This window comes from Sorex araneus, chromosome 3 (assembly GCF_027595985.1).
Source record: "Sorex araneus isolate mSorAra2 chromosome 3, mSorAra2.pri, whole genome shotgun sequence".
NCBI lineage: Eukaryota > Metazoa > Chordata > Mammalia > Eulipotyphla > Soricidae > Sorex > Sorex araneus.
The window spans coordinates 157,138,953-157,241,093 of NC_073304.1; the positions used below are offsets into that span (position 1 = coordinate 157,138,953).

Below are 102,141 nucleotides of genomic sequence, written 5' to 3' on the forward strand. Positions count from 1 at the left end.
TCCCCTCCACCTGTGTGGCTAATGATCTTCATTTTACTCTCTCTAGACTTTGATTACATCCAATATATCAACAGAAAACTCACTATTGTTACTTGGAATTTCCCCCCTGAGCACGAACCTTGAGAAAAAAGAACAGTGAGGATTCTCACCAGCATCCTTCTCCTCCATCCCTTCCTTGTCCTCATTACCAGTCCCCTGCCAGAGCCCACTTTTGCATCCCTGCCGCCCCCCCCAACCCCATTCCCCATGGCCCATTGGAAACTGGCGGGTTTCACTGATTTTCCATTCAAGTGCATCTGAGAGTTTCCAGATGTTTCATCTCTCCCAGGCATGCCCCGTGGATGCCTGCATCCAGGGATCTGCTCAGGCCTTGGTGGTCCCTGTGAAGTAGTGCTCCTCTGGGCCTGTCCCAGTTTGACTTCCTCTTCAGAGCTCAGTTCAAGCACCTCATCCTTCATGGGCTCTTCCCTGAAATTGCCCCCAAGAAGCAATTTTCCTTTTCCCAAACTCTCACCCTCTCACTTTTCACTGTGTATTCAGCAGATGCTCTATAACAGTTTCCCGTGCACGTGTCTCTCTGATTTAAGTGAAAATTCCAAGGCAGAGAGATTGTACAATGGGAAAGCACTTGCCTTGCACAGGACCAAAGTCTTGATCCCTGGCACCACCTAAGGTCCTCTGAGCACGTCTAGGAGGGATTCCTGAGCACAAAGCCAAGAGTAAACCCTAAGCACAATTGAGTGTGGCCCCAAACCTATCCCCCGCAAAAAAAAAAAAAAAAGAAAGAAAAGAAAGGAAAGAAGAAGAATAAAATGAAAATACCGGGGGCTTGGAGGATGGTTCCAAGGTAAACCACCTGCCTTGTAGGCATGAGGTCACGAGTTTGAGACCAGGCATCAGCCACATGCAGAGTGTGACTCCAGAGACTGCCACTGAGAGTCCCAGAAACAGTGAGTGATTGACACCACCGAGGGTGCCTCCCCCAGTCAGCACCTCAACTGCAGTGTGCAGCGAGCAAAGGAAGGGAAGGAAGGATAAAATAAACAAAATGGGAAATGGAGATTTCTCTTTAGTCGCTGTGAGAGCACATGTTCTCATGGGGGCGGTGGGGGGGAGACTCTCCCCTTTGGGCGCTCACACACATGCTGGGTGTCGTGCTCAGCAGGGGACACCTTGGTGCTCACCAACTTTGAACTTCCTGATTTCAGTGTTCACACCTGGGTATTTGCCAGGTACGTCACCCGTTTTTCAGCTGAAGGGCATACACACACTTGGTCATGGTGTGATCGGAAATTGCTTTCAGTACCTGGAATCACAGACAGCAAATCTACCAGGATCATGCTTGGAACGTTGGAGGCCTCAGGGACCAAACTCGGGACCTTCAGCTTGCAAGGCAGGGTTCCAGGCACAGAGCGATTCCTCCGTCCTCTTCTTGTTAACCTCATCTTAGTCCCATGCTGTCTTGCAAAATAGGTCTGACCACTTTCTAGAATGTTCCGCTCGTTATGAGCAAGGCAAACACAGCCTAAACATGGCCTGAAAGCAAGTCTTTGGAGGCCAAAAGAAATTCCCAGTTTCAAGTCTATAGGCCTGGAGAGGAGGGAGCACCTGTGGAAAGGAACAGCCGAGATAATCTAGTCATCCAGAACTCATGGCTGCATCTCCCGAAAGGGAGCATACAATGAGGCCCCATAACCATGCCACCGGACTCCATGCCAGGTTGTTTCCACTCAGGGTGCCCCAGAGGGGGCGAGTGAGAGCCCTCCCCTGCCCCAAGGGACCCAGACCCGGCAGTCGACCTCCACTACCCAACCGCTCCAGGCCGCTTTCCACATGCTTGGGCCGACCTTCACATATGAGTGAACATATTCCTGGACACATCATCATAAGACACTCCCTACCTATTTTCCATAATTACCACACCATATTTGATGGAGTTCAGAGAGTAGGCAACAAATCATAGAGGGAAACACACACACACACACACACATATATATATATATATACACATATATATATGTACATTTTTTTCAAACATATATACCAAAGCTCACATCACCCAAACTTTATGGTTTTTTGTTTGTTTGTTTGTTTTGGTTTTTTTTCTTTTTGGGTCACACCTGGAGATGCACAAGGGTTACTCCTGGCTCATGCATTCAGGAATCACTCCTGGTGGTACTCAGGGGACCATATGGGATGCTGGGAATCGAACCTGGGTCGGCTGCGTGCAAGGCAAACACCCTACCTGCTGTGCTATCCTCCAGCCCCAAATCACCCAAACTTTAAAAACATGTTAGTGATATCCTATAGAATGTCTTAATGGCTTCTGCCAAGATAGAACAATCTTCACACTGTTTTCTATATGAACACTTTTTTGTAAGCATGTTCAGCAGTTCTTCATAACAGACAATACAAAATATATTCTTTCATTTGTGTTTTGGGACAGGGATTAGGGCTTGCGAATGGAAACATTCCGAATTTGGTGGTGGGATTGGTGTTTGAATATTAAATGTAATCAAACATTGTGAAGTAACATAAAATTTTAAAAAAATTTTAAAAAGAAAAGAAAGAAAGAAACAGACTAGTTAAAGGCCAAGGGAGAAATCAGTAACCACAGAGCCCCATCCGCAGGTGGGACAGAAAAATCGCTGTGTGGAGTGCCCCCGTCTCCCCTGGTCTTCGCCCCCAGATCCTCTGAGGGACACCCTGTGCGCGGTTCAGAGAGACAATAATTGTTCTCATGGCAAGCCTAGTCTTCCTGCAGCTGCAAAGTGGCCAAGAAGTAGTCCAACAAGTGAGCATGCCTGTGCAAGCACGCGTGTACCTCTGTGTAGGGGGGGAGAGGGAGAGAGGGAGAGAGAGGGAAAGAGAGAGACAGAGACAGAGACAGACAGAGACAGAGGAAGAGAGAAAGAGGGAGAGAGTAGGAAGGAGGGAGGGAGGGAGGAAGGGAGGGGGAGAGAGAGGGAGGGAGGGGGAGAAAGAGGGAGACAGATACAGAGGGAGAGAGACTTCTCAGATTCCTGGGACAGAGAAGGATCAAATCAAAATAGGGGAGCAACAGCTTCCGGGGACAGAATGTCTGAGTTGGGCTGGCCCCCACACCCCACAAGAGCTAAGACCCCTGGACAGATTCCTTGGACTGAGCCAGAGGAGCTAAGCTCAGGCTCAAAGCAGGGCCCAGGGAAACTTCTGGCCAATGTTTTTACACTTTGGTCTGTGAGTTCAGTAGTTCCTGATAAAACTCAGAGAGAAGGCTGTGCATCCGGGCTGGGGCTCCGCCCTTCCCACAGCCGGCCATCTCGGGAGATGGGGAAGGTTCCAGGCCCACGTCCCCAGCAGCCTCTGGTATCAGAATGGGCGGGCCCATTCCGAGTTCTCCACATCACACATGCACCACCCACTGCCCAGACTCCGAAGTGCATGAAGGTCTCCCAAAGGGTTGGAATAAGAACCCCTGGGAAATTAGTCTCCTACTATGATGGTTTTTTCTTTTTATATCCCATAAATGAGTGTGATCATTCCATGTCTGTCCCTCTCCTCCTGACTCATTTCACTCAGCATGATACTCTCCATGTCCACCCATTTATAAGTGAATTTCATAAAGACACAGTATGAGACTAATACCCAAGGACGAATAACCAAGTAGAAACAAGGGTCAAGAGAACTGGTTAATGGCTGGAAGGTTGCCACAAGGGGCGGGGGCAGTTAGGATAAAGAAGGGACCACTAGTACACAATAGGATGGTAGTTGGAAAGGATCACTCACTCTGGACAGGAGCTGAGTGCTGAAGGGCGTGCAGGGATATGGATATACATGATAACTCTCAGTACCTGCACTGGAGAGAGAGAGAGAGAGAGAGAGAGAGAGAGAGAGAGAGAGAGGTGCCTGACAGGGAGGCAGCCTGGGGCAGGGCGTGGGGGGAGGGGCAGGAGGGAAACTGGAGACATTGGTGGTGGGAAATGTAGACTGGTGAAGGGAACAACTTTGTAATTGTGTATCTCATAGTGATTCAATTTTTAAAAGTAATAAAAAAAATAGAAATAACAATATGGACAACAACAACAAAAGAACCTTTGGGGAAACCTTGTCTAGCCAGATGGGAAAGACACACCCTACATTAGTTCACTCATCAGTGTACTCCAGAAAGAACAAATGTGGATGAATAAATACAACAAACAAGCAAACCAGCACTTTAGGACTCTAAGACCATTTAGTGGTTATTAGAAGGAAAGAAGAAAATAGAGGAGGGGAGTGGTAAGTGGGGACAAGGAGAGCAGAAACTTGGTGAAGGAGAGACTTCTACCTTTGGGGGAAAGGGCTCACCCTGCAGTGCTCAGGGACTACTCAGTGCAGTGTTCAAGGACCACACAGTGCTGGGATAGAACGCAGGGCCTCACACATGCAATCACGTGTTCTCCCACTGAGCTGGTGCCCAAGCCCCAAAACAGAGCTTTCTGTGGTGAATTCAGAGTTGTAAACACCTGCCTATTGTTAGTGATGCCCATTTGAGACGTATACACCCTCTAGCAAAACGTCACTGGATTTCTATTTATTTTTTTTGCGGGGGGTAGAGGGGCATACCCAGCAAAGCTAAAGTATAACTTCTGGCTCTGTGCTCAATAATTACTCCGGCGGTGCCCGAGGGACCATATGGGATGCCAGGGATCAAACGCAGGTCAGCAGTGTGCAAGGCAAATGCCCTACACGCCGTACTGTTGCTCCAGACTCCTTACCTGGATTTCTAAAACCTCAAAAGACTGGAATGAGTTAGTTAAATAATAATAAAACATTTCCTGGTGTTCTCTATCCACCAATTCCCGTGCATAGTCCTCTGATGTTCTCAAAAAGATCTTTTATAGGTTTTGTTTTTATTTTTGTTTTGTTTTGTTTTGTCTCCCCTGCACGGCAGAGCCTGGCAAGCTACCCGTGGCATATTTGATATGCCAAAAAGAGTAACAACAAGTCTCACAATGGAGACGTTACTGATGCCTGCTTGAGCAAATCGATGAGCAAAGGGACGACGGTGCTACAGTACAGTGCTACAGAGCTGTTTTTTATTTGGGGGCCACTCCCATCAGTGCTCAGGGCTTACTCCTAACTCTGCACCCAGGGGTCACTCCTGGCAGGCTTAGGGAACCATATGGGATGCCTGGGATAGAACCCAGGTCGGCCGTGTGCAAGGCAAGTTCCCTACCCACTGTATTCCCTCTTTTGTGTTTTCTTTTTGCTATTTTGTTCAATTCGGGATCCAAGCAAAAATCTCGCAATGCAAACTGGTGGTCACCTCTTCCAGTCGGGGTCCTTTCATCAGCTGCCCTCTCTTCTGCCATTTTTATGTTGGCGTATAAAGCCTATTGTTGGAGAAACTGGGTCGTTTCCTGTAGAATGGCTTGACTGTTGGATTGAACTTATAACACCCTGTCTTTTTGTTCAGGGTTCGACTGCTGCTTGGTTTGGAAGCAAGTACTCCCAGGGGTCCTGAGGAGGATACTCCTGGATCAGTGCTCAGGGGCTCGTGCAGTGCTGGGGATCACTGGGCCACCTGCACTCAGCTCCTTTGAGCCACCGCCTCTGCCCCAGCCATCCCAACCAATCAACGGCTCTTTCATGCCTCTGATCATGTAGAAACAGGCAGCCATTCCGAAGACCCGCTGAAATGCCACTTCCCCTTTTCAAGTGAGAAACATCTTAAGGAATATTTCCCATCACGTCACCTGGTGAAACCTGTCGTGTAGGGCTGGCCCACTCTCAGGGTCTCTGGGCAGAGTTGGGGGGTGTCAGCCTGGTCCTTCCACGATCCCCGATCAAGCCCCCATCAACTTTCCAGCTCACTGGGGGCCGGAGTGATAGCACAGAGGGTAGGCTGTTTGCCTTGCATGCAGCCAACCTGGGTTTGATCCTTGGCATCCCATAAGGTTCCCCGAGCACCGCCAGGAGTAATTCCTGAGTGCAGAGCCAGGAGGAACCGCTGAGTATCGCCCGGTGTGGCCTAACAAAAAGCAAAAAATAAATAAATAAAACAGCAACAAAAAAGAAACATTTCAGCTCATCATTCTTGCTTTGGGAATGGAGATTGCCCAGCTTCTTTATTTTATCAGAGATGAAAATGGCACGCTTGAAATGATTCTCAGGGGGCCAGGGCAGTAGCACAGCGGGTAGGACACTTGCATTGCATATAGCTGACCAGGGTTTGATCTCCAGTACCCCATAAGGCCCCGCCAACCCTGCTGGCCCCGTCAGGAATGATCACTGAGTTCACAGCCAGAAGAAACCCCTGGACATTGCCAGGTGTGGCCACCCTTCCCAAAATAAAGTTTATATCATTTTTTTTTTTTTTTGCTTTTTGGGTCACACCTGGCGATGCACAGGGGTTACTCCTGGCTCTGCACTCAGGGATCACCCCTGGCAGTGCTCAGGGGACCATATGGGATGCTGGAAATTGAACCCGGGTCGGCCGCATGCAAGGCAAACGCCCTACCCACTGTGCTATCACTCCAGCCCCTTCATTTTATTTTTTTAAAAGAATGAGGAGAGCCGGAGCAATAGTACAGCGGGTAGGGCATTTACCTTGTACGTGGCCAACCCGGTTTCAATCCCCGGCATCCCGTATGGTCTCCCCAGCACCGCCAGGAGTAATTCCTGAGCACAGAGAGAGGAGTAACCCCTGAGCATCACTGGGTGTGACCCAAAAAGCAAAAACAGAAAAAAAAATGAGGAGTGGGGCCCAGAGTGATAGTACAGCAGGTAGGGGCTTTGCCTTGCACTTGGCCCACCCAAGTTCAATTCCCGGCATCGCACATGGTCCCCCAAGCATTGCCAGGAGGTAATTCCTGAGCACAGAGCTGGGAGTGACCCCTGAGCATCTCTGGGTGTGACCCAAAACCGGGGGGTGGGCGAGGGGGGAAGAAGGAGAAGTGATCCCTGAGCACGGAGTGATCCCTGAACACAAAACCAGGTGAGCGAAAAACAACAATATTTTTCTCTATCATTCCCTTTGCGTTTATTCATCAGAATTCTCCCTCCCAAGAGCTCCTACCATCAAGTGCGTGGTGGCTCAGAAATATAGTTGGCATGGGAAGGATGAGGTAATGCTTATAACCAGCATTCTCAGAAAAAACTGAAAATTTCCAATGTCAAACCTCTAGGTTGGATTTTTAATTCTTGATTTGATTTGATTTGGGAATTGGGGGCCACAGTTCAACAGTACAGGGGCTATCACCCCCACTTAATACTCTGGGGTCCATGCAGCGCCCAGAATCAAAACCCACGTGCAAGGCAAAGGCTCCGCCTCTGAGCCACATCCCCAGAGAGGTGGGGGCTTTGGGTGGGCATGTTCGTTTTTGTTTGGTTTGTTTGTTTTCAGCCCACAGCTGGCAGTGCTCAGGGCTTATTCCTCACTCTGCTCTCAGCAGTCGCTCCTGGTAGTGCTCAGAGGACCATATGGGGTGCTGGGGCTTGAACTTAAGTGGGCCGTGTGTGAAGTAAGCACCCTACCCACTGTGCTGTCTCTCCAGCACCTGGGGTGGGGCATTTGAAGGCATAGTTATGGCCAAAGAGATTTATGGACTTGACAGATTCCATTCAGTCCACTGTGTTCATCTTTGTGATACAAAAATGACTCCACTTTGTGAAAGGGGTCCCCTTTCCAGTCGTTCCTGCATTGTTTTGACATGACCCCCAGCAGTCCAAGGCCAGCAGACTAGGTCATTCCTGGCTCACCATGAGCATGTCTTACCCCAGACCTGAAATTAGTGGCTTAAATGAGAGAAATGTTATTCAAGATCCACTTTAGGATTTTATTTTTTAAGTGAAGCATTTGCAAACATAATTGAGACTTCATATTCTTTCTTTTTCAGTTAGAGGTAGACACTATCATGAATATATTTTTGGTTATTCTAGTCCAAGTTTTCGCTCTTTTTTTTTCATTTTGGGTCACATCCAGTGATGCTCAGGGGTTACTCCTGGCTCTGCACTCAGGAGTTACTCCTGGTGGTGCTCAGGGGACCATATGGGATGCTGAGAATCGAACCTGGGTTGGCCATGTGCAAGGCAAATGCCCTACATGCTGTACTATCGCTCCAGCCCCAAGTTTTCATTCTTTTTCTAGATATTTTGTCTCCCTACTTAGATGGTCACATCGGCTTTACCCCCAAACACTCTATGTTTTACCTTAACCTGTACTGACGGGTGCATGAGGGGTTCTCCTGAACTGTGGCCTGTGAGAGCATGTGTGGTAGGAATATACCTCCATTCCTTTCCCTGTTGACGAAGACTTAGGTTTTCATGCTGGACAAACAATACAGCAGCGAGTGTCCTAGATCTCACCTCCCTATAGCCAGTAGGGAGATGCCTCCCGGACACTTTGGAAGGGCTAGAGCAGGGGGGAAGGGCTTGAGCTTCAGCACAGGCCAAAGTGGCTGATCTTGTCAAATTGCCCTCAGAGTGGTCGTGCAAATTTGTGCTTAGACAAGCTGTGAACCAAAATGCCGATTTCCTTCCTGCACCTTCACTCGATCTTACTAATACCAAACTTAAAAATTTGTAATCTGACTCATGAGTGTAAGGGGATTTCTCCTTGATAATTTAGTTTGTGCTTCCAGGAGTCAGAGAGCCCGTTAGTCCAGGGGTTTAGATGTGTGCCTTACATGCAACACATCCCAGTTTACTCCCTGGTACCATCTGGTCCCTCAAACACCACCAGGAGTGACCTCTAAGTACAGAGTCACGAGCAGCCCCTCACCACCACAGGTATAACCCAAAGCCTCTCCCTCACCCAACCCCCCCAAAGACTATGTGGGGCCAAAGAGAGAGTCTAGGAGCTAAGGCACACATGTATGACTCCAATTTAATCTCTAGCACCATGTATGGTCCCCCTGAGCACTGCCAAGAGAGCCCCTGAGCACAGTCAGGGTTTTTGGGTTTTGGTGACCAAAATAACCTACCCTCCTAAAAACTATTTGCTAAAGAGGTTGCGTCTCTGTTTTTGCATGTGTGCTAACCATCTGGGTAGAGTTTCTAGAGAGGCAAACAGAGTGGTCGAGATTAAAAAAACAAACAAACAAAAGAAAAACCCAGATTCCTGGATGCAAACTCAGCTGGAAGTAAGTTTTCTAACTTGTGCCTGTTTCTCTGCCTGTAAGTGGGGGTGATAAACAGCTGTCTCCTAGGCACATGTAAAGCTGCAACGCGTCAGTAGACACCCGGGCTTAGAACAGTGCCGGCCTGTTATCATCATGGTTTGTCTGGAGTTCTCGCCTATCTGAGATCCAACTGCTGTGTCAGAATTTGCCCTTCAAGGCTCGCTCTTCAAGGCTCTGATCTCCCCGGACACATCTTGCTTGCTTGTCATTACTTTTTTCCACTCTGGAGTAGCCTGTATCCCCTCTTGAACATCTATTTCCTCTCTCTATCCTCACATCTTCCTTCCTTATTCCCTTATTTCCTTATTTCCTTCCTTTCTTCCTTCCCTCCCTCCCTTCCTCCCTCCCTCCCTCCCTCCTTCCCTCCTTCTTTTCTTTTTGGAGTTGGGGGGGGCGGGGGCCGCACACCTGGCAATGCTCAGGGATTACTCCTGGCTCTGCACTCAGGAATTACCCCCGGGGGACATCTGGGATGCCCAGGCTTGAACCTGGGACAGACTTGAACCCAGGACGGCTGCATGCAAGGCAAACATCCTCCTCACTGTACTACTCTGCGCCCCCCCCCTTGCATCTTTCTAAGTAAGTTCTGTTTAATAAAAAGTGTCTCACTTCACTTTTTAAAAAATTTGCATCTCAAATATCTTTTACCAAATTTGTCTCTTGTATATGGCATATTTTGTTATCACAGAAAATTTTATGTTAATGGAACATAATAAAAAGCCAATGCTTATTTCTTACTCTAGAGTTTGAGTTTTTGGGTGTGGGGGGGACTTTGATGCTCAGGATTGTAAAGACCTGTTGTTTCTTACAAAATTGAAAATTTTTGCTTTTCATTTGTAGGTTTAGAGCCCTGTGATGTAAGACAGGGATCTAATGTGTTTTCCTGCTCAAATAACCTATTTTCCAAGCCTCCTTTATTTTCCCACTGATTCATAATTCTACCTTCCTTCATTGGGAAGTGCCAACACCTGTATGAGTGAGTCTCTGTCCTTCCTGTCCTGTTCTACTGACTTATTGTCCTGTTCTTAGACCTTCCCACTATGTCCTCATGTCTCTTGCTCTCTCTCTCTTTCTCTCTCTCTCTCTCTCTCTCTCTCTCTCTCTCTCTCTCTCTCTCTCTCTCTCTCAAATTTTTGCTGTAGCTTAGGTAACATGGTTACCATAGTGTTAATGTTCCTGGTCTGATGGATGGTTATTGCACCTTCACCATCTCCAAAGTGCTCTAGTGCTCCAGGCCCTCCACCTCTGTCTTCATGTCACTCCTTACCCGCTTCTCCCCCTCTCCATCCCATCCCCTGGTAATCTCAGTTCTGTAATCCAAGACCTGGATGGAAAATTTCCATCTTTTCTTATGGAGACATAGGATCATGTTGTATCTATAAACCACCACTTCTTCGTCTAGACATCTGTCATTGACAAAGTGTACTTGTCTCGTCCAAAAACAATATCAGACGAGATCAAACAAGATCGGGCGTGTTCAGGGTGGTGTGGCTATAGCAATAGCACAGCAGGTAGGGCATTTGCGGTGCACTTGGCTGATCCAGGTTCAATTCCTCCGTCCCTCTCAGAGAGCCCCGCAAGCTACCGAGAGTATCCCACCTGCACGGCAGAGCCTGGCAAGCTACCCGTGGCGTATTCGAATGCCAAAAACAGTAACAAGTCTCACAATGGAGACATTACTGGTGCCCGCTTGAGCAAATTGATGAACAACAGGAGGACAGTGCCCACAGTGCTACTAATGTTGGGGTCACATGGGTGAAGCTCAGGAGCCATATGCAGTGCCGGGGTTGAAGGTGGGGCTCGCTTAGGCAATACATACATGTGCTCCAGATCCTTTAAGCCACCTCTCTGGCCTCACTGTGTCTGTCTTAATTTGCTCTTAAAATATCTCAGCACCTCATAAAACAAGTGCCCCCCTATATTTTCCTCTTTTTAAATGGAATCTGACTTCTTTGCCCATTGCTCAAGCAGAATCCCTGATGCTAAAAGGCAGTGCAGGCAGTCTAAGGTCTAAGAAACCTCGGCATGGAGAGAAGTGAGCAGAGTCAAGAAAGCGTGGGGGAGATTCACATTCTCAGCACTTAAATCTGAGCAAAAGCATGAGGGTATTTTCCATGATCCTCTTGCAGGTCTTAAGAGGGAGACTTTGCATTTGTGGAGTATAGAATAACATCACATGAGGCTGACACCCAAGGTCAGTAGATACAAGGGCCAGGAGGATTGCCCCATAGCTGGAAGCCTGCTTCATGAGCGGAGGGGAGAAGGCAGATGGAATAGAGAAGGGATCACTAAGATAATGATGGCTGGAGGAACCAGTTGGGATGGGAGATACATACCGAAAGTAGATATTGGACCAAACATGATGACCTCTCAGTGTCTGTGTTATAAGCCATAATGCCCAAAAGTAGAGAGAGAGTATGGGGAATATTGTCTGCCATAGAGGCAGGGGGAGGGCGGGGAAGGGGGGTATACCCGGGATATCAGTGGTGGGGAATGTGCACTGGTGGAGGGGTGGGTGTTTGATCATTGTGAGAATGTAACCCAAACATGAAAGCTTTAACTATCTCACGGTGATTCAATAAAATAATTTTTTTTTTTAAAAAAAGGAGAGGTTGCCTTTATGGGATCATCTTAGACCCATTTAGAAGGGCAACTCTGAGAAGGAACCAGAGTTCCTAAGGGAGAATCCAAACAAGCAGAGAGCAAAGACACATGTTCAGGAGAGCTAGAAGCCTGACATGCCGATGCAGGCTGCCATCCCACCAGAGGGGGGGTGAGGGGCAGCCAGCCTGAGCACACGTCAGCAGGGGGGAAGATATGATTCAACCCAGTGAGAGTTGTCAGCCCGAATCTAGACAGGCCCAAACTATTCCGTCCGGGGATCTTTCAGTTATGTGAACACCTCCAACCCCAATTTAAAAATATTTTTTGCTTTAGACCATCGGAGCTAGATACTATGCTTTTTGCATTCAAAAGGTGATTGTGACTGAGATAGTATAGCAGGGAGCCTCACATGTGGCCAACCTGGGTTCTATCATTGGCATTTCACATAGTCCCTTATGCACTGCCAGGAGTAATTTCAGAGTGCAGAGCCAGGAGTAACCCTAATCATGACTGGGGTGTGGGGTGTGTGTGTGCGTGTGCGTGCGTGTGTGTGTGTGTGTGTGTGTGTGTGTGTCTCAAAAATCAAAGAAAAAAGAAGTCCTTACTTTTTTGGAGGGATGAGCCACACCCCATGATGCTCAGGGGTAACTGGCTATACACTTAGGATTTACTTCTAGAGGTACATGTGCAGTGCAGTGCCAGGGATCAAACCTGGGTCAGACATATGCACTGCAAAGCCCCATCCACTGTTCTGTTTCTCCAGCCTCTGAGACTGTGACATTTTACGCCATTTCAGATGGCTGTGTCTCCAGCCCACGAGGTCACCATGCAAGCCCTTTTCTTGTCTAACATGTTTCCTAACTTTATTAGGAAGAAGCAAACCCATGGCCTAACATTCTGCCTAGATGGATAAAGGAAATGGTCTGGGCATGATCTGCCTCTGGGGGAATTAGAAATCTCCAGCTCTTGTCTCCTAAATGGATTCTTTGCTCTCAGGATGGGAAGGAGCTGATATTTGGGTAGATCTGTCTTTGTCATCCCAACTCGGAGTCAGCCTGCTCTTAAATGCAACAATTAAAAGCTGCTGGAAGTGAGGCTGACAGGCTTGGCTGGTATGCGGAGGATGATTCTCAATTAATGGGCAAACATTGCACAATTGTCTCTTTCACGTCCAGAGCACTAAAATATAATTGACAATCAAAGGGCATTGTACATAGCAATGGGACTCACCAGCCACGGCCAATTCCTTACCCCTCGAAATAAAATAGTCCGTTGTCTATGAAAAGTCATAAATGTGAGTCTTTAATTTGCGGCTATCATTCAGGTGAGAAGATTAAGATTTAGGGAGATTCTGCATGGCATTGGGAATAGAAACTCCTACTGGGATTCGTTATGAAGGCAGAACTGGATCGGGGTAGATGAGGTTTGGTGGGGAGGGAAAGAAGATCCATTTCCTCACCTCTCTTGTGTCCCTCGCCTCCAGGAATCCAATCAAGGGCCCTTGGTTAATCCCAGGGGTAACAATGGCCTTGGGGAAGGGCATCCAGAATGGACACTCCCTGCGTGAATGCCCAGGGCACATCAGATGGGTCGGGTCACTGCATTCAAGCCCAGAAGCTGGAGATCCCAGGAGCATGCTCTGTGGATGAGCTCACTTGCCCGACCCTGTGGTCACCCAGGTTTGAGTAATACACACAGCAAAAGACCCGAGATTGCCGGGCGGATGCTCCGGGAACTCCCAGCATGGGACCGGGCTATTGTCAGGTGGCAGGTGTGGGAGACTCCAGGACTGATTGCTGGGAGAGTCTCAAGGGCTGGCGGGGAACTAGGGTGGACCCAGGGGGCTGAGCTGTGCCAGCTGCTGCCCCGTGCAGCCCAGCATAGGCTAGAGCACGAGGGATCTCAAGGGCCACGAAAACTCCCAGCTGTGCACTCACCCATCCAACAGCAAAGCAAGCTTGGCTTGTAGGCTCTGAATCCCCCAAACCCAAGCATCTCTTCTCATGTTATCCAGTTTCTTTCAACTAACACTAAGAAAGGCTGTGAATGTCAGGGCTATGCTAGGTGCTGGGGATACGGAGAAAAGAGACATAGCTCGCTCGGCTAAAGAGAAACAAAGCTAGTAATGAATTACCTAAAAAGAAGGGGTGGGGATACAGGGGGAGCAGAGTGAAGCAGAAGCCAGGTACTTAGGAGGTCAACCACCAGATTCCAGCAGATCTGAGCTAAGTCAATGAGTGTGTCTTGAGGGGCCAGAGAGATAGTATAGTGGGTAGGGCATTAGTCTTGCATTCTGCTGACCCAGGTTTAATCCCTGGCATCCGACACGGTCCCCCAAGCAAGCCAAGAGTGATCCCTGAGTACAGAGGCAGGAGTAAGCCCTGAGCATCGCTGATGTGGGCCCAAATAAGCAACAAGAACAAAGATTGTGCCTTGGAACACGCACGCCACTTCAAATGCCATCTAATATGACATCAACATCCACCTGTTAAACCCAATGGATCCTTTGATCCAGTCTCTTACCGGATTTCATGCTGGTAAAAACATTGCTCACGGCCTTCAAGGTCTAGTCATCATTTATTGCCGTGGTCCACTTGGTGTATGTTCTCTATGTCTGTGGATGGGGAAACAGTTGTTACCCAGAATCTTACTGGCTTCATCTCTGATACTGACATAGCCCCCTCCCTCCCTTCCATTTTCCAGGTCTGACCTCAGGCCACTCACAAAATCCCTCCCCAATCACATCGAGAATGTAAACTCACTTGGACTTGTGTCCAGTGTCTGGCTTGTTTACTGGCTGTGGAACAGAACCTCAACACTCTTTAAAAAAAAAATTTTTTTTCCTTTTGGGTCACACCCGGTAATGCACAGGGGTTACTCCTGGCTTTGCACTCAGGAATTACTCCTGGCAGTGCTCAGGGGACCGTATGGGATGCTGGGAATTGAACCCAGGTCGGCCGCGTGCAAGGCAAATGCCCTACCCGCTCTGCTATCGCTCCAGCTCCTCCCAAATAATTTTTTAATGAAACACCGTGAAATACAATTACAGACTTACACACTTTCATGATTACATTTCAGTCATACAACGGTCAAGTACCCATCTCTCCACCAGTGCCCATTCTCCACCACCAATGTTCCCAAGTATCCGTCCCATCCCCCCCACCGCCCCCCCCCCATACCCCGCCTGTGGCAGTTAAATTCCCTTTTGCTCTCTCTCTCTCCTTTTGAGTGTGATGGTTTGCAATGCAGGTAATAAGTGGCCATCATGTTCAGTCTACTTTCAGCATGCATCTCCCATGCTGAGCAAGCCCTCCAAATACTTTTTGGCTTTTGGGTCACACCCGGTGATGCACAGGTGTTACTCCTGGCTCATGCTCTCAGGAAATACTCTTGGCGCTGCTCAGGGGATCATCTGGGATGCTGGGAATAGAACCCAGGTCGGCTGCATGCAAGGCAAATGCCCTACCCGCCGGACTATCGCCCCAGCCCCCGCCAAGTATTCTTTCTCAGCACTTTTCACCTTCTCTAACACGCAGCACAGTCAATCACACACTCCCAGTGACGCAGAGATGAAACATCATGAGACAGAGACATCAGTTTAAATACTGTGCCGTGGAGAAGAACCCAGACATTATTCCTGGCACTAGACCTGAAGGGCCAGGGGGCTAATTTTACAGCATTGAGGTCATGGAGAGGAGAGGAGATGAGGAAAGAGCAAGTTGGGGACTGGGCATGCCAGCAGTGGGGTGGCATTGGAAGGGGGGCTTATGTGAGTGAAGACAAAAGCTCTGTACCTGACGGGCTACACCCCAGAGCAATGTCTGCCCCAGGGTAGATGTCCAAATAGCCACTGGATGTGCAGGACTGATGTCTCCTTTCACTTCTCATGTATGTCAATATTGTACTGAGTACACATCATCAGTGTACTGAGCTGGGCGATAGCTCGGCTGCCTGGGCATATGCTTGACTGCAAGAACCCCAGATCCCCAGCACTGCCTGGCCCCTGAGCACTGCTGAGCATGAACCTCGAGCACAGAGAAAGGAAGAGGGCCTGGAGCATCACCAGAGTGGCCCGAAAAACAAACAAAAGCAATGCCAAGCCTTGTTCTCACTCCACTCCCTACTCACCCAGTTCTACAACAACCTCCCCCAGAATCCTTTTTTATTAGTTTCTTGTTTATACTCCCAGGCCTGCTCTATACCAAACCAAATACAACTGTATTTTTCTATTATGCAAAAGACAACATCCAACAGACACAGATATTACCCTCACTTTTCATTTACGTAGTACTATCTCTTGATGAATGGATAAAGAAAAGGTGGTATATTATATATTATTTATCCACATGGGAAGTAACTCCTACAGTTGCAATAACATGGGCTCTGAGAGCATTATAGTGAATGAGACAAGTCAGGCAGAAAAAAGACAAATACTGTATGATTTCACTTTTTTTTTTTCTTTTAAGTTTTGGGCCACAGCCAGCAGGGCTTTCTCTTGCTTCTGCACTCAGGGATCATTCCTGATGCACTTGAGGGACCCTATGGGGTGCTGAAGCCAGAACCCACGTTAACCGCATGCAAGGTACCTTACTCGCTATATTTTCTCTCTCGATCCTGATTTCTCCATTGAGAACTGAATGCAAAAACATGGATATAACGTGCATATTCTTCACTATTCAACTTGTAGGGTGTCTTCATTTTTCTTCATTTTCTTAATTTTTCTTTTATAGTTCCAGTCAATTCCACTGCACAACTATTCCACAATCCATAAAACAGCCCATAAAAATGAACACTTCTGGGGCTGGAGTGATAGCACAGCGGGTAGGGCATGTGCCTTGCACGTGGCCAACCCAGGTTCGATTCCCTCCATCCCATATGGTCCCCTGAGTACTGCCAGGAGGAATTCCTGAGTGCATGAACCAGGAGTAACCCCTGCACATCGCCGGGTGTGACCCATAAAGCAAAAACAAAAAACAAAAAACAAAACCAAAATGAACACTTCTGTAATTTTTTTTTTTTTGCTTTTTGGGTCACACCCAGCAATGCACAGGGGTCACTCCTGGCTTATGCACTCAGGAATCACCCCTGGCGGTGCTCAGGGGACCATATGGGATGCTGGGATTTGAACCCGGGTCGGCCGCGTACAAGGCAAACGCCCTACCCGCTGTGCTATCACTCCAGCCCCACTTCTGTAATTTTCAATACTCTAATATTCTGCTATTAAGAAAAACACTTTATGACATTAAATAGGATAAATTCCCAGAGATGGAAGAGGTCAAGCAATCTATGTACCGTGCACTCATAAATATGCACAGAAATATATGCTATAGATGTAATAGAAATTATTATGTATATATGTGTATATATACATATATACATATACACACACACACACACACACACACACATTGCGGTGCTATCGCTCCAGTCCCGATAGCACAGCAGGTAGAGTGTTTGCCTTGCACGCAGCCGACCCGGGTTCGATTCTTCCGTCCCTCTTAAAGAGCCCGGCAAGCTACCGAGAGTGTCCCGCCCGCACGGCAGAGCCTGGCAAGCTACCTGTGGCGTATTCGATATGCCAAAAACAGTAACAACAAGTCTCACAATGGAGACATTACTGGTGCCCACTTGAGCAAATCAATGAACAACCGGACGACATACAGCTGTGTGTGTGTGTGTATGTGTGTGTGTGTGTGTGTGTAGCCAAATTACTTTCCAACAAAGCTAAGCAAAACTTGTATTCTTGGTTGGAGTGATATTACAGTGGGTAGGGTGCTTGCCTTGCACATGCCCAACCCAGGTTTGATTCTCTACATCTCATACTGCCAGTAATGATTCCTTAGTGCAGAGCCAGGAGTAACTCCTGAGCATCACTGGGTGTGGCCCCCAAACAAAAAAAATGAAAAACAAACAAACAAAACTCCCCAATCTTTATATTATTTTCTAGGGGATAGGGTGGGGTTGGGCCATACCTGGTTGTATTCGGTGCTTACTCCTGGCTTTGCACTCAGGAATCACTCCTGGTGGTGCTCAAAGGATCATATGCTGTACCAGGGATCCAACCCAGGTCACCTGCATGCAAGGCAAGTACCTTCTCTCTCCAGATCCCACAACTTATATTCGTACCAGCTATGTAGAAAAATTCCCCATAATCTTGCCAACAGAGTTTTATCAGACTAGGACTTTTGCTAATTTAATACGTGAAATATAATCTCAGTATGGTTTTGTTTGTATTTCTCTTGTGGCACAGGACACCTCATCATTTCTATGACAGAAAGCTTTACACCTTTCTGATGTTCCTATTTGGTGAGGAGTCTTTTTATAGTTGGCTTATAGAAGCACGTTATATTTGGAGAAAACAGCTCTTTCTCTGTGACTTGGATTGCAATTTCCCCCCCACTTTTAAGCTGATTAATGTATAATAATGGTCTTTGGGGAAAATAAACCCTGATTTTTAGCACTTGCCAACATCTACAATGCAAAGATAACCACATAGAAATTTCAAGTTCTCAGCATGGCATTTCTCCATGGGAAGGTGGGCTGCACATGGGCCATTATATCACACATCTGTGATGCCTGTACAATAGATGGAAAGGAACTTGAGCAGGGATAGCCAAAACTGCACCTGAACAATTAGTTATGAGTTCTGAGCATTTACTACTTTTGTGGACAATCTTCTTAAGTTTCCATACCTCAGTTTAATTTATTTTTTGGTTTTGGGCCATACCAGGTGGTGCTCCAGATTCTGTGCTCTGGGATTACTCCTGGCAGTGCCTGGGGGACCATATATGGTGCCAGTGACCAAACCCAGGTGGGCTGTGTGCAAGACAAGCAGCTTATCTCTGCTCTACCTCTCTGGCCCCAAATAACTTAATTTTAGATAATGACTATGTTGGACAACCAGCTCGAAATTTTTCTGAAAATCTAATCATCAGTCTTTCAGAGCAGACACATACCATTTCTCTTTTGGGGACGAACAGGGAAGGGCATACCCTGCAGTGCTCAGGGTTGCTCCCGGTTCTGTGCTCAGAAATTGTTTAGTGGGCCAGAGCAACAGTACTACAGAGAAGGTGCTTGCTTTCTACATGGCTGACTCTAGTTCGATCTCCAGTGCTACATAGGATCCCCTGAACCCTTCCAGGAGTGACTCCCTCTGAGCACAGAGCCAGGAGCTATTCTTGAGCACTGATGGGTGTGGCCTGGAACTAAATAAATAAAATAAAAATAAAATAAATTGTTTAATAAGAAGGTAGAATTCTGGGGCTGGAGTGATAGCACAGTGGGTAGGGCGTTTGCCTTGCACTCGGCTGAACCGGGTTCGATTCCCGGCATCCCACATGGTCCCCTGAGTAATTCCTGAGTGCATGACCCCTGAGCATCTCTAGGTGTGACCCAAAAAGCAAAAAAAAAAAAGGTAGAATTCCCTCCCTCCCTCCTTTTCTTTCCTTCCTTCCTTCCTTCCTTCCTTCCTTCCTTCCTTCTCTCTTCCTTCTTTCTCTCCTCTTTCTTTCTTTCTTTCTTTCTTTCTTTCTTTCTTTCTTTCTTTCTTTCTTTCTTTCTTTCTTTCTTTCTTTCTTTCTTTCTTTCTTTCTTTCTTTCTTTCTTTCTTTCTTTCTTTCCACAACCTGATGGTTTTGTGGGCTTCTCCTGGCTGGGTACTGGGGGTGCCTGTCCCAATGGTGCCTGGAAACCACGCAGTGCCAGGGATAAAATCTGGGGCTTGTGCATGCAAAGCATGTGATCCACTCCTTGAAGTCACCTTCCCAGCTCAATGAAAGTTTTTGTTTGTTTATTTTTTGTTTTCTGGGGCCACACTAGGCTTACTCCTGGCTCTGTGCTCTGGGAGCACTCCTGGTGGACTCAAGGGACTCTATGGGGTGCTGAGAATCAGTCCCGGGTTGACCACATGCAAACCAAGCACCACCCTGCCCACTGTACTATTGTTGTGACCCTGCAATACAAGGTTCTTAAATTTTCATTTGGGGCATGGAGTTGGGATAACAAGCTCTTTCTGGTGGTGCTCAAGGCTTACTCCTGGCTCTGCACTCAGGGATCACTCCGGCAGGGGCTCAAGGACTATATGGGGTGCTGGGGATCAAACCCAGGCTTTGCGGTAAAAGGCAAATGTCCTACCCATTGTACTATCACTTCAAGACCCCCTTGAAACCTTTCTTAAGCCAAAATGGTGTAAAGGGAAGAAGCAATTACTGTTCATTTTTAGGGAAAGTGTTTTGAGCTTTTCAAGAACCCTTCAGATAGGACACTCACAGAGAAAGCAGGAAGAATACAATAAAATGCCCTGGGAGGAAGCAGTTCCTGGGAAGGTGCCTGGTGGGTCACCCCTGTGACTGGGCATAAACAGTCTCTGGAACACTGCAGAGCAATTGATTTTCTCAGGTAAATGAAAAATCTTTTTCCTATTTTTCTCACTGGGCAACATCAGGTATTGTTGCAGATTGTTCTAAAGTAATTACAGTAACATGAAATTTCAAAATGCTTGCACTTGCTTTGCCTCCCCATTTTATTGAAAGTCACTAACATACATCATTGTGTATGTTTATTGTGTATGTTTAAGGGGTATAGGATAATGGTTTGATTTACATATATTGTAAAATGATTGCTACCATAGGCTCAACTAATATCCATCCTTCAGGCTAGGTTAAGGATTTTCCACGAGAGTGGTTGTGGTTGAAAAGGACAAATAGGATTAAAAGAGATTTAGTATAAAGTAAATTTGTTATATGCTTAAGGGGGCAGGGTAGGATTGAGAGGGAAATTTGGGATGTTGGTGGAGGAAAGGTCACACTGGTGGTGTTGGAACACTAAATGTTTGAAATCATGGTGTTTTTAATAATAATTCATTTTAAAAAGATTTAGTTAAAAGGAAAGAATTAGGGGGCTGGCATGATAGCACAGAGGGTAGGGCGTTTGCCTTGCACTAGACCGACCTGGGTTCGATTCCCAGCATCCCATATGGTCCCCTGAGAACCACCAGGAGTAATTCCTGAGTGTAGAGCCAGGAGTAACCCCTGTGCATCGCCAGGTGTGACCCCCCCAAAAAAAGGGAAAGAATTATTTTACCTTTCTCTTTTCTTTCTTCTTCTTCTTCTTCTTCTTCTTCTTCTTCTTCTTCTTCTTCTTCTTCTTCTTCTTCTTCTTCTTCTTCTTCTTCTCCTTCTCCTTCTCCTTCTCCTTCTCCTTCTCCTTCTCCTTCTCCTTCTCCTTCTCCTTCTCCTTCTCCTTCTCCTTCTCCTTCTCCTCCTCCTCCTTCTTCTTCTTCTTCTTTTTTTTTTGGCTTTTTTTGAGTCATAGGTTACTCCTGACTGTGCACTCAGGAATTACTTCTGGCATTGCTCAGGGGACCACCGGAGATGCCTCGGATCCAACCTGAGTCAGTGGCATGCAGGCAAATACCCTACACACTGTACTATCACTCCAGCCCCCCAAATTTTATTTCTATCCTTCCTTTTTTTTAACTTTGGTTTTTGAGCCACACCCAGCAATAGAGTAGCGGGTAGGGCATTCACCTTGCATGCAGCCGACCTGGGTTCGATTCTTCCGCCCCTCCCGGAGAGCCCTGCAAGCTACTGAGAGTATCTCGCTTGCATGGCCTATTCGATATGCCAAAAACAGTAACAACAAGTCTCACAATGGAGATGTTACTGGTGCCCGCTCAAGCAAATCGATGAGCAATGGGGTGACAGTGCTACAGTGCTACCCAGCAATGTTTAGGCTTCACTCCTGGCTTTACCCTCAAAGTTCACTCCTGGTAATGCTCCAGGAATTATAGGGGATGCTGGGGATCCAACCTTGGTCCGCTTTGTGCAAGGTAAATACCTGACCTGCTATTACTGCCCCAGCCCCTCTATCCTACTTTCTTATATAAATAAGAATAACTATACATAAATAGATAATAAATAAAATGTCTGACTAAATAATCATAAGGAAGATTTTCCTATGTGCACACGTTCCCACCAATAAAAGATAAATGAAAGCACTATACCGCCATTCACAAAGTCTTTTTTTTTTTCAAATTTAAGTATTTTTATTCTTTTTTTTTTTAATTCTTTTTATTGAATCACCATGTGGAAAGTTACAAAGCTTTCAGGCTTAAGTCTCAGTTATACAATGCTCAAACACCCATCCCCTCACCAGTGCCCATACTCCGCCACCAGGAACCCCCCTATACCACCCTCCCACCCCCCTCCCACCGCCTGTGTAGCTGATAAATTTCACTTTACTTTTCTCTTTACTTTGGTTATATTCAATATTTTTTTTTTCTTTTTGGGTCACACCTGGAGATGCACAGGGGTTATTCCTGGCTCTACACTCAGGAATTACCCCCGGCCGTGCTCAGGGGACCATATGGGATGCTGGGATTAGAATCCGGGTCGGCCACGTGCAAGGCAAACGCCCTACCCTCTGTGCTATCCCTCCAGCCCCGATTATATTCAATATTCAATATTTCAACAAAAAACTACTATTATTGTTTGGAGCTCCCCTCCCCGCCAAGTCAGACCTGTTGAAAAGGAAGCATTTGATAATTTATTTTACATTGCTGACAATGAAGAGATATGAGGTTTTGGATTTCTGTATTTTAGCAACTAAGTCCAGGGAAATTTCTGCCAGAAATTGCATCACTGCAAGCTCGTACCTCCCTTTTGTGGTCGTCATAAGATGGCGGCCGGGGCTCAGTTTACAGTCTAGAGACATTTCTGCAAGAAGCTGCTGGTGCCCGAAGTAGTTTAGCTGACCTCCGGGGCCATGGTCCTGCAGGAGCGGAGAGGCCATACACTTGCAGCCGCCGGGCTAATATCTCGGCCGAGGGCTGCCACTCACAAACTCTTAAGTGAATGAATTGATTCATGTTTTCTTCTCTGTCTCTTTTTAATTTTTTTCGATTTTTGGGTCACACCAGCGATGGAAAGGGGTCACTCCTGGCTCTGCACTCAGGAATTATCCCTGGTCGTGCTCAGGGGACCATATGGGATGCTGGGAATTGAACCTGGGTCGGCTGTGTGCAAGTCAAACAAAGGCCCTATCCACTGTGCTATTGCTCCAGCCTCTCAGGCTTTCTTCTCAATAGTTAACATTACAAAAATGGAGACTAGAATGTATCATGTATCATCTCTTAATGGAAAAAGATAATAATACCTATCATGGTATTTTGCCATTAACTCAACTAGAATGTGATAAACCATCTAGACCTCATTATCCATTTATAAAAAATATCCAGGACAAGGCATTGTATTAAAATATACTGGGGTGGGGGAAGATTGGAGAGATAGTACAGTTGGTAGGGTGCTTGCCTTGCATGTGGTCAACCTGGGTTCAATCCCTGGCATCCCATAGGATCCTCCAAGCACTGACAGAAGTAATTCCTAAGCGCAGAGAAGAAGTTACTCCTGGACATCTCTAGCGTGGTCTCAAAACAAAATAAATAAATAAAGTAATGATTAGGTGCCAGGGATATAATTCTGGAGTAAAGCACATATGTTACATGTGTGATGCCTGGGGTTTGATCCCCAGAGCACACACACACTCCCCAGTCCCCAGATTATCTACATTAAATGGGAGACATATATGGTCTATAACATAGGCCTCAGTGAAGTTCATATGTAAAAGCAATCTGGAGGCAATGAAGTTAGCTAAAGAATCAAGTATTTCTTCATGGAGTGGATGATGTATTTGTTGGAAAAGGGTAGACGTGGGGGAAGTTTGGGCCACACCCCACAGTGCTCAGTGCTTATTCCTGGCCTTGAGCGCACGGATCACTCCTGGGGGTGCTCAGGAGACCAAATGTGGTGCTGGGGGTTAAACCAGGATCGACTCTGTACAAGGCCAGCACCTTAGCCCTGTACATGTCCCTGGTCTGAAAATGACATTCTAGAAGATGTAATTGACACTTTCCTTCATGGAGAGGTGAAAGAGAAGATTGTGATAGTGTCGGTGCCTCTGTGGTGCAGTATAAGCCACTCTCAGACCTGGAACTTTATCCCAGTTCCAGGAGAGCAGGGAGTAGCCGTGGTTGTGTGATCCAGGTACTATGCATTGCAACTCAGCCACTGGGTAGAAAATGCAGGAAAGGGAGCGGGTGTTTCAGAAGCCAAATTAAAGGTACTATGCTTCTCCAGGCACAAGCTCTTGCGTCGTCGATGACAATGGTGCCTGAAGTGATGGACGCATTCAACAGGACCTCTGGGAGGGTGGGAATCAAGATGTAATCAATAGTGAGATAGCTCCATAAGGTGAATGGTGAAACCAATAGAAGAAATGCAGGTTTCAGAGTGGGGAGCAAGACAGATTATTTTTTTCTTTTTGGGTCACACCCAGCGATGCTCAGGAGTTACTCCTGGCTCTGCACTCAGGAATTACTCCGGCAGTGCTTGGGGGACCATAAGGGATGCGGGGGATCAAACCAGGGTCGTCCGCTGCATGCAAGGCAAACGCCCTACCCACTATACTGTCGCTCTGGCCCAAGACAGATTTTATTTATTTATTTATCTATTTTTGCCTTTTTGGGTCACACCCGGCAATGCTCAGGGGCTACTCCTGGCTCATGCACTCAGGAATTACCCCTGGCAGTGCTCAAGGGACCATATGGGATGCTGGGAATCGAACCTGGGTCAGCCACGTGCAAGGCAAACGCCCTACCCGCAGTGCTATTGCTCCAGCCCCAAGACAGATTTTTTTTTAAATGTAACTGGAGGCCGGGGAGGTAGCTCAGTGGGCTAATTGTATGCTCTGTGGGTTCTATTCCTGGCACTGCATGATCCGATCCTCCAGCACTGCAGGGTGTGTCCCCACCAAGCCCTGAATTATATATGTGTGTGTGTGTGTGTGTGTGTGTGTGTGTGTGTGTGTGTGTATCACTGTCATCCCCTTAGTCATGGATTTGCTCAACCGGGCACCAGTAATGTCTCCATTCGTCCTAGCCCTGAGATTTTAGCAGCCTCTCTTTACTCGTCCTTCCCAACAGTGCCGCATTGGAGGCTCTTTCAGAGTCAGGGAAATGAGACAATTTCTCTGAAATTGTTACTGTTTTTGGCGTATGAAATATGCCACGGGGAGCTGGGGCTCCTCCAGCACCCTCAGGGCTTACTCCTGGCTCTGTGCTCAGGTATCACACCTGGTGGGACCATATCGGGTGCTGGGGATTGAACCCAGCTAAATGCAAGGCAAGGCAAATATACTATCTCTCTGGTTACACACACCCCCCCCCACACACACCACACACACGAGAATAAAGATGGCCCTTGTAGTAATGAGCTCTCTTTATAGTCAGGAGAGGCTAAAGATCTTTCTGTGCCGCATCAAACAATCCTGTTCAGAAATAACTTGTGCACTAAATAACTAAGAAAGCGTCCATTCTGCTCCAGTGCTCACCCAAAGTCCCACTCTTGCGGGAATCTGCTCCCAAGCGCACAGCCAAAGAAACCTTGTTTGCCCATAATTTGAATGCCGCAGAACCCTGGACACCAGGTTAATGATTAAAGGTTCCTGACTTGTTTGTTTCACCTGCGAGAAGGATCCGGGTTTCTCAGAGTGGCCCAGAGAAAGGTGCCTGTTCCACCACCCAAAGGCAAGTCTGCACCGGCCCAGGAAGGAGGTGGCGGGTGCAGCGGCCACAGCGGCTCACCTGGCCCAGAGCGCAAAACCGCCTCGAGCACCTCCCGCAGGGAACCTGTCTCCTCCGCGCTGCGCTCAGGACAGCCAGTGCTGTCCTTCTGGGGTCCGTGGCCTTGGGGGCGTGAACTGATCGCCCCTGCAGGGTTGGAGGTGGGGCTGGGGTGGGGTGAGGGGAAGAGACTGACTTTTGAAACCTAAAGTGAAAACTAGGAACACACAGGAGGAGGGAAAGGGAGAGGAGGTAGAGAAGGGCCTCAGGAGAGCAATCTTTGCCTAGGGACGCTGGTCCAGCGAGGGAAAACTTTGGACAAGTAAAGGCCAGCCTGGTGGTCCCTCATTGGCCTGCTCATTGGCCAAAGACCCGATCGTTGGGTTCTCTAGATTCCCACCCTAATTCTTCTCCGGGTTTTCCCTGGTGCTGACATTCAGACAGCCCCCGTCCCCACCCCTAACCCTTTAGGCTCTCCCGACCCCTTCCCAGCCGCTGCCTTTTGCATTCTAGGGTAAGCAATTTCCCCCATTTCCGTCCCTTTTCTTCCCATATTAGCATAGAACGGGGTGTGAGGGGGGAGGGGAGGGTTAATTTGCTGCTTGATTTCTTCTCTGAAATCGGAGTAATAAAAATGCGGCGGGGATCGTTAAGTGTAAACCCTAAGTGTGACAGTTCCTTTGCGGAATGAACAATGGCTCATCCTTGAGAACTTGCTGGGAACTGCTCGCGGCTATCCAACCAGTCGTCGCTTCGATGGCCTTCATTTCTGCTCTTTTTGGTTTTTAGTTTTTAGTTTAGGGGCCAACACCCTGGGGAGCTCAGGGCTTACTTATGGCTCTATGTTCAGGGATCAGATCCTGACAGGGCTCGGGAGACCAGATGCGGTACCCAGGATCGAACCCGGGCTGTCCCCGCGCCCTACCCCGATGTGCTGCCCTCATGTCTAACGCGGCTCTCAGTCGGGAGACGGATTTCGGCGCCCGGGTCCGCTCCTGCACCTTGTTCGAACGGGAAATCTCGTCTCCCGGCACAAAAGCCCTACATGGAGGTCGGTCGGTGGGTCTGAGAGCTGGAGGTGTGAGAAAACCTAGTGTTGCAAATACAGCGCGCCCCCGGCGCTCGGGGCCTGCAGGCGAATGCACGCTGCGGGCACCCGGCGAACCGGCTGCTCCAGGCGCGCTCTCCCGCTGCCACAGCAGTGGACACCCCCCTTCCCCCCACCCCCGGTAACCTGCCCGGGGCACGCCTGCCAGGCCCAAGACACTAAGAGTTTGTTCCAGCTGCAGCGCCTCTCCACCCAGGAGGTCCACCCACCTCTCCCCTCGGGGATCCTTCCGTGCTGCAGCCCGGAATTCTGCATTTCAATAGCTTTCCGGCTCCTAAAATGGGTCCTTTGTGCCGAAGGCCTCGGTGCCTTTGGGCTGGTGTAGGTTTTCAGAAACCATTTTCCCCTACATACATTTATCAGGCCCCCCACACCCTCGTCTTCCTGCCTGCAACTTTAGGGCCTGGGCAACCTGCCCTCACAACTGGACACGTTTCTACCTCTGTTAATCAAGAAATCTAAGCGCTCCGGTCCCCTCACTCTTGCATTGCAAAGGCCTTAGGCGGAATCGCAATTGTTTTTGGAGCAGCTGTCGGTGACCCTGTGTGGCAGGAACAAGTTAGACCTGGATGGTGATTTCTTCAGTCGCCTCAGAACCGCAGCCTTCCTGGGGGTTGCTCTGGGAATTGCTATACCAGTCTCCAGACTCTGCGGGAATGCCAGCGGGGACAAAGGTGGCACCGCACGGGATGAGGTTGAATACCCCGAGCGGCTTCTCCGCGTGTCTCCCCGGACCTGCGTGTCTCGTAGTCTCGGGCCTGCGGCTCCGAGTGTAAAACATGGGCCCACGGCCAGCTTAACCTTTTCTAGCTAGAGAAACGGGCCGAGACGTTCCGGTTTCCGCCTCCGCTACTGAAACCACTCGAGAAAACAGGTGGTTCTTTCGTTTTTAGTTCAGAGGGGGCGGCGGGGGTGGATGGGTGGGCGAGGCAAGAAGCGCGAAGCGGGCGTCAGAGCGGCCGTGTAAACGGGCTGAGAGTTCGGACAGACAGGGTGACCCGGTGCTTATATGGCCTAGGAATGTAAAGCTGCGCGTGAGCCGGGAAGCAAAGATGCACAGAGAGCGTCAAAACCCGCAGCTGTGCGCGGAACTCCGAGTTAAACACCGCCCCAGGGTGACGGACCCGGAGCGGTCTGTGGACTGCGCGTGCGCAACGACCACGTTTCCACCCCGCCCGCACTCCGTCTGACCACGCCCACCATAAGCCACGCCCCTCGGGCCACGCCCCTCCCAGCCCGGCCGCCGGCGCGGAGCATTGTGGGACACAAACAAAGTGGCCCCGAACAGGCTGGAGCAAGCGGAGCGGCAACGGCGGCGGCGCCGGCCCGCAGGCGCGCGGCGGCGGCTCCCGCCCAACCTCCCCTCCCCTCCCCTCAGTCCCCTTCCCCTTCCCCACCCCGCCCCGCCGGGACGACGCGAGCCGTCGCCGCGCTCCCCGCAGCGCCGCCCGCCCGCGCGCGGCCCAGCGCCCCCCTCGGCCGCCGGCGCGCGGCCCCGCGCTCCTCCCCTCGGGCGCCGCGCCGCTGCCCTCCCGCCGCCTCGCCCCTCTCCGGCCGGCGCGACCGCCGCGGGGCCCGCCATGGCCCAGCCCCAGGCCGTCTCCGGGCCTCGGCGCGGCGGCCCGAGATAGGGTCCCCGCCGCGTCCCGGGGGAGGAGAGAGGCCCGGGCCGCGCTCCGCCCCCTCCCCGCGGGCCGCCGCCGCCGCCGCCGCCGCCTCAGCCTGGCGGGGAGGAGGAGCCGCGCCGCAGCCGCCTCAGGTAATGGAGCGGGAGGTCGGGGGCGCCGCGCCGGCCCCCCGCGCCGTGCCCCGGGCCTGTGGGAGGAGCCCCGCGGGCGGCCCCGGCGCGCCGAGCCGCTGACCCCGCCGGCCCCGCGCGCCCCGCCGGGGTCACCGCGCACCTGGGGGCGCCCGCGCGCGCGCTCGGCCTTCGCCCTCCGCCCCCTGCTGCGAGGCACCGGGGGGCGCCTCAAAGCGGCCCGAGTGGCGGGGGGTGCCGCCCAGAGCCCGCGGCGTCGGTCGGGGGGGTTCTTCGCCGCCCCTACCTGAGGATCCCCCGGCCTCGCGCCGCTGCCGCCGGCCTAGCCGGAAAAGGGGCGCCCCGGCCGCGAGGACGCGCGCGCCGAGCCCGGCTCCGCGGGACCCGGGGGCACGAAGACCCCAGCCCCGGGAGCGGGCATTTGATTGGAACTTGCAGAAATGCGGGGAGAAACGTGCAAGTCCGATTTGTCGGTTGGGGTCAATGGCGGAGGGTGGGCGGCTGGGTGGGGGAATTCTCCTACCCGCGTTTATTTTCCTAGCCGTAAAAGGCCGGTAAACGGAAAACAAAGTTCCCGGTTGGCCGGTGCCCGTGTGCACAGGTAGAGAGGTGTGTGGGTTCCTTCTGCCCGGGTGTCCGTGGGAATAAGGGTTGTGTGTGTGTGTGTTTTAAGTACTGTGTGAGTCTCCGCGTTTCCCATTGCTTCGGGTTGGCTGGCAATGGATTCATACTATTTAATTTTGCCTTTTCGTGGGACATGAAAATAATGGCTGTTTTCCAGTAGGCTCCTATTTTAGAAAGATTACGTCTATTATGAAAACTAGATTTACTTATTTTGTGCAACCCTTGGCATTTTATTTAATAGGATTCTCCTAGCAGCCAAATGATTTAGTAATATTACTACTTGAATTTTATGGACGACACGGAGGCTTAGCCACATAAAGTAACTTGCTGTACATTTAATAATAGAGGCTAGTTATGTGTCTGAAGATACTCCAACAAAGGTGTGCTTATATACTATGTTTCTATGCATAGGTATATTGTTGGGGGGATGGATTTTTGGGCCACACCCGGTATACTCAGGGAGTACTCCCAGTACCCACAGCTTGGTGCTCATGAGTTGATCCCAGCGGTGGTGATGTTGGGGGACGGTGTGGTGCAGGGCTGCGACCTGGACTTGCACCATGCGCGCGATGTACACCCTATGAACCATCTCGCTATCCCCGGATACATTTTTTAAAAACTTAATCGCGGGAAATTTCTGTCTGAAGGTAGGGAAGAAGCCACTGTCCAGATGCTGTGGTTGCTATCAATCTTTTCTTGCTACATTGTTCCGCTCTTTGTGTCTCTTGTATCTATTTAAAAGAGAGTTGCAGGCATCTTGGCACTCAAGTGTTTCCTAAGAATAAGGACATTCTTCTAACCCCATATCATTATCAACGCCTTTCTAAATCTGTACGAATCTTTTAAGTGTTCCAGGGTCGGGGGAAACCACTCCCCACCCTTGAATCTTAGCACTATTCCCGCACTGCATTTGGTGATTTACCTCCCCCTCCCTTTTTTTGCAGCTGCTGGTGGTAGAACCCCAGGTCCACACGTGGGAGGCAGCTGTGTTCACTGCTGAGCTGCACCCCCTTTTTGTAAAATTGAGAGGTGTGACTCAGTGGTGAAGCCCACCCTCATATAGAAGCCTAAACAGAGTAGAACCCATTTCCTTGATGCTCACTCAGTAGGTGAACTGAACTAGGTTACCACACTTTTGTCTGTGTTCTCATGGAGTCACTTAGTTTATTCCTCTGTCCCACTGAATTTCATGTATGAGAAGTAACATTTAAGTAAAAGCTTAATTAGCTTAAAGTAAAAGTCAAGGAATTTTAATAGGCAGTGCATTGTTCTTACTATTGTATTATAAAGGAGGTACAATATAATGCAAATTGCCATACTATTAAAGATGTTAACATAATGAACTTGATTCAAGTGATGATTACCAGGCCTTTTACGAAGGTGTGGTTGGTTTGTTTGTAATGTGTATGTAATGGGGGGTAATACTTTGACACCAAGCAGGTATCTTGGTCCTGACTTCTTTTTAGATTAGTCATTTTAGCACCTATTAATGATAGTTATTTATGTCATTTATTGGAGTTTTTATATAAGGAAGGTTTCCTCATTGGGCCACACCAAGTGGTGCCTGGGGCTCCTGGGGTTGGCCACATGCAAGGCAAACTCTTTAACCCCTGTACTATTTCTCTAGCCCAGGAGTTCCTTCTTTACTGAGAGTAAACTAAAGTTACTCTTAACAATTCAGAGGAAATGTTTCATTTCTCCCCTCTTGTATCAGTATTCAGAGTAAACAGTTGGGGAGCTAGTTAGCCCCCATGATACATATTTTCTTTCTTCTCTTAAAAGAATTTTCTTATTTCTGGGATACCACTATGGACTCCTGGATTTTAATTTATTCTTTTTGTTTGTATGTCTTTGGGTTATACTCAGTGATGCTCAGGGATTAATCCCAGCTTCTCTGCTCAGGCTTCTTTTCTCCTGGTTGGCTGGGGGGGCCCTAAGGGGTGCTGGGGATTGGACTTGGGTCAGCTGTCTGCTGGGGAAGTGCCCTACCCACTGTAGTATTGCTCCAGGCCCATTTAAAAATAACTTACCATCATTTTCTAATGCTGTGCATTATTCCAAAGGGGGGCAGTAAGAATACTTGAAGGCTGGTTCCTCTGTCTTTTCCTTTTTGTTTTACTGTGCGGGGATCAAACCCAGGATATCACACATACAGAGCAGGTGCTCTACCACAGAACTACAACCCTGTCCCCCTGTGGTTTTATTTGTTTTGTTTTAAATACTCCTGTTTGCCATTAATTTTGGAAAACTTTTTGGCCTGTTCTGTTCATTTTTTTCCTCTCCAGGTTTCGAATAAACTGTTTATTTCATTATTCTTGGTTTCTTTCAGTGATGGGGGGAAGGTATTAGAAACCAAAGTTTGAATGTTTGACATATTCTTTGCTCCTGGAGTGTCATTGCTTTTAAGCCCTTTCAGAAGAGAGAAGTAAATTTTTTCCCCTTGTTCACAGACTTACATGCTATATTCAATTCAAATGTAACAGCAGACTTTTAACTTCTTTGGGCCAGGGGTGGGGGGGAGTGTGGGAGGGGGGAATAGAATCCAGGCTTCCTTGAATGCAAACCATGCACTCCAGCCCTTTGAACTATCTCTCTGGCCCTTTGTTATAGTCAGGGTCACAAATGATGGTACTGGGAGTGTTGAAGTGCTATGGATGAAACACAGGACCTTGCATGTGTAAGGCATGTGTTTCACTAATTGTCAGATCTCAGACTCAAAGTAAGTTATTTTGAGGGGAGCAATCACAGTCAGTGGTGCTCAGAAATCACTCCTGGCAGGCTCAGGGGATGCCAGAGATAGAAACTGGCATGGCTGCATGCAAGGCAAGTGCCCTATCCACTGTACTATTGCTCTAACCCTCAAATTAAAAAAATAAGTTTTTTTTTCTTTTTCTTTTTGGGTTACTCCTGGCTCTGCACTCAGGAATTACTCCTGGTGGTGCTCAGGGGACCATATAGGATGCTGGGAATCGAACCCAGGTCAGCCATGTGCAAGGCAAACGCCCTACCCGCTGTGCTATCACTCCAGCCCCAAGTTTTTTTTTTTTTTTTTTAAGTATACTTTAGGGACTAAAGAAGTAGTACAGGAGTTAAGGCACATGTTTTGTTTTGTTTTTTTCCTTTTTTGCTTTTTGGGTCTCACCCGGCGGTGCACAGGGGTTACTCCTGGCTTTGCACTCAGGAGTTATTCCTAGCGGTGTTCAGGGGACCATATGGGATGCTGGGGATCGAACCCGGGTTGGCTGCGTGCAAGGCGAACGCCCTACCCACTGTGCTATCGCTCCAGCCCAAGGGACATGTTTTGTGTGTGGCTTTATATACACATTGCCTCCTAAGCATTTCTGGTTGCAGCCCTGGACTTCCCTAAACTGCCAGTTGTGATCTTGGGCCCTGCACCCCCGAGCATCACTTTGGTGACCCAGCTAATCCCTCCCACTGCAGTGCTGAGTGACACAAGACTGAAGAATGAAACCATTTGACCCAGTTGGCCAACTACTGCCAGGATCATCCCGGGCTCCCTGAGCATTGCAATCCTTTCACTCCAAACAATATTAATTTAAAAACAAAACAAAAAAAAAACCCCTCATCACTGAAAAATGGTTACGCATCAAAGACTTTCAGGGGTAGGGCTGAAGCAGTAGTGCAGCAGGTAGGGTGCTTTCCTTGCACGAGGCCTACAGGGTTTGATCTGGCACCTATGTGGTCCCCTGAGCCTGCCAGGAATAAGCCCTGAGCACTGCCAGGTGTGGCCCAAAAAAAACAAAAAAAAATCTTACAGGGGTTTTCTTCATCACTTTGGAGGTTGCTAAATAGATGGATTGTTTCCAACAATTGCCTTTTTTTTTTTTTGGGGGGGCTATTTGGGTCACACCTGGCAATGCACAGGGATTACTCCTGGCTCTGCACTCAGGAATAACCCCTTGTGGTGCTCAGAGGACCATATGGGATGCTGGGAATCGAACCTGGGTCAGCTGCGTGCAAGGCAAATGCCCTACCCGCTGTACTATTGCTCCAGCCCCAACAATTGCTTTTATTCTCTTTTAAAATATTGTATATATTGAATCTGAATTTTTTCCCTTATGAATTACTGGTATTTGTAGACTGTTATGAGCATATTCTTATATAAACTTTATGAGGTGTTTTTACTTTAAATGACAGCACATTTCCAGTTGAAATAGTTCCCCATGTACCTCAGTGATTGCTTAAATTTATATTCTTATTAGTGAGCTTTTTAAAATTTTATCTATTTTGCTTGTGGGCCACAAATGAATAGTGTTCAGGGTTTACACTTGTCCTTGTGCTCAGAGACCACTCTTGGCAGTGCTTGGGGACCATATGACAGATGCTAGGGATCAAGTCAGGCTCAGCTGCTCACAGGACAAACACCCTGAATTATCTCTCCAGTCTCCTTGTTGTTTGTTAGAAATACTCCCTATTTTCAGCAGTGAACTGAAAATTTCTACTTAGAGAATCTAAGGTAGTAAGGGCTGGAGCCACAGCACAGCGGGTAGGGCGTTTGCCTTGCACGAAGCCACCCAGGTTCAATTCCCAGCATCCCATATGTCCCCTTAAGCAGCGCCAAGAGTGATTCCTGAGTGCAGAGCCAGGAGCAACCCCTGTGCATCCGAATCCCCGGGTGTGACCCAAAAAGAGAGAGAGAGAGAGAGAGAGAGAGAGAGAGAATCTAAGGTAGTAATTATATCGGCCTTTAAAAATATAAATGAATGAGGAAAAAGAAAAAAAATTAGTTGTAGAGATAGTATAGGGTTAGATATAGGGTTTTTGCCTTGCATCCCATGTGGACCCCCAAGGAACCACGAGAAGTAATTCTTAAGACCCAGGAGTAACCCCTAGGCATTACCAGGTGTGGCAAAAAATTAAAATTAAAAAATGGGTTAGAAAAATAATGGGCTGAGTGCATGCATTGCGTGCAGGAGGCCTGGGTTTGATACCTGGCATTACATGGTTCTTTAATGCTTGGAGCAATTCCTGAACACCACTGGACATGACTGAAAAAAAAGAAAGATTAAGAGGAAAAACGGGCTGGAGCGATAGCACAGCGGGTAGGGCGTTTGCCTTGCACACGACCGACCCGGGTTCAATTCCCAGCATCCCATATGGTCCCCTGAGCACCGCCAGGGATAATTCCTGAGTGCAGAGCCAGGAGTAACCCCTGTGCAGAGCCAGGTGTGACCTAAAAAGCAAAAAAAAAAAAAAAAAAAAAAAGAGGAAAAACATAAAGGTATAGTGTAATCCTCTTTGAAGATCACACTGCATGCAACATTAATTTCTTCACTGATATTATTAGTGCCAAGGGTGACCAGAAACTTCCTCTCTCTGCACATCTGATTCTGGAATAAATCTCGTAGCATCATGGTATTTCACATTGATAACTGTCCCTTTTTGGGATGGTTGGGCACACAGGGCAGTGCTCAGGGGTACCAAATGGGGTTCTGGGGAATCAAAACCTGGTCAGCTGCACACAGGGCAAGTGCCCTACCTGTTGTATACTATGGCACTGGGTCCCACTTTGGAAACTATCTTAGAAGGGTGAAGATTAGGGGCCTGGGATGTGACTCAGTGCTAGAGTGAGTATATTTTTTGTTTTGTTTTTATGTTGAGGCCACACCCAGTTTAGCGAAGGGGTTATTTCTGGCTCTGCAGAGGAGTTACTCCTAGCAGTGCCAGGGGACCATAGAGGTATTAGGGGTGGAACCCAGTTCTGCCACATACAAGACAGACACCATGCCCTACCCACTGTACTATTGCTCTGGCCCTGAGTGAATGTCTTACATGTGTGAAAGCCTGGCTTCAACCTTCAGTTCCAAAAAAGTGAAAATTGGCAGATGAAGTTTTATTAGTGTATCATTGTTGAAGAACTTTTAAAAAAATTGGGTGGGGGGGATTGGAGACCTCACTTGGCATCTCTCAGGGCCCGTTCCTGGCTATGCTCAGGAGTGACCCATTGTGGTGCTTGGGGGACCATATGTGGTACCTGAGATTGAAATAGGGTTAGCTTCATGCAAGGCAAGAACTTTACTATCTCTCGGCAGATCTTTCCGTGTCCACATTATTCTTTTGTTTGAGGAGCTACACCCACACTGCTCTAGCTACTCCCAGTTGCTACTGGCAGTGCTTAGGGACCATGCTGTGCTGGGTTTTTGCATGCAAGAATGTGCTCCAGTCCTTTGAGCTATTTTCCAGCCCTTATATTAAGTCTTCTTCCATTTATTTTACTTACGTTGTGTGCTAGGGATTGCCTTATCCATGCAATGCAAATGTGTTACCATTGAGCTTTATTCCCAGCCTAGTGTTCTTCCATTTAATAATTATGTACTAAATTAAGTGGGTTTTTTTTTAAGTTAGAAAGGTTTAATTCCTAATCACTTTGCAGCTTTTAGTACGCTGTCCTTCCACAGGTATTTATGTTAGTGTGATTTGCTACTCATTTTGCTTAAAATTGTTTTTTAATTTATCCCCTTCCCACATTGTTGTGATGACCAGGAATCACATACACCACACACTTGGTTGCAGTGCTTGTGGGAACTGAGCACTGGAGCTGCGCTTGCATACTCCTGGTTTATGGCACACTGGTGATTGCACCTTTGTGATATAGGGAATCCCAGACATCAGTGCCCTCACGGGAATCACACTTAGCATGTGGCTGGGGCTGGAGATCATACACACAGTCCCCCCTATACTTTTTAAACTGGTTCAGAGCTATTATCTTTAGGGTTTATTGAGCTGTAAATCAAAAGCCTGGGACTCAGGGCTGGAGAGAGAGTAGAGGGTAGGGTACTTGTCTTACATGCACCTAACAGTCCCAACACCCCATATGGTCCTTGAAGTCCTCCAGGGGTAAGCGCTGAGTACATAATCAGAAGTAAGCCCTGAGCATTGCTGGGTGTGGCCCCGAAACAAAGAAAAAAGCAGTGGGGCTGGAGAGGTAGTACTGTGGATAGGGCATTTGCCTTGCAGAAGTTGATCCTGATTATTTGATGCCTGGTGCCAAATAATGCTCCAGAAAGTACAGCCAGGAGTGATCCCTGAGCCCAGAACCAGGAGTAAGAGCTAAGCACTCATGGGTGTGGCCCCTAAACAGAAACAAATACAATAAAAGCAATGGATTTTTTTTTTCTTTTTGGGTCACACCCTGAGATGCATGGGGTGTGTGTGTGGGCGGGTACTCCTGGCTCATGCACTCAGGAATCACTCCTGACGGAGTAAGGGGATCACTCCTGATGGAGTAAGGGGAACCATATGGGATGCTGGGAATCTAAACTGGGTCGGCCGCGTGCAAGGCAAATGCCCTACCTGCTGTGCTATTGCTTCAGCCCCAAGAGCAATGGATTATTACTGGTACAAATTTGTGACTGTTTTCAGTGGGTCTTGGACTCCAAAGAGAAATTAAAGCCAGACACGAACTCTTACTACTTCCTGCATTCTTCCTTCCTTCTATCCGAGCACTAATCAGGGCTCATCCTGCATAGTTACCCAAATCAGGTGTGTTCAGGGTGGTATGGCCATATATGCTTCCTTGTCTGTCTCTGGGTTGTCTCCTCAGTTAAGACTTGTTCTTTAACTTACGCACTAAATCCAATTTCTAAATATCCAGGGACTTTTTTTTTCTATTTTTTGTAGCTAAAACTTTTTCTTCTCCAAGTCTTTTCAAATAATCAGAAAGTTCCCTGTTTGTGTTACCACATACAAAACAAATACTGGGGAGAAAACTCTTTCCCTAATTTTCTGCATTTTATAAAAATGCTCATGTATTCTCTTGAACCATCTGATCTCACCATTTAACCCCTGCACCCTGTCTTTTTTGTGTTTGTCACCACACCTGTCAGAATCGGCTACTTCTGGCTTTGTGCTTAACAGTTTTGCCTCATGGTGCTTAGAAAATCATGAGATCAGTTCTGGGACTTCTGCTTAAAAAGCATGGGCTCCCGCCCTCTGAGCTGTCTCCCTCATCCCCAGCTCTGTCTTTCGAACCAAAATTCATGAATTGTCTGAAACAGTTTTCAGTTTCTTATTTCTCAATATTCTGTATCTTTGTAAAAGTCTGCTTTCTAAATCTACCTTTCCCTTATATGCTATTATAAGGTCTTACTATGACTCACTGTTGCTAAATTGAATAGACTTTGATCTGTATCTTTTTTGACCTATAAGAAGCATTTGACATTTGGCCACTCCTTAAAATACTGTCTACCCCACGGGGCCAGAGAGATAGTAGAGCCTGGAAGGCAATTGCATGTGGGGTTCAATCCCAGGTCACCATTAGGAGTGATGCCTGAGCACAGAGCACTAAGCTCTGAATTGCTGGATGTGACCCCCACTCCTCCCCACACACTCTCTACCCTTGATCTCTGGAATAAACTATGGTCTAGTCATTGCTTACTCTTGTTTAAGTTTCCCTTCTGCTAATCCACTTCCTCTTTCCCAGTTTTCCTTGACCAATTTTGCTTATACTTTCAGAGAATCAAATTTAGACTTTAGGGGCTGGAGCAATAGCACAGCAGGTAGGGTGTTTGCCTTTCATGAGGCCCACCCGGGCTCGATTCCCAGCATCCCATATGGTCCCCTGAGCACTGCCAGGGGTAATTCCTGAGTACAGAGCAAGGAGTAACCTCTGTGTATCACCGAGTGTGACCCAAAAAGCAAAATAAGTAAATAAATTAAAAATTAGACTTTAATTTGTTCTCTGCATATTTTCATTTGTGTCTGAGCTTTTATTTCCTTCTATTGGGTTTGTCTTGCTTTTTCTTGCTTTTTAAGTTAGGAGCCTAGCTCCCCTCCACCCTTTTTTTACTTTAAAGAAATAGTGACTGGTTTATTTCATTTAGCATAGTGTTAGCGTTCATTAATACATTCTAAAATTTCCTTTCCTTTTAATGTTAAATACTAAACAGCATGTTACGTGCATATTTTGTTTATTCATTTTTCTGTTGACAGATCTTTATTTTGAATAACACGTCTATGATTATCTGTATGAATATGTATTCATGTTCCTGGTAAGAATTCTTTTGAAGATGGAGGCAGTTTGGACCGTATCCTGCAGCACATACCTGATTATTCTCAGGAGTGACCCCTGGTGGTGCTCATAGTACTGTAGGTGGTGCAGGGAATCAAACCAGGGTGGCCACATGCAAGGCAGGTGCCTTACCTCCTATTCTGTCTCCTCACCCCTTGGAAGTTTTTTGTGTTTGCTCTGGGATCACACCCAGCAGTGCTTAGGGCTTATGCCCAGGCTCTACATGTACTCAGGAATCACTCCTAGTGGGACTCAGGGACCCTGTGTAGTGTCAGGGATTGAACCTTGGTCAGCCACTTGAAAGGTGTGCGCCTTAGTCCCTGTGCTCTCTCTCTTTTGAATATATACCCAGAGGTAGAATTTCTGAATTATATAATGTGGTTTGTTTTTGGTTTTTGTAGGGACAGGTGCTTGGGACTTCCTGGTGCTCCTGGCTCTGCTCAGTAGTGAACTGGCAGTTCTCAAGGGACCCTATATGGTGCCAGGGATTCAAACTGGGGCCCACTATGAGTTCAAAGTGCACCACCTTGGGGCTAGAGTGATAGCACAGCAGGTAGGGTGTTTGCCTTGTATGTGGCCAACCCTGGTTTGATTCCCAGCATCCACTATGGTCCCCCGAGCACTGCCAGGAGTAATTCTTTTTTTTTTTTTTTTGAACAGAACGATCAACTTTATTGACTATTATTTTTTTTAATTTAATTTTATTGAATCACCATGTGGAAAATTACAATGCATTCAGGCTCAAGTCTTAGTCATACAATGCTGAAACAACCATCCCTTCACCAGTGCCCATATCCCACCACCGAAAAACAAAACAAAACAAAAAAAAACCACAGTACGCCTCCCATCCCGCCCAACCCCGCCCCCCACCCCCCTTGTAACTGATAAATTTCACTTTCCTTTCTATTTACTTTGGTTACATTCAATATTTCAACACAATCCTCACCATTATTGTTAGGAGCACCCCACTAGAGTCAGACCTGTTGTGAACGGAAATGAGGTCCTCGGCCGTGTGGTTTTGGATTTCTGTACTTTAACAACTAAGTCCAGGGAGATTTCTTCCGGATATTGGATCATTGCAAGCTTGTAAACCCCATCTGTGGTCGTCATAATATGGCGGTCCCCACGCCCTTCATCCCCGGAAAGGGACAGGCGAGAGAGAGAAATACCTTTCCCCTCCTGGGCGGGCATGGGGTCGTGGCTTGGTTCTCAGGCTGGAGACATTCTGCAAGTAGCTGCCCATGTTGAATTTGGTTCAGCTGGGTCTGGATTCACGCTCGTGCAGCTGCGGAGGAGCCGCATGTGCGTGCGGCCCTGCCAGGAGTAATTCTTGAGTGCATGAGCCAGGAGTAAACCCTGTGCATCGCAGGGTGTGACCCAAACCCCCCAAATAAAGAAAAAGAAAACACCAAAGTGCCTCACCTCCTGTACCTCTCTCTAACCGATTCATGGGGAGGGGCTTGTTTTGGGGCCAACCCACCTGTACTTGGGGCTTACTTCTCACTTTGTACTCAGGGATCACACCTGTTGGGGCTTGAGGACCATATGTGGTGCCAGGTGGGGATCAAATGTGGGTCAGCCACATGCAAGGCAAGTGCCCTACCCACTGTACTATCTCTCCAGCCCTGATACATACAGTTTCACCTTGCACCTCTGGTAACAATTTCTTTTCTTTGACGTCTTCTGATACTAAAAATGGTTAACCACAGAATTCTTCTACTTACTGTTTGTATGCCATATCTTCTTTTTTTTATTGAATCACCGTGAAAAAAGTTACAAAGCTTTCGGGTTCAAGTCTCAGTCACTCAATGATCAGATCCTCATCCCTTCACCAGTGCAATGTTCCACCACCAAGAACTCCAGTATATCCCCCTCCCACCCCCCCACCTGTATGGCTAATGATCTTCACTTTATTATCTCTATACTTTGAATACATTCAATATTTCAACAGAAAACTTATTATTTAGAATTTTCCCCCAACAATCAAACCTGCTAAAAAGGTATCATTTGATAATTTGTTTTCCATTGCTGAGAATGAAAAATATATGAGCTTGCGTGGCCGCCCGCGCTGTATGCCATATCTTCTAACATTGCTCTCTCTGGTTTGGACTCTCAAATCCAAAGTTTCTGCCTTCTGGTTGAAGTTTATCCCATTAAAAAAATATTTTTTTCCTTTGTAGGGAAAGGAGGGTTGTGTGTCACCACCCAGTGGTGTCCGGGCCTTACATGGCACTGCACTCAGGGATCACTCCTGGTGGAGCTCAGGACTGTATAAAGTACTGGAGATCTAATCTGGGCAGGCGGGTTACAAGCCAAACACTCTACCCACTGTACTCAACGTCACCCCTCTAAAATCATTTTACTTTGAAAGCAGACGTAGTAGTTTGGTAGGACTACTATAACAAAGTACTCTGAACTCTATGGTGATTTTTGAGAATGTTTCTGTCTCACTGTTTTGATGGTAGGTGTCCAAAATCAAGATAATGGAATGATTAGCTCCTTCTGAGAGAAGGCTGTTTTGGGCTTCACTCCAGTCTTCGTGTGTGTGTGTGTGTGTGTGTGTGTGTGTGTGTGTGTGTGTGTGTGTGTGTTCTGATTTCCGTTTTTGTGACTTAGAATGCCTGCCTCACGGTCATAAATCTGATACCCTGTGGCAGCTGCCATTCTGGCTGCCACAGTCAGTACCCACAGCCAGGTCAGCCCATCACAGCTGCCGCATCATCAACACACCAGAGAAGGAGCCAGTTTCCCTTCATATAAGAACATCCTAGTGATTTTGTTTTAATTCAGTTACCTTTATAAGGAGCCTGTCTCCAAATAGGTGAAATTTTCAGGTACTGATTGGGGTAGGACTTTAGTAATAACTTTTTTTTGGGGGGGGGGGGTGGTGTATGTGTCAGAATGGAAGAATGAGGACACTGTTCATCAATAACAAGACAGATACAAGGTTGGCAGTTGAATAAGGCTTCTGTACTTGCATGCCTATTTTAACACATATACAGTGGAACTCTGGGAACACTTTTAAAAGCAATTTACACAGAAAACTTTATATTTTGGGGAGGCCATACCTGGCGGTGCTCAGGGGTTACTCCTGGTTCTACACTCAGGAATTATTCCTAGTGTTGTTCAGTGTTTGGGGTTCCTTATGGGATGCCAAGGATTGGGCCAGGTCAGCTGCACACAGGCAAGTACCTTTTCTGCTGTATGTACCTTTCTCTGGCCCAGTTGGGAAACAAAAAGTTTTTTTTAATAAAAAAACAAAACAAAACACTTGAAAATTGCTTTCTGTGAACACTTTACAGATCTTTGGGGAGAGGGAGTTTTTAAGAACTAATTGTCTGAGACTTGAAGTAGTCTTCTGTGCTAGTGAATCCCAGAATCTTTAAGAGGGTCCAAGGAATTTGCTCAAAGGACCAGAACTCCTTTGCCCGAGGGACCCTAGGATTTAATCTGCAGTGTTCTGTGCCCCCCCAAATGTATAAGGTATGTCTTTTTTTTTCCTTCAGTTTATTTAAACACTGTGGTTTACCAAATTTTCAAATTACTTGTGTTCATAATGATTTGTTATAGGCATTTTAATAGTCTAACACCAATCCCACCACCGTCACCTTCCCTTCACCATTGTCTCCATTTTCCCAACTGTTTGTATGCCATATCTTCTTTTTTTTTTCAAGCCTGCTTCTGTAACAGGCCCATAATAATTTATTTTTTTATTATTTTTTAAAAAATTTATTTTATTGAATCACCATGTGGAAAGTTACAAAGCTTTCATGTTTAAGTCTCAGTAATACAATGCTTGAACACCCATCCCTTCACCAGTGCACGTATTCCACCACCAAGTAATTTATTTTATATTGCTTTTTACCAATAAATGGCTAATATAATGAAGGTGTGTCTTTTCTACATGACTTAATAACTGAAGTCACTTAGGTACTGTGGTTTGATTTTTTTTTTGGGGGGGGGTCACACCTGGCGATGCATAGGGGTTACTCCTGGCTCTGCACTCAGGAATTACTCCTGGCGGTGCTCAGGGGACCATATGGGATGCTGGGATTCGAACCCGGGTCGGCCAAGTGCAAGGCAAACGCCCTACCCACTGTGCTATCGCTCCAGCCCCTGAATTTTTTTTTAACCCTGTGATTTACAAAGTTGTTCATATTAACAGTTGTTTCAGGCATTAGTGTTCTAACACCAATTACACCAGTGTGATCTTCCCTCTACAGTGTCCCCAGTTTCCCGCCTGCCCCCTTAGCAGGCACAGATTTACTTCATATTGCTTGTTATAACAGAATGATGAATGGAATTATCAAACATTAGATTGATAAAAAGAATTTAGGATCATTTTTGTGTCTCTTAATGGTGCTACTAAAATCATTGCCTGAGGATATAGTGTGCAAGTCGAGACTTCTTTATTACTGTTTTCACTCATTGAACTCGTTTGCTTCTATGCAACTTTCCCATCAAATTTGGAGTGCTTCTACTATGCTGTCAGTACTATGAAATTTGAAGGTTTCACATTGCTGCCTTGGAGGCCATGCTCTCCAGAAGCCTTGCAGCTGGGTAAATGTGGTGGATTGATGGGACTCCATTGTGGGATGGGCTGTTTATCTGCTGAAGCATGGTCAGTGTGGGTGTGGTGTGCGGGGAGTGTATAAGGGAGTCTGTCCTTCCTCATTCCTAGAAAGGCCCCAGAGTTCTCAGCCTGGAGATCGTCTACCTGGGACATTTAAGCAGCTTGGTGTCTTTTTTGGTTGGATTTCCTTGGGTGGGTGGCGTGATTAGGCCACAACTGGTTGTGTTCAGGTGCTCTGGTCAGTTTTAGTTGTATTGGGGGAGAGAGAGATGAGAAACCATGAGTCCAGGGGTCTGCTGCATGCTAGACAAGTGACTTACTCTTGTACTATCTCTCCAGCTTACATGACTGAATCCTTCTAAATGGCAACAGGACAGAAAATTTGAAAATTTTTATTAAGTCCTCGGCTCAAATCCTAATAATAACATACAAAACATCAGCTCTACCCCATTGACTCAATGCTATCTCTGAAGTACTATGAGCATTTATTATTTTAAGCAAAACCAGCAAAAATTCTAATAGGTGTTTTTGGGGGCCCACATCTGGTGGGGTTACTCCTGACTATGCATTCAGGAATTACTCCTGGCAGTGCTCAGGGACCCTATTGCATGCTGGGAGTTCAATCTAGGCTGGCCACGTGTGAGGCAATGCCTTAGAATTTTGCAGTCTTCGCTTTTGTTTTTGTTTTTGTTTTTTCTGATTGGTGGAATATTGGCTGGAGAATTTCAGAGGGAAGAGTATGTTTATGAGAAATGATGGTCAATTCAGTTGGACCTGTTGAAGTCTTTATGTGACATGTATAGAAACTCAGTTTTGTGTATCAGTAAACCTTGAATCTGTCTGGGGGAGGGGTTGGTCTCAAGCAGCCTCAAGAGGCTCAGGGATACAGTTCCAGAGCTACTCTGCCAAACAGTGCTAGGACTCAAGGGTGTGGAGCTGTATTTAGGCCCTGTGGTGCTAGAGACCATGAGGGTATCATGTGATGGGGATTCAAACTCAGATCCTACCACAGTCAAAGCATCTCCTCGTGACTACTGAGTGGTTCTCCCGTAGCCTTTAAATCTTGTCTTAACCACAAGGACATTATTTTGTTTTCTTTGGGGGTCACACCCAGCAGTGCCCAAGTGCTACTTCCAGTTTTGTGCTTAGGAGTCACTCCTGGTGCTGCTGGGGGACGGTGCATTGCAGTGTGGGGAGGGAGGGTGTGCAGCAAGGCCTCCTACATGCAAAACATCAGCTCTACCCCATTGAGCTGTATCTCAAGTAATATAGGCTATTATTTCAAGCAAAACCAGCAAAAGTCCTTGTAAGTTAGCTTCAGAGTAGAAATTCAGCAATTTGGTGACATCATCCTTGGCTAACTATGTAGATGCAGTATCTGCCCCACCTCCCAATTCTAGCCCTTAATCATGTACATTGCAAATGTGTTGAGGTAGATGCCTTACACACCCCTTATATACACACACTTACAAGACATTCCTTGTGATCTTAAATGATAAGTGAATGTTGCTGTTCTTTGATGTAGTATTTTAATTAGAACCTTGAAGATATGGAATCATTGTTCTGGCTGGGTCAGAGGCTTATAAGCTGCCATTATTCACCTTTAGTTTTCTTTTTTTTTTTTTGTTTTTTGTTTTTGGGTCACACCCGGCGATGCACAGGGGTTATTCCTGGCTCTTCACTCAGGAATTACCCCTGGCGGTGCTCAGGGGACCATATGGGATGCTGGGATTAGAACCCGTTTGCTGCGTGCAAGGCAAACGCCCTACCCGCTGTGCTATCGCTCCAGCCCCACCTTTAGTTTTCTTTAGAATTTTGTTTACAATTTTCTAACTGTCTTTTCTGACATTAAGCATTAAGGTAGTGGTTGATGTAGTATAATCTTTTATTTTTTGAGTGTTGGGCTGCTTGGAACAGTGCTCAGGGATCACCCTTGGCGAGGCTTGGGGGACCATATAGGTGCCAGGGATTGAACTCTAGTTGGCTGCATGTATATATACACTTTACCTGCTGCTATACTCTTTGGCCTCTGGGAATATCTATCCCCTTTTAGGTCTACAAGGAATTTGAGGTGGGGAGGGATGAATGGGGGCCTGCTTTGCAGTTCTTACACCTGGGTCTGTGCTCAGAGATCATTCCTGGCATACTCAGGGGACCAAATGGGATCCCGGGGTTTGAATGTACGTCTATTGCATGCAAGACAAGTACCCTACTATCCAGCCCCAACAGTCAGTTTATTTTGCAAATAACACTAAGTCTCTGTTTTTAAAAATCTGACCCTGGGGCATAGCTCAAAGGGTCAAACACATATAGGACCTTAAGCATGTGTTAGGTCCTGAGTTAGACTCCTCGAACCGTTGTATGTGGTTCCAGAAACCATGAGCACTAAACCACCAGGCTAAGCATTATGCAGTGGTGTGGGGTTTGACTCTGGACCTCCCAAGCACTGCAGGGTGTAGCCCCTATAGGGTCAAAGATGTAGCTTACTGGAATGTTTCACTTGAGTGAAGCCCTAAGTTCAATCCTGTCTTTCAAATATTTGATTATATCCTTTGCCTTTTTGAGTTTGACTATACAGATACATTACAAGGGCCAGAGTGATAATACCAAGGAGAAGGCGCTTGCCTTGCATGCAGCCAGCTCGGGTTCAATTCCATATGGTCCCCTGAACATGTCAGGAGTGATTCCTGAGTGCAGAGCCAGGAGTGACCCCTGAACATAGCCGGTATGGCCCAAAATCCAAAACCAAAACAAAAATACATTATGGGTCCAGAAAGAGAGTTCAGTGTCTGGAATATAGGCTTTGCATGCTGGAGGCCCAGGCTTGATCCTAGCCACCATGGCCTCCATTCTATTTAGTTTATTAATTTGATTTGTTTCTTGATAAATCAGACAGTATTTGACTTTGTTTAGTATCTTAGTTTATTTAACATAATTTGTTCAAGATACAAGCATATTGTCAGAGATGGCAAGATTTTGGCCCTTGTGGGTGGGGGTGTGCAGTGTGCAGGGGCCATTCCTGGGTATGCCACAGGAGCCACACTTCATGGGTGCAGGGGTGACTGTATACCAATTCAAGCCAGGGTCCCAGCTCCAGTTAGGCAAGTATTTTGACCCTCTAGCCAAGATACCCCACCCCGTTTTTCAAAAGTGTAGTGTTCCATTGTGTATCTATTTTACATCTTTATTCATGCACATGCACACGTGTGTGTGTGTTGTGTGTCCATATCATGACTGTGTTGGAATAGTGCTGCAGTAAACATAGGGATACATAAATCTTTTCAAATTAGTGTTTTCTTGTTCTGGATAAATGCCTGGAAGTGAAATAGCCGGCTTGTTTTCTAGTCTTAATTTTTTTTTTTAAATCTTTATTTTTTTAAAATTTTATCACCACGTGGAAAGTTACAGCATTCTCAGGTTTATGTCTCAGTTATACCGTATTCAAACACCATCCCTTCACCAGTGCCCATATTCCACCACCAAAATCCCCGGTATAACCCCCGCCCCCCATCCCAACTGTATAACTGATGAACCTCACTTTATATTCTCTTCACCTTGATTACGTTCCATATTTCAACACAAAACTCACTATTGTTGTGGGAGTTATATCCCCAAACAAGATAACCCTAATAAGGAGGCATTTGATAATTAGTTTTCCATTCAAAGATTGTATGTTTTCAGGTTTTAGAAAAGGTCGCGCGGCCGCATAAGCGGCCGCGCTGCTTGGATCTGTCCCAGTCCCGAATCCTGGAGCCGTGTTAGTTGCTGCTCAGTGTCGCCGGGGTTCCATCTGGAGAAGGTGTGCTGGCGGCACCTCCTCCTTCCGGCTCCCCGGTGTTGCTGGCCCCGACTCGGGTCCGGAGCATTGTCCGGGCCGCGTTGCTCACCAGAATGCCTGCCGCTTCTCTGTGGATTGTGGCATCAAGATGGCGCCAAGGGTGGGTCGAGGGCGTGACTTCCGGTGGCCGGGACCACTCAGAGTTTGGGCTGGCGCCGCCCCACTCCGGTGGCCCCCGAGGCTCGGATCTGTCCCAGTCCCGAATCCTGGAGCCGTGTTAGTTGCTGCTCAGTGTCGCCGGGGTTCCATCTGGAGAAGGTGTCTAGTCTTAATTTTTACTGGTGGTACATGCTGCCTATGTGCTCTACCACTGGACCCTTTGTGATTTAGAATTCTCCATGCTATTCCCATAGTAGTCATACCAATTTATGTTCCCCCAACTGTTCATGAGGATTTCTCCATATTCACCAACTCTTTTTTTTTTTTTTTTAATTGAATCACCAAGTGGAGGGTTACAAAGTTCTCAGGGTTATGTCAGTTATACAATATTCAAACACCCCTCCCTTCACCAGTGCCCATCTTCCATCCCCAACCCCCCCAGTATATCTGCCGCCCCCTCCCACCTCCCTAGTCCCCACCCTTGTACGTGATAAGTTTCACTTCATTTGCGCTTATCTCGATTACATTCCATGTTTCAACACGCAACTCACTACTGTTGCTGGGGTTTCCCCCCGAAAAGAAAAAGACAGTCCTATTGCCAATGAGGCATTTGATAATTCTCCATTACTAAGTATATAGAGATATTAAGTCCTGCTGTTTGTTACATAACTTTTCTTTTTCTCCCTTGCCCCGCGCCACCGAGTTCACGCCTGTTAAGTAATCGCCACGCTGTCTGACAAAGGGAAAAAAACCGAAGAGGATGGTTATTTCCCGTCATCAGCCGGCGTGGGGCTCTAGCTTAGTTGATAGTCTAGTAGAGTGTCTGGAAGCAGTTTCTGGAACCAAAGCTCTTGCGCTGATATCGGCTCCGCTCGAGATACCACCAGCGTCCCGCTGGTCCATGTACCTAATTTTTCACCTTATTTCCCATTCCCACGCCACCAGGTCTGTTTGCTTAATGGACATCACACTATGTTTGACACCACGCCACGTTTCTTCCCGAGAAAGAAGGATATTTCTTCTCATCCGGCGTGGGGATATAGCTTAGTTCAGTCTAGAGAGATGGCTACCATTTTGATTGCCTTCAATATTACAACAAAATACTTACTATTCTTGTTAGGATCACCCACAAAAGTCCGACCCATTAAGAAGGAACCATTACATACTGCTGATACTAAGATGACATTAGGTCGCGCGGCCGCAGCAGCGGCCGCGCGGTTCTGGGTTTCTGTCTAAAGTCCAGGGAAAAAGTTGAAGGAGAGAGAGAGAGAGATTTCCGCACGGGGGACCTGGCGGAAACTCTCAAGTCACATACTGCAGGTTGCTGGTGGGCTGCCGGTGTCCCAAGCAGCTCCATCCTCTTCGTCAGTCATTCTGGGGGTGCGGGCGCGGAGAAATGGGAAAGCCCACGTGGCTGCACTCTCTTTAAGTGTCCGATGTGGGCGGAGACCGGTACTTCCCCGCCCTCGATCCCCGGCCAGCTGCGCCGCGCACTTGGGTGCGTCTCTCCATTTTGTGCTCAGAAGTGGGGTAGATGCTGTGCTGTGCCCAGAAGTTGAGGGGAAGATAGATTAAAGGAAAAAAAAGAGAAACGCCAGGCCCCCGCTCGGGGGACCTGGCGGAAATTCTCAAGTCACATACTGCAGGTTGCTGGTGGGCTGCCGGTGTCCCAAGCAGCTCCATCCTCTTCGTCAGTCATTCTGGGGGTGCGGGCGCGGAGAAATGGGGCTCACCAACTCTTGTTCTGTTTTTGCTAATAGCTTTTTGGGTGCCGGGGTAAATTCTCTACTGCTGAGAATTGACAGTATCCTTGGCCCCTGATAACAGCCTTTTTAATTTTGGTGAACTGTATCTTGTTGTGGTTTTGATGTGCATGTACTTCATGATATGTGATGATCGATGTATTTCTGTGTCTGTTGGCTGTTTATTATTTATCAAAATCTCTAACCCAGGTTGTTTGGGTTGTTTTATTTGGATATTTAATAAGAAATAAGCTTACTTTCTTAAACTATAAAATAATACTAAATGCAAACACAAAAGCACATTAAGTTTGTAACTCTACATCACAGTGATTCTCTAATAATTTTTTTTTTTTTTGCGTCACACCTGGCGATGCACAGGGGTTACTCCTGGTGGTACTCAGGGGACCATATGGGATGCTGGGAATCGAACCCGGGTCTGCCTCGTGCAAGGCAAACGCCCTACCTGCTGTGCTATTACTCCAGCCCCTCCAATAAAAGTTTTTTAAAAAAACTTTTAAAAATCATCTAATACTTTTTTTTTTTTTTTGGCTTTTTGGGTCACACCTGGCGCTGCACAGGGGTTACTCCTGGCTTGCACTCAGGAATTACCCCTGGCCGTGCTCAGGGGACCATATGAGATGCTGGGATTTGAACCCGGGTTGGCCGCGTGCAAGGCAAACGCCCTACCCGCAGTGCTATCTCTCCAGCCCCAAAAATCATCTAATACTTTTCAGCTTTATAATTCAGATTCCATGGAGCAAGGATGAGGGACCAAAGGGCTGGAGCATAAGCTTTGCCTGCTGGAGCTTCTTGTTCTCTCCACACCGATCTTTGATCCCCCTGATTACCTACAGATGTGCCCTCCAACCAAAAAAATTCATCTTTTGTCATTTTATTTCAGGGTTCCCCCCCACACACACACACCTGATGGTACTCAAGACTTACTCCTGGTTCTGCACTTAGGAATCACTCCTGGTGGACTCCAGGAACCATATGGGATGCCGGGGATAGAACCTGGATCAGCTGTGTGCAAGGCAAGCACTCTACCCATCGTATTATTGCTCCAATCCTCCATGAATAAACTTTAATAAGAACAATGAATAAACAAAGTATGATCTGTGCATCTATAGTACCTATGAAAAAGAGCAATACAATGGAAGTAATTAGTGAGTTCTCCTTTGATTTTTGTGTTTGGGGTGGCACACCCAGCAATGTTCAGGGGCTACTCCTGACTCTGTACTCAGGGATCACTCCTGGTGGGGCTTGGGAGTTGATATGGGCTAGGAGTCAAACCCAAGTTGGCTGCATGCAAGGCGATCACCCTGCCCACTGTACTATATCACTTTGGCCTCAGACTTACTGGAAAGAGCTCAGCTTGGTGGAACACAGGCTTTGCACACAGCAGGCCCAGATTGGATCCCTAGCACTGTATGGTCCCCTGAGCACATACCTTTTTCTGTTGCTGTTCTGCTGAAACCCAGTGATGCTCAGGGCTAATGTTCTCAGATACAAAGTACACCATTCTGTGGCTGTTGTTATATTCACCTATTTTATTTAGTTATTTATTTATTTATTGGTTTTTGGGTCACACCTGGCGATACACAGGGATTACTCCTGGCTCTGCACTCAAGAATTACTCCTGGCGGTGCTCAGGGGACCATATGGTATGCTGGGATTTGAACCCGGGTCGGCCGTGTGCAAGGCAAACACCCTACCCGCTATGCTATCACTCCAGCCCCTATTCACCTTTTTTTATATTGCCATGATCAGATTTGGAAAAGTGTCATTACAACTCAAAAAACCTGAATAGTCATCGCCAGATTTCCCTCATCCCCTCAACTCTGGGCAACTACTTCTTGATTCTGAGTTTCTCTGTTCTGGACATTCCACATAAATGGAATCATAAAATAAGTGGCACCTTATACTAGCTTTCCCCCTTGACTTAGTTTCAGATCGTATCCACCTTGCAGCATGTATCAGTGCTTGATTTTGTTTTTTATTCTGCTCATCTGTTGTGATATAAATGTTAGTTTTTTGAGTGTTTTAAATAATTCTGTGCTATACTGTTTCCTATGTGGACACATCTTCAGTTCTCTTGGGAATATACCTCGAGGTCAAGTTTCTGGATTATGTGGTATTTCTATGTATAACCTTTTGAGGAACTTCCAAGACCATATTTCCTTTCTTCCCTCCCTTCCTGTTGGTTCTTGGGTTATTCCTAGCTCTATGCTTAGAAGTGGCCTTTGATGGTGCTAGGGTACCATGTACAGTGCCTGGGTTGCAGCTGGAGTAGGCAGGGATACAAACCTGTTTTCAAATGTCTGTATTACTTTATATTTCTACCAGGTACATGACATTCTTTGTGCCTCTATATTGTAACTTTTTTTATCTATATATTTTTCGTTTTGTTCTGGGGATCCCTCCTGGCAGGACTTGGGGATCATACAGGCTGCTGGGGATTGAACCTGAGTTGGCTGCATACAAGGCATGCACCTTGTCTGTTGCACCATCTCTTTGATCCCTATGATATTCTAGCCATCCTGTTAATCTCTGGTTTATTTACTGAGATCTTATTTTCTCATTTATTTCAGTAATGCTCCTAACTGCTTCTTGAAGCATTCTGTGGCAGCTGTTTTAAAGTTCTTGTCTAGTAACTATAACCAGGGTACTTTCACTGGTGGTGCCTATTCAATCTTAGCTTTTATTTATTTATTTTTAATAGAGAGTGATTTTCTTTTGGATCCTGGACATTTGTGCATTTATATAAGGAGACCCCAGATCTAAATTTGTCTTCAGTTTTGCAGTCCGCTTCAGGCACAGCTCTGACCAGCAGAAGTGGAGATTAGGGGAGGCACCACCAGGTAAGGGTGAAAGTTTAGGTTCTCTCTGTTGACTCCTTGGCTGGGAAAGAAGTGCCTTGTTATTTATTGCAGGTCCAAGCTGAAAGTTCAAGCTTCTCACTTGAGCCTCTGTTGAATGACCCTGGAGGAAGAGCGCCTTGTCTCTGCTCCCCGAGTGGCCTCCCTGATTCCAAGTGGTATCTACCTTATCACCGTGCAGGGATGAAAGTCCCTGTTCTCCACTTGGCCTTCTTGACACATGTGCACAGGATACAGGGTGCTCTCGGTAGCTGAGTAAACGGGGGAGCTCAGCTCCTAGCTTGGCCTATACTGTTTCAGGGGTGGGAATGCAGAGCACTTCTGTGATGTTCAGTGGAGAAGAGCAATTACTGTCTTAAACATTCGTTTTCTTGCAGCTACCCCTTACCTGATCCTTGGGCTATAAAGAGCAGGCTTTCCTGTCTGGTTTGCTAGTGTCTGCAGGTGTCAAATGGTGAGAGTCTGATATATTAGGTATAAAACTCTGAGGACATGCCACTGTCTTTCTTTAGATCTCAAGATCTGTTTACTAGTTCTTGGTCTCAAGAACCTATTTCTCCCAGCTTTCCTGTTTATATGTGTATTGTACGCATTGCCTAACTATTAAAGAAGGAATAGGGAGAACTGTCTTCATCTTGGTCCAGAATTAAAAATCTCATTTTGCCCGTTTTTTTTCCCCCCCCCATTGGATTTATTTATTTATTTATTTTTGTTTTGGCCCACTGGTGCTCAAGGGAGTCTTTCCAGCTTTGGGGCATCACCAAGGCTTCCTGCATGGAGTCTACATTCAGCCTAGTGGGCACACTCTCCAGCCCAAGGTTATTTTTCTTAAAATTGAATTTTCAGAGTTTTGTACATATTCTGAATACAAGATTTGTTCTGTTTGCTTTTTAAAAAATGAGTTTTAATGTGTAATTTGCAACAAATTTCTCCTGGCCTATTGTATGTCCTTATTCTCTTTATATTGTGTTTTTCAGCAGCTAAAGTTTTTAATTTTGATGAAGTAGGGTTTTGCTTTGTTTTGTTTGGGGGCCATGCCCAGCAGTGCTCAACGCTTACTCCTGGCTCTTTGCTCAGGATCATTCTTGGTGGGTGTGGGGGATCGATCATATGGGGTGTTGGGGATTGAGCCCAAGTTGTCTGTGAAAGGCAAATGTCCTATCCATTACACTCTCTCTGACCCCTGATGTAGTAGTTTTCCCTCCCCTCCCCCTTCTCTTGATCTTCCTTTGGTTTAATATCTTTTTTTTTTTTTTTTTTTTTAATTTATTTATTTTTAATTAGAGAATCACCGTGAGGGTACAGTTACAGATTTATACACTTCTGTGCTCACACTTCCCTCATACAAAGTTTGGGAACCCATCCCTTCACCAGTGCCCATTCTCCACCACCCGTAAACCCAGCATCCCTCCCACCCTCCCCAATGGTTTAATATCTTTTAAGAATTTAGATATTCTTATACATGATGTGTAATTTCTCATCATGAAGGTTTCCTTATAAATGTTTTAGAGCTCACCCTTCATCAACATAGATCCACATACATAGTTTTTTCTTTGCATGGGTTCTGCATTCACTCATTGAACCAGTTGTCATCTTCAAATATCAGTTGGTTGAATCTGTGGATTTAGAAAGGCAACTCAAAGTTATACTTGGATTTCTTTTTTTTTTCTTTGGTCTGCACCCATAATTTTGGTATTGTTTCGGGTCAAGGCTGTAGTTCACTTTATATAAGTGTAAATCTGCTTAGATCTGGGACCCTTCTTTTTTTGCTTTTTGGGTCACACCTGGCGATACACAGGGGTTAATCCTGGCTTTGCACTTAGAAATTACTCCTGGCGTTGCTGGGGGGATCATATGGGATTCTGGGAGTCAAACCTGGGTTGGCCTCATGCAAGGCAAATGCCCAACCCACTGTACAATCGCTCAGCCCCTAGGACCCATTTTGAGCTAAATTGGGGTAAAATGTGAAGTCTCATTTTTATTTAGTCGATTTTATTTTTATTATAGATATTTGGTGTTGCAACATTTATTGAAATTACTATCTGTTGAATTACTTTTTATAACTTTGTCAAAAATAAGTCATAGGGCCTGAAAGACAGCTTAAAGGGCTGCAGAGCAATGCTTTGCTTGCTATAGCATAGATTTCAATCCCTTGGAACACGTGGTCTACCCCACAAGCAGTGCTGACAGTAGTTCCTGAGCACTGCCGGATGTGATCTGAACCTCTGCAGTATCCCTGCTGCCCAGCTCCTGCCCCCAGATAAGAAACCAGCCTTACTGTGGACTCTAGTCTCTTACATTGATCTCTGTGTCTGTCCTTTTTTGGGGGGCAGGGGGGTGTTCACACCCGGCCATGCACAGGAGTTACTCCTGGCTCATGCACTCAGGAATTTCTCCTGGCAGTGCTCGGGGGACATATGGGATGCTGGGAATCAAGCCTGGGTCGGCTGCATGCAAGGCAAACACCCTACCCTCTGTGCTATCACTCCAACCCCTGTGTCTGTCCTTTTGCCAGCACCACACAGTCTGGATTTCTGAGTATGTCTTTGATTGCTCTGGCTTTAGTTTTCTCTTTCAAAAATTGTTCATTCTGGCTCCTCTGCCTAAGTTTGAGGATCAACTTTTGTATACTTACTAAAGAAAATATGGTACACTGCAGTCCTGGATTGAGTCCCCAACACTTCTCGGTTCCCTGAACACTGCTGCAGAAAAAAATTATTCCTTGGGTGTAGTAACCAGATCAATAGCACAGCAGGTAGGAATTGAACCCGACCCGGGTTCAATTCCTCCATCCCTCTCAGACAGTATCTCGCCTGCACGGCAGAGCCTGGCAAGCTCCCTGTGGTGTATTTGACATGCCAATAACAGTAACAACAAGTCTTACGATGGAGACGTTACTGGTGCCCGCTCGAGCAAATCAATGAACAATGGGACGACAGTGCTACAGTAGGAACCAGGGTGACAACTCAGGGTCCAGAGGACCTGCCCACACACAAGGTCCCTAGTTTGATCCCTGGCATTGTATAGACTCCTGAACTCTTGGTGTGACCTTGAACACTGCTGGAACCAAGCAGCACTGCATTACTGGGCCCAAGCATTGAACTTTCCTGCCCAGTTGACCAGTTACCCTTTGAGCACTGCTTAAAGGCCCACTTAGGAAGGAAAAAAAAATGGAACTGCTCCCCCTTTTCCAGTATACATACATAAAGTGTCTTGTTCTTAGTCTCAGTGAAAGCATGCTTGTGTGCTTTTGCTTACAACCTTTTTGTAATTGCTCTTCATTGAGTTGAAGAAGTTCCTGTTATTTCTAGTTTGCAAAGAGTTTATCATGAGAGATTGGGTTCTGGTGATGGCTTGGTGGTCACGCTGACCCCCTGGCAAGCATGAGGATACAAGCTTGATCCCTGTATTACCCCTCATGCACTGAGTAATCCTAGTGGCACAGCAGTCTGGGATCCTAGATATTACAGCTCTGAGGGCAATGCCAAACATTGTTAGTTTTACTATTGTTGTTTTAGGTTTTGGTGCCACACTATGTTAGTGCGTAGAAGCTATTCCTGACTGCCCAGGAGTGAAACCTGGCAGTGCTCAGGGCACGGTTAGGTGGCTTGGGGGTCAGCCACATGTAAGGCAAGCATTGTACTCCAACTACTGTCACTAGTCCCACAAATGGTTTTTTTTTTTTTTTTTTGCTTTTTGGGCCACACCTGGCTCTGCACAGGGGTTACTCCTGGTTCTACACTCAGGAATTACTCCTGGCAGTGCTCAGGGGACCATATGGGATGCTGGGATTTGAACCCAGGTCGGCCGCGTGCAAGGCAAACGCCCTACCCGCTGTGCTATCGCTCCAGCCCCCCCACAATCAAATGTTTTAATACTGCAACCAAGTGGTGCAAATGGTATTCATAACAAAAAGAAATTGGAAGGAAAAATAATTTTTTTAAATGTCGTTGTGAAAGAAACGAGCTTTTGTATTGTTTTGGGGAAATGAAGAGTTGAGCCACACCTGACAGGACTTGGGGTTACTCCTGACTATGTACTGGGGGGCTTTCTTCTGGCAGGGCTTAGGAGACCAGGCCATTCCATGGATCAGGAATCTCCTGCATGTAAGGTATATAGCCTTTGAGCTATCTCTGATCCTAGGATACTGAGTTTTTCAGATTTTTTTTTCTATATTGAAATTATCATATGTAGCATTTTTTCTTTTTGGGGGGTTGGGGGCACACTGGTGGTGCTCAGTTCTATCCTCAAGGGGTCTCTTCTGACAGTATTTGGGGGACTATGCAGTGCTGGGAATCAGATCCAGGCCTCCTGCATACAAAGCTTGACTTAGTTCATTGAGTTGTCTTGTGGACCCTGAGGTGTTTATTCTTCAGACTGTGATCATGATGGATTGAATTGACTGGTTTTATAATGTAAAATCAGTCTTAAAATCCCAGGGCAAACTTTAGCTAGTTGTTTTTTAAAAATGATTGCTAGATTAAATTCACTAATATTTTGTTAAGTTTTTTTTCTGCCTGTGTTCACAAAGTGTTTTGTAATTGCTTGGCTTTGATATTGATGGAAAGTATCCTCTTTTATTTTCTGGATGAGATTATGATTGTTCCTTTAAATATTTGGTAGCTTTCTCTAGTAAAACCAACCATCTGTGTTTGAAGGTATTCTCTTTTCTTTCTCTCATTTTCTCTCTATCTCTCTTTCTCTCTCTCTCTCTCTCTCTGTCTCTCTCTCTCTCTCTCTCTCTCATTTCAGGGCCACTGTGGCTTTTTGCTAGGGACTTCCTTGGATGTATTCAGAGGACCATAGGTAGTACTGAGAGTTGAACCAGAAATTAATATTTCCAGCCCTGAAGATATATTCTTAGGTTTATTTATAAGTGCTATTATTTTTTCTTTTTGGGGTCACACTCGACGAATGCACAGGGGTTACTCCTGGCTCATGCACTCAGGAATTACTCCTGGCGGTTCTCGGGAGACCGTATCGGATGCTGGGAATCAAACCCGGGTTGGCCGAGTGCAAGGCAAACGCCCTACCCACTGTGCTATCACTCCAACCCCAAGTGCTATTTTTCATAACACTTGTAAGGTTATTTAAATTATGTATTTCATCTTTTTAAAAGCTTGTGTCTGCTTATTTCAGGAGTTCTGTATTAAAAGATCTAGTTGGCTTTATTCAGCCATTTCTGAATGAATAGCACCTGTTATAGAGAGTATGTGGAACATCAAAGAATTGTGTGGATTCAGAGGGTTTATTGACCAAAGTGAGTTTGGAACAAGGAAGTTAAGTGGATATTTGCACATTGGTTACAGCAGGGTTACTTATATGGAGCAAAGGGAAATCTTTGCAGACTGGGTTAAATGATTTGTGCTGAGTCGGCATGTGCTGGTTGGCAGCCTAGGCCTTCCTTTCAGGAGGAGCTGAGCTTAGCAGTTTAAGTTCAGTTTGCTGACACGAGGCTTAATAATACAAGCTACTTGTTATTGGGCCTACTCTGAACACTTTCTAACAATTACGTACTCTCCTTCCTGATTATCAGTTACTCATTTCTTTTCTTTTTCCAAGTCTTCTTGCTTGGAGCTTTATCAATTTTATTGATTTTCTTTTTTCCAAAAGAACATGTATCTAGTTTGTGTATAATTTTCAATTTTCTGGGTTTTATTTTGTTACTCCCTTTCTTCTACGTGCTTTGATTTTATTCTTTTCTAGCTTTTTTAATGCTCTAAATTACCAATTTGAGACCTGACTCATTTTTTGAAGAAAGCTTTTAATGATACACATTTCCATGTAAAAGAGATCTGCAGGGGCCAGAGTACAGTGGGTAGGGCATGTCCCTTGCATGAGGCTGACTGGTTTGCCTTATGGTCCCCTGATCATTGCCTGGTATGGCCAAAAAAATCTGCATACAATTGTCCACCAGTTGGGTGTCCTTCACTATCTCCAAGATACTGTCAGACCATACAGATGAAGGACTTTGTTTTATAATATTGCCTCCTACACTCTCTACCTCTTCATATAGCAGTTCAAAGCCCAGATGAACCACAGGTGCTTCTGACCAGCTGTTCCCAACAAGTTCCTTTTTTGTTATTGTTTTCATTTTTAGACCATAACTGATGATGGTCAAGGGCTGCTCCTGGCTCAGGGCTCCTGCATGCAGAGCATGTTCTGATCTCTTTTGCGAAGTTAAAAAATCAGTGCCTAGGAGTGGGGAAGAGTCAGACTGCAGACACTAAGGTCACATGTGTGACCTGATGACCCCGTGCCCACCCTCTTGCCCTCAGGACACAAGACGTGTTCTATTCTGCTCCAGAGTTCTCAGCGTCACATGTGCCCCCTTTCTCCTTTTAGGCTTCTCTACTGGCTGGCCCAGGGCACGTCCTCGAGGGGGCGACTTCTTTTTTTTTTTTTCCAGGGGTTTGTAGCAATACAAATTTGTTTCTTCATTTAATAAATATTTTTTACTTGCTTATAAGTGGATGGTCATGGAGAGTATCATGCATAGTGAAATGAGTCAGAAAGAGAGGGATAGATATAGAAGGACTGTACTCATTTGTGGAGTATAAAATATAACATGAGATCGATACCCAAGGACAGTAGATACAAGGGCCAGGAAGATTGCCCCATAGTTTGAAGCCTGTCTCACGAGCTGAGGGAGAAGGCAGTTGGAATAGAGAAGGGACCACTAAGAAAATGATAGTTAGAGGGATCATTCAGGATGGGAGATGTGTGCTAAAAGTACATAAAGGACCAAACATGACAGCCTCTCAGTAGCTGTATTGCAAACCTTAATGCCCAAAAGTAGAGAGAGAGTATGGGGGAAATTGTCTGCCATAGAGGCAGGGGGAGGGTGGGAAAGGGGGGTATATTGGGGAGATTGGTGGTGGGGAATATGCACTGGTGGAGGGATGGGTGTTTGATCATTGTATGACTGAAACTCAAACATGAAAAGTTTGTAACTGTATCTCACAGTGATTCAATTAAAAAAAAAATGTAAAAAAAAAATCAGTGCCTCACTTGGAGGGTGAGTTACAGAATGGTGATTTCCTAATTATAATCCCTTTTTCTTACATTAGCACAATAGTCTTATAAAGAGGCACATCCTTCATCTGATTACCCAAAAGATAACAGTTGTAATGGAGAGACAGGATAAATATTCCCTCTTTAAAAACCAGTTCTCAGAATAACTATTTGGGGGGCAAAGGGAGATAGCTCAAAGGGATGGAATGCATGCTTTCCATGCAGGAGGTGTGGACTTGATTCCCCAATTCATGCCTGCCCCCATCCCCCGCAGCAGTTTTAGCTCTGATGCACGAAGCCAGGAGTAGCCCTGGAATACCCCAAAGCATGCCCCCAAAACAAAACACACAAGAATCAAAGCAATTATTTGGTTTGGTAACATCATTATTATATATATATATTTTTTGTACTCCCCCTTCCCCCCCCCACACAGCTCCTCCTTCCCGCCTCCGCCCTATTATATTTTTTTTAATTGGTTTTGGGTCATAACAAAGGTGCATCCTTATTCCTGGCAGTTGCTCAGGGATCACTCTTAGCAGTACACCATATCTCAGTGCCAGGGATCAAACCAGGATCAGCCACATGCAAGGCAGATGCCTTAGTCTATCTGTGGGGTTTCTTTTTAGAGGGAAATAGGAGCAAAATGGCCATTGCTCAAGAATAACTAGATCTGGGGCAGAGTGGTAGTATAGCGGATATGGGACTTGCTTTTATACATGGATGACCTGGGTTCAGTCCTTGGCATCCTGTATGTTCCCCTGCCTACAGAGCCAGGAGTTACCCTTAAGCACCAATGGGTGTAGCCAAAAAGCAAAAAAATAAGAATAGCTACATTATAATTCATACTGATGGAAGAACTCAAATTCAAAACCTCAGATAAATATGACTAAGTCGCTTTAACAATTACCCTATGTCTTCTTTCAAGTGAGCTACAAAGCAAAATAGTATTTTTTTCCCCTTTAGAGTATACATTGTTTATTAGCTACCATTTTCATAAGCGTAAAATTATTTCATCTGTAATTTTTAATGAAAGGGGTGGAAACTGTTTCTGAATAACTTGTTAAAATTGCAAAATGTTATACAAATACATTTTTATTGCTTTTGAATGCTGCATAAACTTAATTAGTAATTAGAATTAAGTAGTATTTATCTTTATGCAAGAATTTTAAATGAGCTCCTAATGAAGCATACAACTAACACATAGATATTCATCTTCACATAGAGAACTGAGATTTTTTTCTATAACAAAATTACCTAATTTATAATTATTTTAGGTTATTACACTTTATGGCTTTTAAACAATCTGTGACTTTTTTAGATAATGTAATTTCATCCCAGATTTTGACATACTTGACATTGCAGTATTTCCAGAGTACTTGTCTGGGTAATTTATTATAGAATACACAGTGAGACTAGGTTCATACAAATGTGTGCTGGGAAGTGCTTAAACTACTCTGTGTTGACCAGAGACAGTACAGGAGGTAAGGCACTTGCCTTGCATGTGACCAACCCCCATTGAGTGCTCTAACACCCCAAGAGTTACCAGGGATTACTCCTAAGCACAGAGCCAGAATAGCCCTTAACCCTTGCTTGGTGTGACCCAAAAATGCAGTCAATGCTCTGAATTTGCAAATCTAGTTTTATCTTTCCTCTCATATCTCCAACTTGATCAGTGCATTGCAGCGTATCAGTGGCAGCTGTTTTTGTGCAGGGTTAGTGTTCGATCTGTGCCTTGGAAGGCAAGTCTTAGTAACTTTTCTGGCCACTCCAAGAAATGAAAACATTTTTGGGGCTGGATTGATAGCACAGGAGGTAGGGCGTTTGCCTTGGACGCAGCCGACCCGGGTTTGTTTCCCAACATCCCATATGTTCCCCTCACCACCGCCAGGAGTAATTCCTGAGTGCAGAGCCAGGAGTAACCCCTGTGCATCGCCAGGTGTGGCCCAAAAAGCAAAAAAAAAAGAAAGAAAAAAAAAGAAATAAAAACATTTTTAAGAACTAATAAACTTAATATAGGTTCAAAGGCTTCCTCCTTTTCCCTTTCAGTTCTGCTGAAAAAGTCTGCAGGGAGAAGAGAGATTTGTTTACATTCCATTTTCTTTGTTTCTTTTCCCACTTTCCCATTTTGCTTATGGTTTCCAGCCCTTCAGGATTGGGAGAGGGAAGGGTTGAATAACAAAAAAGATTCTAAGTCATTATAGTAGTAATAGCATCAGCAGATAAATTATATAGCATTTATTTTGTTTCTTGTCTTTTGTTTTTTTGAAGGGGCGGTGGATGCTGTACCTGACTGTGTTGGGGATGGAACTCAGGTTGTCCATGTATGAGACAGATGCCTTACACATTGTACTGTATGGCCTTTACTTGTCTATAAGTACCTTACCTGTATTGAGCCATTTAATCCTCAGTGTTCTCTGAGGTAGGTTAATCTAATATCCTTACTTTACTAATGAAGAAATCAAGATACAGTTAGTGGTTTGCCTAAGATCTATCACAGGGGTATAAATGGCATAACCAGAGTACTAGCCAGGCATTTTGAAGACTTCAGGGTCAGCTCTCAGCCATCCAACTACATCTCTTTTATAGCTCTGGGTGTTTGTAAGCATACTTCAATCTTGACCAGAGCTCCCTTCTGTGTTTTTCAGGTGTGACACCTATTTTCCATGAGCCTGAGACAAAGACAGTTTGCCTTAACCCCCTTCTTTGCTCAGGGGAGTCGGGTATGTTTTAGAACTCACTGCCCTCTTTAGTTGTTTTGGGGCCACATCTGGCAGTGCTTAGGGGTTACTCCTGACTCTGTTCTCAGGGATCACTCCTAGTGGGCTTCGGGAACCATATGGTGTACTGGGGATCAAACCCAGATACTTTCGTGCAAGGCAAGTGCTGTATGGCTCTGGCCCCTCAGTACCCTCTTTTAAAGAAGCTAGTTTATTGTTGGGTATAGCAGATGAATAAAAATCATGTGTACTACTCCTATTTTCTTTTTTTCACTGCTGTAAAAGGTCAGGGGCTAGAGAGGTAAAACAGTAGGGAGGGGCATTTGGCCTTGTATGTGGCCAATCTGGGTTCAATCCCTGTCATCCTAAGTGGTCTTCTGAACTCTGCCAGGAGTGATGCCTAAGTGCAGGACCAGGAGTAAGTTCTGAGTACAGCTGGATATGGTCCCCTTCCCCTCAGAAAAAAGCCAGCAGATTATATTAAGTGAGGTCTATGTAGACCAGTCCTAGCAGCCTCATATCTCATAATAACTTTTTTTTTTTCTTTTTGGGTCATACCTGGCGATGCACAGGGGTTACTCCGGGCTCATGCACTCAGAAATTACTCCTGGCAGTGCTCAGGGGCCATATGGGATTCTGGGAATCGAACCCAGGTCGGTCACATGTAAGGCGAACGCCCTACACGCTGTGCTATCACTCTAACCCATAATTATTTATCTTTTAGAAGAGTATCTAGAGCAAGTTTGTATTTGAACTGTCACTAATTGTTCAAGACTATTATTTTGGTGATCTTTCTTGGCTGTCTTTGCACAGGACTTTATGCCTTTCATTCTTTTTGTTTATCTGATGGACAAGAGTCCCATACTGATCTTTATTCCCATATTTGAATTTTCAAATTTTAATATTTATTCATCTTTTAATCTTTTCTTTTATGTAGAGTGTAATTTATGTTAATTTTAATTGTTGCAGTTTGTCCCATGCCTTTGGTAATGTACCATCTAGTGGTTTAGATATATGTAGATACTTCACCCTTACACCATAGGCCCTGACCCTTGCCCCTGCATTACTTCAACCTCCTTTTCTTGCTTCTTACCACACACTCACTTCAGAAATATTTTCTCTTAAAAAAAATCTTTTAGTAAATGTGATAAAGGCAAAGCATCTCTTTTTGGGGGAAAACACAGTTGGCTTGTTCATCTTTATTGTCTCTCTAGTACCACACTATCATTATTACTGTAGCTCTCTTTGTTTGCTTTGATTTGGTTTGGGATATTTTTTCGGGTTGGGAGGGGGCACTTGGGCAGTGTTCAGAGCTAACTCCTGGCTCTGCACTCATGGATCACTCCTGGAGGGTTTGGGGAACATGTGATGTTTGGGATCAAACCCAGGTCACTTACTTGCAAAGTTATAAGTGCCTTCCCTGCTGTACTATCTCTCCAGTCCTTGATTACTGTAGGGTGGTGTTTTTTTTAACCACCATGAGAACAGTTACAAAGCTTTCAGGTTTAAGTCTCAGTTATCACTGTATCATCACTGTCATCCCATTGCTCATCAATTTGTTTGAGCAGGCACCAGTAACGTCTCCATTGTGAGACTTGTTGTTACTGTTTTTGGCATATCCAATACACCACAGGGAGCTTGCCAGGCTCTGCCATGCGGGCGAGATACTCTTGGTAGCTTGCAGGGCTCTCCTAGAGGGACGGAGAAATCGAACTCAGGTCATCCGCGTGCAAGGCGAACGTGCTACCTGCTGCGCTATTGTTCCAGCCCACACCAATTTTTTTTTCTTTTTGGGTCACACCCAGCGATGCTCAGGGGTCACTCCTGGCTCTGTACTCAGGAATTACCCCTGGCCATGCTCAGGGGACCATAAGGGATGCTGGGGATCGAAACCGGGTCGGCCGTGTGCAAGGCAAATGCCCTACCCACTGTGCTATCACTCCAGCCCTGCCCACGCAAAATTTATAGACGCAAAAATCTATAATAAGCTTTGAAGACTACATCAGCACGTCTCTAAGGAGGAGAACCTGATCTGGGCTTGCTGAGGACCCTAACGAAAGACTCAGCAGCGCGAGAGGGCACAGGGGGCTGCCTCATGGGCAAGGAAGTGCAGTGAGGGGTAGGAAGGGGGCTGTCAGTGAAGCTCCCTCCTGTCCTGTGGGCACCCCCCGTCTGGGCACGGCTACCTTCACACTGCCAGGGGGCGCCAGCCATGCACGTGGCGACACCAGTTCAATGCCTGGCACCACGTGACACCTTGAATACCACCAAGGCAGACCCCAGGAGCATGGCCAGGTGGTGTCCAGCCTTTGCCCCTGCCCCAGCCTCCTTTCTAATTAGTCTTTACTGAAAACTTTTCATTTTGGGGGGTTGTGCCCATTCCAAGGGGGACTCTGGGGACAGTTCAGTGCCAGCATTAGCCGGGGCTGGCCACATACCAGGCAAGGGCTTGACCTCTTTGACCATCTCTGCGACCCTGAGTGGGAATATACATGTACTGAATCCAACCCGGGGATTCTAGGCACAGAAAGGATCTGACTAGAACTCCAGCGTCCTTGAAACCGCCCAGCGGGTGGCCAGAGCACCCAGGTGGGCCTCCTCCCCCGCCCCCCGGACTCAGCTAAGAATCTGGGAAACCTGAGAGTTCCAGGCGGTGGCACTGGATTCGGAGAGAGCACGGTCAGTCCCCTCCCCAGGAACACGGAACACAGAATACAGGACTGACAGACATGCCCATCCGTGCAGGTCAAACCTGGGCGAAGGGACGAAGGAACGGGCAGAGAAGGGGTTGGCCAGCGAGAAGTGAGGTCATGCCCCAGGAGCCCCTCATAGGGAAAGGCTAGGTTCAGGCAGGGCAGGGAGTCTCACTCAAGAGTGGGGCGACCTTAGGTGGAGCTCCTAAGTCTCAGTCATACAATGATCAAACACCCATCTCTTCACCGGTGCACATGTTCCACCACCAAGAACCTCAGTATATCCCCCTCCTAGCCCCCACCCTGCCTGTGTGGCAGATGATTTTCACTTTACTCTCTCTTTACTTTGATTACATTCAGTTTTCGACAGAAAACCCTCTATTATTATTTGGAATTTTCCCCCAACAATCAGACCTGCCGAAAAGGCATCATCAGATAATTTGTTTTCTGTTGCTGATAATGAAGAGCATATGATGTCACATGGCAGCAATAGTGGCCGTACAGTTTTGGAATTTTGGTATTTCAGTAATTAAGTCCAGAGGTATTTCTGCCAGCCGCCATTGCATTCCAAGATTGGTTTGTGTGCCTCTGGGATCATGGCCTTTCAGGAGCTGAGGAGCCATTTGTGGGCGACCAGTGGGGCTGGTTCCGCCCCCTCCCCATTGTGAGGTTTCCCATGCGCCTCATCACTGCAAGCTCCTGCCTCTCTGTCCTTTTGGCTCTGAAAGGTGGTGGTTGCCATGCTGCCACAAAGGGGAAAAGGCCGAGGGACAAAATCCCTTCCCCTCCCGAGGTGGCACAGGGCCGTAGCTTAGTTCACAGTCCAGGAGTATTTCTGTCAGCAGCTGCTGCGTTCCAAGATTGGTTTGTATGCCTCTGTGATCATGGACATTCAGAAGCAGAGGAGCCATTCCTGAACGTTTTTTTGTATATCAGCAAAGGCCGCATGGTTTGGAGAATAGTCCTGGTCCCCACATACCGGAGCCATGTTTGTAGAAACTCATGGTTGCTGGGATTCCTTCTGGACCAGGCGGGGAGACTGCATCTGCTTCATCTGGAGCATCCTGATGTTAAATGGCTCAGTTTGCGGTCTGGAGCATTCTCCCACATTGTGTTGCCCGCCCCTGTAGGGGTTTTTGGGGTGGAATTGGGGACCTGACCTCCTGTATGCAAAATGCACTCTCAAACTTCCCCCCTGTATTGTGTGTGTGGGGGAAGCACAAACCCTACAATGCTCAGGGGTTACTCTGGGTTCTGCACTCAGGAACTACTGACCATACGGGATGCCAGAGGTCAAACCCTCGTTGGCTTCATGCAAGGCAAATGTCCTACCTATTCTCTCTCCAGCCCCTCAACCTACCTTTTCTTTTTTTTTTCTTTTTGGATCACACCCGGCGATGCACAGGGGTTACTCCTGGTTCATGCGCTCAGGAATTCTTCTTGGCGGTGCTTGAGAGACCATACGGGATGCTGGGAATCGAACCCGGGTTGGCTGTGCGCAAGGCAAACACCCTGCCTGCTTTGCTATTGCTCCAGCCCCTACCTTTTATTTATTTATTTATTTTTGGTGTTAACAATATAAAAATTAAAATACTTTTTTTTTCCGTCTATGTGGATCACACCCAGCAATGCACAGGGGTTACTCCTGGCTCTGTACTCAGGAATTCCTCCTGGCAGTGCTTGGGGGATCATAAGGGATGCTGGGGATCGAGCTTGGGTCAGCTGGGTGCAAGGCAAACCCCCTACCTGCTGTGCTATAGCTCCAGCCCCAAGAAAATACCTACTTTCATTCATGGAACTTTCACAAAGTATCAGATGCTAGCCTAAACACTTATTACATAGGTTGTTTCACTTAATCTTTAGAACAACTTTGAGGAGTTTATAGGAGTATCATAGAATAGTTGAACTCTTGTTTATTTTTTTTTATTTTGTAGTACTGCGGATCAACACCAGGGTCTCAGAAGTGCAAAGCTGAAACTCTTTTTAGGCCAACCTGGATGCTCAGGGGTTATTATTTCTGGCTCTGTGTTAATAAATCACTTCTAACAGTGAACAAGAGAAGAGACCACATGTTGTTCTGGGAATGGAACTTGGGTTGACTGCATGCAAGGCATGCACCTTGCCTGCTGTACTATTGATGCAACCAGGTTGATGGTTTGTTTTTTTTTTTTAACTTCAGATACAATGGTTTATAAAGTTGTTCATAGTAGTTGTTTCAGGCATTCAATGTTCCATCATCAATCCCACCATTAGTGTGACATTCTCTCCACTATTATATCCAGTTTTTCACCATGTAGCAGTGTCGCACTGTTGTCCCATTGTTCATATTTGCTTGAGCAGGCACCAGTGAAATCTCCATTGTGAGATGTGTTGTTACTGTTTTTGGCATATCGAATACGCCACGGGTAGCTTGCCAGGCTCTGCAGTGTGGATGGAATACTTGCAGTATCTTTCCGGGCTCTCTGAGAAGGACAGAAGAATCGAACCAGGGTCGGCCGCATGCAAGGTGAATGCCCTACCCGCTGTGCTATCGCTTCTCAGCCTTTTGGCTAAGATCAAGTGTAGTTTCTCACCATAGGGGCACAAAATTTTAATTACTTGTTACAACATTGCATATGGAATTATTAAAATATAGTTCAGTAAAGAAAATTGGATAACATTATGTCTCACAATAGGGTTATTAAAGTCATTGTCTGAGGGTTTCCAAAGCTGTTGTTGCTAGTTGAGCCTTCTGTGTTAATTTTTGTTTATTGAACTTCTATACTGCTTTCACTTATGATTTGCTACGCTCCTACTGTGTTGTCAGTATTGTGGAATCTTGAGGTATCAGGAGGCTGCATATGTGACCACTTGCTCCAGGAGCTTCTGACTATAGGACTGGGTTGATTCTCTGACTGCCCCCTTCCTGAAGGGGCCCCAGAGTTTTCAGCCCGAAAACCAATGTGCCCATGACTTGCATCAGCGTAGGTTGGCATCTCTTTTGAGGTTAGTTGCGCGACTGGGCTGTTTTTCACATGATGGTGGCTGTGGCTGTGGGTGTGTCTGCTGGACTTGCAGCAATATTTGATTAGTGGGGAGGCTGCCTAACCCACTCTGGTTTCATCCTGAAAACCAGTGTACCTGGAGTTTCATCCGTTTGGTGTCTTGTTGTGAAGCAGTGAAGTTGGGCCATTTATATGGCAGTGTCTGTGGGGTGTGACACAGCTGCTGGGACTTCAGCAGGGCAGGAACTTGGCCTGCCCCCCTCCCAGGGTACCCCAGAGTTTTCAGCCCAAGGACCAGTGTACCTGTAAGCTGCACTGGTTTGGCATCTTTTCTGAGATTAGTCAGAAATTAGTCAGTGGAGCTGGGCTGTTTACATGATAGTGGTGGTGGGATGTGGGTTGGGTGATATTTTGGGGGTGTAGGTGGCTTTTTTTTTTTTTTTCGGTCTGGCTTTGGGCCACACCCAACAGTTCTCAGGGGCTACTCCTGGCTCTGTGCTCAGGGATCACTCGTGGTTGGGCCCAGAGGACCTTGTGGGTTGCCAGGGATTGAACTCATATTGGCCATGTATAAAAGTCCACCTACCCATTGCTGTACTGTCGCTTGGACCTGGGTGATGCGTTTTAATACATTGTCTACCTTGAACTAACTTTGTCACTACCCTCTTCCAGGTGTGTGTGTGTGTGTGTGTGTGTGTGTGTGTGTGTGTGTGTGTGTGTGTGTGTGTGTGTGTGCGTGTGTGTGTGTGTGGGGGGGGGTAGTTTGCAGGGTTTTTGTTTGTTTGGGGGTCACACTCAGCAGTGCTTAGGGATCACTCCCAGTTGACTTCAGGGGACCCTATAGGATGCCAGGAATTGAACCCAGGTTCACTGTGTGCAAGGCAAGCAACCTGCCTTTTGTATTATTGCTCCAAGTCCTCTTTCATTTTTTTTTTAATTCAACATAAGTGGCCACATGAAAAAAATCTGAATCACCTTCTGTTTTAATTATGAAACCATCAATTAATGCTTTTTTTGGTATTTTTTTTAGGACATTTCTGATTCATTTGCATCCTTGAAGAGCATCTGTGGAAGAGGAAGGAAAAGATGGGTGTGAAAACATTTACTCATAGCTCCTCTTCCCACAGCCAGGAAATGCTTGGAAAGCTAAATATGCTGCGGAATGATGGACATTTTTGTGATATCACTATCCGTGTCCAGGACAAAATCTTCCGGGCACATAAGGTGGTACTAGCAGCTTGCAGTGATTTCTTTCGCACCAAACTTGTAGGCCAAGCAGAGGATGAGAACAAGAATGTGTTGGATTTGCATCATGTTACAGTGACTGGCTTCATACCTCTTTTAGAATATGCTTACACAGCCACTCTGTCAATTAACACAGAAAATATCATTGATGTTCTAGCTGCAGCCAGCTATATGCAAATGTTTAGTGTTGCAAGCACCTGCTCAGAGTTCATGAAATCAAGCATTTTATGGAATACACCCAACAGCCAACCAGAAAAAGTCTTAGATGCTGGACAAGAAAATAACTCGAACTGCAATTTTACTTCTCGAGATGGCAGCATATCTCCAGTGTCTTCAGAGTGCAGTATGGTAGAAAGAACCATCCCTGTCTGCAGAGAATCCCGGAGAAAGCGCAAAAGCTACATTGTTATGTCTCCTGAAAGTCCTGTGAAGTGTAGCACACAAACAAGTTCTCCCCAGGTACTGAATTCTTCAGCTTCCTTCTCAGAAAATAGAAACCAGCCTGTTGACTCTTCTTTAGCTTTCCCCTGGACTTTTCCTTTCGGAATTGATAGAAGGATTCAGCCTGAAAAGGTTAAGCCGTCAGAAAACACCCGGACGTTAGAGCTACCCGGCCCGTCTGAGACAGGGAGACGAGTGGCTGATTACGTAGCGTGTGAGAGCTCGAAGACTACCTTGCCTTTGGGTACCGAAGAAGATGTCCGGGTCAAAGTAGAAAGGTTAAGTGATGAGGAGGTCCACGAGGAAGTGTCTCAGCCTGTCAGTGCATCTCAGAGCTCACTGAGCGATCAGCAGACAGTTCCTGGAAGTGAGCCAGTCCAGGAGGACCTTCTGATCAGCCCACAGTCTTCCTCTATAGGTACCATGTCTTCTGTGTTTCTCATGGTGCTTTAAGTCAGTTGAGGCATGTTTATGTGCACATTATATTTGACGTATTTTGTGGGTTCTATAGGAAAAATTAAGAAGAATAATGCATGACAATTGTAATTTTTGTAGATAACTATGACATCATAGTTTTTCTATTTTGGGAGCTACACCTGACAGTGCTCAGAGATTGCTACTGCTCTGTGTTCAGAGATTATTCCTCTGGACTCAGGGAGCCATATGGAGTGCCAGGGATAGACACTGGGTCGGCTGCATGAAAGGCAAGCACCCTACCCACTGTACTATCACTCTGGCCCCAGTTTTTCCTAATAGCTCAAGTATTGGGAAAGAAAACATTGGAAAATACTTAATGGAACTAAGGCAGATATATTTGTATATACACACAAAAAGTTGGGAACTACTCTCAATACAAAGATCCATTTAGGGACTGGGGAAATAGCTTAAGGGGTTGGGACATATTGTTAGCATGTGGGGGCCCCAGCATCATATGGGCCCCTAAAACAGCTGGAAAGAACTGAACCCCTGAGTACTACCAGGTATGACCCCCCAAAACAAAAATCAGTTGTTTTATTCTTTATTTAAATATTGAGAACTTAGCATGTTCCGTATGCCAAACATTAGGTATATGTGACGAACACATAGTCCCTGCATCTGAAGAATTAATAGTTTAATTGAAGAAGCATGTTTGTAAATCAGCAGACTTAGGGGCTATGTATATTGCCAGTGGTAGGGTATATGCCTTGAATTTGCTAAATCCTTTAGCACCTCATAACACTCCAGGTACTGCTGGCTTGGAACCTGGTGGCCACTGAACACCCCCTCAGAATATCACTGTATCACTCTATCACTGTCATCCCGTTGCTCATCGATTTGCTTGAGCGGGCACCAGTAACATCTCCATTGTGAGACTTGTTACTGTTTTTGCCATATCTAATATGCCACGGGTAGCTTGCCAGGCTTTACCGTGCAGGCGGGATACTCTCAGTAGCTTGCCAGTCTCTCCAAGAGGGACAGAGGAATCAAATCTGGGTCGGCCATGTGCAAAGCAAACGCCCTGCTGCTGTGCTATCGTTCCAGCCCATTAAATAAAAATAAGTAACTTAAACTACCTCAAAGTTAATGAACAAAGTATGATAGCTTCACAGAATAGAGCAAGTACATTCTTGAGCTCAGTAAGTACGAGTTTGCTTGGACTGAGGATTGTTCACCTTCTAAAGTTTGACAGTCTAGTGTCTCCCACTCTCATCCTCCAGGCCAGTTCAGATGGACTAATCAGGCCTTGCCCACCCTCCATTTCTCTTGTAGACAGGAGCCAACACACTGGATAGACAAATCCAAAGCATGGGGTAAGAAGGCAACAGCCCTCCAGTGTCCACAAGAGTCGAGTTTGGTGTTCATCTGAACACTGGAGCTCACACACCATGGGATCTTTAGGGTTTCTTAAGTCTTTTTTTTTTTTTTTCTTTTCACGTCATACCTGGCAATGCTCGGATTATACCTGGTGGTGCTGGGGAACCGTATGGGATGCTGGGAATTGAATCTGGATTGCCACATGCAAGGCAAACACCCTACCCACTGTGCTATCACTCCTTCTTATTAAGTCCTAAAAAGACTTTGTACATAACTTAGGCTTGTTTTAGGTGCTTTTAGCAAGGATTCTAGAAGTGGGGCTTGCTCCTGACCTGCGATATCACAAGCTGGGATGATTTATCTAGGAATGCAGACTGAAGTAACCCTCAATCAAGAATGACATTTAGTTGGAAAGGAGGGTGTTTGGTATGTCAGGATTGCACCGTGACCTGGTTTTCATATGTGCTTAACAAAGTGATGTGTTTTTTTCTTAGACCAGTGAGACCTGGTATTCTGAGATTGTTTATGTCCAAGAGAAAAAACACTAAGGCCTTGTACATATCAGGCCCAGTCCTTAAATGCTGGTGCCAGGCTAGCCCCTGAGAAAGGTAAGGGACTACCTTTCTCAAGTATGAAATGAAACACTGTCTCTAAGCATTTAGAACAGTGCCAGCACATGGCCGACTCTTAGCAGAGGGTGGCCGCCTTCATTTTTCACCACTGGAAGGGTTTTTGTGTTTTGAGCACTAAAACCATGATTAGCTGCATAGGCTGTTATACAGCATTCCTTAATCAGATGGCTCAGTATAAGCAGATTGTCTATAAATCAGCTTTACTGTGTTTTTGTTTTTTGTTTTGTTTTGTTTTGGCTTTTTGAGTCACACCCGGCGATGCTCAGGGGTTATTCCTGGCTCTGCACTCAGGAATCAACTCCTGGCAGTGCTCAGGGGACCATATGGGATGCCAGGGATTGAACCTGAGTCGGATGTCCTACTCACTGTACTGTCACTCTGGCCCCTCAGCTTTACCATTTTATAAGCTAATATTTTCTGGTGAGAATTCTTAGCCCTTAGCCATTGACAGCAAAGACATTTCATATTACAACATAAGAAATACCACTGTTGGGCCAAGGAAAGTGACTCGGAACCCAAGCACATGATTTGCACACAGAGTCCCAGGTTTACTCCCCACATGGTCTCCCAGATCCTACACTGGGAATGGTCATGAGCACTACCAAGTATAGCACCCCCACCATTGTCACCTGTTGCTTATATATTTATAAATGTGTTTGGCTAAAATTCCAGGTAATATGGTTTACTGTTAATTGTTTCAGGAAAAGATTTGGTTTTGCATATAGTTGCCTAAGTAATAGGACATAGTTTGTCTTAATGGCCACAGTACGGGTATAATTCTAAAACTGTTTTGTCTTAACACAGATTTTAAGTGGTTTTTACTTTCACTTTTTGGTGCATTCAATAGACATGATTTAAAGGAGGATGCGTTTTCATTTTGTTTTTGTTTGTTTGCTCAGGGGTCACTCCTGGCTCTGTACTCAGGAATTACTCCTGGTAGTGCTTGAGGGACCATATAGGATGCCAGGAATAGAACCCCTGTTGACTGTGTGCAAGGCAGGCACTCTACCAGCAGTAACATTGAGCTGATCCCCAGATGCTTTTTTTTTCTTTTTGGGCCACACCCAGCGATGCACAGGGGTTACTCCTGGCTCTGTGCTCAGGAATTACTCCTGGGTGCTCAGGGGATTATATGGGATGCTGGGGATCGAACCCGGGTTGGCCGAGTGCAAGGCCGCTTGCATATCCGCTTTGCTATCGCTCCAGCCCCTCCCAGGATGCTTTTTGTTTTACTTTTCATATGTTTTTATTTTGTGACCACACTCATCTGTGCTCTGGGCTTTACTGCTGGCTGCATGCTCAGGAATCTCTGCTTGTGGAGCTCAGGGGACAGACTGTATGTGGTGCTGTGGATTAAACAAGATTTGACAGACCTGCAAGGCAAGCAGTTTAACCCTTGTACTATCTCTATCATCCCCTTTGCTTGACTTTTTGTGTTCACTGTTCACTAAATTAGGGGTCTAGAAGGCAGAGGCCTTTTTTTTTTTTTTTTTTTTTAAATTTTAGGCACCATGTTTTATGATTCTGCATGTTAGGGTTTCATGCATACAGTGTTCCAGCACCACACCCTCTGCCCACCTCTCCGTTCCTTCCATCCCCCACCCAGCCTCTGCCATTGATAAGCTCAATTCTATGGTAGGTGATACTTTAGAATGTGGGAATAAATTCATTTGATACAAAACTTCTGCTAGATAACATCTTTTACTATATCTCAGTTCTTTGGATTAGGTTAGATGATGAGGGGATCCCAAGGCCACCCCTATGCCAAGGAAGCTCCTTAACCCTTGTGCTATTTATCTGACCCAGCTTAGTTCTCTTTAGATAACATTTTAAGTTAGTCTTGACAGTACTAGAATAATTGGAAGTAGAGTGGTTTTTAATTCCACTCCTCTGAGGCCTCACACTCCCCACCCGCATGTGATAGAACTTGTTTGCTGATAATTGAGTGAGATCAGCCTTTTTAGCCTGCCCATGTCTTCAGACTTTTTTTTTGCAGGTCTTAGTCTAGAAACTCGAATACTGTCTGCACTCTGAATAACTGCAGAATATTGCTAGTTATTTTTGTGTGTCCATGGTGATCAGTTCCAAATACTGGGATTTTTCCAGTTTTTATCCTAGGATAGACTGAAATGTGAGTATTCAGTTCCCTTTTCTTTAAAGAAAAATGTGAGAATGGAAAAATACTGACCAGTAAACAGTTTTTCCTAGACAAAGAGGCATTATCTGCCTCACACCCCACATCTGGGTTAAAAACAAACCAGAAGGACTTGGAGACTGAAGCTCAGGCTTTGTGTGCAGGAGGCTTGGGTTTAATTCAGGGACAACCCCTGAGCACTGAGCCTGGAACAGGCCTTGGGCACTGCTGCAGGTGGAAGGTGGGGGGGGGGCAAAAACCAAAAGAAAAGAAAGACTTGGAATAAGATAGTAAATAGGGGACATAGAGGAAAGACATAAATGTCTTTCACAGTTAGTGAAAGAGCCATATGGGCCTTGATGTACCCCCACTCTGTTGTGACACTGGAAGTGACACCGCTCCATGACCAGCTGCAATGCCTAGCCCGAACCATCCAGAGTTCTCCCTAGCCCTTCACTGGAGTCCCTGAGCCTGAGACGCGTGGGGGCAAGAGGGGCCATCCCTTCCTTCACAGTTGATGAAGAAGAGAGAAAGAAAGAAGTGAAGCTGGTGTGTTGTGCATTTGAGGTTGAATGTCATACATGCTTGGTCTCCAAAAATACTTAGAGCTCTAAGTGGAAGAGCCTTCATGATTACATCAGTCACCTAGAAACAAAAAACTGGATTTACCTTCTCCCCCCGCATGAGGGCCTCCCACTCCAGCTTTGCAGCCTGACTGTGATATGCTTGGTAATGTAATGGTGCTGGGGACCCCAGGGCCACACCCGACAGTACTCAGGGGCCACACTGTGCTAGGGCTGAACCCTGGGGCTCTGCTTGCAGTACATGCACTCTGTCCCCTGAGGCTTCCAGAAGTGATCTTTGAGCTCAGAACCAGGAGTAAGCCCTAAGTGTCCCCCAGATAAACCCCCAATCCCCAGAAAAACAAAAAAAAACCCTAACATTTCACAAGAGGATTCGGTATAAATAAGAAATGATGGGGCTGGAGAGATAGTACAAGGGTTTAAGTAAATGCTTACCTTGCACACAGCTGACATCAATTTGATCCCTTGCACCACTTATGTCCCCCAATCAATACCAGAAGTGATCCCTGAGCATTGCCGGGTATGAGCCAACTGCTCCCACCCCAGTGCGCATGTGCACACCCTGTTGGTAGTAAGGAAAGTAAACACAAAGCACAATATTGCTAGAGACCAAGAGATTGGTATTATTTTAAAAATCCACCAATATCAAGTTTTATAATGTGAAACCATCTTATTTGGTTTTGGGCTACACCCAACTGTGCTCAGGGCCTACTCTTGGTTCTGTGCTCAGATATCGCTCTTCTTGGGGCTTATGGGATGTGAACCTGGGTTGGCCACACACAAGTCAAGTGTAGTAATGCACGTTTTTAGTGCAGTCACTTTGGGAAAAGAGTTTAGTACTTTCTAATAAAGTCAGAGATATTATATATAGATACATGATCCCAGCAGTTAGCTTCTAAATCGAAACACCGTAGAAGAAAGCCTGTGTATTCACAGCATTTAGGATGAGGATGGCAGAGTTTCCCTGCAGGGGCATGAAAGTGAATGTTTCAAATGTTATTGCCATGTCATCTATCACAGCCACGATTCTACTCTGCTGTCACAGTGGAAAGTATCCTTTGATGACATGTGCCTGTACTTCAACAAGACTCCAACACTAGCTGGGGAGGTGACTCGGGGTTGGAGCCCACATTTTATATTTGAGAGCCCCAGACTCATTCCCCAACACCACTGGGAATGCCTCCCCTCAACCCCAAAAAAACCAACCTCCAGTTTATGGGAACATGTACTTAAGAGAAAACTTTAAGGACTGGAGAGGTAGTGTAGTGGGTAGGGTGCTTTTGTTTTCTAAATTTATGTTTGTTTATTATTTTTGGCTTTTTGTGTCATACCCAGCGATGCTCTGGGGTTACTCCTGGCTCTGCACTCAGTCAGGAATTACTCCTCGTGGTGCTCAGGGATGCTGGGGATCGAACCTCGGTTGGCTTTGTGCAAGGCAAACCCACTGTACTATCACTCTGGCTCAGGGTACTTTTCTTTCACATAGCTGGCCCAAGTTCTATCCCTGGCACCCCATATGGTCCTCTGAGACCACAAGGAGTGATTCCTGAGCACAGAGCCAAGAGTAACTTCCAAGCATCACTGGGTGTGGCCCGAAAACCAAAGAGGTAGGGTGGTATAGAGATGAAATTTAAGAGGAAAGGGACAAGAAAAAGAAAATGACCAAGGTAAAAGACAGAATGACCTTACCTCTTGGAAGGACCGAAGAGTAAGTGGGCTGATGTGTCTAGTAGGACTAACATGGAGGTGAGGTGGCACATGATTTAGTCTCAGATCTGTTTCTCTATCTCGGGCTTTGCTCCTGGCTCTGCTCAGGGGTCAAGGAAGAACCTTTCAGCCCTGTGCTGTATTCCTTCCCCTCCCCATACTCCCAAATAAGGTAGGTTTTGGTTTTGGGGCCATACTCCTGACCCTGCACTCAAGATCACAGCTTGGGGACCACATGGGGTGCCAGGGATTAAACCTGTGTCGGCCACATGCAAGGCAAGTGCCCTACTCACTGTACCCACTGCTCCAGCCCCTAAAATAAGTTTTAAAAGCTAGAAAGTTTTAGTGGCAAGGAGAATACTTATATGTGGGGTGGGGGCCACATCTGGCACTACTGAAGGCTACTCCTGGCTCTCCACTTGGGGGGTGCTCCCTGAAGTGCTGAGGGACTATGGACCAGGGATCAAACCAAAGTGACTGCTTGCAAGGCAAGCACCTTAACCTGTCTCTGCTGCCATAACTTCTGTAGATAGCTTTTAGATGGTGAGAATATATTACATGCTGTGCATGCAGAAACCTGGGTTCAGTCCCTACATTAAATGCGTCTCCTGAGCTCTGCTTAGCCTTGTACCCCTCCTCCCCCACTTTTTAAAAAAATTTTGCTGTATCCTTGAATGGTCATAACTTTTAAAAGTTTTTTTTTTTTTATTTTTGGGTCAGACCCAGCGTTGCACAGGGGTTACTCCTGGCTCATGCACTCAGGAATTACTCCTGACGGTGCTCGGGGGACCATATGGGATCCTGGGGATCGAACCTGGGTCGGCCGCATGCAAGGCATACACCCTTCCCGCTGTGCTATCGCTCCAGCCCCAAATGGTCATAACTTTTAATTTTAGGTGAATTCTCTTGTTTACATTTGAGTTGCCCATGTTTAGCAAATCAGTATCAAAGATACAGTCCCAAAGGGCTTGAGTAGTTACATGTCTTATGATTTTTTTTTTTTTTTCCCATTCTCAGTGGTACTCAGACTGCTCCTGGCTCTGTGTTCAAAGGTTACTCTCTTGGTGGAACTCAGACAATTTCGAGGTGCTAGGGATCAAACCCAGGGTTCCTACATGCAAAAAGCATTAGCTCCAACTCTTTGAGTTATGTTTGCAACTTGGTGATCTGTTTATTTATTTTTTAATTATTTTTTTTAAAAAATTGTGGGGCCTCACACCTGGCTCGGTGCTCAGGGACTTGACTTAGTTCAGTGTTGGGAGCCAGTACTCAGGGACCATCCAGTTCAGGTATCAGACTAAGGGCCTCAGCACATGCAACGCAAGTGCTCTGCTATTAAGCCACATCTCCGACCTGGGACTTTTTTTTGTTTTTGTTTTGGTGCTGGGAGAACATATGTTTTGATCACATAAATAAATGCAGTGGGTCGGATGTTTGCCTGCTTGTGGCCGGCCTAGGTTTGATCCCTGACATCTTCTATGGTTTCTGGAGCCATGCCAGGAGTATCCTCTGGGCACTGCCGTGTGTGGCCCCCAAAAATTGCAAGAAAAAAGGTAGCCAAAGAGAAAGTTGCACAGGTGAGGCATTTGCCTGGTGTTCTGATTTGACTTGTTCACATGGGAGTGCTAATAGCTGTTCCTTTTCTCCATTCGCAGGCTCAGTAGATGAAGGTGGCACTGAGGGACTGCCCACACTGCAGAGCACGTCCACTACTAATGTGCACGCAGAGGAGGATGACCGGTTAGTGCTGGAATTGTGTGTACTGTTCTTGGAGGGGGGTGGTTGTGCATGCAGCTCTTGATTCAGACATTTTATCTGGGAACTAGTTTTAGAAGGGCATTGGAACTACACATTAGTATGTTTTTAGAGTAATGAGGTGTCATCTTCATATAAATTAGACCTTTTCCATGTTGTTTATTTTGTTTGTGTTGGCATTTCGAAAACCATCCAGTCCCATCACTCCGAATAGTACCTGTGATGGTAGTTCAGTGGTAGAGCACTTGTCTTGCATGTGTGAGCCCCCAGGTTCAATGCACAGCACCTCACTCACATATAAATGGACACTCAGGAGTTAGACAAACTAGTCTGCAAACCCCTCCCACTACACCATCTTTATTTATGACTCAAGTTTTATTGGAACTTAGCTGTGCTCCTTTGTTGACTTGTTGTCTGCTAAAACCCAGTAGTAGACGCAAGCCTTCCCTGTGTCATGCTCCAGGTTACATCCTGGCACCACCACACAAAAGAAAATAAATACAGTTTTTTTTTTTTTTTTTTTTTTTTTTTTTTTGCTTTTTGGGTCACACCTGGCGATGCACAGGGGTTACTCCTGGCTCTGCACTCAGGAATCACCCCTGGCCGTGCTCAGGGGACCATATGGGATGCTGGGATTCGAACCCGGGTCGGCCGAGTGCAAGGCAAACGCCCTACCCGCTGTGCTATCGCTCCAGCCCCTAAATACAGTTTTTTGATTAAAAACAATAAATACAATATTTTGATGATAGATTATTGTCTATCATCCCAAAAAAACGACTATTGATAATTGACTGTGTAATATGCAGAGCCCACACAGATCAGGTGGTGTTCAGGTCCAGAAATATCCACTCTGCCTGACTATCTAAAACACCTGCCGTGCTTTCCACACCAGAGCCTATCCCCAGGCTGCCTTCAGATTAACTTTCCCTGCTTGGTGTTTCCCCATGGATGCACCAGGCAGCAGGTGACTTCAGATGTTATAGGACCAAGAGAAAACTCAAGACCTCTATCTCCCCTTCAAAGCCTGCTTTTCTAGTATGTACCATTTCAGACTGATAAGCATCATCTCCCCCACATTCTCAAGCAGAATTTTAGGAATTACACCTATCCCTTACTCCCTTCCCGTTTCCCCTATTGAAGAATCCTTAAACCAGTTCTGTCAAATAAGTCTATCTGCAGAACACAATACTGACACTTTTCCTTCATCCACTATAACCTAGGTCACCACTGCATTTTTCTTCAGTTTCATGTCACAGAATCAACATTTTTTGTTTTTTTAAAGAGTTTCAGATTATGTTGCTATATGGGGGCTAAAGCAATAAATAGTACAGTGAACGGGGCACTTGCCTTGTACCTGACTAACCCAGGCTCAAACCCTAGCATCCCATATGATCCCACAAGCCTGCCAAGGTGACTCCTGAGCACAGAGCCAGAAGTAACCCCTGAACACTGCCACACGTGGCCAAAAACAGACAACAACAAAAGAAGTTAAAAAAAAAAAAAGTAGTGTACTACATGATAGGACTTCTGCTGAGTTTCCTTCAGACCCTTTTTGTAGATTCTACCTAAATCAGTATCTGTTCCTGAAATACTCTGTGCGTTTCTGTGAGGGCCTTTGTGCTGCCTGAGTGCCTTTTCTCCCTCTGCCTGCAGTGTTTCTTTTCTGACTTTTACATCAGTAGCTCCTTATTGATCTTCTAAACTGCCTGAATGTCAGTTCTCAAAATTCCTCACCAGCTATCTTTTAAAAACAGCATCAGTTACTATTGGATCGCCTTGTTTTATTTTTTAATTCTCTGTTCTGATTATTTTCTTGTGTCTGTCTGCCCATCCTTCCTTCTTTTTATTTTTTTTATTATTTTATTTTACTTATTTATTTTTGCTTTTTGGGTCACACCCGGCAATGCACAGGGATACTCCTGACTCTGCACTCAGGAATTACTTCTTACGGTGCTGGGGGACCATATGGGATGCTGGGAATCGAACCCAGGTTGGCCGTGTGCAAGGCAAATGTGCTACCTGCTGTGCTATCATTCCAGCCCCTTCCTTCTGTTTAAATGCTAGGGATCAAATCCAGGGACTCACATGTACAAGGCAAATGCTCTGTCATGAACTAGCTATCTGGCCCCTGCATATATAGTTTCTTTCTGACCACAGAGTTCTATTGCATGAAATCTTTCTTTTAGAACATCTAGGAAAGACTTAAAACTTGTACTTGTTGCAAACTTCAAGAATTCAAAAAAGAAAAGAAAACAGCAAGAATTTAAAGAACTCAAGCAAGGTTTCTTGTTATTGAATAGCTATACCAAGCAGAGCAGGTTATTTAAGTCAAGCAAGCCAGTCATTTGAATAAAGTAATAAAGGTTAAAACAAAAAGAAATGTGTCTAGTTTTCTTCATTGCCAGCATTAATGACCTTATCTATCTCATATTAGATAGTGCCCTAAGAGATGGGAATATAGAGATGAAATGTCTGTTCTTTCGTCCTCAAAGATTTCAAATCAGTTTAGGGAGAGTGGTAGAGTTTGAGAGAGACGAGAAGACAGAGTAAGTGGTTTGCACAAGACCCTTGCTTGTAGGGAGGGTTTCTGGGTGCTGGAGCTATTCAGTACAGTGCCTTGCATGTGTCTGACCCGGCTGTAATCCCCAGCACCCCGTATGGCCCCCTAAGCCTGCCAGGAGTGATCCCTGAGAATAGATCCTGGAGTAAGTCCATAGTACTGCTGGGTGTGGCCCCCAAACAAAAAAGGTTATCTGTCTGAATCACTAATAAATCAAAGGGAACCTCTCTGTTCCATTCCCCCAAATGAGTGGGTGTCTCGCAGGTAGAGGGAGAGCAGCAGTGAGCACTAGAAGAGGCGCTACGTGGGGATAGTTTTCCCAGAGTGGGGCCTGTCACTGCTGTGAGATTCTGGACACGTTCAGGGGTTGGTAGAAGTCTAGGGTCCAGGTAGGATGGAGGTGGGCTTTCTGTTTTCTTCCCTTTCGTGATTTTTTTTTTCCTTCGGAAGGAATGATCAGTCAGAAAAGCCTCTAGTATAAAGTGTCTGAGGTGAATGTGACAAATGCAGTTGGAAAAGAACCCAGGACCCAGCTCATAGTCTTCCATGCCTTACAGAGGCTTTGCGCTTCCTCTGGAACCCACCAAAGTATGCAGGGTTTGAAGCAGGAGTAAGCTCAGCGGGGTGGAACTCTCACCCGAGCAACAGACTGTCAGCCTGCACCCCTCAGTGTCTCCTGCTCTCCAGCCCTGCCGGGGAGGCCCCATTGTTTGGAGGCCTCCAAAAGTGATGAGGGTTAATTGGGATTTAATAAGACTCAGTGTGAAAAAGTGAGGAGGGAGGGATGTGGTACTAGGGTGGAAAGGCCTGGGAAAGGTGGGACACCTGAGGTAGGACAGTTTATCTTGCTTAGCTAAGAGCTGGACATCCTGAGGAACAGACTTGATTGTAATTGAAACTTGCCCTCTTAACAGCGCATTGCTACATTTTTCTTTTGTTCACTTGAAGCTGTGCAGAAATACTTATTCGTCTTAAGAATCAGAGCCTGGTTGCCTTCTTTGGTCTATTTTTTAGATTGGAAAATGTTCAATATCCCTACCAACTCTACATTGCTCCTTCCACCAGCAGTACAGAACGGCCAAGTCCGAATGGTCCTGACAGACCTTTTCAGTGTCCAACTTGTGGGGTGCGATTCACCCGTATTCAGAACCTAAAACAGCACATGCTCATCCACTCAGGTAATGACATTTTCCCTGTTGGTACTTGAAAACAGTATTATAGAACCCTAAGCTGAAAATGGAAAATGGTGTTGGGGCCATGGATATTGCTCCGTGGTAGACCACTCATCTTGAATGTCTGAGATCCTGGCACCAGATAAATAAAAGGATATGTAATAGAAACTGTGTTTGTAAAGTCTCTGGGATAAACCTTAGTGTCTGTTGTTAAAATGATCCATTGTTACAAAACTATTTGCTTACCAACACATTTGCCAAAGGCATAAGTATTCTAATTACAACTTGGGGGGGGTTGTAGTATATAAATAAATAAAGGTAGTACTGGGCCAGAGAGATGGGATAGGAGATAGAGCATTAAGTGTGTACAGCTGTGACAGCATAGCTCTGGTTCAAATTGCCGTCACTATAGTCAGTCCCGTGAGCACCACAGGTATGGTACAACAGATACCTTAAGAATAAAAATAAATTTGGTTCAGAGCAATAAGGCAGCAGGTAGGAACTAGGGTTTGATCTCCTGCACCATATATGGTCCCTCAACCCCCTCCAGGATTAATCCCCAAGTACTGTTAAGTTTGGCACAGTAATTAAAATTAAAGGATATTAGCCTTTCGGACCCGGCTGTGGAGCGAGCATGATGGAGGGGCCCGAGGGAGCGCCCTCGGACCCCAAGCAGCCCACTGAACTAATTCCGGCATGGGACCAGAGACCCCACGGCGTGCTGAAGCAGTGGGACCCGGGCATCCCCCAATTCTTTTAACCTGTCTCTCTCTCAACTCCTCCCTCCTGAGCACAGCGCAGGGGCCGCGGTTTTCCTGAGCGCAAAAGGGAGACGCCGAGCCTCTCTCTAGGTTTCTCCATCTTATGAGCACCATAAAAGGGTAAAAGTTTGTAGTGATGTTATTTCTGGTTGTACTTTCCCTGGACTTTATACAGAAACCCAAAACTTAATGTCATATTAGTATGAGCAATATGTAATGGTTCCTTTCTAATGGGGCGGACTTTTGTGGGAGATCCTAATAGTAAGTCTGTTGCTGAAATATTGAAGGCAATCAAAGTGGTAGCCATCTCACTAGACTGAACTAAGCTATATCCCCACGCCGGTTGAGAAGAAATTTTCTTCTTTCTCGGGAAGAAATGCGGTGTGTCATCAACTACAGTGTGATGTCCATTAAGCAAGCAGACCTGGTGGCGTGGGAATGGGATATAAGGGGAAAAATTATGTACAAGGAACAGCGGGACGCTGGTGGAATCTCGAGCCGGAGCCGATACCAGCGCAAGACCTTCGGGTCCAGAGACTGCTTGGAGACACTCTACTAGTCTATCAACTAAGCCAGAGCCCCACGCCTGCTGATGACGGGAAATAACCATCCTTTTCGGTTTTTTTCCCTTGTCAGGCAGCGTGGCGATTACTAAAACAGGCGTGAACTCGGTGGCGCGGGGCAAGGGGGAAAAAGAAAAACTATGTAACAAACAGCGGGACTTAATATCTCTATATTCTTAGCAATGGAGAACTATCAAATGCCTCCTTGGCAATAGGACTGCTTTTCTTTTTTGGGGGAAACCCCAACAACGGTAGTGAGTTGTGTGTCGAAACATGGAATGTAATCGAAATAAGGCGTAAACGAAGTGAAACATATCATGTGCAAGGGTTGGGACTGGGGAGGTGGGAGGGGGCGGCAGGTATACTGGGGGGGTTGGTGATGGAAGATGGGCACTGGTGAAGTGAAGGGTGTTTGAGAATTGTATAACCGACATAATCCTGAGAACTATGTAACCCTCCACATGGTGATTCAATAAAATTAAAAAAAAAAAAAAAAGAATAAACGGTAACTAATCAGCAAAAAAAAAAAAAAAATTAAAGGATATTAGGATAAAGCATATTAAAATTAAAACGTGAGTTAGAGAAGCAGATGTAAGATCATAAACGGACATAATTGAAGTTCTTTATACTATTCCTGTAACTGCTCTTTAAGCATGAAGATAATTTTATATAAAGGTGTTTAATTTTTTAACTTAAGATGTGGGGTTTCTTTTGTTTTGTTTTTGTTGTTGTTTGTTTCTAACTTAATAGTATCGGGAAGATGGCTGGCTTAGAGCACTGGGGTACATGCCTTGCATGCAAGGGACCTGGACTTGTCCCCAGTCCCTCGTGTCAGTCAAGCACTGTTGGGAAGTGAACCCCTGAACACTGCCAGCTAAAGCCCCAAAATAAAAAAGTTTAAAAAGTAATAATGGGCTGGAGCAATAATAGTACAACAGGTAGGACACTTGCTTTGCATGTGGCCAACCCAGGTTGATTCATCAGCATCTCATATGGTCCCCCAAGCACCACCAGGAGTGACTCCTGATTTAAGAGCCAGGAATAACCCATGAGCATCATCGGGTGTGGCCCAAAAAAACAAAATAATTAAAATGTAATGACAAAATTTAATTCTGTAATCTTAAACTTCTTGGTGCCTTGATTTATACTATTTTCATAGTTAAAAAAGAGGCAAATGGGAGCCTGAAAGATGTAGTTCAGGGATTAAGTCACTTGCCTTGCATGAGGCTAGCCCCAATCCACTCCCGAGCACCACCAGGTGTGGCCTCATCCTCCCCCCACCCCCAAAAGAGACAAGTGATCTCTTATATGTAGACAAATGATGTGTAAAACAGGTTGGAAAATTAATGGAATCATGGAATGGAAAATTAATGGGATCATGGGATGGAAAATTCATGATCACATAGAGGCAACAAAATTGTGGTAGATAAGAACGTTACCTCCTTGGAATCAGAGCAGAAGTACCCAGGTAGGGCACTAGCCTTGCACACAGCCAGCCTGGGTCTGATTCCTTGGCACCTTGTATGGTCCCCTGAATTCCGCCTGGAGTAAGGCCTGAGCACCACACCATCCCAGAAAGCAGGAGCCAGAGCTCATAGTACAGTAGGTAGGGGCTCTTGCATTGCACAGGGCCAACTTCGGTTTTATCCCGATCGTCCCGTGATCCCCTGAGCTGCTGGGAGTGCCCCAACCATACCTGGGCCTACTGCCCTCCTCAAAAAAAGAAAAGGAAAGAAGAAAACAGGAAAGATAACTTTAACCTAATAAGTGAGAAACTTTTGTCAACTGTATTATTTTCCTCTTCTTTTCTGTAAATTGATCTAATAGTCCCTTATCTATTACCATTTCCTATGTCTTATTCAGTCAAAAAATTGTATTTTGAATTTTTTCAAATTTTTGCCCAACACTCTGACAATGAGTTCGAGAAAACCATTAGTCTACCTTTTTTGCAGGGACCCATGTGGGATGCCAGGGATTGAAAACAACCCCCCCACCTTCTCATGCTAGGCAAGCACCCTACCTGCTGTACTATCTCTCCCCACTATACACGTTAGAATTTACATATTCTCTTTTTTTTTTCTGTCACTGTTATAGTAAGTACCCAAGCTCAGTTCAAATGGTTATATCGTCAATATGTTTAAAGATGTTAGAATTTTTTTTTGCTTTTTGGGTCACACCTGGCAATGCACTCAGGAATTATTCCTCCTGGAGGTGCTCAGGGGACCATATTGGATGCTAGGAATCAAACCCAGGTTGGCCACGTGCAAGGCAAACGCCCTACCCGCTATGCTATCGCTACAGCCCCAGAATTTTTCTTTTTCCTCGTATCCCTATCCTGTGATAGGGATACAAGTTGATACTGATCATGTTCCCATCGTCTCAGTATAAACTTTACTACTTGATTGCATTATATAAGATTTTGAACTTGTGCCAGAAAGAGTACAGAAAGTAGGTGCTTGCCTTGCATGTGGCCAACATGGGTGTATGGTCCCTCAAGTCACACCAAGAGTGATCCTTGATCATAGTCAGGAGTCAGCCTTTGAAGACTTCCAGGCATGGTTCAAGAGCAAAAAAAAAAAAAAAAGATTTTTTGATATTTGACTCAGTACTTGTGATTAAATTGTGTTTGATATCTAAAAAATTATTTAGAAGAGCATTCCGTTTTTGAGTCAAGAAAGGCTACCCAGTTTATTTAATTTGTCTTTCTAAAGCGCTGCTGAGGTTTGGGGTGGAGCTCAGCAGTAGAGTGCTTGCTTTGCTCTGCCTAGATTCCCTGGCACTGCTAAAAAGAAAAAGGCAGCTTTTTTTTTTTTCTTTTTGGGTCACACCTGGGTGACTCCTGGCTTTGCACTCAGGAATTACTCCTGGCGGTGCTCAGGGGACCATATGGGATCCTGGGAATCGAACCCAGGTCGGCCGCGTGCAAGGCAAATGCCCTACCTGCTGTGCTATCACTACATCCCCAAAAGGCAACTTTTTAAAATGTCCTATATCTTTCTGAGACAGTTAGTTGAAATTCACTTTTACTGCTGATTTTGTTTGCTTTTGAGACCATACCCAGCAATGCCCAGGGGTTACTTGTGGCTCTGCACTCAGGAATCACTGTTGGTGGTACGCAAGGAACCATATGGGATGCCGGGGATCGAAACTGGGTCAGCCATGTGCAAAGCAAACACTTTACCTGCCGTACTATCGCTCCAGCCCTACCACTGATTTATTTTCTTCTTAAATCATCTATTACTGTATTACATCTATTACTGTACAGTTAGAGTTCAGACATTTGCATTTAATTTTGGTTGTGGATAATATTTTGGTTTTGCTTTACTTTATAGGAATTAAACCATTTCAGTGTGACCGCTGTGGAAAAAAGTTCACCAGGGCTTACTCGCTAAAGATGCATCGCCTAAAGCATGAAGGTAAACGCTGTTTCCGGTGCCAGATATGTAGTGCCACTTTCACTTCCTTCGGGGAATATAAACACCACATGAGGGTTTCCCGGCACATTATCCGCAAGCCTCGGATTTACGAGTGCAAAACATGTGGCGCCATGTTCACCAACTCTGGAAATTTAATCGTGCACCTGAGGAGTCTGAACCATGAAGCGTCAGAGCTAGCAAACTACTTCCAGAGCAGGTGAGGTGCACAACGAAAACCCACCCAGGAAAACTGCTTTCTAAACTCTCTTTGCCTGCTTTCAGGGCAGCCTGCTGAGGTTTTTTATCAGGTTGCCAGCTAATCAGTCACATTCCCTCTAAATTCCCATTCTCTACTCTGATCTCCTGAGCTCATAAAATACTGCTTCTACATATATATACAATTAAAATATTTTTATAGCTAGTATGAAAAATCTTTTTCTATAAAATTAGACTGCTTATCCTCTTGTTTAGTGATATAAAACTATTCAGTCAGGGCCACAGATGTGGCTTAGTGGTAAAGTGCATGCCTTGTATGCATGAGATCTGGATTTGATCCCTGGCTTTGTGCTCTCCCCCACCCCACCCCCCAAAAAAATAGAATTCAGTCATGGATCTTAATAGACTGCTGAAAATTTTACTATGTCAAATGTTTACTAGATTACTTCAGCTCTTTATCTGTTAATAAAATTCTTGAGCACTTCTCACTCTTTGTTTTTGGCTAACTCTATGTAAAGGAATACACATTTACCAATAAGAGAACCCAGCTAGTAACTAATGTACATTATTATTTTGTTTTGTTTTGTCTTCTTTATTGGGCGGGGGCACATCTGGCTGATTTCTGGCTCTTGAGCTCAAGGATCACTCCTGGTGGGCTGTGGGACCATATGAAGTGCCAGGGATCGAAGCCAGGTCAGCTGCTCCGACCCCTGGATATGATGATTTTAGATCAGGTGAATTTTAATAGTTACCTTTATTCTAGTTCTTTCAGCTAGTATGATTGAACATGTCTCTTTACAGATGAAGGATGACTTAGGGAAGGAGAAAATGTAAGTTTTCAAGATCATTTCTAAGATTTCATCTAGCTAGAAAATCATGATCCTTTTTCAGCTGTCAGGATTTATGCATCTATAGGAATTTCTAGTTTCTTAATCAACTTAAAGATTTGTTTTGGGGCCACACCTGGTAATGCGCAGGGGTTACTTCTGCCTCTGTACTCAGGAACTATTCCTGTTGGTGCTGGGGGACCATATGGTCTGCTGGGGATTGAACTCACGTTGGCTGCATGTAAAACAGTCATTCCACCCATTGTACTAACTCTCCAACCTCAAAACTTACAGTTTTTTTAAAAACATTTTTGTTTTTTAAATCCTTTTTAGTAAATTTTTCTTGCATAAATTTTTCTTTTATTCAAACCAGGCATTTATTTTGAATATTAATTAGGAATAATCATTTAAGTGGTTAGAGAGATAGTACAGTGGATAAGGCCTTTCGGGGCCTTAGCTCCACCAGGTGTAGCTCAAAGATAAATACAAACAAAAAAGAGATAATCTTCCTGATTTTGAGCATCTGGTTCTCATACCACTGAATCTATATTGTGCCTGTGTCACACATGACACAGGCTACAGCATATCCTGGTCAGTTGCACCTGCTGTCCCTATCTGCCCTGTGCAGTGGCCTCTTTCATCTTTCTTGTCTGATGCCTAAAGCACTTTGAAAAAATACAACATAATGATGTTTTTAAATGTTTAGCAGATAAGCAGTTTAATTTTGTTAAAGCAGTATAATCAAAAACACTACTAAGTATATATATTAGTTTGGCATTCCTAGTATAATGAGTTTTTATAGCTCAGCAATAAAGTATTAGGCGGGGGCAGTTTTGTTTGTTTTTGTTTTGGGGCCCTAGCCAGCAGAATCAGGGCTGCTACTAGCATGGAGCTCAGGGGTCACTCGGACAATGCTCAAGGGACCATGTATCAGCCTGGGAACCCCATGTGCTTTGCGTATGCTCCAACCCTCAGTCGTCTCCATAATTTACTTCATAATGTTTTTTTTTTTCTTTTTTTCTTTTTGGGTCACACCCGGCAATACTCAGGGGTTACTCCTGGCTCTTCACTTAGGAATTCCTCCTGGCTCTGCTCGGGGGACCGTATGGGATGCTTGGGAATCAAACCTGGGTCGGCCTCGTGCAAGGCAAACTCCCTACCCGCTGTGCTGTCGCTCCGGCCCTACATAATGTTATTTTTAGTATAAAAATTAGTATAATTCTGGGCCAGAGTGATAGTAAAGTGGATAGGGCGCTTGCCTTGCTTGTAGCTGTTTGGATCGTCAGCATCCCATGTGGTCCCCTGAGCACTGCCAGAAGTGATCCCTAGGTATTGCCGATGTGGCCCCAAAACAGAAAAGAAAACAAAATTTATTTAAGTATAATTTTATAGAATATGAAATAATATTGCAATTTTATAAAATACACGGAAGTATAAACTAAACGAATTTAAAATCTTTTCTGATTGGGCTAGGGAGATAATTCAAAGGACTGGAACATATACTTTGTATGCAGTACTCCTGGGTTTCATCTGGCACCACATAGTCCCTGAGTACTGTCAGGGATGACCCCTGAGCACTGAGTCGGAAGTAATTCCAAGTACTACCTGGTGTGACCTTCCCCTTTCCATAAATTTTTTTTTTAATAATAATAAAAATCTTTTGATTGTACTACTCACTCAGAATTCATACTCACTGTTGGTGAAATTTGTTTGTTTACACATTTAGTAAAGGCTGATTTAAGAATCATATCAATAGGAGGTTAAATATTTGTTCTGAATCAGTGAACATCTTCTGGGGGTAACACTTAATCACTTATAAATTCTGGTTCAAAGTTAACCTGTTACAGTTTTCATATGCCAGAGTAGCCAGATACACACAAATTATTCTTTTACATTTTTCTCTATTAGATTATGTATAAGGTTATTTATGCATAAGAACTGAGTTCTATCCTTGTTTTGGGGCCACTGCTGGTGGTGTTCAGGGCTCACTCCTGTCTCTGCACTCAGGGATCACTCCTGGCGGGGCTCGGAAGACCATATGGGGTACCGGGGATTGAACCCAGGTCAGCTGCATGCAAGGCAAGCACTTTATCCACTGTTCTATCTCAGCTGCCTCTTTCCTCCTTTAGTGATTTTCTTTTCTCTTTTGCTGTTAAGATGACTGGAAATCACATACTTGCTTGTGGGACTCAGTGGTTCTAGGGCTCACACAGTTGGGCATACTGTGGGTCATGCACTGTAATTGTGGGACTCATGTACCCTTGATCACACTGCACACTTTGATGTGGTACCAGGACTCCCCATACCAACACTGCTGAGGTCACGAGCAAAACACCCTAACTCCAGACCCCAGACTTGGTTCCTTAACTAACACATCCAGGGGGTACTGAAAGGCTTAGTGTGAGCCACTCTTGATTAGTATGTGATTTCAGGAACAGCCAGAGACTTTTGCCTCCGTGAGCATGCTCACTTCGTCCATCATGCTTGTGCACGGAAACCCTCCTCCACAGACTAATTAGACTGTCATGGTGTCTGCAGTGACACTGAGGGTGATCTCCACTGATGAGAGGCTTGATCTGTTCGGTGCTGGTTCTGGTTTAGGTTTATACTTTGGGAAGTCAAAATTCAAGAACTAGAAATAAGTAAAAGCCCAACCCTATTTTAAATTAAATCAGCTCTTTTGCTGTGTTTTATTTATTGCTAGTTTGACAATTAATCCCCTGTTTTACTCTTTGCCTCTCTGTAGTGATTTCCTAGTACCGGACTACTTAACCCAGGAGCAAGAAGAGACCCTCGTGCAGTATGACCTTGGAGAACACAGTTTTGAGAGCGACTCCTCTATCCAGATGCCCGTGATCTCACAGGTGTCCTCCACCCAGAGCTGTGAGAGCGCCTTCCCCTTGGTGTCTCTCGGTGGGCTGACAGACAAAGAGGAAGAAAGATCACAGCAGCCAAAGACCGGTGCCTGTGCTGAAGCCACCAGAGACGACCCCCCGAAACCAGAGCTGTCTTCTGTTACTCTTGAGTAGATTCATGCTCGGGCTTTATTTTTTGGTTTTTGGAAAGTGCCTGTGCTTATTAGTCTTGTATGTTTAATTTAAATTTGATTTTTAAACAAAAAAAAAAGAGTTTCCTTTTTACTTTGTGAGCCCTGCAGCTGAAGTTACATTCTTTAAGACCGAGAAGCTTCTCCTTGTAAGTGCACATCGACACCATGTTGAGGCAGAAATCACGAGACTTGAAGAGGGCTGGTGACTTAAGACAGTCTAGTGACTTTATCAAGTTTCTCTTGTCAAAAATATGCTCCCACAATATCACTAGGTAAAGAAGAAATTAGAGGGGAAATGTGCTAAAAATGTTCCCATTAGTCATTAGGGAAAGAAGAAATGAGACGCTTATGGACCTTCCTGAGGAGAAAGAGCACACCAGAATTCAAGTAGAAAGAGAGCCTGACAGAAAATCTAACAGATGTTTGCTCCTATACGCAGGACACTGTAGAATATTTTGTAAAGCCTGTTGTTTTGAAAATATTTATGGTAAGCTTTTAAAAGTCATTAGGATAAATACTTCTCTAATATCCAGCATACTTTTTAAAACAAAAAGCTTTTCCACTTTTATTATGATTTTTTTGAGGGGGTGGTGTAAATTTGGTATTGGGTTAAGCTTTCCCTGTACTTTATAGTACCAGTTCTTTAATTTGAACTTTTTTAGTTCTTGGGTCTCATCCGGCGAAGCTCAGGAGTCACTCCTGGCTCTGCACTGAGGACTTACTCCTGACAGTCAGTACTTGGGTGACTATATGGGATGTCGGGGGTTGAACCCAGGTCTGGCGCCTGCAAGGCAGGTGCCTTTCCCGCTGTGCTATCTCTCCAGCTCCGGTACCACCTCTTTAATCTTTCTTATATGAAAGAGGGTAAGGAACCATGATTGGAAATAGTCAAACTGCATGAAATGACCAGGAATGGAGAAGGGAGTTTGTGAATCCCAGCTTCATAAGAATTCTTTTTTAAATACTGCTTTTCTGACTGAAATTTTTGTTTACCTGGTCTTTGAGTGTCAATGTTTGGCTAATTAGGTCATTGCCTAAATCAGTTCTTATCCTATCACCAGTACTTCCTATTGCATATACTGATGTGTTACCACATAGAGGAAAAATATTGGAGATAGTCTATATTTTATATGTAGGTTTATGTACTGTTGGGGGTGTTTTTATTGTGCTGTTTTGGACATAATAAAGAATTAATTCTCTGTTAAGGCTATGTTCTTAACCCAAGTAAGATTGTTTACAAAATCCCATCTGACAAGTATCCATTGTCTTTGTATCAAAATATTTTTAGACATTGCCAAGTTTATTAAATGCAATTAGTATAGTTTTTACACAATGAAAGCAATAATGTAAAAGATGAGAAGAGGTTATGAAATGATCTATTATAAATCTGGGGGAAAGGATTGTTAAGACTAAAGATATAGTAAAAATCTTAAAGGAATATCACCTTTTGCTGCTAAAAAACATTAAACTTATGTGATACTCTAGACTGGAGTATAGTTTTCATCTGATGCCATTAAAGCATCACAAACAGACCTTAATACTAAATATTCATGAGTCCATGAACTCATGAGTCAGTTTGTGTGTATGTGTGTATATATACATACATACACACATACACCTATATACATATATATATACATGCCCAAAGTTTAATAACTATGTAAGCACCTGATTAGATTAGAACGGGGAGGGGGAAGTGGTTTCTTGTTTTAAAACAAAAAGATCTTAATTTCATATAGGTGCTAGACCTTAACAATAAATCATATTTTTAAGTTATAGTGGTTTAATTGCTTCATTTTTTAATTGGCTAATTTGTATAATTTATTTTTTCCCCACCCCAATATGTAAGAGAATGGAAAGTAAAGTCATTGAAGATGTTTTAGGCTCTGCAGTTTGCTAGCATGTCTCTAAGTGCTTGTCTCACTCATGAGCCTGTTTCTCCCAAACATAGGTATATTTACCTTCAAGAACAGTCAGCCTGTACACACTGTAATGGGCTCCTACTGTTTGTGCTTCTTTACGAGAGTTTTAATTTCCTGTAGTCGGTCCAGATAGCTCAGTGGACTAACAAAGACTACACAGACTACACAGGCGAAGTAGTCTTTCCATGCAAAGGACCCGCACCACTTGGTCCGTGAGCACTGCCAGTTGTGGCTCAGAAACCAAAATAATCACTTTCCTTCATCAGACTATATTACTCTCTTATACTAGTAACAGTACTGTTGAATCCCAACTGGAAAGGTCGGGGGGTTGTTCTTAATATCATATTCTTTGGAAACTGTTACACGGGTCATTGGTTCATTGCTCATGCCAAGGACCAAACCCAAGACCTCACACACGGAACACAAGACAAGACAAAGAATAGGGCAAACTGTGACCAGAAAGCATTGTTCCTTCAATTCTGAGAAGCTTATGTAAATTTTTTTAAAGGAAGAAAAAAGGAAAGGAAACTGAAGATCGCTTTGGGGTTCTGAGCACTTCAGCACAGCCCTTACTCTCTGAATTCTGTGTAACAGGATTCTCGCACAGCCAGAGCAGCGCTAGGTTGTCTGTTCTCAGGATAGGAGTCCCCACCTGTTCTTCTCTCCCAACTGGACATTTTAGATCCTCACTGGTAATTATAAATTGTACTGATTCCCCAGTTTAATGAAAAAGTGAAGCATAGGGGCTGAAGCAATAGCACAGCAGGTAGGGCATTTGCCTTGCACGAGGCCGACCCGGGTTCGATTCCCAGCATCCCATATGGTCCCCTGAGCACCGCCAGGGGTGATTCCTGAGTGTAGAGCCAGGAGTAACCTCTGTGCATTGCCGAGTGTGACAAAAAAAGAAAAAGTGAAGCATACCATGTAGATGTGGACCTGGTTTGTCTGTCTCCTTCCTACTCCCCAATCAGATCAGTAAGATAACTAATATTTAACATCAAGTGGAAGAAACAAAGGGTTTTTTAAAGGGGAGTGTAGGACAAACTCTGGGCTTCACACAGGAAAGTCAGGTATCTGCTGCCAAGCCCATTCCTGACCCGAAGGGAATTACTCCCATTTTCGTGAGGCTCTCCATTTGTCTCAAAGCACAATTTAAAGAGAATTTACATAAGGATTTGTTTCTGGATACTAAACTGAAATATATATATAGTGCTGTTTAGGTTGATTTCAAATTCATCTAAGATTACATGCCTGGGTAAATAATTTTAATCCATATAAAAAGGAAATAAAGTAAAAGAGACGAAAGAAAGCCAGTTACCTTATCCCATCCATTAAAAATCACCAGTATAACTAGATTTATATATATATATATCTCTTAATATATAACTATCCAGTTTAGAATACGCAAGCATAACTGCCTCAGGGCCAAAAAAAGTAATATTGTGACAAAGGGCTTAAATTTTAGGATGCAAATAATTTTATAATATTTACAAGAACAGAATTTAATTTCGGTTTTTGAGCTACCAAATCAATGCGATACACTTTAGAAATGAACAGAACAGCTCACCGTGGACTCATTCTTCTAAAGGCGGTGGGAGCATTCAGAAACTAATTTGGTTGTGTTTTGTTTGGTTTTTTTTGAGCTCTCAGTTTCGGTAAAAAAGTATACTAGAGTGTTTTTCAAACCTTATTCCGTTTTGCACATACCATACCAGCAGCCCTCTAAATTACTATTTGGTCCCATAATTCTGACACATTTCCTTTGGCTTTAAAACAATCAGACAAGGGGCCGGAGCGATAGCACAGCAGGTAGGGCGTTTGCCTTGCACTCGGCCGACCCGGGTTCGATCCCCGGCATCCCATATGGTCCCTCAAGCACCGCCAGGAGTAATTCCTGAGTGCAAAGCCAGGAGTAACCCCTGAGCATGCTCGCTGGGTGTGACCCAAAAAGCAAAAAAAAAAAAAAAAAATCAAGACAAATAAAAAACCCTGAGTTTTAAAAATACTTTTCTTGGAGGGCTGAGCAATGGGCTGTATCTAACAGTGCTTGAGGCACTGTGAGGTACCAGATATTGAACCGGTATGCCAAGCACGAATCTCTTGCTAGTGGACTGTTTGCCCCTTGTTTAAAATAGTTTATCAAATGGAACAGCCTATTCGGTACACCTAAAGGTACTTACAATTGATGAGTCTGTTACTTTCTCATGACCGAGCCAGATATCTCCATGTATAACGATCTCCCTGATAGCCTTTTGAAACTATATTAACTTGCCTTTTACCTCTCACTATTTTATTTTCATAATCTAAAGTGAGGCCTGTTTTCTGGCTTTTAAAGATTCTCATGATGGTTTAGTCTTAACTTTGTGATCTCATTTTAAAAATGTATTATTGTATAGAATAATGGCATTTCTTTCTACCACATGGAGAGAATTATTATTATGTGATGAATGTACCATCCTAAAATTATATTTTAACTGAAAGAAGGTTAAGGAGAATCAATGGAGAGAGTTGAAGCTTTCATGTGGATTTAGTCTATTTTTATTTATCTGCAAAATGTGAAGTTATAACTCTGAAATATGCATCCAAGTGAGAGAGAATAGTTTTCTAGATATTAATGGGGGCACTTGTAAAGTTTGCATTCGGAAGTGACCCAAGGTTTCTAAAAAGTAGTATGGTTTTCACTGTAAGTTATTTGACATGAGATGCTTTATATGTAATATATTCAGATTTTAAAAGTTAATGAGAGAATATATAGAAACTAGATTTTCTTTTCTGAAGCAGTGGAACAAATTTGTGGGGTGCTATTATATATATTTAAAGAATATTTATAGCTACATATGCTCCTACAGACTTTAAAATCATCAAAATTTGTTATTATTTGCCTGTATCCATTTATCTCACAGTGTCATTTTCACTTGGCAATGCAGCATTTTTATTTCAAAAGTCCTCAGCAAGACTTTTCCCAAAAGCAATAATGGTTCAGAAATGGAATTGAGGCAATTTTCCATTGCATCTGAAAGACCATTACTCTGTTTCACTTCTAGATTATAATGTATGATACTGATTGGGCTTTATTAGTGGGGAATTAAGCAAATGTCAGATTATGGGATGAAGACGAGTGACATTGAGATTGTGACACTGACTTCTTTATTCCTAATTCATACTAAACTCAAATGATTCTACTGTGTTTTAGTAATTACTGTATTTCATAATATAATAAAATTAATTTCCATGTCTTCACAAATAGTTTCTGCACAGATGTCAGATAGCGTTACTGGAATCTCAGTTTGGCAGTACTCGAAAAACAAGACTGCCATAAATGTGCTACTTATGTACGTCATCTCCCTCTTTCCAGACCCAACCCAAGTCATTTTCAACTGAAGTCTTTATGTCTGCAGTAGTTAATAAAAATTTTAAAGAGTTTGAACATTGAAAAAAAGAACTTTTTTTTTTAAACTTAAAAATATTTTATTTCAGGGTTGGAGAGATAGTACAGCGGGTAGGGCACTTGTCTTGCTCATGGCCTACTTGGGTTCCATACCTAGCAGTCCATATGGTCCCCCAAGCTGTACCCAGAGTGCTCCCTGAGCACAGAGCCAGGAGCAACACTGGGCACTGCTGGGTGTGGCCCAAAAACAAATGAAAAAATTAAAGTTTCAGTTTGAAGTGCCTGATTTGTAAAATCCAATTCTATTATTGCCTTTCTCTTTTAAGTGGACTGATTTTACTAATTAAGTTTAAAGCCGTAGGCTCAGTTGTGGTAACAGAGCGATAAAAAGTGCTTCTTGATCATTTGAGGGGCTGCAGTGTCATGACTTCTTAAATTCTTTTTGTTTTGCGGCCAGAGAGATAGTGCGAGGTTAATGTGCTTCCTCTAGCATGCAGCCATCCCTGTCAATCCCTAGCACTGCATCTGATACCCAAGCACTGCCAGATATGGCCCCCAAAACCTAAATAAAATAATAACAATCTTTGCTTTCCCAACTGTCGGTCTAACCATATCCAGGCTTTGTAATTAAATTAACTAAGTTTTAAAAAAAATCATCTGCCTAATGAATGTCGTTTGGTTACCAAAGTCCATCTGTCACCCACCAAGGGTTTATCTTGGTGTTAACGGTGGCTCGGGCCACAGAATAATGGGAACCCTTTTTTGTGCGTCCTTTTTCGTGGTTAGGTTTTAAGTGTGTCTAAGAGCTTGCTTTCATTTCAATTGCCAATTCAATTTTCCAGTTGGCAGATGCTGTCCATGCAGTCTTGTACTGAGAGCAAGTGGTTAAGTTCCTAAGAGGGAGCTCTTCTTCCTCTTTGGGGTGGCTGAAGTGAATTCCACTTGGCATTGCAAATAGGAAGATCTTAAATTTGATTCATTTGCTCTTCGTACAAAGGGATGGCTTCTCATTCTTCTATCTCAAGATATTTTTCAGGACAATAGTAATCTCCAGCAGAGTAAAATTTGGTTTCTGCCCAAATCCTAAAAACTACATTTGTGTTTGCTGCCACGGGTGCGTCCTGTTGCATTGGTCAGCGACTGCCTGCCTCTCTAGGGCACCCTCTGGCACCTTAAATCCAGCTAAAGGACAGTATGTGGCTTCCAGTGCCACTGCACTCTCTCAAAAGCCATTTTATAAAAATCCTAGGTAGCCTATTTTAATATTTAGATATATATATATTTGTGAGAGATACTTTTAGAACAGACTTTTTTTTTTAAACTTTAAATTCCTCTATTCCCATTTTTAAGAATAAACAAAAACTTTCCAGGATTAGGATTTGTTTCTCTTCCACAGCAGCATATTGATTAGGTCAGGTTGTGACCTATATTCAGTGATAGAAGACCCCTATGCCAACGTAAAAGGGGATGGGTGCAGGGGGTTGAGGGAAGGTATTGATTTGGAAACGAATTTCTGAGTAAAGTGGTTTTGTCTCTATTTTGCTGCTGCTGTAGCTCAGTGTTTCACAGAGCAAGCGTATAAAACCTGGCTCCATTTTCATCCAGAGAACTTTCTAGAATAACAGTCTTCCAGTGGGGTGACTGACTGCATTGTTTAGCTGACGCATGCTTTCATATCTGCCTAGAGCCCAGCATTGAGACAGCCTGGGGGAACTTTTTTACCTCGCTAATTAAAAAATCTTAGAACTCGGGGTGGGGGCACAAGTGTTCTGTGAAATTTTGTGGCAGGCGCCATGCTGGGGAGGGAATGTGAATCAAGTCACAGGGTGGGTGCTGTTGCGCCTTTTGCCCTCTCCTAGTCCCCCGTTCACCAGCTTCCTGCTCTATTGTCATCTTGTACAAGTTTGGCTTTCCTTGGTGACAGTGGCCATAGCTCAGTTACTTGGCATGTTTGACTCTCAACAATAACAACAACAAAATGGTTTTGGTGTGGGGTTTGGTTTTGTTTCGTAAAAATGTATACAATGTCAAATTTCACATTTTATATAATAGTATCTGGCTACTAGTATTTTACAGGAACCCTAGTTCTTGGTGACTACGCACACACATATATATATATTTTTTGTGACTTTTTTGTAAACTAAGTGCCGTTTCAACGTTACAATCATTTTTAGAGTTATTGTAATCAATGTGAATATCATGTTTTTCAAGTCTGTTCTGAGCCTACAGTGTTTGCTTTGTGAACCTATGTGTAATGTACATAATCTGTATAGTTCTATTGTACTGAAATTTTAGCTTGTTTGATAATAAGGAAAGTATGTATTGAGTATCTTTTTGCTAGTCTGGTGTTTAATCTTTTTAAAAAAAGGTTTAAACTTTTTTTTAAAAAAAAATCTTCAAACTGGCCTTATTACATGGTCACAAAGTTGGAGTTAGAAGGGATGGTCAGGGAAAAAATAGTTTGGTGTCTTTGAATAGAAACACGAGACTAAGTTTTGGGGTTTTTTTCTCATTAAAATACTTATTAATGCTTTATGGAGTTTTTTTTTGGGGGGGGGGGTAGTGTTGAATAGAAGAATTGGTGGTATTGGTTGAGGCCAATACAAAATAATACACCCTGGAATAATGCATTACTTAGATAATGCACCAAACCAGAGGGCGCTTATCAGCTTCCCGGGAAAGCAAGAGCAGAGTAAAAGTGCCAAAGGCCCCCAAACTCACTCTGTGGGGTAGTATAAAGGAGGTTAGAAAAAAATCTTCAAACCCTAGAGGTTCTTGTACAAAGCTACTTCGGGAGTGATGTATTGCATCTTTAGAAGTTACTCTATAACTTTCTGAAGTTACAGTCTATGAGAAACAGTTCTATATTGTTGGTGACACCTCACTGATATCTTAAAGCGTAGAAACAGGTGTTTAGCAGAGGAATGCCGCTCATTGCCTCAGCCTGAGCACGTGGGCGAAGGGAAGGCATTCCTGACTTTATCGTCTTGATGTGGGTCTTGATAACAACTGGCCTGCAGAATATAAGAATAACAGTGGGCACAGAAAATTAGCTCATTCAGGATCCCTTTCAGAAGGAAGAGGATGAGGCTACATTTTTTCTCATTCATGAGTATGCCAAATACTTTGAACAGTGTTGACCAGATTTACAAGGCTCTGGCAGATGCTGGGAGTTCAGAGTGTAGAACTAAAATGTTTCTAGCCTATATTTGTTTTGCACGTGGAATGTGTCTCAGAGCATGTTCTTTGGCAATATAATAGGTAATAACCAGGGAGATAGACTAAAGATAGCGGCCAACATGTCTGTCTGCAGAAGACTGGAGTACAGCAGGAAGGGCACTTGCCTTGGTACGTGACCAACCCAGGTTCTATCTCTGGTACCCCACATGGTCCCCCAAGCCCTGCAAAGAGTGATTCCTGAGCACAGAGCCAGGAACCCAACATAACTGGTTTGTGGGCCACTCCCAGCAGTATTCAGTGCCAGGCAATACGAGGGCCCTTGCTTCGAGGTGTGCACCCCTGCCTGCCTTTCCCTAATCTGGGGCCGTTCTTTCTTCAACAGGCTTGTTTGCTCTTGTTACTAAACTGAGAACATTAACAAAACCTATAAACACCAAGATTCTCAGTGGCGGAAACTTGCTTCATAAACATAAAATCCCACAGGGCACTTAATTCATTTTTCACGTGGGTTTCCATATAGATGGTGAAGACTGGGCATATGTAATCTAGAAAGGAATCCCTCAACCACAAACAGAACTAGAGCTTAAACAGACTTGGGGACACAGGAAACCATTGTCTGGTTTCCATTTTTGTAAACTCCAGTTCATTTGACTTCCCCTATCTAAATATATATACATATTTTTGCAAAATCTACTTTGGTATATTTGAAATTAACTTGTTTTCTTATTGGGGCCTGGGGTCACACCCAGCACAGGGGTCGGCCAGCCACGTGCGAAGGCGAGTGCTTTAGCCCCATGCTGTGTCTCAGTTCTGACCTGGGTAAGTCAGTCTGCAGGGCGTGTGAGCAGGGTGGAGTCAGCCACTTGAGGGCGCGTTCAACAGCCTGTAGTCCAGCACCCTTTTCCGATTGCTGCCCAGCTGCCCACAGCCAAGTTCCTGACAGTGTGAATGAGTGGATCTCATTTCCAGAGTGCTCCGTTTATTTGGGGGCCACACCTGGGTCAGCTGTGTACAAGGCAAACGCCCCCCCCCCCCCTGCTGCACTACTGCTGCAGCCCCCAGCCAGAAAACTGACACACAACCTCAGTTGCTTCTGGGGATTCTTGTAACCTTGAGAACCTCCGTCAGAAAAATAGTTGCTCTAGGACCTGAGGAAATGGAAGTCTTCTCATGGTCTCCCAAGCACCACTGGGAGTGACCTCTGAGCACTGAGTCAGAAATAGCCTGCAAATACCCTGACAGAGAGAAGCAGGACCCAGCAGTGGAGTGCAGTGGCATTTCGCTTGCGTGTCCGATGCCCACAGTCCATCCCGGCATTACTACCGCTGCTGGCTGATGGAACACCTAGCTGGGCTCAGCCCTCGCCTAGCGCAGGTCTTCCCCTGCCTCCCTACGACACAGCTTCCCGGGTGTGAACAGGGCTTGGAAACGAGAAACTGATGCCCTGGGATGCAGAAGAAGCAGGAAGCCTGCATCTATCCAAGCACCGCTGCATACGGCCCAAAACAAAATTAAATTTTCTTTGTTTGATTGCTTGGGGTCATACCCAGTGGTACTCAGGGATCACCCCTGACAGGGTGTGGAGGACCCTATATGGTGGCAGGGATCTAAGCCGGGTCGACCATGTGCAAGGCAAGTGCCTGACCCACTAGACCATCACTCCAGCTAAAAGTCAGATCAACAAAACATGCTGTGGAGGTTCAGGCCGTGCAGCCTGGAGGGAGAGAATCTCGCAGATGGCAAGATGGTCAGAAACAGGGTGAAGTCCCAGCTCAGGAGGAGGGTGGGCGCCCTCCCCCACTCAGAAACAGCATGCACCAAACAGTGGAATACTTCTTGGCCCTGAGAAAGATGAAATCATGAGGTTTACTTCTGCATGGGTGGGTCCAGGTATTACAGAGTGAAGTTAAGGGGGGTGATCTCTCATATGTGGGATAGAAACAGCAGGTGGGTAACAAATGCCCATCCGCAACAGAACGATTATGAGACTGGCCTGTAGGAAACTTGGCCCTGGGGGTGCGGGGGTGAAGCAGGACGCGGGAGGGAGCACTGAAGTGCTCCTTAGGCAGGCCATGGGTGAGAGGGGACGCTGGTCATGGGATTAGTGCTGGAACACTGTATGCCTGGAACTCTGTCATGAACAACTTTGAAATTCATGGTAACTCAGTAAAAAATAAAAAATTGGGGGGAGGGTCACACCCAGCAGTACTCGGGTTACACCTGGCTCTCCGCATGCAGGGATCGCTCCTGGGGGCTCAGGACCATATGGGAAGCCAGGGATCAAACCCAGGTAGGCCACGTGCAAGGCAAGTGCCCTACCTGCTGTACTCCAGCTCCTCTTTTTCATGCAGATTTTTAATTTTGAATTTTGTACTTAAAAAAAACCCTTTTTTTTTTCATTGTACATGGCGACCTGAGTTTGATCCCCAGCATCCCATATGGTCCCATGAGCACCACCAGTTAGATCCCTGAGCACAGAGCCAGAATCCCTGAGCATCACTGGGTTGTGCCTCCCCCACTCTCCCCACAAAGAAAGCGATGTGCTTAGTCCCTGGCAGTGAGCCTGATCCACAATCCCCTTCGTCCCATCAGCCTGCAGATTCCAGCCCTGAACTGGCTCCAGGCCATCAAGGAGGCTGTTGCACCTGGGAGATAAGTGCCCTCCGGGGAATTGCCCCTGAGGCTCAGGTGCTGGGAGGTGGGTTAGTGCAGGCTGTGTGTGTGTGAGACCCTATTTGATGCCAGGAACCATGTGGTCTCCCAAGGACAACAGGAGCAAGCACAGAGCCTGAGCCCTGCCAGGTGTGACACCACCCCCCAACCCTCACCCTGAAACAACAAAAACACAGCAGGAAGCACCCGCCAGCCTCTCCAAAGCATGCCCGCGCACGCCCAGAATGACTTTGGGGTGAGAACTTGGAAGTTACAAGGCGGCTGTGAGACTGGGGCATCCAGACCTGATTGTCCCCACCCATGCGAACACTGGGAGTCTACGCTTTCCAGACTAGGTAGGACCGAGAGAGAGAGCAAGGCGGTCACCAAGTCTGCAACCTGGCTGTGAGAGACGGCGTGTGAGCGCCCCCTACTGCTCTCACCTGGAATGATCCTGGGAGGACTCAGTCCTAATTTACAAAATAAATTGGGATGCATGGGGGAGCAGATGGCTTTGCCAGAGATGAAAGCTAGGCCCTCACACATGCAAGGCCTGCATTCCTACTTTCCTTTCGTTTGGGTGCCACACTCAGGTGCTCAGGGCTGGCTGGCGTCTGACTGCTCAGGCATTCCTGCTGGTCCTCAGAGGACCGTATTGGATGCTGGGGAATCAATCCCGGGTCAACTGTGTGCAAGACAAGCGCCGTGTCTGCTGTACTATCTCTCCTGGCCCCTGAATGGAAAACTGAGGTAAGCTGCTTTCCTCCTCCCCACTGAGGCACCTGGAGGTGGGGCCCCAGTTTCCCCTTGTGGAAGGGAGCGATGGAAGGTGGTGATCCTGAGAAGCAGAGCGCAGCCTGGGCCTGTGCAAGGTCCTGGGCTCGAGTGCCCGCACCGCCTGCATCCCCTACCCCAGCACCACCAGGTGTGGCCCCCAAACCAGACACCAATTCCTTGGTGACAAGCTGGACTCTGATCTGCAAGGTAGTAGGTGCCCTCAGCTCCGGCTAGGAGCCCGCTGGAGAGTCATGGGAAAGGCTGGCACATCCGCGGGGAGTCTTCTCCTGGGCTTGTGATCTTTGCACCCTGCAGGCCTGGGTGCGTTGACCAGGTCTGGAGGAACCCCAGTTGGCTTCACAGCGCCCCGACACCCTGCTCCCCGCCATGCACACATCACCCAGAATGGCCTCGTGCACACGCTCGGGGCCAGCAGTGTGCAGGCCCAGGGCAACGGCACCCATTTGCTCCAGTTCCTCAGAATTAATGTCAACCCACAAGTGCAGGGTTCTCTGAGGAGGATGGCAGGGGGGTGCATTTTGCTACCCACCCCTGCTCTTTTGGGGTGCTTGCAAGTTGTCTGGGTTCCTCCATGCCCTGCATGCTGGCCCACTCGGGTTCACATCCTCCCCGACAGGGGCCCTCTGCATGGGCTGTGCCACCTGGCCTGTGCAGTTGGCATCCCGGGAGTCTCTCCTGGTGGCCAGGGCAGAGCCAGGTGGCAGGTCTGATCCCCATTTCTTTCCTTCGCTCCCTCTTCCTCATGGTACAGGAGTAACCCTGCCTTAGGCTCGGCCATCTTTCCCAAGGTGCTGGCACTTGGCTGTGTGTCTAGGAGCCTGAAGTTTGGGGCTGCCAGATCCGTTGAAGGGGCACTCGGTGGCCCAGATGCGGTGAGCTAGGGACAGACAGCTGAACTCGTGTTCTCGAATGTCAGGAG

At 45.5% G+C, this 102,141-nt stretch overlaps 1 protein-coding gene and 1 pseudogene across 8 annotated transcripts; both read left to right on the plus strand.

The window, feature by feature from the left end:
• The first annotated feature begins 28,013 nt into the window (after positions 1 to 28,013).
• Positions 28,014 to 97,127, plus strand: ZBTB44 (zinc finger and BTB domain containing 44). 8 transcript variants are annotated; one of them, XM_055130225.1, is made up of 8 exons: positions 28,014 to 28,232; positions 67,457 to 68,530; positions 76,619 to 76,703; positions 80,293 to 80,456; positions 85,107 to 85,407; positions 86,041 to 86,140; positions 88,241 to 88,312; positions 88,980 to 89,107. In XM_055130225.1, exons 2-8 carry the CDS (start codon positions 67,513 to 67,515, stop codon positions 88,980 to 88,982), a joined length of 1,743 nt encoding a protein of 580 aa, XP_054986200.1. In that variant the 5' UTR covers positions 28,014 to 28,232; positions 67,457 to 67,512; the 3' UTR covers positions 88,983 to 89,107. The 8 variants fall into 8 exon arrangements, with proteins under 8 accessions (XP_054986200.1, XP_054986197.1, XP_054986201.1 ...); XM_055130222.1 differs by lacking the exon at positions 86,041 to 86,140 and having other exon boundaries at positions 88,980 to 97,127; XM_055130226.1 differs by lacking the exon at positions 86,041 to 86,140 and having other exon boundaries at positions 88,241 to 88,296; positions 88,980 to 89,122.
• On the plus strand, positions 65,972 to 66,068 carry LOC129403742 (U2 spliceosomal RNA; annotated as a pseudogene).
• Positions 97,128 to 102,141: the final 5,014 nt, after the last annotated feature.

What these genes read in the sequence shown, in the direction of transcription:
- ZBTB44 (XM_055130222.1), top strand. Translation starts at nt 67,513, where the DNA reads ATGGGTGTGAAAACATTTACTCATAGCTCCTCTTCCCACAGCCAGGAA. An exon ending in GCAAACTACTTCCAGAGCAG is followed by an intron (nt 85,408 to 88,240) that starts GTGAGGTGCACA and finishes CTCTGCACTCAG; the next exon opens with GGATCACTCCTGGCGGGGCT. An exon ending in CCAGGTCAGCTGCATGCAAG is followed by an intron (nt 88,313 to 88,979) that starts GCAAGCACTTTA and finishes GCCTCTCTGTAG; the next exon opens with TGATTTCCTAGTACCGGACT.